Raw genomic sequence first — 144,179 nt, 5'->3', positions numbered from 1 at the left:
CCATCTCTCGTGGCAGACTATTGCAAACATTGATCACCCTCACTATCAAAAAGTTTTTTCTAATATTTGTATCTTCTTCCTTTCAGTTTCATTCCATTGCTTCTTGGGTTTCCATGTACAAATGAAAATAATGATAATTCCTCTATAATGTGACATTTTGTAGACAGCTATTAAGTCTTCTCTTATCCTACCTTTTTGCAAGCTAAACATTCCCAGATTCTTCAACTGTTCCTCGAAGGACATACTTTACAGTCTGCTTACCATCCTGGTAGCTCTTCTCTAAACTTGCTTCAGTTTTCAATGTCTTTTTTAAAAATGTGCTGTCCAGAATTTGACACCTTATTCCAGATGAGTCCTGACCAAGGATTAGTAGAGGGGGATAACTACCGTATATACTCGAGTATAAGCCGAGATTTTCAGCCCAAATTTTTGGGCTGAAAGTGCCCCTCTCGGCTTTTACTCGAGTCACGGTCGGCGGTGGGGTCGGCGGGTGAGGGGGAGAGGGCGCTGAGGCATAATTACCTGCTTCCAGCGATCCTGACGCTCCCCCTGCCGTCCCACGGTCTTCGGTGCTGCAGTTCTTCCTCTATCAGCGGTCACGTGGGACCGCTCATTAGTGAAATGAATAGGCGGCTCCACCTCCCATAGGGGTGGAGCCGCTTATTCATTTCTCTAATCAGCGGTAACGGTGACCGCTGATAGAGGAAGAAGCTGCGGCACCGAAGACCAGCTGTCTGGAGAAGGAGCCGGACGCCAGGACCAGGTAAGTATGTAATATTCACCTGTCCGCGTGCCAGCCGCCGGGCGCCGCTCCATCTTCCTGGCGTCGCTCCATCTTCCCGGCGTCTGCGCTCTGACTGTTCAGGTCAGAGGGCGCGATGACGCATATAGTGTGCGCGGCGCCCTCTGCCTGATCAGTCAGAGCAGAGAGACGCCGGGACCGGACGCCGGAACGAGACGCCGGGAGCTGCAAGCAAGAGAGGTGAGTATGTGTGTTTTTTTTTTTTACTGCAGCAGCAGCAGCAGCGACAATGGCAGAGCTTTCTATGGGGCAATATGAACGGCGCAGAGCACTATATGGGGCAGAGCTTTCTATGGGGCAATATGAACGGCGCAGAGCACTATATGGGGCAGAGCTTTCTATGGGGCAATATGAACGGCGCAGAGCACTATATGGGGCAGAGCTTTCTATAGGGCAATATGAACGGTGCAAGAGCACTATATGGGGCAGAGCTTTCTATGGGGCAATATGAACGGTGCAAGAGCACTATATGGGGCAGAGCTTTCTATGGGGCAATATGAACGGTGCAAGAGCACTATATGGGGCAGAGCTTTCTATGGGGCAATATGAACGGTGCAAGAGCACTATATGGGGCAGAGCTTTCTATGGGGCAATAATGAACGGCGCAGAGCACTATATGGGGCAGAGCTATAGGGCAATAATGAATGGCGCAGAGCACTATATGGCACAGCTATGGGGAAATAATGATCTATTTTTATTATTGAAATTCACCGGTAGCTGCTGCATTTCCACCCTAGGCTTATACTCGAGTCAATAAGTTTTCCCAGTTTTTTGTGGCAAAATTAGGGGGGTCGGCTTATACTCGGGTCGGCTTATACTCGAGTATATACGGTACTTTACGTGATATGACCAGGGGTCTCAAACTCGGCAGAGTAAATGGGCCGCAAATAAAAAAAATGTAAGCTGGCGGGCCGCATTCCTTTCAAACTTAATACAGTACAAAATTATTGTTAAACAATTGTCTATTTGAACGACTATAACAATTCTATATTACTGTACTATAATACTGCTAGGCTTAAACTTAACGGAAATTTGCAGGCTTACGCCACATTCTTATTTTAACAATCCAGTTTTCCAGCTCAAGTGTCGCAAAATTCAGTCTGGCTGCTCAGTTGGCAACGTTTGCCAGATACGAGAATGTCAAGATTGGGCTTGAAATCATGAGCGTTGGCCAATCACAATGTTGCACGAAGATATTCATCTGTAAGTCTTGACCGTAGTGCTGATTTGTTAAGCTTCATTGAAGAGAAAAACTGTTCACATACGTATGTACTTCCAAACATGGCCATGATCCTGGCAGTGGCTTTAAGAAGTTTTGGAAATTTTTCTCGTGCGACATACCTATAGAAATCTGGAACACCAATGTCCATATACTTCTGATTAAGATGGGTGTCACATTGCAAGTCCACAATCTCCATCTGCAGATCTTCTGAAAAATAAGCAATGTCTACCGCAAACAGAGTGGCTAAGAGTGCAAATTCTGTTTCAAGCTCCTGAAACTCATGAAAACGTCTATGAAACTCTTGTAGCAACTGAGAAATTATATTGGAATAGTAGTTCAAGCGTTCTGGCTCAGCTCGTACCAGCGACTGCATAGATGAGAAATGAGCCAAATTGCCAGACTGCAGCTGCTGGGCCCACAAAGACAGCTTACATCTGAATGCTTTTATGTTATCAAACATCACTGTTATCATCTGCTTTGGGCCCTGGAGCTTCAAGTTGAGTTTGTTGAGCTGTTCTGTGACATCTGTTAGAAACGCTTAAGGTACCATCACACTAAACGATATCGCTAGCGATCCGTGACGTTGCAGCGTCCTGGCTAGCGATATCATTCAGTTTGACACACAGCAGCGATCAGAATCCTGCTGTGATGTCATTGGTCGCTGCAGAAAGTCCAGCACTTTATTTCGTCGCTGGACTTCCTGCTGACATCGCTGAATCGGCGTGTGTGACGCCAATTCAGCGATGTCTTCGCTGATAACTAGGGTAAACATCGGGTTACTAAGCGCAGGGCCGAGCTTAGTAACCCGATGTTTACCCTGGTTACCAGCGTAAAAGTACAAAAAAAACAAACACTACATACTTACCTTCCACTGTCTGTCCCTCGGCGCTCTGCTTCTCTGCCCTGTGTAAGCACAGCGGCCGGAAAGCAGAGCGATGACGTCACCGCTGTGCTTTCCGGCCACTGTGCTTACACAGGGCAGAGAAGCAGAGCGCCAAGGGACAGACAGCGGAAGGTAAGTATGTAGTGTTTTTTTTTTTTTTTTACTTTTACGCTGGTAACCAGGGTAAACATCGGGTTACTAAGCGCGGCCCTGCGCTTAGTAACCCGATGTTTACCCTGGTTACCGGGGACCTCGGGATCGTTGGTCGCTGGAGAGCTGTCTGTGTGATAGCTCCCCAGCGACCAAACAGCGACGCTGCAGCGATCCAGATCGTTGTCGGTATCGCTGCAGCGTCGCTAAGTGTGACGGTACCTTAAGTCAGATAGAAAAGCTGGGTCAGAAAGTTGGAAAGCGTCATTATCTTTCACTGCCATAAAAAGCGCTATCTCCTGTCTCAAAGCAAAAAATCTTTATCTTTACAACACTCTTCCCCGACTCAACCATCTGACCTCGGTTTGATACAATAAGTCTCCATATTCACTGTCCATATCAGACAAGAAAGAAGTGAACTGCCTATGGTTAAGACCTCTTGCCCATATAAAGTTAATAGTTTTAACCACAAAGTCCATAACTCTTTTCATTTTTACACTTTTTCCGCACAGCGATTCCTGATGTAGAATGCAGTGTATTGCACTGAAAGGACCTAACAATTAAAGCTGGTTTCGTTTTGCTTTCAATAATCCCACAACACCAATGTTTTCAGAACACATTGCTGGTGCACGGCCCATGACCACAGACACCAGTTTATCCCATGGCAGTCCTGCTGTGTTAATGCAGCCTTCAAGTTCTTTAAAAATGTCACAACCGGTCGTTGTGCCTCTCATTGGCAATAAATCCAATAATTCCTTGGTTATGTTTAGGTTTTCATCAACCCCACGAATGAACACAGCACAGTATGAAGTATCTGTTACCCCGCTGCTCTCGTCAAGCGCTATGGAAAGTACTTCAAAACTTTGCACTGCTGTAATCAGTTGCTGATGAACGTCACTAGCAGATTCAGTGATTCTACTAGCAACAGTAATTGCCGACAAGCTTATACCTTCGAACAGTTTTTTTTACCAGACAAATAATTTCACTTGCTTTTATAAAACAGTCTTTAATGAACTGACCCTCAGTAAACAGTTGTGAATGTTTTACTATCATGTTACTGAGTACAAAACTGGGTTTCACTTGACTTGTTAACACTTGAGAAGAAGTTTTGCTGTTTTTTAAAGGGAACCTGTCACCTGAATTTGGCGGGACTGGTTTTGGGTCATATGGGCGGAGTTTTCGGGTGTTTGATTCACCCTTTCCTTACCCGCTGGCTGCATGCTGGCTGCAATATTGGTTTGAAGTTCATTATCTGTCCTCCATAGTACACGCCTGCATAAGGCAAGATTGCCTTGCACAGGCGTGTACTATGGAGGACAGAGAATGAACTTCAATCCAATATTGCAGCCAGCATGCAGCCAGCGGGTAAGGAAAGGGTGAATCAAACACCCGAAAACTCCGCCCATATGACCCAAAACCAGTCCCGCCAAATTCAGGTGACAGAGTCCCTTTAAGAGATGATTTCAGCTGCTGAAGCTTTTCCTCTCTGTTTGCCAGACAGTGCATCATACTGTTCTCCATGCTGCGTCATGAAATGTCGAAGCACATTGTAGTCCTTAAGCACTGCAACAAACTGAAAACAAATAAGACACTGGGCTCTCTCTCCAACCTCCGTGACAAAATATAAGTTATCCCACTTTTTCTGAAACATTCATTTTTCATCAGCAATCTTGCGCTTTTTTGATGACGTTGCCATTTATGATTTTAAACAGGTCCTCTGTGTATTGAAAAATATGTCTGTTAGCAACTCCGTCCTGCTCCTATAGAAATGCATCATAGTCTGCGGGTGTATGCGCTGACAGGGCCATGGACTATAATAGGGTCAGCAGAGCGAACATGTGCTCTGTCATGCATAATTTTCAGGTCTATTCGCATACTTGAAGTAGACACTCAGATATAGTAGCGCCGACTGTGTCCAGTAGGTGTATACGCCCAAAAATGATGGACGACAGAGCACACGGTGACTGTCAGCACCATTATATATTGAATATATTATATTCTATGGCCCCGTCGGCACATACAGTATGTCCAAATCCCATTTTATATTGGTTCGGACATAAGCCCCTAAGGGACCAACGAACATGGGCAAGGACACAATGTTAAAGCAATATATGAGGCTGCTGTGTTCTGCTGTGTTCTGCTGTATTCTGCGCCAGAGGCAGGGCCGACTCCAGGTTTTTGAGGGCCCTGGGCTAAAGAGTCTCAGGGGGCCCCCTAAAACAGCCCACGTAGTATATTGCACAGCCACGTACTATATAACAGCCCACTTAGTATATTGCACAGCCACGTAGTATATAACAGCCCACATAGTATATAAGAGCCCACGTAGTATATAACAGCCCACATAGTATATTGCACAGCCACGTAGTATATAACAGCCCACATAGTATATAAGAGCCCACGTAGTATATAACAGCCCACATAGTATATTGCACAGCCGCATAGTATATAACAGCCCACCTAGTATATTGCACATCCACGTAGTATATAACAGCCCATGTAGTATATTGCACAGCCACGTAGTATATTGCACAGCCACGTAGTATATAACAGCCCGCATAGTATATTGCACAGCCACATAGTATATAACAGCCCACGTAGTATATTGCACAGCCACGTAGTATATAGCAGCCCATGTAGTATATTGCACAGCCATGTAGAATATAACAGCCCATAGTATAAAACAGCCCACATAGTATATAACAGCCCACGTAGTATATAACAGCCCTCGTTGTATATAACACAGTCCACATAGTATATAACAGCCCACCTAGTATATAACAGCCCTCGTAGTATATAACACAGCTCACGTAGTATGTAACAGCCCTCATAGTATATAACAGCCCATACCTTGTCCTTCCAGTCAGGCTCTGCATCCCCCCACAATGCTCATTCACTTTCGCCGTCACAGGTGCTGCACACTTCCTGCTTGGCGACGCGCTGCTCATTCTCTGGTCACTGGACGGTCGGAAGTCACTCTGCGTATCCATGGCGACGCATCATGCATTGTGGGCGGCTCTCCAGCAGCGGCTCCCAGAAACTCCCAGAGCTCTGTGCCGCCTCCTTTCTGCTAGCGTGCACCGCGGGCCACAGATGCCTGCCTCAGGGGCCGCATGTGGCCCAGGGGCCCTGTGTTTGAGACCCCTGATCTAGACTCTGTGCTTTTCTTAATACATCCTAGAACTGTGTTTGCCTTTTTTGCTGCTGCATCAACTGTTGACTCATATTCAGTCTGTGATCTATTAGTATACCCAAGTCTTTTTCACATGTGCTGTTGCTTTGCTCTATTCCTCCCATTCTGTAGAAGTAATTTTCACTTTTATTGCCCAGATGTAGAATCTTGCATTTCTCCCTGTAAAATACCATTCTATTAGTCACTGCCCATTGTTCGAGCTTGTCTAGATCCTTCTGAATCCTTTCTGTCTTCTCTCGTGTTAAGGCCCCTTCACATTAAGCGACGCTGCAGCGATACCGACAACGATCCGGATCGCTGCAGCGTCGCTGTTTGGTCGCTGGAGAGCTGTCACACAGACAGCTCTCCAGCGACCAACGATCCCGAAGTCCCCGGGTAACCAGGGTAAACATCGGGTTACTAAGCGCAGGGCCGCGCTTAGTAACCCGATGTTTACCCTGGTTACCAGCGTAAAAGTAAAAAAAAACAAACACTACATACTTACCTACCGCTGTCTGTCCCTGGCGCTCAGCTTCTCTGCACTCCTCCTGTACTGGCTGTGAGCACAGCGGCCGGAAAGCAGAGCGGTGACGTCACCGCTCTGCTTTCCGGCTGACCGACGCTCACAGCCAGTACAGGAGGAGTGCAGAGCACAGCGACGGGGACAGACAGCGGTAGGTAAGTATGTAGTGTTTGTTTTTTTTTACTTTTATGCTGGTAACCAGGGTAAACATCGGGTTACTAAGCGCGGCCCTGCGCTTAGTTACCCAATGTTTACCCTGGTTACCAGTGAAGACATCGCTGGATCGGTGTCACACACGCCGATCCAGCGATGTCCACGGGAGATCCAGCGACGAAATAAAGTTCTGGACTTTCCTCAGCGACCAACGATCTCCCAGCAGGGGCCTGATCGTTGGTCGCTGTCACACAGAACGATTTCCTTAACAATATCGTTGCTACGTCACAAAAAGCAACGATATCGTTAACGATATCGTTATGTGTGAAGGTACCTTTAGATATCCGTCCTAGTTGTGCATTATCTGTAAATTTGATTTGTTTACTTTCAGCTCCCTTATCTAGATCATGTATAAAAATGTTGAACAACCTTGGGGCCAGGACAGAGCTTTCTGATACCCACTTGAAACACTTTTCCAATTGGGTGTGCTGCCATTTATTACCACTAGAGTTGAGCGACCTTGACCTTTTTAGAGTCGAGCCGGGTTTCGCGAAACCCGACTATCTCAAAAGTCGGGTCGAGTGAAATCGGCCGATTATGACGTAAAGTCGGGATCGACCGAAACACGAAACCCAATGCAAGTCAATGGGGCAGCATAGTCGGCAGTGAGTGGGGGCCAGGAAAACACCTAGAGTGCCCATTTTAATGTCAAAACCATCCATTCTTCTTAATGAAGCTTGTCAAGCGTAATTTACCTTATAATAATTGGAAGGCATTTGAAATTGGGGGTCATTTGGCTAAAGTTGTGGTGGGTAGGGCTGGTTCAAGTAATTAGTGGGCCCAGGAAATCTGGACCACGTCACGGCAGTGGAGCAGGGAGAGGTAAGTATTTCAACTTTGCAAGTGCTGTGAACCTGAGCAAGCAGGGGGGGCCCACTCGTTGGCATTGGCACTGGCACAGGGCCCCTCAAAGTACAGCGGTGTGTTTGCACGGCGGGGCGCCTCCCACCGGCAGCAACACTTTTGCATACCATGAGAGGCCCTGTGCCAGTGATGTCGCCAACTAGTATTCCTCCCCCCACCTGATGAAGGAACCTGCACTTTCATCTGCACCTTCCTGTTTGTCCCCGTGTAAGGTGGTATGGTATGCGGGAAGGGGGACCTGACTTTCAGCAGGGTCACAATCTTGCAGTGTAGCGTGCACGGGAAATGTTGCGTTATGGGTCAATGTACCAGCAGACTCATCTATCACTGGCTGGACAATGGGCAGGATGAGGAGGAAACACAGATATAGGCCCAAAGAATAAAGTGGGCTAAATGCAGTTCAAAATTGGTAACACAGGACTAATCAGGGGGCATTGCAGTGGAGGACAACTGGAATGAGAGGCTGACACAGAGAGTAGGCCCAAATCAGTAAGTAGTCGAAATGCAGTTCAAAATTGGCAACAGTAGTAAACAGGCGGCACAGCTTTGTTCAGTGGAGGAGAACAGCAAGGAGTGGCAGACACCGATAGTAGGCCCCAACCCAACTAGTAGGCCAAATGCAGTCTAACATTAACAACTACTTAACGAGCGCCTGAAAACGGAATTTCAGGACAGGAAACCAGGAGAACAGCAAGGAGCGGCAGACACCGATAGTAGGCCCCAAACCAACTAGTACGCCAAATGCAGTTGTTCCGTTTAACCACAATTTAATGAGAGCCTGAAGATAGAAGTTCAGGAAAGGCAACCTGGAGAACACCTTGGAGTGGAACACACCATCTCTCTACACCCCATACCCAATTTGTAGGCCTAATGCAGCGTAGTTTCCAACAACTACTAAACGAGAGCATGATGATCGAAGCATTGGCGAGGAAACCTGGGGAACACCTTGGAGTGGAACACACCATCTCTCTACAGTGGAACACACCATCTCTCTACACCCCATACCCAATTTGTAGGCCTAATGCAGCGTAGTTTCCAACAACTACTAAACGAGAGCCGGAAGATCGAAGCAATGGAGAGGAAACCTGGGGAACACCTTGGAGTGTAACACACCATCTCTCTACACCCCATACCCAATTTGTAGGCCTAATGCAGCGTAGTTTCCAACAACTACTAAACGAGAGCCGGAAGATCGAAGCTCAGGAAAGGCAACCTGGAGAACACCTTGGAGTGGAACACACCATCTCTCTACACCCCATACCCAATTTGTAGGCCCAATGCAGCGTAGTTTCCAACAACTACTAAACGAGAGCCGGAAGATCGAAGCTCAGGAAAGGCAACCTGGAGAACACCTTGGAGTGGAACACACCATCTCTCTACACCCCATACCCAATTTGTAGGCCTAATGCAGCGTAGTTTCCAACAACTACTAAACGAGAGCATGATGATCGAAGCATTGGCGAGGAAACCTGGGGAACACCTTGGAGTGGAACACACCATCTCTCTACAGTGGAACACACCATCTCTCTACACCCCATACCCAATTTGTAGGCCTAATGCAGCGTAGTTTCCAACAACTACTAAACGAGAGCCGGAAGATCGAAGCAATGGAGAGGAAACCTGGGGAACACCTTGGAGTGTAACACACCATCTCTCTACACCCCATACCCAATTTGTAGGCCTAATGCAGCGTAGTTTCCAACAACTACTAAACGAGAGCCGGAAGATCGAAGCTCAGGAAAGGCAACCTGGAGAACACCTTGGAGTGGAACACACCATCTCTCTACACCCCATACCCAATTTGTAGGCCCAATGCAGCGTAGTTTCCAACAACTACTAAACGAGAGCCGGAAGATCGAAGCTCAGGAAAGGCAACCTGGAGAACACCTTGGAGTGGAACACACCATCTCTCTACACCCCATACCCAATTTGTAGGCCCAATGCAGCGTAGTTTCCAACAACTACTAAACGAGAGCCGGAAGATCGAAGCTCAGGAAAGGCAACCTGGGGAACACCTTGGAGTGTAACAAACCCTCTCTCTACACCACGGAAGGGCTGATTCTTAGGAAGGAAGGCTGTCGGAAAGAAGCAGGGCACGTCCGAGGGTGATTATATTCTTATTAGGTATATACTCACCCTCGGACGCGCCCTGCTTCTTTATTTGTAATGAATGTTTATTTGCAATGTGGTTTTGACTTACTCTATTTTTTTGGTAAATAATGAATTTATTATTTTCATTGTTTTGCATCTTCTTGGCAATAATATGAAGAAGACGCGACAGGACAACACTCGGTGGATGCCATATCTGTGTTTAAAATTGAAAAAACCTTTCAGTTAACTACTTGCAGGAGAAAGTTATTGTAGCTGGTGGCCATTTTTAGTACTGTACCAGATTTTTGTTGTATGTGTTTGTTTTTAATGTTAAAATGTCTGCATTTGATATCTCTCCAGTATTTTCTTTTTTATAAGCAAAATACTTATTTTTATATTTTCTGATGTTGGTTCCAGGGGTACACGGGCAGCAGTGGTGTGGTCAGTGGAGGCCTAGTGGAAGGAGTGACCGCAGACAGGCATCGAAGGCCTAAAATAATAACACATGGCTGTAGGCAATTTTAAATTGGTTACAGGGGTATACGGGCAGCAGTGGTGTGATCAGTGGAGGCCTAGTGGAAGGAGTGACCGCAGACAGGCATCGAAGGCCTAAAATAATAACACATGGCTGTAGGCAATTTTAAATTGGTTCCAGGGGTACACGGGCAGCAGTGGTGTGGTCAGTGGAGGCCTAGTGGAAGGAGTGACCACAGACAGGCATCGAAGGCCTAAAATAATAACACATGGCTGTAGGCAATTTTAAATTGGTTACAGGGGTACACGGGCAGCAGTGGTGTGGTCAGTGGAGGCCTAGTGGAAGGAGTGACCGCAGACAGGCATCGAAGGCCTAAAATAATAACACATGGCTGTAGGCAATTTTAAATTGGCTCCAGGGGTACACGGGCAGCAGTGGTGTGGTCAGTGGAGGCCTAGTGGAAGGAGTGACCGCAGACAGGCATCGAAGGCCTAAAATAATAACACATGGCTGTAGGCAATTTTAAATTGGTTCCAGGGGTACACGGGCAGCAGTGGTGTGGTCAGTGGAGGCCTAGTGGAAGGAGTAACCGCAGACAGGCATCGAAGGCCTAAAATAATAACACATGGCTGTAGGCAATTTTAAATTGGTTACAGGGGTACACGGGCAGCAGTGGTGTGGTCAGTGGAGGCCTAGTGGAAGGAGTCACCGCAGACAGGCATCGAAGGCCTAAAATAATAACACATGGCTGTAGGCAATTTTAAATTGGTTACAGGGGTACACGGGCAGCAGTGGTGTGGTCAGTGGAGGCCTAGTGGAAGGAGTCACCGCAGACAGGCATCGAAGGCCTAAAATAATAACACATGGCTGTAGGCAATTTTAAATTGGTTACAGGGGTACACGGGCAGCAGTGGTGTGGTCAGTGGAGGCCTAGTGGAAGGAGTCACCGCAGACAGGCATCGAAGGCCTAAAATAATAACACATGGCTGTAGGCAATTTTAAATTGGTTCCAGGGGTACACGGGCAGCAGTGGTGTGGTCAGTGGAGGCCTAGTGGAAGGAGTCACCGCAGACAGGCATCGAAGGCCTAAAATAATAACACATGGCTGTAGGCAATTTTAAATTGGTTACAGGGGTACACGGGCAGCAGTGGTGTGGTCAGTGGAGGCCTAGTGGAAGGAGTGACCGCAGACAGGCATCGAAGGCCTAAAATAATAACACATGGCTGTAGGCAATTTTAAATTGGTTCCAGGGGTACACGGGCAGCAGTGGTGTGGTCAGTGGAGGCCTAGTGGAAGGAGTCACCGCAGACAGGCATCGAAGGCCTAAAATAATAACACATGGCTGTAGGCAATTTTAAATTGGTTACAGGGGTACACGGGCAGCAGTGGTGTGGTCAGTGGAGGCCTAGTGGAAGGAGTCACCGCAGACAGGCATCGAAGGCCTAAAATAATAACACATGGCTGTAGGCAATTTTAAATTGGTTCCAGGGGTACACGGGCAGCAGTGGTGTGGTCAGTGGAGGCCTAGTGGAAGGAGTCACCGCAGACAGGCATCGAAGGCCTAAAATAATAACACATGGCTGTAGGCAATTTTAAATTGGTTCCAGGGGTACACAGGCAGCAGTGGTGTGGTCAGTGGAGGCCTAGTGGAAGGAGTCACCGCAGACAGGCATCGAAGGCCTAAAATAATAACACATGGCTGTAGGCAATTTTAAATTGGTTACAGGGGTACACGGGCAGCAGTGGTGTGGTCAGTGGAGGCCTAGTGGAAGGAGTGACCACAGACAGGCATCGAAGGCCTAACATAACAAAAATGTCAATACAATGGTATTGTCAGTGGCAGGCATTGAAGAATGTCAGCGCATAGACTAAACATTGGTGGAGCTGTGAGATAATTTTGCAAGTGGTAGAGCACTGTTTGAGCTGGGGTGGGGGGAAACTGTCTTGTGGCCGGCGGTACAGGCCCAGGGCCCCTCATATTACAACGGTGTGTCTGACGTTGGGTGCGCACCACCACCGCCAGAGACACTTTATTGTACTAGGAGGGACCCAGTGGCAGTGCCGTCGACCAAAAGCGGGCTCACCCACCTCTTCAGACAAACTGCAATCTCACGGGTGCTGTCGCCAAGTGTCGATACCACGGCCCCGTGTGGGGAGTTTGGCCATTTAGTGAGGTGTAAACATGTCGTATGCTGGACAATCAGGTGCAGAAAATTACGAGATTGGAAAAGGCATTCAGAATAGTCCACAGGCAAGACCTTTTCATAGGAAAGCTAGGTGTCAGCCGGGCAAGGTGGGGCAAAAGATTTCGAAATCCAGTTGTGGTTCATTTTAATGAAGGTTAGATCATCTACATTTTGGGTAGCCAGACGAGTCCTTTTTTCTGTTAGTATTGAACCTGCAGCACTGAATACTCTTTCTGATAGGACACTAGCTGCCGGGCAAGCAAGCTCCTGCAATGCATATTCTGCCAATTCTGGCCAGGTGTCTAATTTTGATGCCCAGTAATCAAATGGGAATGACGGTTGAGGGAGAACATCGATAAGGGATGAAAAATAGTTTGTAACCATACTGGACAAATGTTGTCTCCTGTCACTTTGAATTGATGCTGCAGTACCTGTCCTGTCTGCGGTCATAGCAAAATCACTCCACAACCTGGTCAGAAAACCCCTCTGGCCAACGCCACTTCTGATTTCTGCCCCTCTAACTCCTCTGGTCTGCTGGCCCCTGCAGCTCGTGTGAGAACGATCACGGGCGCTGTGTGCAGGGAATGCCAGAAGCAAACGGTCAACAAGAGTTGATTGTTTGGTTGCTAATATTAGTTCCAAGTTCTCATGTGGCATTATATTTTGCAATTTGCCTTTATAGCGAGGATCAAGGAGGCAGGCCAACCAGTAATCGTCATCATTCATCATTTTAGTTATGCGTGTGTCCCTTTTGAGGATACGTAAGGCATAATCCGCCATGTGGGCCAAAGTTCCAGTTCTCAAATCTGCGGTTGTGCTTGGTTGAGGGGCAGTTTCAGGCAAATCCACGTCACTTGTGTCCCTCAAAAAACCAGAACCCGGCCTTGCCGCGCCACCAATTTCCAGTGGCCCCGGAAAAGCTTCCTCATTAAAAATATAATCATCCCCATCATCCTCCTCGTCCTCCTCCTCCTCTTCGCCCGCTACCTCGTCCTGTACACTGCCCTGGCCAGACAATGGCTGACTGTCATCAAGGCTTTCCTCTTCCTCAGCTGCAGACGCCTGATCCTTTATGTGCGTCAAACTTTGCATCAGCAGACGCATTAGGGGGATGCTCATGCTTATTATGGCGTTGTCTGCACTAACCAGCCGTGTGCATTCCTCAAAACACTGAAGGACTTGACACATGTCTTGAATCTTCGACGACTGCACACCTGACAACTCCATGTCTGCCATCCTACTGCCTGCCCGTGTATGTGTATCCTCCCACAAAAACATAACAGCCCGCCTCTGTTCACACAGTCTCTGAAGCATGTGCAGTGTTGAGTTCCACCTTGTTGCAACGTCTATGATTAGGCGATGCTGGGGAAGGTTCAAAGAACGCTGATAGGTCTGCATACGGCTGGAGTGTACGGGCGAACGGCGGATATGTGAGCAAAGTCCACGCACTTTGAGGAGCAGGTCGGATAACCCCGGATAACTTTTCAGGAAGCACTGCACCACCAGGTTTAAGGTGTGAGCCAGGCAAGGAATGTGGTTCAGTTGGGAAAGGGAGATGGCAGCCATGAAATTCCTTCCGTTATCACTCACTACCTTGCCTGCCTCAAGATCTACAGTGCCCAGCCACGACTGCGTTTCTTTCTGCAAGAACTCGGACAGAACTTCCGCGGTGTGTCTGTTGTCGCCCAAACACTTCATAGCCAATACAGCCTGCTGATGTTTGCCAGTAGCTGCCCCATAATGGGAGACCTGGTGTGCAACAGTGGCAGCTGCGGATGGAGTGGTTGTGCGACTGCGGTCTGTGGACGAGCTCTCGCTTCTGCAGGAGGACGAAGAGGAGGAGGAGGGGGTGCGAACGGCTACAGCCAATTGTTTCCTAGACCGTGGGCTAGGCAGAACTGTCCCAAACTTGCTGTCCCCTGTGGACCCTGCATCCACCACATTTACCCAGTGTGCCGTGATGGACACGTAACGTCCCTGGCCATGCCTACTGGTCCATGCATCTGTTGTCAGGTGCACCTTTGTGCTCACAGATTGCCTGAGTGCATGGACGATGCGCTCTTTAACATGCTGGTGGAGGGCTGGGATGGCTTTTCTGGAAAAAAAAGTGTCGACTGGGTAGCTCGTAGCGTGGTACAGCGTAGTCCATCAGGGCTTTGAAAGCTTCGCTTTCAACTAACCGGTAGGGCATCATCTCTAACGAGATTAGTCTAGCTATGTGTGCGTTCAAACCCTGTGTACGCGGATGCGAGGCTAAGTACTTCCTTTTTCTAACCATAGTCTCATGTAGGGTGAGCTGGACTGGAGAGCTGGAGATCGTGGAACTAGCGGGGGTGCCGGTGGACATGGCAGACTGAGAGACGGTGGGAGATGGTATTGTTGCCACCGGTGCCCTAGATGCAGTGTTTCCTACTACGAAACTGGTGATTCCCTGACCCTGACGGCTTTGGCCTGGCAAAGAAACCTGCACAGATACTGCAGGTGGTGCGGAAAATGGTGGCCCTACACTGCCGGAAGGGATGTTGCGTTGCTGACTAGCTTCATTGGCCGAGGGTGCTACAACCTTAAGGGACGTTTGGTAGTTAGTCCAGGCTTGCAAATGCATGGTGGTTAAATGTCTATGCATGCAACTTGTATTGAGACTTTTCAGATTCTGTCCTCTGCTTAAGGTAGTTGAACATTTTTGACAGATGACTTTGCGCTGATCAATTGGATGTTGTTTAAAAAAAATGCCAGACTGCACTCTTTCTAGCATCGGATACCTTTTCAGGCATTGCAGACTGAGCTTTAACCGGATGGCCACGCTGTCCTCCAACAGGTTTTAGCTTTGCCACGCGTTTTGGGCAAGATACGGGCCCGGCAGATGGAACCTGTTGCGATGTTGATGCCTGCTGCGGCCCCTCCTCCTCCGCTTCAGAACTGCTGCCGCCTGCACCCTGTTCCCCCAATGGCTGCCAATCGGGGTCAAGAACTGGGTCATCTATTACCTCTTCTTGTAGCTCGTGTGCAACTTCGTCTGTGTCACCGTGTCGGTCGGTGGTATAGCGTTCGTGATGGGGCAACATAGTCTCATCAGGGTCTGATTCTTGATCAGCACCCTGCGAGGGCAATGTTGTGGTCTGAGTCAAAGGACCAGCATAGTAGTCTGGCTGTGGCTGTGCATCAGTGCACTCCATGTCAGATTCAACTTGTAATGGGCATGGACTGTTAACTGCTTCACTTTCTAAGCCAGGGACGGTATGTGTAAAGAGCTCCATGGAGTAACCCGTTGTGTCGCCTGCTGCATTCTTCTCTGTTGTTGTTTTTGCTGAAGAGGACAAGGAAGCGACTTGTCCCTGACCGTGAACATCCACTAACGACGCGCTGCTTTGACATTTACCAGTTTCATGAGAGGAGGCAAAAGAGCTAGAGGCTGAGTCAGCAAGATAAGCCAAAACTTGCTCTTTCTGCTCCGGCTTTAAAAGCGGTTTTCCTACTCCCAGAAAAGGGAGCGTTCGAGGCCTTGTGTAGCCAGACGACGAACCTGGCTCCACAGCTCCAGACTTAGGTGCAATATTTTTTTTCCCACGACCAGCTGATGCTCCACCACTACCACTACCCTCATTACCAGCTGACAATGAACGCCCCCGGCCACGACCTCTTCCACCATACTTCCTCATTGTTTTAAAAACGTAAACAAACTAACGGTATTTGTTGCCACACACGCAGGACTGTCACTGAAGCACAAATGTAAATATTAATCTCCCACTGATTTGATTTTTTTTTTTTTTTTTCAGGGAGACTTTAGGAAAAAAAAAAATAGAATAAAATGATTTTTTCAGGAAGAATTTAGAAACCAAAGAAAATAAAATGATTTTTTCAGGGAGAATTTAGAAAACAAATAAAACAAAAAAAGGCTTTCTATGGCCCACTGAGTGAGAGATGACGCACACAGGAGTCAGGAGTGGCACACAAGCCCAGAGGCCAATATTTATCTCCCACTGATTGATGTAGTGATTTTTTCAGGTAGATTTTGGAACCTAAATCAAGCTAAAAAAATAATAGGCTTTCTATGGCCCACAATTGGAGAGAGAGAGAGAGATGGCACACCCAGGAGTCAAGACTGGCACACAAGCAGAAAGGGCAATATTAATCTCCCACTGATTTGTTTTTGTTTTTTGTTTTTCAGGGAGACTTTAGGAAAAAAAAAAAATAGAATAAAATGATTTTTTCAGGAAGAATTTAGAAACCAAATAAAATAAAATGATTTTTTCAGGGAGAATTTAGAAAACAAATAAAACAAAAAAAGGCTTTCTGTGGCCCACTGAGTGAGAGATGACGCACACAGGAGTCAGGAGTGGCACACAAGCCCAGAGGCCAATATTTATCTCCCACTGATTGATGTAGTGATTTTTTCAGGTAGATTTTGGAACCCAAATCAAGCTAAAAAAATAATAGGCTTTCTATGGCCCACAATTGGAGAGAGAGAGAGATGGCACACCCAGGAGTCAAGACTGGCACACAAGCAGAAAGGGCAATATTAATCTCCCACTGATTTTTTTTTTTTTTCAGGGAGACTTTAGGAAAAAAAAAAATAGAATAAAATGATTTTTTCAGGAAGAATTTAGAAACCAAAGAAAATAAAATGATTTTTTCAGGGAGAATCTAGAAAACAAATAAAACAAAAAAAGGCTTTCTATGGCCCACTGAGTGAGAGATGACGCACACAGGAGTCAGGAGTGGCACACAAGCCCAGAGGCCAATATTTATCTCCCACTGATTGATGTAGTGATTTTTTCAGGTAGATTTTGGAACCCAAATCAAGCTAAAAAAAATAATAGGCTTTCTATGGCCCACAATTGGAGAGAGAGAGAGAGATGGCACACCCAGGAGTCAAGACTGGCACACAAGCAGAAAGGGCAATATTAATCTCCCACTGATTTGTTTTTTTTTTTTTTTTTTTTCAGGGAGACTTTAGGAAGAAAAAAATTGAATAAAATGATTTTTTCAGGAAGAATTTAGAAACCAAATAAAATAAAATGATTTTTTCAGGGAGAATTTAGAAAACAAATAAAACAAAAAAAGGCTTTCTATGGCCCACTGAGTGAGAGATGACGCACACAGGAGTCAGGAGTGGCACACAAGCCCAGAGGCCAATATTTATCTCCCACTGATTGATGTAGTGATTTTTTCAGGTAGATTTTGGAACCCAAATCAAGCTAAAAAAATAATAGGCTTTCTATGGCCCACAATTGGAGAGAGAGAGAGAGATGGCACACCCAGGAGTCAAGACTGGCACACAAGCAGAAAGGGCAATATTAATCTCCCACTGATTTGTTTGTTTGTTTTTTTTTTCAGGGAGACTTTAGGAAAAAAAAAAATAGAATAAAATGATTTTTTCAGGAAGAATTTAGAAACCAAATAAAATAAAATGATTTTTTCAGGGAGAATTTAGAAAACAAATAAAACAAAAAAAGGCTTTCTGTGGCCCACTGAGTGAGAGATGACGCACACAGGAGTCAGGAGTGGCACACAAGCCCAGAGGCCAATATTTATCTCCCACTGATTGATGTAGTGATTTTTTCAGGTAGATTTTGGAACCCAAATCAAGCTAAAAAAATAATAGGCTTTCTATGGCCCACAATTGGAGAGAGAGAGAGAGATGGCACACCCAGGAGTCAAGACTGGCACACAAGCAGAAAGGGCAATATTAATCTCCCACTGATTTTTTTTTTTTTCAGGGAGACTTTAGGAAAAAAAAAATAGAATAAAATGATTTTTTCAGGAAGAATTTAGAAACCAAAGAAAATAAAATGATTTTTTCAGGGAGAATCTAGAAAACAAATAAAACAAAAAAAGGCTTTCTATGGCCCACTGAGTGAGAGATGATGCACACAGGAGTCAGGAGTGGCACACAAGCCCAGAGGCCAATATTTATCTCCCACTGATTGATGTAGTGATTTTTTCAGGTAGATTTTGGAACCCAAATCAAGCTAAAAAAAATAATAGGCTTTCTATGGCCCACAATTGGAGAGAGAGAGAGAGATGGCACACCCAGGAGTCAAGACTGGCACACAAGCAGAAAGGGCAATATTAATCTCCCACTGATTTGTTTTTTTTTTGTTTTTTTTCAGGGAGACTTTAGGAAGAAAAAAATTGAATAAAATGATTTTTTCAGGAAGAATTTAGAAACCAAATAAAATAAAATGATTTTTTCAGGGAGAATTTAGAAAACAAATAAAACAAAAAAAGGCTTTCTATGGCCCACTGAGTGAGAGATGACGCACACAGGAGTCAGGAGTGGCACACAAGCCCAGAGGCCAATATTTATCTCCCACTGATTGATGTAGTGATTTTTTCAGGTAGATTTTGGAACCCAAATCAAGCTAAAAAAATAATAGGCTTTCTATGGCCCACAATTGGAGAGAGAGAGAGAGATGGCACACCCAGGAGTCAAGACTGGCACACAAGCAGAAAGGGCAATATTAATCTCCCACTGATTTGTTTTTTTTTTTTTTTTTTCAGGGAGACTTTAGGAAAAAAAAAAAATAGAATAAAATGATTTTTTCAGGAAGAATTTAGAAACCAAATAAAATAAAATGATTTCTATCAGGGAGAATTTAGAAAACAAATAAAACAAAAAAAGGCTTTCTATGGCCCACTGAGTGAGAGATGACGCACACAGGAGTCAGGAGTGGCACACAAGCCCAGAGGCCAATATTTATCTCCCACTTTTTTTTTTTGTTCCAGGGAAAATTTATAAACCCAATAAAAAAAATAATAAATAGGCTTTCTATGGCCCACTATCTGAGAGACAGAGAGAGATGGCACGCTTAGGACTGGCACACAAGCCCAAAGGCCAATATTAATCTCCCTTTTTTTTTTAAGGGAGAATTTATAAAACCAAAAAAAAATAAATAAATAGGCTTTCTATGGCCCACTATTTGTGAGAGAGATGGCACGCTCAGGACTGGCACACAAGCCCAGAGGCCAATATTAATCTCCCACTTTTTTTTTTTTCCAGGGAAAATTTATAAACCCAATAAAAAAAAAAAAAAATAAATAGGCTTTCTATGGCCCACTATCTGAGAGAGAGAGATGGCACGCTTAGGACTGGCACACAAGCCCAAAGGCCAATATTAATCTCCCACTGATTGATTTATTGATTTTTTCAGGTAGAATTTAGAACCCAAATAAAGCAAAAAAAAAAAAAAAGGGCTTTCTATGGCCCACTGAGTGAGTGATGATGCACACAGGAGTCAGGAGTGGCACACAAGCCCTGAGGCCAATATTTTTTTCCCACTGATTGATGTAGTGATTTTTTCAGGTAGATTTTAGAACCAAAATCAAGCAAAAAAATAAATAGGCTTTCTATGGCCCACTGAGTGAGTGATGATGCACACAGGAGTCAAGAGTGGCACACAAGCCCTGAGGCCAATATTTTTCTCCCACTGATTGATGTAGTGATTTTTTCAGGTAGATTTTATAACCCAAATCAAGCAAAAAAATAAATAGGCTTTCTATGGCCCACTGAGTGAGAGATGACACAGACAGGGATGGCACTCTAGCCGAAATGTCAATCTTAATCTCCCACAAAAAAAAAAAAAAAACAGGGAGTGTCCTTCAATTACTATCTCCCTGCAGTAATCTCAGCCAGGTATGGCAGGCAGCAATAAGGAGTGGACTGATGCACAAATTAAATAAAAAGTGTGGACAAACAAAAAAGATAGCTGTGCAGAAAGGAAGGAACAAGAGGATTTGTGCTTTGAAAAAAGCAGTTGGTTTGCACAGCGGCGTACACACAGCAATGCAGCTATCAGGGAGCCTTCTAGGGCAGCCCAATGAGCTACAGCGCTGAGGGGGAAAAAAAAAAAAATGTAGCTTCCACTGTCCCTGCACACCGAAGGTGGTGTTGGGCAGTGGAAATCGCTACAGCACAAGCGGTTTTGTGGTTAATGGACCCTGCCTAACGCTATCCCTGCTTCTGACGAAGCGGCAGCAACCTCTCCCTAAGCTCAGATCAGCAGCAGTAACATGGCGGTCGGCGGGAACTCCCCTTTATAGCCCCTGTGACGCCGCAGACAGCAAGCCAATCACTGCAATGCCCTTCTCTAAGATGGTGGGGACCAGGACCTATGTCATCACGCTGCCCACACTCTGCGTTTACCTTCATTGGCTGAGAAATGGCGCTTTTCGCGTCATTGAAACGCGACTTTGGCGCGAAAGTCGCGTACCGCATGGCCGACCCCGCACAGGGGTCGGATCGGGTTTCATGAAACCCGACTTTGCTAAAAGTCGGCGACTTTTGAAAATGAACGACCCGTTTCGCTCAACCCTAATTACCACTCTTTGAGTACAATCACTGAGCCAGTTATGAATCCACCTAACATTAGCCTTGTCAATCCCATACTTGGTCATTTTTTAAATAAGGATACTATGATATTTTTTATCATATGCTGTGCTACAGTCGAGATATAGTATATATCCCATGTCCTGGATGCACCCAGTCAGTGATTCCAACATAGAAGGAAATTAGATTAGTCTGGCATGACTTGTTTGCTACAACCCCTGACAAAAATTATGGAATCACCGGTCTTGGAGGATGTTCAATCAGTTGGCACAAAACTAAAGTAATTTCAAATGGCAACTTTCTGGCTTTAATAAACACTAAAAGAAATCAAGAACAAAAAATGTTGTAGTCAGTAATGGTTACTTTTTTAGAACAAAAAGAGGGAAAAAATTATGGACTCACTCAATTATGTGGGAAAAAATTATGAAATCACCCTCTAAATTTCAATTCCCAAAGCTAACACCTGCATCAAATTAGATTTGCTCATTATTCTGCATCTAAAAAGGAGTAATCACACTTTGGAGAGCTGTTGCACCAAATGGACTGACATGAATCATGGCTTCAACATGAGAGATGTCAATTGAAACAAAGGAGAGGATTATAAAACTCTTAAAAAAGGGTAAATCATCACGCAATGTTGCAAAAGATGTTGGTTGTTCACAGTCAGCTGTGTCTAAAATCTGGACCAAATACAAACAACATGGGAAGGTTGTTAAAGGCAAACATACTGGTAGACCAAGGAAGACATCAAAGCGTCAAGACCGGAAACTTAACCCCTTAGTGACAGAGCCAATTTGGTACTTAATGACCGAGCCAATTTTTGCAATTCTGACCACTGCCACTTTATGAGGTTATAACTCTGGAACGCTTCAACGTATCCCGCTGATTCTGAGATTGTTTTTTTCGTGACATATTGTACTTCATGATAGTGGTAACATTTCTTCGATATTACTTGCGATTATTTATGAAAAAAACGGAAATATGGCGAAAATTGCTAAAATTTTGCAATTTTCAAATTTTGTATTTTTATGCCCTTAAATCAGAGAGATATGTCACAAAAAATAGTTAATAAATAACATTTCCCACATGTCTACTTTACATCAGCACAATTTTGGAAACAAAATTTCTTTTTGTTAGGGAGTTATAAGGGTTAAAAATTGACCAGCAATTTCTCATTTTTACAACACCTTTTTTTTTAGGGACCACATCACATTTGAAGTCATTTTGAGGGGTCTATATGATAGAAAATAACAAAGTGTGAAACCATTCTAAAAACTACACCCCTCAAGGTTCTGAAAACCACATTCAAGAAGTTTATTAACCCTTTACGTGCTTCACAGGAACTGAAACAATGTGGAAGGAAAAAATGAACATTTAACTTTTTTTTGCAAACATTTTAATTCAGAACCATTTTTTTTATTTTCACAAGTGTAAAAACAGAAATGTAACCATAAATTTTGTTATGCAATTTCTCCTGAATACGCCAATACCCCATATGTGGGGGTAAACCACTGTTTGGGCGCACCGCAGAACTTGGAAGTGAAGGAGCGCTGTTTGACTTTTTCAATGCAGAATTGGCTGGAATTGAGATCGGACGTCATGTCACGTTTAGAGAGCCCCTGATGTGCCTAAACAGTGGAAACCCCCCACAAGTGACACCATTTTGTAAACTAGACCCCTTAAGGAACTTATCTAGATGTATGGTGAGCACTTTGAACCCCCAAGAGCTTCACAGAAGTTTATAACGTAGAGCCGTGAAAATGAAAAATCGCATTTGTTTACACAAAAATGATTTTTCGCCCACAAATTCTTATTTTCACAAGGGTAACAGGAGTAATTAGATCACAAAAGTTGTTGTGCGATTTCTCCTGAATACGTCGATACCCCATATGTGAGGGTAAACCACTGTTTGGGCGCACCGCAGAGCTTGGAAGTGAAGGAGCGCCGTTTTACTTTTTCAATTGAGATTGGACGCCATGTCGCGTTTGGAGAGCCCCTGATGTGCCTAAACAGTGGAAACCCCCCACAAGTGACACCATTTTGGAAACTAGACCCATTAAGGAACATATCTAGATGTGTGGTGAGCACTTTGAACCCCCATGTGCTTCACAGAACTTTATAACGTTGAGCCGTGAAAATAAAAAATCGCATTTTTTCTACAAACATGATCTTTTTGCCCCCAAATTTTTATTTTCACAAGAGTAACAGGAGAAATTAGACCACAAAAGTTGTAGTGCAATTTCTCCTGAGTACGTCGATACCCAATATGTGGGGGTAAACCACTGTTTGGGCGCACCGCAGAGCTTGGAAGAGAAGGAGTGCCGTTTTACTTTTTCAATGTAGAATTGTCTGGAATTGAGATCGAACGCCATGTCGCGTTTGGAGAGCCCCTGATGTGCCTAAACAGTGGAAACCCCCCCACAAGTGACACCATTTTGGAAACTAGACCCCTTAAGGAACTTATCAAGATGTGTGGTGAGCACTGTGAACCCCCATGTGCTTCACAGAAGTTTATTACGTTGAGCCGTGAAAATAAAAAAAATCGCTTTTCTACAAACATGATCTTTTTGCCCCCAAATTTTTATTTTCACAAGGGTAACAGGAGAAATTAGACCACAAAAGTTCTAGTGCAATTTCTCCTGAGTACGTTGATACCCAATATGTAGGGGTAAACCACTGTTTGGGCGCACCGCAGAGCTTGGAAGAGAAGGAGTGCCGTTTTACTTTTTCAATGTAGAATTGTCTGGAATTGAGATTGGACGCCGTGTCGCGTTTGGAGAGCCCCTGATGTGCCTAAACAGTGGAAACCCCCCACAAGTGACCACATTTTGGAAACTAGACCCCCCATGGAACTTATCTAGATGTGTGGTGAGAACTCTGAATGCCCAAGTGCTTCACAGAAGTTTAGAATGCAGAGTCGTGAAAATAAAAAATATTTTTTTTTCCACAAAAAAGATGTTTTAGCCCCCAAGTTTTTATTTTCACAAGGGTAACAAGAGAAATCGGACCCCAAAAGTTGTTATCCAATTTGTCCTGAGTATGCTGGTACCCCATATGTGGGGGTAAACCACTGTTTGGGCGCACGGCAGAGCTCGGAAGGAAGGAGCACCGTTTTGGAATGCAGACTTTGATAGAATGGTCTGCGGGCGTTATGTTGCGATTGCAGAGCCCCTGATGTACCTAAACAGTAGTAACCCCCCACAAGTGACCCCATTTTGGAAACTAGACCCCCCAAGGAACTTATCTAGATGTGTGGTGAGAACTTTGAATGTCCAAGTGCTTCACAGAAGTTTAGAATGCAGAGTCGTGAAAATAAAAAAATATTTTTTTTTTCCACAAAAAAGATTTTGTAGCCCCCAAGTTTTTATTTTCACAAGGGTAACAGGAGAAATTGGAGAAATTGGACCCCAAAAGTTGTCCAATTTATCCCGAGTACGCTAATGCCCCATATGTGGGGGTAACCCACTGTTTGGGCGCACGGCAGAGCTCAGAAGGGAGGGAGCACCATTTGACTTTTTGAGCGCAAAATTGGCTGTCGTGTTTGGAGACCCCCTGAGGTAACTAAACAGTGGAAACCCCCCAATTCTAGCTCCAACCCTAACCCCAACACACCCCTAACCCTAATCCCAACCCGATCCATAATCCTAATCACTAACCCTAACGATAATCACAACCCTTACCCCAAAAACAGCCCTAATATCAACCCTAACCATAACCCTAATCAAAACCCTAAATCCAACACACCCCTAATCCTAATCTCAACCCTAACCTCAAACCTAACCCTAATCCCAATACACCCCTAATCACAACCCTAACCTTAACCCTAATCCCAAACCTAACCCTAATCCCAAGCGTAACCCTAATGCCAACCCTAACCCTAATACCAACTCTAATCCAAACCCTAACCCCAAATCTAACCCTAAATTTAGCCCCAACCCTAGCCCTAACTTTAGCCCCAACCCTAACGCTAGCCCTAAGGCTACTTTCACACTTGCGTCGTTTGGCATCCGTCGCAATCCGTCATTTTGGACAAAAAACGGATCCTCCAAATGTGCCCGCAGGATGCGTTTTTTTGCCCATAGACTTTTATTGCCGACGGATCGTGACGGATGGCCACACGTCGCGTCCGTCGTTCACTGGATCAGTTTTGTTTCGGCGAACCGTCGGCACAAAAAACGTTCAATGTAACTTTTTTTGTACGTCGCGTCCGCCATTTCTGACAGCACATGCATGGCCGTAACTCCGCCCCCACCTCCCCAGGACATAGATTGGGCAGCGGATGCGTTGAAAAACTACATTCGCTGCCCACGTTGTGCACAATTTTCACAACGTGCGTCGGTATGTCGGGCCGACGCATTGCGACGGCCCCGTACCGACGTAAGTGTGAAAGCACCCTAACCCTGAATTTAGCCCCAACCCTAACCCTAAATTTAGGCCCAACCCTAACCGTAGCCCTAACCCTAGCCCTAACCCTAATTTTAGCCCCAACTGCTCTTCTTCTGTCGGCCGGCAGATGGCGATAGATGGCGGGCGCACTGCGCATGTGCCCGCCATTTTATATTCCCCGGCAGCCAGGAGGAGCAGCAGGAGGATCCAGGGACACCGGTGAGTATGATAGGGTCCCCGAATCCCCCTATTTCTCTGTCCTCTGATGTGCGATCACATCAGAGGACAGAGAATTACACTTTGATTTTTTTTTTTTTTTGCAGTCGCCGGTAAACAGTTAATTACCGGCGATTGCAAAACAGGGGTCGGTAAAACCGACCCCGATCATGTTGTTTGGGGTCTCGGCTCCCCCCGGCAGCTGAGACCCCAAAGATTCTCCCGGTGCCGGCCGGCGGGCGCACTGCGCATGCGCCCACCATTTTGAAGATGGCTGCGCCCACCGGGAGCCACGAGGAGCACCGGGGGAGATAGGTGAGTATCGGGGGGCTATCTGGGACCCCTTTTCTCTGTCCTCTGATGTGCGATCACAGAGAAATTAAAAAGAGATCGCGTTTTTTTTTTTGCGATCGCCGGTAAACGGTTAATTACCGGCGATCGCAAATGCGGGGTCGGTAAAACCCCCCCGAATCATGTTCTCTGGGGTATCGGCTACCCCTGGCAGCCGAGACCCCGGAGATAATCCGACTCTGGGGGGCGCTATTCACTTTTTCCACAGCGCCGTTAATTAACGGCGCTGTGGTTTATGTATGTTAAAAGGCGTATCGGGGGTCGCTAAGGGGTTAAAGCAATATGTCTCCAAAGCAGGAGTCACTGATGAATCGCAAATCTGCATTGGGCAAGGTGATGACGCTGGAACTTTTGTTTGGTGGTGTTCCAATGAGATTTATAAAGATGACTGCCTGAAGAGAACATGCAAATTTCCACAGTCAATGACTATATGGGGCTGCATGTCAGGTAAGGGCACTGGGGAGATGGCTGGGGAGATGGCTGTCATTACATCTTCAATAAATGCACAAAGTTATGTTGATATTTTGGACACTTTTCTTATCCAATCAACTGAAAGGATGTTTGGGGATGATGAAATCATTTTTCAAGATGATAATGCATCCTGCCATAGAGCAAAAACTGTGCAAACATTCCTTGAAAAAAGACACATAAGGTCAATGTCATGGCCTGTAAATAGTCCGGATCTCAATCCAATTGAAAATCGTTGGTGGAAGTTGAAGAAAATTGTCCATGATAAGGCTCCAACCTGCAAAGCTGATCTGGCAACAGCAATCAGAGAAAGTTGGAGCCAGATTGATGAAGAGTACTGTGTGACACTCATTAAGTCGTGCCTCAGAGACTGCAAGATGTTATAAAAGCCAGAGATGGTGCAACAAAATACTAGTGATGTGTTGGAGTGGTTTTTTTTGTGTGTTTGTTTTTCATTCCTTAATTTTTTCCCACATAATTGAGTGAGTCCATCATTTTTTTCCCTCGTTTTGTTCTAAAAAAGTAACCATTACTGACTACAACATTTTTTGTTCTTGATTTCTTTTAGTGTTTATTAAAGCCAGAAAGTTGTCATTTGAAATGACTGTAGTTTTGTGCCATGTCTGTGATCTGCTTTTTTTTCTACAAAATGAAACAACTGAATGAACATCCACCAAGGCTGGTGATTCCATAATTTTTGCCAGAGGTTGTAAAAACTGGCTCTGGTTAATTACTGTATTTTTATCCAAGTACTTACATACATGCTGTTTAATAATTTGTTTAAATATATTTCCTGGTATTGAAGTAAGGCTCACTAGTCTGTAATTTCCCGGCTCTGTCTTCTTTCAAGATAAAACATTTGGCCTTCTCCAATCTTCTAGGACTTCTCCCATTTTCCAGGATGTTTCAAAGATTCTGGCTAGCGGTTCTGCAATTTCCTCCACTAACTCTTTCAGTACCCTAGGATGTAATTCATCTGAACCAGGAGACTTAAATTCATGTTAATTAGCTACCGTATATACTCGAGTATAAGCCGAGATTTTCAGCCCAAATTTTTGGGCTGAAAGTGCCCCTCTCGGCTTATACTCGAGTCACGGTAGCGGTGGGGTCGGCAGGTGAGGGGGTGAGGGCGCTGAGGTATACTTACCTAGTCCCAGCGATCCTCGCGCTGTCCCTGCCTTCCTCCCCGTCTTCTGTGCTGCAGCTTCTTCCCCTCTTCAGCGGTCACGTGGGACCGCTCATTACAGAAATGAATAGGCGGCTCCACCTCCCATAGGGGTGGAGCCGCCTATTTATTTCTCTAATCAGCGGTGCCGGTGACCGCTGACAGGAAGAGGCTGCAGCACAGAAGACGGGGAGGAAGGCAGGGATAGCGCGAGGATCGCTGGGACTAGGTGAGTATGTTATATTTACCTGTCCACGTTCCAGCCGCCGGGCGCCGCTCCATCTTCCCGGCGCCTCCATCTTCCCAGTGTCTGCGCTCTGACTGTTCAGGCAGAGGGCGTGATGACGCATATAGTGTGCGCGGCGCCCTCTGCCTGATCAGTCAGAGCAGAGACGCCGGGAAGATGGAGGCGCCGGGACCGGACGCTGGGAGCTGCAATCAAGAGAGGTGAGTATGTGTTTTTTTTTTTTTTTAATTGCAGCAGCAGCAGCAGCCATGGCACAGATATATGTGCAGCATCTATGGGGCAGTATGAACGGCACACAGCACTATATGGGGCATCTGTGCAGCATCTATGGGGCAGTATGAACGGCACACAGCACTATATGGGGCATCTGTGCAGCATCTATGGGGCAATACGAACGGCACACAGCACTATATGGGGCATCTGTGCAGCATCTATGGGGCAGTATGAACGGCACACAGCACTATATGGGGCATCTGTGCAGCATCTATGGGGCAGTATGAACGGCACACAGCACTATATGGGGCATCTGTGCAGCATCTATGGGGCAGTATGAACGGCACACAGCACTATATGGGGCATCTGTGCAGCATCTATGGGGCAGTATGAACGGCACACAGCACTATATGGGGCATCTGTGCAGCATCTATGGGGCAGTATGAACGGCACACAGCACTATATGGGGCATCTGTGCAGCATCTATGGGGCAGTATGAACGGCACACAGCACTATATGGGGCATCTGTGCAGCATCTATGGGGCAGTATGAACGGCACACAGCACTATATGGGGCATCTGTGCAGCATCTATGGGGCAGTATGAACGGCACACAGCACTATATGGGGCATCTGTGCAGCATCTATGGGGCAGTATGAACGGCACACAGCACTATATGGGGCATCTGTGCAGCATCTATGGGGCAGTATGAACGGCACACAGCACTATATGGGGCATCTGTGCAGCATCTATGGGGCAATATGAATGGCACACAGCACTATATGGGGCATCTGTGCAGCATCTATGGGGCAATATGAACGGTGCAGAGCACTATATGGCACAGCTATGGGGAAATAATGATCTATTTTTATTTTTGAAATTCACCAGTAAATGCTGCATTTCCACCCTAGGCTTATACTCGAGTCAATAAGTTTTCCCAGTTTTTTGTGGCAAAATTAGGGGGTCGGCTTATACTCGGGTCGGCTTATACTCGAGTATATACGGTAAGTGTTCCTTCACCATGTCTCAGTTTATGGAGAGTGTGTATTCTTTTATTCCTTCAATAGCACAGTGAAGATCAGTTGATGTTACAATTGATTTCTTAGAGAATACAAATGCAAAATAGACATTTAAAAGTTCGGCCTTCTTAACATAATTTTTGACCACTTCATCCTTTTCAACCTGTAAAACTCATAAAGCATCTTTGACTTTTCTTTTGATTTTAACATACACTAAAAAACATTTTTACTGCTTTTGGTCTCTCTTGCAAGCCCTACTTCATTCCTGGCTTTAACTCTTCTAACACTTGCCCTGGGATTGGATGAGACAAGCGGGCATTAAATGGTTACCTTGGCAACTGATCATGTATAGCACAATCTTTCCATGGTCAATGTCAAATAGGATGAGAGCAAGCGTCAGACAACCCTTTTATACTGTAGTTATACAAAGGTAAAATACATACTTTGTTAAAATATAGGTGTCTTATTTTATACTTATTGTTTATCAATAACAAATGGTCATTGGTAATTGTATACATTTTTTAATAATCATTTAGTGCTCTAAATTGCTTCCCCTTTCTTTTGTAGACAAGTGACTTTACTATAACTTATGTTTTTCTATTACATGTTGTCAATAAATCAATTAAAAAAATAAAATGGCTACTTCTCTGTGTGAGTTCTCTGATGGCTGACAAGATTTGTTTTCCGATTAAAACCTTTCCCACAATTTGAACATGAAAATTGTTTCTCCCCTGTGTGAGTTCTCTGATGTGTGACAAGATTTGATTTCCGATTAAAACATTTTCCGCAAATTGAACATGAAAATGGCTTCTCCCCTGTGTGAGTTCTCTGATGTATAGCAAGTTCTGATTTATCCCTATATCCTTTCCCACATTCTGAACATGAAAATGGTTTCTGCCCTGTGTGAGTTTTCTTATGTACAACAAGTCTTGCTTTACTAATGAAATTTTTCCCACATTCTGAACATGAAAATGGCTTCTCTCCTGAGTGAGTTAATTGATGTCTAATAAAATTTGCTTTCTGATTAAAACATTTTCCACATTCTGAACAGAAAAATGGATTCTCCCCTGTGTGAATTCTCTGATGCATAACAAGACTTGATTTACTCCTGCAATATTTTCCACATTCTGAACATGTCAGTGATTTCCTCCCTCTGTAAGCTATTTCATATTCAACAGCACTTCTCTGACTTTCATTTTGCATATTTGTCTTTGATGAAGCAGAAGTGAGAACCTTTTCAAAAATATCAAATGACAGATTATTTCTGAGTTCAGCTTGAGGTGTATTTGCAAAAATTACAGGCTCTTCATATGTATCTGGTGTGCTACTATGATTATTAGCTGCAAAATCTGAGAATAACACATCTCCCTCGGAGCTCCTGGTAAAGTAATCTGCAAAGATTAAAAATGATTTTATTATTTTTATATAACACTGCATTTTAATTAATATTTATTTTTTGCATTCTTTATATCATTTCCATAAAAACTATAATAAAATTCAATTACCGAAATACTTAAGGCAGTAGAGCACAAAGATAGGCTGATGGTGTTAGTCTATTGTAGCAATCTTCTCTGTAGGTTCATGTTTCACTGTGTCTGTCACCAATCATTTCCAGTTACATTTTCAAAAGAGATGCGTAAAGAGAACTCTAATAAGGCACAGGACTGGTCATGTGCACATTGTTATGTCTGTCAGAGGCTGCAGACTTGTCAAAAGCCACCACAACTGGCACATTCCAGAGGAACTATGACTTTCATCTCTTAACCCCTGTCCAGGGATCTTGTCTTACAATTGGGTCAACTGGAATGCTTCCTTGGAAGAGATGCTATCCAGAGAAGCGTACCAAAGGCAAGAGAATGTTTGGGTAGTCAGGTAAGATCCAGGAGGTCAATGTAATGACAAATTTGTAAAATAAAGGATAGTAAAAAAAACGTGAGCAGAGGTAAAACAACAGGAACGTTCTGTTCTGAATAAAATACAAGAAAATAGTGCTATGCAAGAATTGCCTATGTTCCAGTTATCATCTGTCTACATGCCGATATTTTTATGGCCTGATGGTTTTTCTTACAATTCTTGGAAATTGGCTAAGGACATTGTTTTTCCAAATTCTGTAGACTCAGCCCAAATTCTCTTGAGTACTTTAACTTTTGAACCAGGACACATTGACATGTGGAAAGTACCCCTGCATTTTCTCAGGTAATTTATCTCATATCCCAGGAAATAGAGAAGAAAGACACAGGGACCAGGATATTCTGCCTCCTGGAGGGCGGACAACAAGATCAAGGCAAGAACACAGAGAAAAGCCTCTAGAGAGGGAGTAACACAGAGCAAGGCCTGGCAAACTCAGAAGCTAAACACAAACTGAGCTAACACATTGCACAGACCCAGTCCACTGGGTGGAGCTGCACTAAAAACTGGAGGCCTCTTGCTAATTGGTCAGGAACAGATTAGACAGATGCACCTGATTACTATAAGAACCAGAGAGTTCAGGCGCCGCCACCCTATGCACACAACCAGGAAGCATGCAGAGAGCAGAGGAACAGAATATGAAGCTGGCAAGAAACAGAAACCACATCGTGGCCTGGAGCAGTGGGTAAGATAGTGAGAGATGAGAGGCCATGCCGTGATGCCAGCAGAGTTGTTACACTTAGTCATTGCAATATCTCATGTCACAGTTCAGATTGTGTGCTACAGCACACCCCATTAGATGACTACCTAAATTCAGATCGAAGAGCAAGACCAAACCCTGCCAATCATTAATGAAAAATCCTACCAGTCATTGACCCTCATCCACCAATCATCCCACATTAAGCATGAAGGTTATTATGTCGACATACTACCACCGGTGTGACCTGGAGAGCTTCCTTCACAAACCCCACTGTTGGCCTAGACATCTCTGCCAGTAAAGCGATCAACATCTTGGTTAATTGCCTAGGAAATGCATTGGCAGAACATGCAAAATGCATCAGAGATATTAATATCAACCACCCAAGCAGAGGCTTGTACATAATATGGGAGAGCCTCGACGACGAGTGCTATGGCTCCTCAGAGATGATAGAAGAATCTCTCTTAAAAAAGTTGCAAGACTTTCCTAAAATCTTTAACAAAAGCTAAAAGAATTAAGAGACCTCTTGGTAGAACTCCAAGTCGCCAAGACTGAAGGACAATTGCTAGACCTCACATCCCTAGACACAGCCAGGGGTATCAAATCCATTGTGCAGAGAAATGGGTCAACCGGGGAGAGCTCAGATTAAAAACAGCAACACAACGTGCTGTTCCTTCCATTCTGCTTCTTTGTAGACTTTATGCGCCAGCAGGCTAAGATCAGGAATGATTCCAGCTTCTACTTTTACACTGTAGATACTGCCAACCCAAGGACTGGTAAGACTGTTTCAGTCCATAAACCCAGAGACACACCTATTGTTGTGCACAAAACAAATGTTTCTTCTACAGATTCGTTACACAAGACCCGTAGTACAGCAGAAACCGAAGGATCACTAATGAAAAATCGCAACAGGGAGTGCCTCCTACATAAAAGGATTCACTACCTGCAAAAGTGCATGAGCTTTAGGGAAAAATCTCTTAAAGGGAACCTGTCACCCCGTTTTTTGAGATTGAGATATAAATACTGTTAAATAGGGCCTGCGCTGTGTGTTACTATAGTGTATGTAGTGTACCCCGATTCCCCACCTATGCTGAGAAATAACTTACCAAAGTCGCCGTTTTTGCCTGTCAATCAGGCTGGTCAGGTCGGGAGGGCGTGTTCACAGCGCTGGTTCTTCCTCAGCTTTACGTTGGTGGCGTAGTGGTGTCCGCATGTTGAGGTGACTAATCCACTGTGGGCACGTGAACAAGCTGCGCGCGATCTGCGCTGTCATCCCTTTCGTCGGTGGGGGCGGCCATCTTCCAGGGGCCGCGCGTGCACAGATCGAGTGCTCTGCTGCACGGGGCTTCAGGAAAATGGCCGCGGGATGCCGCGCGTGCGCATTAGAGATCGCGGCGGCCATTTTCCCAAAGCCGAGATGCAAACTCGGCTTTGGGAAAATGGCCGCCGCGATCTCTAATGCGCACGCGCGGCATCCCGCGGCCATTTTCCTGAAGCCCCGTGCAGCAGAGCACTCGATCTGCGCACGCGCGGCCCCAGGAAGATGGCCGCCCCCACCGACGAAAGGGATGACAGCGCAGATCGCGCGCTGCTTGTTCACGTGCCCACAGTGGATTAGTCACTTCAACAGGCACACACCACTACGCCACCAACGTAAAGCTGAGGAAGAACCAGCGCTGTGAACACGCCCTCCCGACCTGACCAGCCTGATTGACAGGCGAAAACGGCGACTTTGGTAAGTTATTTCTCAGCATAGGTGGGGAATCGGGGTACACTACATACACTATAGTAACACACAGCGCAGGCCCTATTTAACAGTATTTATATCTCAATCTCAAAAAACGGGGTGACAGGTTCCCTTTAAAGACCGTAGAATCTTCCACAAAGAAAACTACATATACTACAGGTGTTGTGCATCTATTTTATTATCCAAAGTACATGAAGCAAAAATTAAAATTGTGACAAAGAGCGCATGTCGCTCGAAACGTGTCAAAAGAAGCCTGCATTCCCTTTTTTGTTAACACAATTTTAATCTTTGCTTCATGTACCTTGGATAATAAAATGCATTTTTTATTTCATCTGTGAGCTGGATTTGTCTGCTTTTTCCATTGGTTGTTGCACCCTGCCCAGGTGCTATCCAAGCTCCAGAAGTGTGGAATCGCAGGTGGTGAGCTGGATTTTCTTCTGTGGTTGTGCATCTATATCTCACTTTGCTAGAGACTGCAACGCCAGCATTGATTGTTTAGAGTGTAATAGCCAAGAGCACAATACTGCTCTACACACAGTGCCATCATCACAAACTCACTCACCCATAGACCAACCTACAGAGCATGGCGAGGAGTGGAAAGACAGTGCACCTCCTGAAGTGTCACGCCAGAGTACTAAAATTTGCGGAGAAGTTCTTAGTAACAAATCCTGCTTGAAGATCTGTCTTGTCACAGTTTACCTCATAGGCCACAGAGAAAAGGTGGTTAAACTCTATGTTATCCGTCATGATCAAAGAAATATATCGCTTACCAGTAGAGATGAGCGGTGTTCGAGTCGAACTGTTTGCCAATTTCAAATTTGAGCTGTTTAGGGCGGTGTTCGAGTCGTTCGTCAAACTCGAACAATTTGCTTAAAATTCGGCTGTTCGAGTTTCTGTGCGATAAATGTTTGTTCACCAAAACCCTAACTTGATTTGCACATTAAAACTGTTTATCATTGTTAATAGACTGTTTCAGTGTTTAGCGGGCGGGGAATAGATCTGGGCTGAAATAATGACGATCTCCTTTTTTTTTTTCTTTCCCGCATTTACAGTAGGGTGGTGCAGTCTCTCAGCCTATCAGCAGTGCACACACACACAGCAATGTGCATGTGATGCACACAAGCAAGGGCATTATTTGTCATTGGCCGTGTATGTCACATGTCCTTGCCCTGTAAGAACCAGCCATTTTCCCTGTCGCCACCATTTCCTCACTGCTGCAGCTTAGTGTTAGACGGCACTGCTGCTGCTGTGGGCGCTATACAGACTAAGAGTCTTTTTTGGGAGCAAATTTTCAGAGAGATAGGTTTAGGGAGTCGGGACTTGTTGTAATATCAGCCCTTTTCAGGGTAGGTTACAGCAGTTCAGCACTTTTTTCCAGGCAGGTTTGTGCCAGTGCTGTGCAAGTGTTTGTCACAGCATTTGGTGTAATCTAGCTCAGCCAATCCTTTTGGGCTAGTAGCATTGTCTGATAGTCATCTGTGAAGCTAGCTACACCGCCTGTGTACCTAAATTTTTACTGCATATAACCCAGGAAATCATTTTGGGCTTAGTAGCATTGTCTGGTAGTCATCTGAGTAGCCCGCCTGTGAAGCTAGCTACACCGCCTATGTATCTAAATTTTTACTGCATCTAACCCAGTAAATCATTTTGGGCCTAGGAGCAGTGTCTGCACATCAACGGAGTAGCCCGCCTGTGAAGCTAACTACACCGCATGTGTATCTAAATTTTTACTGCATCTAACCCAGTGAATAGTTTTGGGCCTAGGAGCAGTGTCTGCACGTCAGCGGAGTAGCCCACCTGTGAAGCTAACTACACCGCCTGTGTATCTAAATTTTTGCTGTATCTAACCCAGTAATTTGTTTTGGGCCTAGGAGCAGTGTCTGCACACCTGTGTATCTAAATTTTTACTGCATCTAACCCAGTAAATCCTTTTGGGCCTAGTAGCAATTTCTGCTACTCAGCAGAGTACTCCACCCATGAAGCAAGCTACACCGCCTGTTTACCTAAGTACTATTTTTTAACTGCATCTAGCCCAGGAAATCCTTTTGGGCCTAGTAGAATTTTGTGCTACTCAGCACAGTACCCCACCCATGAAACAAGCTACACCGCCTGTTTGCCTAAGTACTATTTTTTAACGACATCTAGCCCAGGAAATCCTTTTGGGCATAGTAGAATTTTGTGCTACTCAGCAGAGTACCCCACCCATGAAGCAAGCTACACCGCCTGTTTAATTACTAATTTCTAACTGCATCTAGCCCAGGCAATACTTTGGGCCTAGTAGCAATTTCTGCTAATCAGCAGAGTACCCCACCCATGAAGAAAGCTACACCGCCTTCTTCCTTTCTCAATCTAACCCCTCGGCTCTGGGGTGTCCACTCTCCCTCCAGCTCTCTCCTTCTCACAGGTGGACTACCACGTGTATTCACACTGTGGCAAATCTTTTGGGTCCAGGCATAAGAAGTCGTCGAGGTAATGGATAAAATGTGCCACCTTAGAAACGTCCATGGCGACACATTCGAGGAAGCAACTAAACGCCTCAAATAGTGAGCAGAATATGGAGCACCCCATGGGCAAACAGCTGTCTATGTAGTATGCTCCTTCACAGAAGCAGCCCAATGGGAGGACACTATTCGGAGGCACAGGTAGTAACTGGAACGCCCCCTCAATGTCTGTTTTGGCCATTAGGGTGCCCCTTCCCAACTTCTTGACCCGCCTGATTGCCTCGTCAAAGGAGGTACAGTACATAGTACTGTACTTGGTTCCGCGTCGATGTTGTCGTTTACTAACCTGCCCCTTGTATATGATAAATAGTGGATTAGTCTGAATGTATTGGGTTCATTTTTTGGCACAACTCCCAATGGGGGTACCACTATGTCTTCTAAGGAAAGTGTTCTGAATGGACCCGCCACCATTCTACCTAAAGATATTTCTTTTTTAATTTTTTTTGTCACGACGTCGGGGTGTTGGTAGTGTGATTTTGGATTTTTGCTCCAGCCTTTCTTGATTTTAGAAGGGCATGACATGCCTATATCTGTGTCTCCTCCTCCTTTTACTCCTCCACCTCTTTTCTTTTTGCATGACTATATGTAGTTGTGACTTTTCCATGTGTTTGTTGTGTCTTCTGAGCAGTTTGTCAGCTTTTGGACACCTTTTAAGGTGTTTTCTATGTGTTTGTATGTGTTTGTGTTTGCCTGCCATTGGTTTCAATGGGGTTCGACGGTGTTCGTCGAACGTTCGACGAACATTCGTCGAACACGCCCCAGTTTGACGAACCGAACCGAACTCAAACACTAGGGGGGGCTCAACACTACTTACCAGCTCAGTTTTGAGGGACTTAGTTCATCCTACTCACTTAAAACATACGCAGGGGTGAGTGCAGAATATGGGATTAGAGCAACAGGTTATCAAATCAAGTCCCTAGGGCAGACATCCTTACCCCTTGGTACTTTTGCTGGGGAGTGACATCATCAGAGTTCACAAAATGAGGAAGCACATAAACGGTCCTAACATCTAGCCCTACACACAGAAACTAGACCTGGGATGGGACGTCTTAGGAGATGTTTGCCTAGGAAGCTCTCACAAACCAAATAACGTCAATTGTCTCCTCTACATCTTACCTCCCTCGCTCATTCCTCCTTTTGTCTTTCCTTCTCCTTCCCCTTTTTATTATTATTTTTCTGGAAACCTTTAAGTGTAAAATGAAGGACTCTGATGGGTGTGATTCCTTCACAACAGAATTTATTGTTATTTTGCTTAATCCTTATAAGTCTTCTTGTATCTCCTGAATCTAAAAGGCCATGTGTGACCAATACGTTTTGCTTACATCACTACACCAAGTTTTGATTGCTTTTATATGTTATATCTTTAAAATTTGATTAATAAAGCACATTGAACATAATTGTGTGATAATCAGCCATCATCTGCCCACTACAGGTGCGGGCAGCCGTGGCTGTTAACCTGGTAAACCCTGTCAATTTCTGAAAGCAGCATTTACAGCATGCCGGCAGGAGGTTGTATCATTCTATGCACCCATTGGTGACCCCGTGATGTAATCATGGGTGACGATGGGTTACCTTGATGTCCAGGGGTCTGCTGAAGATGCCTGTGCTCGTCTCACCGATACTCCTGTGAAAGTCAGCCCGATGCTGACATTCAGAGGATACCATTATTTTTGCTATATACAGCAATAATGTACTATTGCTGTATATAGCACAAGCGATCGAATGATCAGATGTTCAAGTCCTCCAAGGGAACTAACAAATGGAGTGGAAAGTGAAAAAGATGTTTTAAAAAAATATTCCAAAAATGATCAAAATATAAAATAAATGAGAAAAATGAGAAAAAAAATCACAAAATGTCAGAATTGCGGTATTTCGGCTTCTGCTGCAAAAGCTACAAGCCCTCATATAGCTCCACATCCTGAAAATTAAAAGATGTTACGGCCCTCGGAGAACCGTGTCAGATGCCCGCAATAAAGGCAGGGACACGGACTATGATGTACATGTACGTTAACGGTCGTGATGGGGTAAAATTAAACAATAACTATGCATGTTTGGTATCTCTGTAACTGTACTGACCTGGAGAAGCATATTGGAAGGTAATTTTTACAGTAAAATGAATGATGTAAATAAACTCAAAACCCAGTTGTGGAATTGCGCTATTTTTGCTTAATCACTACACTTGGAATTTTTTTCCTGCTTTCCACTACATCATATGATGAAATGGGTTGTGTCATTCATAAGTACAACTTGTCCCACAAAATATAAGCCCTCAGACGCATATTGACGGAAAAATAAAAAAATATATGTTTTTTTGAATATGGCGCGGAAAATACAAATTAAAAAAAAAGAAACTCCATCCTTAACAGGTTAATCCAAAAATAAGATAAAAAAATGGACGTCTCACTTTTTTTCTCAGGCAGTTATAGGCTGTGTTCACATTTGTGTTTTGTTATTTTTTCAAACAGAAAAAAAGAACTCATGTCCCAAATTGATCTGTTGACCAACTGATTAAAGGGAATCTGTCACCAGGTTTGGCCGATACGAGTTAAAGCCACCTCCTTTCAGGGCTTATATACAGTATTCTATGATGCTGTTTATAAGCCCCCAACCTGACCTGAAAGAGAAGAAAAATAACTTTTATTATACTCACCTGCAGGGCGGTCCGGTCCGAGGGGTGTCACTCTTCTTGGTCCGGCACCTCCCATCTTCTTGCGATGCCGCCCTCCTTCTTGGATCTTGTGGATGACGCATCCCTGCATCATCCACACAGGCTCCCCTGCATTGCGCTCCTGCGCAGGCGTACTTATCTGCCCTGTTGAGGACAGGGCAAAATCCTGCACTGCGCAGGCGCTGGGCCTCTCTAACCTTACCCAAAGCCTGCGCACTGCAGTACTTTGCTCTGCCCTCATTAGTGCAGATACAAGTACGCCTGCCCAGGAGCAGATTCCTCCCACACTACAAAGATATACTGATAGGAAATTTAGATTAAGAGCCCATTGGAGACAGTGATGATAATGTATATAAATCACTACGGAATCTGATAGCGCTATATAAGCAATGATTAATAATAATAATAATAATAATTATTATTATTATTATTATAGACCATTATATTCTGCTAGTAAAAATGCCATTGAGGTTTTTAGGTTGAGAATATTCTCTAGTATATAACAGAGCAGCCTTTGAATTTGTTTTTAAAATAACAGACACGGTGCCTCCTACATGCTGTAAACTCAAAATAGGTGGAGACATAGGCAGATTAGTGGAGGAAGAGCTCACCGTCTGGAGTTGTGCATCTACTGGCATTACAGTAGAATTATGGTCTGTCAGCTGCTGCTCCTCAAGGAAACAACACCATAGAATACATAACAATATGGAAAAAAATGAAAGACATTGGCGCTGCTGATAACGACCATCCAAATAGTAGAAGATGAAGTAGGTTCCTTTATTGGTATCACATTGAGGCTACGTGTTTTGATACTGAACTGGTATTTGGCCTGATGAAGATGCCAATTCGGTATTGTGATGTGTAGACTGAATGTCTTATGCTTTAATGGCTGCATCTTTTATTCTTTGGATGATCATTAGCTGCAGCGCCCATGTCCTCCATTTTCTTCTATATTGTTCTGAAGTTCCCAACACTAACAATCTTCCAAAGTATATTTAGAGGCATCCACTGAGTACAGCGTCCTGTGATGGCCAGGACTCAGAATACAGAAGGATCTCCTCTACAGCAGCTCAGAAGTGATTATGGCAAAAATAGTGTCAAAAGGTAATTTTTGTTTTTAAACACTAAATCTTTACATGTAAGATCCACAAGTCCGAATAAAAACCATAAAAACATTTGACACAAATTCTAAAAGCCATTGACTACTCACCTGGATAGAAATCTGCAGAAATCTCCTCTTTACACCACTCATCTTCCCTCACATATGTCTCTGTAGTATTAATATGGGGCAGATCTTTACGCTGAAACAGAAATTTTTAAAAGTCACAGACAGATGGAAAAGACGTGTGGAATGATTTAGAAGACCAGAAAAGATCTTTTAACATGATGATTGTGAGAAGATCCAGACAACATCTTGTATTAATAATCGGCTTTATATCCAATTCAAGAAACAGGAGACCAGTAATGCTGCAAGTATATACCACTGGGGTATGCAATGCCAGTTAGGCTAGGTTCACATTGCGTTAGTGCAATCCATTTAGTGGATACACTAACGGATTGCGCTAACGCAATGTCCAAAAAGGGATCGCGTTTGGCAATCCCGCTAGCGCAGATGCCCAATCTGCGCTAGCGAAGAACGGACCCTGCAGCGTTCGAGGTCCGTCTGAAAATAACGGCACAATGCTGACGCATGCCAAAAATGGCATACGTTAGCGATGCCTTAGCGATCCGTTAGCACATTGCAGTCAATGGGTGCGCTAACGGATCCGTTACATAGAGTTAATTGCGACAATTGCGCCATGTAACAGAGTCCGTTAGCGGACACCCACTAACGCAATGTGAACCAAAAGAGAATACCAGACGTGGAGGTGCTCAACTGTGCAGCAATACAATCTTCAAAAATTACGAAAGTAGAATAAAAATGAGTGGCACTCGCTAATGATACATTATTTTATATTTTTTTATCCAAGGTCATACGGTCAAATCTCGAAATACCACAAAAATATATTTGCAAATGTCAGGGCCACTGGGTGTACCCATTGCGGTACCAGATGCATGGGTATACCAGTGATCCGCAAATTGAAAGGAATTATGTTCTGAAAGAATGTATAAGCATTTACACATAAATCCCAATAGTTAACCTTCAGTGCTATTATTCTTCAGTTAATGTCTTATAGCCTGTATTCCAGCATCCTGTAGAATGTGTTTATGCAGGTATTGATATCGATCGTTGTCAGCTGGAATCCTTCTTGCCAACTAAGCCGGTTCAGTATTTGTAAACAAATTCATGTGTCCTTTATTTACAAGAGAGTTTTCTTAACCAATTGGCATAACATACAGTTCAAATATCTGTAAAGAAGTAACTGAACCCCGTCCCGCTATTACAGGACGTACATGTGGATTGCCTATATATTTCTGGATTTGGGGAATAAAATACCAGTATGGTTTTAGCATAGTATACCACTAGTTTGTTTTCAAGAAGAAACAAAAGGGGGCATGAAGAACTGCCAGCCCTCCAGAGGTCACGTCTATCAGCAGGAGTATCAGGACTTCAAGTACCAGCATACAATAAGGAGTGGCCACAGCAGTAAAATGAAGTGTTAGGAAATGCCCCGCCCAGTACAGTGTAACTCAAGAAAACAGGCAGAGGAGGGGGAGAAATAGGATGGTTAGCTGAATAGAACCCTACCCAGCAAAAGTCTGAGCCGTGACGTAGGATGACGAGCATCAAACGAGATGGCACCATTTATCGGTTGGAAGTGGAAGAAAATAGAAGTCAGAGATAGAAGCGAAGAGTCAGACTGCTCAGCCCAAGGGTCAGATGGAGGTGCCAAGGACCCAGAGCTGGATAGCTCTCCTGTGGGTGAATCAGCATCTTGCTGCGGTCATCCGGTGAGGAACAAGGTGGCTCTAATAGTAGGATGGGGCCTGAAGTAAGGATGTGGCCTACGCCTCCAGGCTTCCCAAGAACTGAGGAAGGAAGAATGAGGCCAGGGATGGTCGATTGTGGAGAGGTGGTTGGCCTGGCCCAAACCTGGCCAGAAATATGTTGGTAGGCCCCTTGGCTGAAAGTTATGGAGAATTAGCCTCCCGAGGGGAAGTACATAGTTATGATCTGCAGCAAGAACATGGGTTAATTTATGAATTTGGGAACGGCCACCATATCGACGTGCAGAAAAAAATGTTAGAGACTAGTCACTTGCCACAGAGGTTGCACGACCTCACACCAGGTACGCGAGTGATTTTATTCAAAATGGATGGTCCCTGTGGATGGTTTGTGGCATGTGGGCTGCACGAGGATACAGCAACTTCTGTACATATATAAGAACTATGGAGGGCTTGTGAAAGAAAAATGGAGGCCAGTTAGGTTGGGGTGTGACAGAATCACTGGCTTTGTGGAGGAAGGGAGGTACATGTCACTGTGCATGCAGCGGTCAGTGATGTGAAACTGAAATGTTTTTGTGTTTCCAGCACACTATGTGCTGAGAAGCTGGTACAGAGTTTAATGGGTCGGTTCTATGCGAGCACTCGCAGTGCGGGTGGGAGGGTGCTCACCGTACCCCTTTTCCCTGCAGGAACTGCAGGTGTATGAGGACCTACAGTGATGTCATGATCACATGACTAGTACATGTGATATATACCTGGATCTGTGGTTCAGTTGGGGAGTGTGTTGGGAGAGTGGTGGAACTCCCACATGGCTCCCATAGGAGCTAAGGACACTGTGTGTAATACCTGTAGTGCAGCCTGCAGGACAAGGACTTTGAGAGACTTTACCTTTGTTTTACCTTTTTGCCAGAAAGGCTTTACTGATTTCATGAACCTTGCAAAGGTTTATGCTGTCTAAAATAAACCAGCAGATGAATTTCTGCTAGGACTGTTCCTGTGTCTACCTTTGTGAAGCAGCGGAGCGAATCAACCCCTCACAGGGGGTACAAAAAACATTGCATTGGTGGAGCATAGAGGGATCTGATCATCGTTCAGGTTATGGCTGGAGCCTTGGCTCATGTTCACATGTCTGGGACTCGGGGGCCTTCGAGGCAGTATCATATCCGGAGCAGGTGCGAGGAAGGTTAGGAGAGGAATCGTCTCTGCATTCCCAAGAGAGAGAGGGAGAGAAAAGATGGTCGGTGAAGGAAGATGGAGTCGGAGGCTGAAACAAGCCAAGGCAATGTTGAAAGAAGTTAAGTACCGTCCATACTGGCAATATAGTTCCCTGGAGCAGAAACAAGACGCGGAACTGCAGGTTAAGAATAGGACTCTTGCTAACTAGACAGTAATACTGTGCTGGGTTGTGATGAAGTAAACAGGAACGGTGAAGATATAGGACAAGTGACTAAAGAGGAAGGAATTAGAACTGTGTTTGGAAAATGCTCTGTATTGCAAAGGAAACGTTCATAAAGTTGTATTCCCGCTATCTACTGTATATGATCTCCTCCAAATTATTGTTTAGTAAAAAGTTCCTCATTGAACTGTCAACCATCTGTTCCTGGCCAACGAAAGTCATCGATAACATGCGGCCTGCAAGGGCTAGCCCTAGTCCACACACCTAATCCACACACTTAGCCAGGATCCCCACTTTCATGTAGCCTGCCGAGGTGTCAGATACGAGTACCTCGCCCGCAGCTATCACCCCACTCCACGTTACAAGACCCTTATAATGGAAGCAATTCATAACTGCAAGACCCTTGTGACATGGATCATTGCACTTATTCAGTAGACTCAACAGCTGACATGAAGGGATGAATTGGTCAGACACAATACCTAGGTAAGCCGTAGTATCTAAACATCCATTCACAGGTATCAGAGTACCCAGGAGGATGTGCTCACACAATATTTTCCATACCTTTAATCCATCTCTACCAGCCAGAAATGTTGACACCTGACAAGAAGGGAACATGGATTTATGATGCTGCTTAAATAAAATTCTAACCCTCCCATCAGTACTGTGCAACAGAAAACTTATCCAAGCAGAAGATGTTTCCACTGCTAAGAAATAACTGTTACTTTCTTTTGCCCAATTAAGCTTTCTCTTACTGTTTTGCTGGAAAGCAATGGCACTGGAACTGGTCATCTGCTCCTAAAGCCCAATTGTGTTAAGGAATGATCAGTACACACATTAGTATTCTTCTGCAATTTGTATGACTGTGCACCTGTTTTCAGAATAATTCTTGATGTCTTTGTTGATGAGTTGCTTATTTCTATAAGATCTAATAACACTGGAACTTTTTCTTTTATCTCACTATTCTCATTATACTTTTGACATCCTTGCACATAAATACCTCCTAAATCTAGCAGTGATGACTTTATGCAAGGTTGTTCATATTGCTTAATTGTCAAATTTTGAAAAATGATTTCATACTGCAAGCCGGTGTCATGTGTCTAATAAGTCACAGATGGAAAAGGGCTGCAGCTTAATTTCCATGCTTTGAACCTCTAGTTGGGAAATAGCAGATGTCTCTAATAAATTGGCCATTCATTGCATAATACTGATGGATAAACAAGACCTTCACAGTCTTCTACACATTATGGGGAAGATTTCATGACACCTTCTCTCCATCTACCTGATGATCCTGAGGAACATTGGGATCTTCTTGTTTACAGTCCTGTGGAAGAAGAGGACGGGGACATCTCTCTGGTGTTGTCCTCTTACTGGATCGAACTGGAGGAAACACATACAGGGACTGAATTCATTCTTCACATACAGATAATTTTAGGCCGTGTGTATTTAGTCCTGTCTATTACCTGGTGATGTGAAGGACTTGGGAACCTCCATCATGACGTCCTTGTACAGATCTTTGTGCCCTTCTAAATACTCCCACTCCTCCATTGAGAAATAGACAGCGACATCCTGACACCTTATAGGAACCTAATACATACAATGATACAGTCATCCCTTATACAATATCTCTTCATAGTGTTACTGTATAATGTCCCAGCATTCCCAGCAGTGTCACCTCTCCAGTCAGCAGCTCAATCATCTTGTAGGTGAGTTCTAGGATCTTCTGGTCATTGATGTCCTCATGTATCAGGGAGTGAGGTGGAGGCCCCGTGATTGAGCTTGGGGGTCTTCCCCCTCCCTCAGACACAGGCGCCTGACTGTGCTCACTGGAGGTCTTTACTAATATATAATCCTGGTTATGGAAAGACACACAAATAAATCTCACTACAGACATTTCCAGAGTTCTCACCTCTCCAGTTCTGTCCATCTGTTATTCCCATAGATAAGAATGATGTTTTGTGAAGTCATCAGAATCTCTCACCTCCCCAGTAACCCGGAAGAGGATCTCTAGGGTGAGGTATAATATTCTTTCCGCCATCTTGTCCCTGTCCCTATCCATCATTGTAGGGTCACTCAGGAAAATTCTCTTATATAGATCTCCACGGAGAGGATCCGATATTGTAAGAACCTGAGTGGGGAGAAGATGACAATGTAACATCATAAAGATCCAATGTAAGAAATCTCCGGAGCTGTTAATGGCTTTACATGATCACTACACACACTCATAGGCCTGTCCTGCTGTATAACACAAAATCAAATTATAATCACTGACATGGTCAGTCCCTCACTTAGCCTCTTATGTCACATGGTAACTACAGTAAATGCTGACACTCAAATAGCTCAATACTGGCTTCTTTACACAGGCTGATCCCGACCATCAAAGGGGTATTCTCAAGCTTGAATATGATCACCTATCTGTGGGATATGGGATACATTCCTATTTATTTGGAGTCAAAACAGTGTCACCCTTGATTTAGGATCCTATAGGGAATAAACAAATGGAGTTTCTGTGGCTAGAGACCTGTGTGAGAACACTTGCCACAGTGACGGAGTAGGAACAAGCAGCAGATATGGGTGATGGGACGGCCGGTGGTTGGTGAGGCCCCCTAGTCTCCATTTTTGCGTAGTGAGATTCCCACACTACCACATGTTGATTGAGAATGTGTCGGTTCATGCATGTAGTAGTTAAATTATTGCAATTTTTGCATCTACTGAGTTGTTTTTTTTGCAAAGTTTGCAGATAATGTAAGTTGGGTCATCTTTGGAGGTCTCAAAAAAGGCTCAGGCTAGGCAACCCTTGCCGACCCTGCGAACTTCAGACTCGTGACTGCTGCTTGCCACGGCCAGAACTGTGGCTGAGGATGCAGTGCTTCTCATGGCTGCATCACTCCATATCTATTCTGCAAGCTGCAAAGTAACCTCCTCTTCTTCATCCTCACCTCCTCTGCTGAGCTACTCAGCTGCATGCCTCTTGGCTCACACCAAGTGGGATCTACAACCTCATCGTCATTTTCTCTGTTCTCCCATTCCTCACGCTGAGAGTCACCCTCCCCCTCATCCTGCCCTGACAGCACATTACAGTCCGCATGCGCCTCAGGTATCTGAGTCACATCAGGATCTCCTCCACCCCTGAAAAAATGTATGGTGATGAGGATCTGGATTCTGCTGTGACCTTACTTTGTCCAGGCCTGGATCCAACAGGAAAAAATTTTAGGCATTGGTGCAGATGCTTTTCTCCTCTTGATTCTGTGAATCTTTGGAGCAGACCTCTGATGCCCATGGAATAGAACAGCACTGCAGAATGGTCCATCTGTGGTTCCCCACAGTCAGTTGGCTAGTTGGAGAGTTTGGACGTAGAAGGAAACAATGGTAATTGGCTAGCCACCTCTGAGGATTGTGCCGTGTGTGATGTTAAGGTTGAAGAAGAGGAAAAGGAGGAGAGGCCACTTAATTCAGCACTTGCCATCCAATGGACCACATGCTCTTTCTGGCCCTCATCTACAAGGCATACCGCTGTGTGACTGCCAAAAAAAGGGGGGTTGAGTTGCCCGTCCAGTAACAGATGTTGTCAGCTGTAGTTGGGTAGGATGAGATAGTATTTGTTCAGTTGAGCTTTTAGTAACATTACCACCATTACATGTTGAACACAAGTCTTTTTCCTTTTCACCACGACCTTGCTTTTTTCCCACTCTTGTTGGATGTACCTTTCCTCTCTTTTAACCCGCTGTTTCACAACCCTATGTCCTGATCTGTCAGTCACTTGTCACTAAATTAACAGTCAGTATTTATTTGATGAGATAGTGTGCCTGCACGCCAATATTAGTCCACACGATTCTGATTAGGAAATGTGGCCTGGTGCCTGCACACCAATATTAGCCAAAATGATTTTGATTAGGAAATGTGGCCAACTGCCTGCACACCAATATTAGCCCAAACGATTTTGATTAGGAAATGTGGCCTGGTGCCTGCACACCAATATTACCCCAAATGATTTCGATAAGGAAATGTGGCTTGGTGCCTACACCCCAATATTAGCCAATATGAATTTTGATTAGGAAATGTGGCCTTGTGCCTGCACCCCAATATTAGCCAAGATGAATTTTGATTAGGAAATGTGGCCTTGTGCCTGCACCCCAATATTAGCCAAGATGAATTTTGATTAGGAAATGTGGCTTGGGGCCTGCACCCCAATATTAGCCAAGATGAATTTTGATTAGGAAATGTGGCCTTGTGCCTGCACCCCAATATTAGCCAAGATGAATTTTGATTAGGAAATGTGGCCTCATGCCTGCACAACAAAATAATTCCAAACAATTTTGATTAGGAAATGTAGGCTCATGCCCAGGCTCGGACTGGCCCACCGGAGAACCGGAGGATTCTCCGGTGGGCCCAGGCACTGACACCTGCTGGCATACTTGCCAGCAGCTGCCTAGGGCCCCCAATGCTTCAAGGGCCCCCACTGCTCCCGGGGCCCCAAGCCTCTGGCTATGGGGCCCCTGAGTCAAGGGGGCCCACTCTGTGCCAGCCTAGCAGCAGCTGGAGACAGAATCCTTTACCCGCTGCTAAAGCCAAATGAATATTCACGCTTCCCCACGCCCCTATGGGCGTTGGGGAAGCGTGAATACCATTTCTCTTTAATAGCGGGCAGCGTTAGCCGCAGGATGAGGCTAACGCTGCCCGCCTGTAAAGCCCCGCCACCGCACCACTGCACCACATACACACAGCACCGCAAAAGCACCGTCCGCACCACATACACAGGCACAGCTGCACACAGAGTCAGACACACAGCAGTTCACCTCCTGGCAGCAGCAGCACATTCCGGCGTCCTGCTTCCCTGTGTGAGAGCCCAGCTGGATGATGTCATCATCCAGCGTGTTGTCTCACACAGAAAGCTGCCAGCAAAGAACAGGCTGCAGAGAGGTGAGCTGTGCTGTGTGAATGTGCCTGCGTGTCTGTGTGTGAGTGTGCCTGCGTGTCTGTGTGTGAGTGTGCCTACGTGTCTGTGTGTGAGTGTGCCTGCGTGTTTGTGTGTGAGTGTGCCTGCGTGTCTGTGTGTGAGTGTGCCTGCGTGTCTGTGTGTGCCTGCGTGTCTGTGTGTGAGTGTGCCTGCGTGTCTGTGTGTGCCTGCGTGTCTGTGTGTGAGTGTGCCTGCGTGTCTGTGTGTGTGTGCCTGCGTGTGAGTGTGCCTGCGTGTCTGTGTGTGAGTGTGCCTGCGTGTCTGTGTGTGAGTGTGCCTGCATGTTTGTGTGTGAGTGTGTCTGTGTGTGAGTGTGTTTGTGTGTGAGTGTGTCTGTGTGTGAGTGTGTCTGTGTGTGTGCCTGCGTGTGTGTGCCTGCGTGTTTGTGTGTGAGTGTGCCTGCGTGTCTGTGTGTGAGTGTGCCTGCGTGTGTGTGCCTGCATGTCTGTGTGTGAGTGTGCCTGCGTGTCTGTGTGTGAGTGTGCCTGCGTGTCTGTGTGTGAGTGTGCCTGCGTGTCTGTGTGTGAGTGTGCCTGCGTGTCTGTGTGTGAGTGTGCCTGCGTGTCTGTGTGTGAGTGTGCCTGCGTGTCTGTGTGTGAGTGTGCCTGCGTGTCTGTGTGTGAGTGTGCCTGCGTGTCTGTGTGTGTGTGTCTGCGTGTCTGTGTGTGAGTGTGCCTGCGTGTTTGTGTGTCTCTGTGTGAGTGTTTGTGTGTGAGTGTGCCTGCGTGTTTGTGTGTGTGTCTGTGTGTGAGTGTGTCTGTGTGTGAGTGTGTCTGTGTGTGAGTGTGTCTGTGTTTGAGTGTGCCTGCGTGTTTGTGTTTGTGTGTGAGTGTGTCTGCGTGTGAGTGTGCCTGCGTGTTTGTGTGTGAGTGTGTCTGTGTGTGAGTGTGTCTGTGTGTGAGTGTGCCTGCGTGTTTGTGTGTGAGTGTGTCTGTGTGTGAGTGTGTTTGTGTGTGAGTGTGTCTGTGTGTCTGTGTTTGTGTGTGAGTGTGCCTGTGTGTTTGTGTGTGAGTGTGCCTGCGTGTCTGTGTGTGAGTGTGCCTGCGTGTGTGTGCCTGTGTGTCTGTGTGTGAGTGTGCCTGCATGTCTGTGTGTGAGTGTGCCTGCGTGTCTCTGTGCGAGTGTGCCTGCGTGTCTGTGTGTGAGTGTGCCTGCGTGTCTGTGTGTGAGTGTGCCTGCGTGTCTGTGTGTGTGTGCCTGCGTGTCTGTGTGTGAGTGTGCCTGTGTGTCTGTGTGCCTGCGTGTCTGTGTGTGCCTGCGTGTCTGTGTGTGTGTGTGCCTGCATGTCTGTGTGTGAGTGTGCCTGCGTGTTTGTGTGTCTCTGTGTGAGTGTGTGTGTGAGTGTGCCTGCGTGTTTGTGTGTGTGTGTGTGTCTGTGTGTGAGTGTGTCTGTGTGTGAGTGTGCCTGCGTGTCTGTGTGTGAGTGTGTCTGTGTGTGAGTGTGTCTGTGTGTGAGTGTGCCTGCGTGTTTGTGTGTGAGTGTGTCTGTGTGTGAGTGTGTTTGTGTGTGAGTGTGTCTGTGTGTGTGTGTGCCTGCATGTCTGTGTGTGAGTGTGCCTGCGTGTTTGTGTGTCTCTGTGTGAGTGTGTGTGTGAGTGTGCCTGCGTGTTTGTGTGTGTGTGTGTCTGTGTGTGAGTGTGTCTGTGTGTGAGTGTGCCTGCGTGTCTGTGTGTGAGTGTGTCTGTGTGTGAGTGTGTCTGTGTGTGAGTGTGCCTGCGTGTTTGTGTGTGAGTGTGTCTGTGTGTGAGTGTGTTTGTGTGTGAGTGTGTCTGTGTGTGAGTGTGTCTGTGTGTGTGTGTGTCTGTGTGTGAGTGTGTCTGTGTGTGAGTGTGCCTGCGTGTTTGTGTTTGTGTGTGAGTGTGCCTGCGTGTTTGTGTGTGAGTGTGCCTGCGTGTCTGTGTGTGAGTGTGCCTGCGTGTGTGCTTGCGTGTCTATGTGTGAGTGTGCCTGCGTGTCTGTGTGTGAGTGTGCCTGCGTGTCTGTGTGTGAGTGTGCCTGCGTGTCTGTGTGTGAGTGTGCCTGCGTGTCTGTGTGTTAGTGTGCCTGCGTGTCTGTGTGTGTGTGCCTGCGTGTCTGTGTGTGAGTGTGCCTGCGTGTCTGTGTGTGTGCCTGCGTGTCTGTGTGTGAGTGTGCCTGCGTGTCTGTGTGTGTGCCTGCGTGTCTGTGTTTGAGTGTGCCTGCGTGTTTGTTTGTGTGTGTGTGTCTGTGTGTGCCTGCGTGTTTGTGTGTGAGTGTGTCTGTGTGTGAATGTGCCTGCGTGTTTGTGTGTGAGTGTGTGTGAGTGTGTCTGTGTGTGAGTGTGTTTGTGTGTGAGTGTGCCTGCGTGTTTGTGTGTGAGTGTGTGTGAGTGTGTCTGTGTGAGAGTGTGTTTGTGTGTGTGTGCCTGCGTGTTTGTGTGTGTGTGTCTGTGAGTGTGCCTGCATGTTTGCGTGTGAGTGTGTCTGTGTGTGAGTTTGTCTGTGTGAGTGTGCCTGCATGTTTGTGTGTGAGTGTGTCTGTGTGTGTTTGTCTGTGTGTGAGTGTGTGTGTGTGCCTGTGTGTTAGTGTGCCTGCGTGTTTGTGTGTCTCTGTGTGAGTGTTTGTGTGTGAGTGTGCCTGCGTGTTTGTGTGTGTGTCTGTGTGTGAGTGTGTCTGTGTGTGTGTCTGTGTGTGAGTGTGCCTGCGTGTTTGTGTGTGAGTGTGTCTGTGTGTGAGTGTGCCTGCGTGTTTGTGTGTGAGTGTGTCTGTGTGTGTGTCTGTGTGTGAGTGTGCCTGCGTGTTTGTGTGTGAGTGTGTCTGTGTGTGAGTGTGTCTGTGTGTGAGTGTGTCTGTGTGTGAGTGTGCCTGCGTGTTTGTGTGAGTGTGTCTGTGTGTGAGTGTGTCTGTGTGTAAGTGTGCCTGTGTGTGAGTGTGTCTGTGTGTGAGTGTGTCTGTGTGTGAGTGTGTCTGTGTGTGAGTGTGCCTGCATGTTTGCGTGTGAGTGTGTGTGAGTTTGTCTGTGTGTGAGTGTGCCTGCATGTTTGTGTGTGAGTGTGTCTGTGTGTGAGTTTGTCTGTGTGTGAGTGTGTGTGTGTGCCTGCGTGTCTGTGTGTGAGTATGCCTGTGTGGCCAGGACATGGTTAAAGGTACAGATGACCAGATTGCTGCTATGATCAGAACTTCAGAAGCAAATTAAGGGTTTTTTCCAAGGCTACAATATTAATGACCCACCTGTCAGCTTTTACCAGGTCCCTGCGGAGTGGGAACAACACAGGTCCGTACACGTAGTGGCCATTCTCGAGTATTGTAGCTCAGCTCTTATTAAAGTGATTGGGAGCAGAGCTACAATAGCTGGGAAAGGTATACACAGTATACAAAGCATGTACAGGAGTACTTCCGGTGGTAGTGGGGGCTGCTAACAGCTGATCAGTGGGGGTCCCCAGCCAGTTGGATATTGATCACCTATCCGTAAAGGGGCTGAGCACTACTTGGACAACGCTTCCATAAATACTATATTGTCTACTGTAGAATCTATATATATAATTGCCTAAGGGTTTTTCCGTCTGTCTGTCTTTCTGTCTGTCTGTCTGTCTTTCTGTCTGTCTGTCCTGGAAATCCCGGCTCTCTGATTGGTCGAGGCCTGGCGGCCTCGACCAATCAGAGACCGGCACAGCATCGACGTAGAAATCCCACGTCTCTGATTGGTCGAGGCCGCCAGGCCTCGACCAATCAGCAACGGGCACAGCGACGATGATGTCATAAAGGACGTAGACATCTCACGTTTCTGATTCAGCGACGGGCACAGTATCGACGTAGATGTCATAATGGTTGCCATGGCGACGATGATGTCATAAAGGTTGCCTCGACCAATCAGCGACGGGCACAGTCTGCCAGGAATTCAGGAATCATCATTGTCCATATACTACGTGGACATGCATATTCTAGAATACCCGATGCGTTAGAATCGGGCCACAATCTAGTAAATATATATTCACCTCCCGCACTGGCAGCGTTCCAGTGATGTTGGGGCTGGATCTCATTGTTATGAGCACTGATGGGCGGCTTTGGTCTTGGGCAATCCCTTTCAACTGAGTGATACATAATTGTGATTATACTGCGTTTTACATGTTTGGAAAGGTTGTACTGTCAGAAGCTGTGTGCCTCAATGACTCCCCTTGTAATATCACTCACCCGAAATATTACAGCATCTCCCCTGACCACAATGGGCTGTGATATCACAACAGCTCCATAACGGATGCCAACCTCATAAAACGACATATGTGATGAGTTATCTGCCGTGATGACCAGGTAGTGCCAGTCATAGATCCCTATGACATTTCTTGTATCTGTAACCATATAGGTATTTGGATATAGCTGCAGAATGGGCCCCTAGGGTCAATTCCTCCTGTGGGCCCCAGACACCCCAGTCCGACGCTGCTCGTGCCTGCATCTCAATATTAGTCCAAACCCTTTTGATTAGGAAATGTGGTCTTGTGCCTGAACCACAATATTAGCCCAGACAATTTTGATTAGGAAATGTGTCCTGCTGCCTGCAAAACAATATTAGCCCCAAAAGATTTTGATTAGCAAATATAGCCTGGTGCCTGCACACCAATATTAGCCAAAACAATTTAGATTATGAAATGTGGCCTGCTGTCTGCACCCCAATATTAGTCCAAATGATTTTGATTAGGAAATGTGGCCTTGCGCCTGAACCACAATTTTAGCCCAGACAATTTTGATTAGGAAATGTATCCTGCTGCCTTCACAACAAAATTAGCCCAAATGATTTTGATTAGGAAATGTGACCTCCTGATTGCAGCACAGTATTAGCCCGAACGATTTAGATTATGAAATATGGTTGTGGCACAAGTGGGGTCGGTGACCCTGGTACGCTAGCCGAAACTGCATGGACCAGGGGTCGTCACGCCGAACGCCCACTCTCCCTTTAACATGGTCATAACGCTACTCAGACAACATAGGGTGAGGGTAACAGTGTGGCAATGCTTTATTGAACTACAAAGCAGGCAGATAACTTGTAGAAGAGTCCCAGCACAATACTCCAAGATGGTGCACATTACAAAGTCTCACCCTTCCACTGACTTGCTGTGATAATGGCAGCTGTTACTTCAGAGCTCCCAGGGTCGGCTACCCCACCTGTGTCACGCATGCAGAGAGGAGGTAATGACAAGCGTAGGGAGATGACAGTCCATTCAGGTACAAGGTCAGTTAAGCAGAGGGTCACAATCTGGCTTCTCCGAACATCTACATGGAGCCAGGCGACCGGCGGGTCCCAATCCTGGCTTTCTCCAAACTTATCCTTGGTTCAGCGATGGTCAATGGAGCAGATCTGTATTCTTTCCACTGGGACCAAGGTATCCTTGGTTGTTCCCTGTAGAATGATAGATCTTTGTCCCTAATGATAGGGCCATGATATATTGGCTGCAATCCTGTAGGGTCCCCTGGACGTTTGGATGTCTGCGCAGAATCTTGGGCTGTCTCTCTCTCTCTGTCAGACTATACAGAAATTCTGGATAGGATATTCAAGATGCTGACAATTCCGTGCTCCTCCAAAATCAGGCAATGGAATCACAGAGTTCAGAAGAGTTGCATACTTTATTCAGGGCCAATCTATTGGCTATGTACCTGAGAAAGTGGACAGGATGTCCACAAAACGCGTAGTTTTATAGCCCTGAATAAAGCATGCAACTATTCTGAACTCTGTGATTCTCTTGCCTGATTTTGGAGGAGCGCTGAATTGTCGGCATCTTGAATATCCTATCCAGAATTTTTTGAAGATGCGTCGCGGGTCCGGTGCCATCTGCAGCCCTCCTATCATACTTACTATATGTGTTGGGCATACTCACAGTGTGTAAAGGTGAGAATTTTACCTTATAGTAAACTAATTGTTATTTTAGTAACTGCGCTATTGCACCCCCCTCTTTACCGTTTCAGACTATACAGAGGCACATCACCTCTTTTTATATTTAACAAGTGTCCGTCAGTCCAGCATCACAGATAAGGGGAAGAATGGTGATGACCAAGTCGCCTTGTTGGATTATGTACCATATTTTTAGATTATAAAATGCTCCAGATTATAAGACGCATCCCAACTTTTGAGGAAAAAAAATAGGATTTTTTTAATAAAATGGTGGTGCTTCTTATAATCCATGCATCTTATTACTTACCGGGGGTGGTGGCTGCGGTGAAGTGGGGTTCCATGGTCGCTGCTGGAGGAAGCAGGAGTGGGGTGATGCTTCAGGCCGCAGGTGTGATGAGGGGGTGTTCCGATGTGCGGTGCGCCGCTGTGGGTGTCCGGTGCTGCGGGGTTGTCTGGGGAAGCTGCGGTGATCTCTGGTGCTGTTTTAGGTGTCCGCTGCTGTGGGGTTGTCCAGTGCTGTTGTGGGGATCTCTGGTGCTGCTGCAGAGTTCTCCGGTGCTGCGGGGCCCTGCTGACATCTTGTGAATCTCAGCGCTAAGATCTCATCTCCCGAGATCTTGGTGCTGAGATCTCCATCTGCGCATGCGCCGCCCCGATGGCCATTTTCCCAGGGTCCAACGCACTGGAAACCATGGAACTTCGGGGCTCTGGCCTTTCACAAAATGTCGGCAGGACACCCGCAACAGCACCCGAGACAACCAAAGCATCGCCGTATACCCCTTCATCCCAGCCTGCGGCAATGGTAGCAGTAAGGTATATCCACATTATACGACGCACCCCCATTTCCCCCAAAAAATTTTTGGGAAAAAGTACTTCTTATAATCAGAAAAATACGGTATTCTATTTGCACAGATTTTCCTCCTCTTTAAAAATCAACAAACTATATGGGCTACCCAATGCATAACTATCATATCACTAGTCATCAAGGATAAGAGCACACTATGTTACAGTGTGTACAGAAAGTATTCAGACCCCTTTAAATTTTTCACTCTTTGTTAAATTGCAGCCATTTGGTAAATTCAAAAAAGTTAATTTTTTCTCATTAATGTACACTCTGTACCACATCTTGACTGAAAAGAAACATAAATGTAGAAATTTTTGCAACTTTATTAAAAAAGAAAAACTGAAATATAACATGGTGGTCATAAGTATTCAGACCCTTTGTTCAGACACTCATATTTAAGTCACATACTGTCCATTTCCTTGTGATCCTCCTTGAGATGGTTCTACTCCTTCATTGGAGTCCAGCTGTGTTTAAATAAATTGATAGGACTTGATTGGGAAAGGCATAGATCTGTCTATATAAGACCTCACAGCTCACAGTGCATGTCAGACCAAAAGAGAATCATGAGGTTAAATGAACTGGCCAAGGAGCTCAGAGACAGAATTGTGGCAAGGCACAGATCTGGCCAAGATTACAACAGAATTTCTGCAGTACTCAAGATTCCTAAGAGCACAGTGGCCTCCATAATCCTTAAATGGAACAAATTTGGGACCACCAGAAGTCTTCCTAGACCTGGCCGTCCAGCCAAACTGAGCAATGGTAGGAGAAGAACCTTGGTGAGAGAGGTAAAGAAGAACCCCAAGACTACTGTGGCTGAGCTCCAGAGATGCAGTAGGGAGATGGGAGAAACTTCCACAAAGTCACCTATCACTGCAGCCCTCCAACAGTAAGGTCTTTTTGGCAGAGTGGCCTGATGTAAGCCTCCCCTCAGTGCAAGACATATGAAAGCCTACATAGAGTTTGCTAAAACACACATAAAGGATTCCCAGACAATGAGAAATAAGAGTCTCTGGTTTGATGAGACAAAGATAGACCTTTTTGGTGATAATTCTAAGTGGTATGTGAAGAGAAAATCAGGCACTGCTCATCACCTACCCAATACAATCCCAACAGTGAAACATGGTGGTGTCAGCATCATGCTATGGGGGTGTATTTCAGCTGCAGAGACAGGATGCCTGGTTGTTATTGAAGGAAACATGAATGCGGCCAAGTACAGAGATATCCTGGATGAAAATCTCTTCCCGAGGGCTCTGGACTTCAGACATGGCCGAAGGTTCACCTTCCAACAAGACAATGACCCTAAGCAAACCGCTAAAATAACAAAGGAGTGGCTTCAGAACAACTCTGTGACCATTCTTGATGGGCCCAGCCAGAGCCCTGACCTAAACCCAATTGAGCATCTCTGGAGAGACCTGAAATGGTTGTCCACCAATATTCACCATGCAACCTGATGGAACTGGAGAGGATCTGCAAGGAAGAATGGCAGAGGATCCCCAAATCCAGGTGTGAAAAGCTTGTTGCATCATTCCAAAGAAGACTCATGGCTGTATTAGCTCAAAAGGGTGCTTCTACTCAATACTGAGCAAAGGGTCTGAATACTTATGACCATGTGATATTTCGTTTTTTCTTTTTTAATATATTTGCAAAAATTACTACATTTCTGTTTTTTTTTCAGTCAAGATGGGGTGCAGAATGTACATTAATGAGGAAAAAATGAACTTTTTTGAATTTACCAAATGGCAGAAATGAAAGAAAGAGTGAAAAATTTAAAGGGGTTTGACTTCTTTCCGTACCCACTGTATATTACATATCAGCTTACAATTGTAACTCTTGGTAGCTATGCTTTATAACTCCATAATGCAAGGTTCTGGAGGTGGCTGCATGGTATGGGCGTGTGAGGAAAGGAATGCCGATTCCGATTATGTGCTCGGTTAGGCTCAGAGATATTGCATTCTGTTATTATAGGTCATTTTCCAGATTCAATAGCTCAGAGCCTTGCTGTGACCTGTGGTGCCACAGTGTGTCTGAGTTGAACAAAGGAAGCCAGTTCTGCACAAGAGTTTGCACCCTGGTGATAGTTGCCGGGGCACAGGGTCTATACCTTTCACCCCCCCTGCAGTAAGCTTCAAACGGTTTGTTTCTTGGGTTAATTAAAGAAAAACATTGGGTTGCTCTCTCCAAGGAAGTGCCTTCATGGGATAATGAGGTCTCTTTGACTGAGGTGCATTTCATTTCTCTTTATTGCCTGGGGAGATGTGAGGGTGGGGGGCTGAGGTTGGAGCAAGTATTCTGGGTCAAACTGTTTCTGACAGAATTCCATCAGATAGGAAATGATATCAAGTAGATATCATTTTCCATTTCTCACACTCACTAATATTGTTCACTTTTGTAATCACCCCACAGCGTTCATTTTGTCAATGTCACTAGAAGGCTATCTAATGCTGCTGCCTGGTGCTTGTTCTCTCCACTTAAAGAGTTTTTTTTTTATTTAATTTGTATGTATCTACTTATTACTATGTTGATATAAGACATACATATTTCTGTGGAGACTTACTATTGTGCCCCTTCTATGTTCCAGACCTCTTGATTAGCTGCTCTGGTGTGAATGCAGCATCACTGTGTCTGATTTTCTATTCATTCCTAATGCTTTTCTCTTAGCACACAGTGTGCGCTTGCCTGGGAGTCATGGCATCTTGATCCACTTGCGTGCGATGTTTCAGTGCAGCGCACTACATGGTGCCCGCTGTGATGAGATGTGCAGTGCTTCAGAAACCTCGCTGCAGAGACCGGAGCAGTGGGGGAACAAGGAGAGGTGAGTATTTTATTTTTTTTCAAATTCGTGAATACATTGTAATGGCCAAAATACTGTAAACAGGACTTTGAGGAGTGCATTATACTGTATGAATAACTATGGGAAGTGCATTATACTATATGGAGGACTATACGGTGCATTGTACTATAAGGAGCACTATGTTGAATGAAGTATACTGTATGGAGGACTATGGGGTGCATTACACTATATGGAGGACTATGGAAGAACATTATACTCTATGGAGGACTATGGGGGTGCATTATACTCTATGGAGAACTTTGGGGGGTGAATTATACTCTATGGAGGACTATGGGGGGTGCATTCTCCAATATGGAGGACTATGGGAAGTGCTTTATACTGTATGGAGGACTAGGGGGGTGCATTATAATATATATAGGACCTTATGGGTGCATTATTCTATATGGAGGACTGGGAATGCATTATATTATATGGAGGACTATGTGGGGTGCATTATACTACATGGAGAACTATGGGGAGTGCATTATAATATTTGGAGAACTATAGAGAGTGCACTATATTATATGTAGAACGATGGAAAGTCCATTATACTATATGGAAGGCAATGTGGGGACCATCATACTATATGGAGGTCTATGTTTTAAAAAAAAAAAAATCACAAAATAAAGAACAAAAAAAAGAAGAAAAAATATAAATCCAATAAACACATTTACGTAAAAACAAAAAAATAAAGTACACATATTTAGAATTTAGTATTGCAGCCTCTGGAACAATGTGTCCCATAAAACTGTCCCATTAGTTAACCCCATCAGTGAACACAGAAAATTTTTTTTTTTAAAAACTATCCTTTTTCATCATATCGGTGAACAAAAAGTGAACTAAAATGAGATCAAAAAGTTGAATGTAAATAATATAGCTAAAAACAACTGCCATACAACTGTGTCAGCGGAGAAATAAAAAATGTATACATCTCAGAATATAGCGATGCAAAAACAAATCTTTTTCCTATAAAATTGTTTTTATTGTGTAAAAGCAGAAACAAAGCATTAAAAAAATTTTAAAATGTTGTATCGCTGTAGTCATACCGACTTGAAGAATAAAGCTGACTTATCAGTTTATCCACTCGGTAAATGGCATAAAAAAAAAACCTCCAGAATTGTTGGTTTTTGTTCATTCTGCCTTCTAAAAATTGGAATAGAAAGAGATTTAAAAAATGATGTGCCCAAAAATGGTACCAATAAAAATGTCAACTCGTCCCGCAAAAAACAAGCCCTCACATGACACTGTCAGCAAAAATTTTAGCTCTCAAACTATGGTGATGTAAAAATTTTGTTTTGCAAAAAAAAAAGCCTTATTTAGTGTGTGGCAGCAGCCAAAAGTAAAGCTCGGCTCACAATTATCCTGCGCTCGATGCTGAGTACTTGCATCAGGGCTTCCGTGTAAATCTTTCAAATACGTGATTCAGACGGAACCACAGGTAGGAGATTCCCTATAATGAGGCAGATGGAGGCACTTTGGAAACCATTTGACCTGTGATCCAGCAGTGTTTTTTTAGGAGTGCATAAAAGAGTGCTCAGTCACAGTTTTGTGCACTTCTGAAAAGAATGACATCGCTGAACAGAGGCCAGATGGAGTCCAGAGTAACTCTGCTGCCTCACTATAGTTAAACATAAATGTACAAGGATAAGGGAGACACCAGAAATCTAATATACAGTGGGGCAAAAAAGTATTTAGTCAGTCAGCAATAGTGCAAGTTCCACCACTTAAAAAGATGAGAGGCGTCTGTAATTTACATCATAGGTAGACCTCAACTATGGGAGACAAACTGAGAAAAAATCCAGAAAATCACATTGTCTGTTTTTTTATCATTTTTTTGCATATTATGGTGGAAAATAAGTATTTGGTCAGAAAAAAACAATCAAGATTTCTGGCTCTCACAGACCTGTAACTTCTTCTTTAAGAGTCTCCTCTTTCCTCCACTCATTACCTGTAGTAATGGCACCTGTTTAAACTTGTTATCAGTATAAAAAGACACCTGTGCACACCCTCAAACAGTCTGACTCCAAACTCCACTATGGTGAAGACCAAAGAGCTGTCAAAGGACACCAGAAACAAAATTGTAGCCCTGCACCAGGCTGGGAAGACTGAATCTGCAATAGCCAACCAGCTTGGAGTGAAGAAATCAACAGTGGGAGCAATAATTAGAAAATGGAAGACATACAAGACCACTGATAATCTCCCTCGATCTGGGGCTCCACGCAAAATCCCACCCCGTGGGGTCAGAATGATCACAAGAACGGTGAGCAAAAATCCCAGAACCACGCGGGGGGACCTAGTGAATGAACTGCAGAGAGCTGGGACCAATGTAACAAGGCCTACCATAAGTAACACACTACGCCACCATGGACTCAGATCCTGCATTGCCAGACGTGTCCCACTGCTTAAGCCAGTACATGTCCAGGCCCGTCTGAAGTTTGCTAGAGAGCATTTGGATGATCCAGAGGAGTTTTGGGAGAATGTCCTATGGTCTGATGAAACCAAACTGGAACTGTTTGGTAGAAACACAACTTGTCGTGTTTGGAGGAAAAAGAATACTGAGTTGCATCCATCAAACACCATACCTACTGTAAAGCATGGTGGTGGAAACATCATGCTTTGGGGCTGTTTCTCTGCAAAGGGGCCAGGACGACTGATCCGGGTACATGAAAGAATGAATGGGGCCATGTATCGTGAGATTTTGAGTGCAAACCTCCTTCCATCAGCAAGGGCATTGAAGATGAAACGTGGCTGGGTCTTTCAACATGACAATGATCCAAAGCACACCGCCAGGGCAACGAAGGAGTGGCTTCGTAAGAAGCATTTCAAGGTCCTGGAGTGGCCTAGCCAGTCTCCAGATCTCAACCCTATAGAAAACCTTTGGAGGGAGTTGAAAGTCCGTGTTGCCAAGTGAAATGCCAAAAACATCACTGCTCTAGTGGAGATCTGCATGGAGGAATGGGCCAACATACCAACAACAGTGTGTGGCAACCTTGTGAAGACTTACAGAAAACGTTTGACCTCTGTCATTGCCAACAAAGGATATATTACAAAGTATTGAGATAAAATTTTGTTTCTGACCAAATACTTATTTTCCACCATAATATGCAAATAAAATGATAAAAAAAACAGACAATGTGATTTTCTGGATTTTTTTTTCTCAGTTTGTCTCCCATATTTGAGGTCTACCTATGATGTAAATTACAGACGCCTCTCATCTTTTTAAGTGGTGGAACTTGCACTATTGCTGACTGACTAAATACTTTTTTGCCCCACTGTATAAAGCTGAATGTGTGTGTGTGTATATGTATGTGTGTATATCCGGGATTGGCATCTACACCGTAGCAGCTACAGCCACAAAATTTTGCATAGTCACACGCCTGGACCCCGAGATCGTCATAGGCTATGTTGTGAGGCAAAATTTTAACCCCGCTCATTCCAATTCATGAAACAATTTTGCCCCTATCTACATAATGGGGAAAAAGTGAAAGGAAAAGTGTTGGAGGCAAATTGACAGTTGCCAGATTGTGAACAAGGGGGACTTAAAGAAGGAGAGCGATTGCGCCAAAGAGTATATACCGTACAGTTGCTAAGGTGGGGCCCCTACATGGGATATTCACCACACACGGGCATATGAACACACACACAAAATGCGCCACACACTACCACGTGCTTGAACACATATACCACCCTCAGCACACATTTCACCACACATACAACAACCTCGCCACATAAAAGTTGAAACACAAAAGTTGCCACTCAAAACTCGCCATGCGCAAAATTCACCACATGCAAAACTAGGCTCACGCAAAACTTGCCACATGTGCTAAACTCACCTCATGGAAAACTCGCCGCATGCAAAACTTGCACACGCGGAAAAATTGCCACATGCACAAAAGTTGCAATACATGCAAAAGGTGCCTCACACAAAACTTGCACATACTCAAAATGCACCACACATAAAACTCACCACGCGCAAAACTCGCCATGCGCAAAACTTGCTGCACACAACTTGCACCTGTCACATGCAACTCTACACATAAAAAGTTGCTACACGCATGTTGCCACACAAAATTCATCTTACAAAAGTCGCTACATGCATGTCGCCACACGCAACTCAACACACACAACCTGACACATGAAACTCGCCCTAAAACACACACAAGTCTGGTGTTATCCTTCAAAAAAAATCTGATTAATATGCAAACTACAAGAGCAACAAATGTACCATATAGGAAATACGGCAGCTGTCAGTCATATGACCTGTCTATTATGTGTATGTGTGAGCTAATATATACTGCCAGGGGGGAGGGCTTCCTGTTGGCTGGGGATTTATCAGGCTGCCAATAGCAACCAATCACAGCTCAGCTTCTATTTTGCTACAGTTAATTAATCTGAGCTCTGATTGGTTAATATAGGCCACAAAGGACATTCTCAGTATAACAAAGCTTGTATGAGGTAATAGCATGTCAGTTAGGGTGTGTTGGTAGAAAGGCTGATGTCAGTCACATTACCTCTGTGTGAGAGGATATAGAAATGGCCAGTTACAGACTATTTTTACCACAATAATGCCTCATAAGAAAAGGAATTCCATGGCACTAATGTCAGCTGATGCGAAAAAAAAAGCATTACGGGCTAATGAAAAATGTGAAGACCGATAAACCAGGCTGACACACATGAGAACAGCAGCTGCTTCCTCAAGAGCCAATGAACCTTTTGAGCAGAGGGAAGCGAGACTTGCAGACAAGAGAACAAGAGCTGCTTCCTCAAGGGCCAATGAACTTTTTGGAGGAGAGGGAAGCGAGGCTTGAAGACATGAAAACAAGAGCTGCTTCCTCAAGAGCCAATTAACTTTCTGATGAGAGGGAAGTGAGGCTTGCAGACATGAAATCAAGAGCTGCTTCCTCAAGAGCCAATAAACTTTCTGAGGAGAGGGAAGCGAGGCTTGCAGATAAGAGAAGAAGAGCTGCTTCCTCAAGGGCCAATGAGTCATCTCAGCAGAGAAAAGGTCGACTTGCCACTAAGAGAATTGCTATTTCTTCCCCCAGGGCACAGGAAATGGTTGGAGATTTGAAACATGGTGCCTTTTGTTACCAGTCAGACATAAACTATCAGGATAACCCTAAAGTTCAGATAGGAAAAGTGGATGTGGTCTGCATGTGCTGCAGTGTCCTGAAATGGAAAGATGAACCACCAGGTTTATGCTGTGCAAATGGCAAGATAAAACTTCTACCTCTCCTGTCACCACCAGATCCAATAAAGTCTCTGATGACAGGTACCAGCACAATATCAAAGCATTTCTTGGACAACATCAGGAAGTACAACTCTTGCTTCCAAATGACATCATTTGGTGCAACAAACGAAATGCTACACAACAGGATATTTATGCCGACATTTAAAGTTTAAGGACAGGTTTACCACTCAGTTGGGTCACTGCTTCCATTACAAGGAGAAGAACCTCAATTTCTTCAACTCTTCTTCATGGGAAATGCAGAAGCAGAGGCTCAGCGGAGATGCTCTTTAATTCCTAACACTTACCTTGATATTGTCATTATTTTGCAGCAGTTCCTTCACTCCAACAATCCATATGAATCATCTACGAGAGCACAGCTGACCGCACCACCGCTGCAGCTGACTACCTCCGCTTTAGGCTAATTAGCCTCAGCTGATCCCCCGATCTCGGGTGCTGTAGCCGGAAAACCAGATAGCGTGGATATGAAGAGAAAGAAAGTGGCAGCACTCACCGATCTTCTTATGCAGGTGTCTTTATTTGTTAAAAATCTTCACGGCACGGGGGTGTGTGACATAGGAATGCGGGAGCAGAACGACGGCCGTTTCGCGCCGGTCTGGCGCTTCGACGGGTTCAATGAGGGATCGGACGTGACGCCTGAAGTAGTGTGAGCTAACATAGCTCCTCCTTACAGGCTCACTCCTCCCCCCCACGGTACAAACTTAGGTTAAAAAGATAAAATCAGTGATACGCGCAGACAAGTGTACATAAACGTTACAATAATGAGCTAACATCTTAACTGTACCTAAAGCATATAGCGAGCAACAGAATTGGGTGACATTCAATATCAAATACGTAAACGTTATATTGTTTTGGTAAGCGACTATTAGTAATTATACTCACTTATTCTCTTTATTTTCCTCTTTTTAATATTTTGACTCTTTCTTTTCCTCGTATACAACTCTATTAATAATATCTTGTCCAACCAAACTAGCGAGATAACGGACCCAAGATAGACTGTATCATTCCTACATATGATGTACCGATTTGGTAAGGGATCGCACGGGGAAATAGAAATGTGTGTTTTTTACCATGGATAGGGATATCGGTCACAAAAATATGGACATGTCTATTTTGTCGTTAAGACCAGCGGGGCCCATGGCTCCCGTTTGCATGATCCAAGTCGCCTCACACCTTAATAGTGTATTATGGTGGTCACCTCCTCTTATGGGCGGTTTAATCTGTTCTATCCCTGCGAATGTCAATACACCTGCATTGCCTCCATGTTCCTCCCTTATATGTGTTATAAGCCTAGGTGCACCTTTTTCTGTTGTTACGGATCTGCAATGTTCTCTGAACCGCACTGAAAGGCATCTAATGGTCTTCCCTATATAGAAACGCCCACATGGGCAGTATATCACATAAACTACGTGTTTAGTTTTGCATGTTATAAATTGCATCACTTTGTGTTTGACCAGTCCAATATGTAAAATCCTGTCTGTGACGTGCTGTTTACAGTACTTGCAATGTCCGCATCGATAATTCCCTAAAAGGACCCCTCGTTCTAGCCAACTATTGGTTTTAATGGGAGTGATCCGATTCTGCACTATTAAGTCTCTTATTCTGGTGCTTCTTCTATTTGAGACCAAAGGACCTCTGGCTACCATTTCAGCTAAATCGCTATCCCTATTCATCAAATGCCAATTATTTCTGATGGCTGCTCGAATATGCTGGTCCATGGGGCCGTATTTAAAGCAAAACGTGAATTTTTTATCCACGGGAATATTGGTGTTGGTAATTCCTGCGGATCTATTGTTCAGTTTCCTTTGTGCTTCCTGCAACACTTGATCAGGATAACCTCTATCTTTCAAACGGTCTTCTAATTCTTGTGTTTGTCTATCAAATACCTCTTGTGTATTATTAGCCCTTCTAGTCCTTACAAATTGGCCATACGGCAGTGACCGTTTGGTGTGACTAGGGTAATAGCTGTTAAAGTGCATTAGTGCATTAGTGGAAACTGGTTTGCGGTATACGGACGTTTGGATGGCCCCGTCAATCACATCAATTGCTACGTCTAGAAAATCTAGATGTAGTCCTCCAAAAGTAGATGTGAATGACATGCCCATCGTGTTGCTGTTCAGATAGGATGTGAAGTTGTCAAACTCCTCCTCCGATCCGTCCCAAATAAGAAACATGTCATCGACATAACGTAAATATAATTTGATGTGCTTCAGAAAGAGGTTATTGAGTGACTACATGTATACTTCTTCGAAGTGCCCTAGAAAAAGATTAGCGAACGTGCAAGCTGCCGGAGTCCCCATAGCAGTGCCAACCACCTGCAGGTACCAGAGGTCCATAAAAGTAAAGGCATTATGCGTTAAGATAAATTGGAGACTATCACAAATAAAATTAATAACCGGTCTTTCCTCTTGTGTGGTTTCCAAAATTAAACGTATAGAATCTACTCCTTGTTTTTGTGGAATACCTGTGTATAGATTCGTAACATCTACGGATGCTAATTGGAAATTGGGTTGCCAAGTGAATTGGTGAATATGTCTCAAAAACGCACCCGTATCCTTAGTATAGGATGGAATATGTACCAATAACGGATGTAATAACCAATCAACATATTTGGAGAGTGGTTCCATTATAGATCCCACCCCCGACACAATGGGTCAGCCGGGTGGGTCTATAAGGGCTTTATGGATTTTGGGGACATGGTACCAATGTGGCTTAATCAATTGAGTGATGAGAGTACCTATAGAAGATTGCGAAGCGACCCGACCGAAAAGTTTAAAAAAGAACTAAGGACATTATTGAGAACAGCGGTAGAAACCAATGTCCTTGATAAGAATAGAGTGGAAAAGTTGCTGCCGGAGTTCCCCATTAAGCCACATTGGTACCATGTCCCCAAAATCCATAAAGCCCTTATAGACCCACCCGGCCGACCCATTGTGTCGGGGGTGGGATCTATAACGGAACCACTCTCCAAATATGTTGATTGGTTATTACGTCCGTTATTGGTACATATTCCATCCTATACTAAGGATACGGGTGCGTTTTTGAGACATATTCACCAATTCACTTGACAACCCAATTTCCAATTAGCATCAGTAGATGTTACGAATCTATACACACGTATTCCACAAAAACAAGGAGTAGATTCTATACGTTTAATTTTGGAAACCACACAAGAGGAAAGTCCGGTTATTAATTTTATTTGTGATAGTCTCCAATTTATCTTAACGCATAATGCCTTTACTTTTATGGACCTCTGGTACCTGCAGGTGGTTGGCACTGCTATGGGGACTCCGGCAGCTTGCACGTTCGCTAATCTTTTTCTAGGGCACTTCGAAGAAGTATACATGTAGTCACTCAATAACCTCTTTCTGAAGCACATCAAATTATATTTACGTTATGTCGATGACATGTTTCTTATTTGGGACGGATCGGAGGAGTTTGACAACTTCACATCCTATCTGAACAGCAACACGATGGGCATGTCATTCACATCTACTTTTGGAGGACTACATCTAGATTTCCTAGACGTAGCAATTGATGTGATTGACGGGGCCATCCAAACGTCCGTATACCGCAAACCAGTTTCCACTAATGCACTTGTGCACTTTAACAGCTATCACCCTAGTCACACCAAACGGTCACTGCCGTATGGCCAATTTGTAAGGACTAGAAGGGCTAATAATACACAAGAGGTATTTGATAGACAAACACAAGAATTAGAAGACCGTTTGAAAGATAGAGGTTATCCTGATCAGGTGTTGCAGGAAGCACGAAGGAAACTGAACAATAGATCCGCAGGAATTACCAACACCAATATTCCCGTGGATAAAAAATTCACGTTTTGCTTTAAATACGGCCCCATGGACCAGCATATTCGAGCAGCCATCAGAAATAATTGGCATTTGCTGAATAGGGATAGCGATTTAGCTGAAATGGTAGCCAGAGGTCCTTTGGTCTCAAATAGAAGAAGCACCAGAATAAGAGACTTAATAGTGCAGAATCGGATCACTCCCATTAAAACCAATAGTTGGCTAGAACGAGGGGTCCCTTTAGGGAATTATCGATGCGGACATTGCAAGTACTGTAAACAGCACGTCTGTTGTGAATTCTGTGGCAGAGCTCCCTCCTGTGGTCACAAGTGGTACTTCGGCTGATTCTCTCTATGAGCTTCCGTTGGTGGAGGAAAGTGGTACTGCGGCTTCTGAGTTTCCTTCCTCAGGTGATGTGGTGAAGTCGTTAGGTGCTGCTCTATTTAACTCCACCTAGTGCTTTGATCCTGGCTTCCAGTCAATGTTCTAGTATTGGACTTGCTTCCTCCTGGATCGTTCCTGTGGCCTGCTGCTCTGCATAGCTAAGTTCCGCTTTTGTTATTTTTGTTTGCTGTTTTTTCTGTCCAGCTTGCTTATTTGTTTTTTTCTTGCTTGCTGGAAGCTCTGGGACGCAGAGGGTGTACCTCCGTACCGTTAGTCGGTACGGAGGGTCTTTTTGCCCCCTTTGCGTGGTTGTTTGTAGGGTTTTGTGTTGACCGCAAAGTTACCTTTCCTATCCTCGCTCTGTTCAGAAAGTCGGGCCTCACTTTGCTAAATCTATTTCATCTCTGCGTTTGTCTTTTCATCTTACTCACAGTCATTATATGTGGGGGGCTGCCTTTTCCTTTGGGGTATTTCTCTGAGGCAAGGTAGGCTTATTTTCTATCTTCAGGCTAGCTAGTTTCTCAGGCTGTTGCATAGGGAGCGTTATGCGCAATCTACGGCTGCCTTTAGTGTGGTTGGAGAGGATTAGGAATTGCGGTCAGCAGAGTTCCCACGTCTCAGAGCTCGTTCTATGTTTTTGGATTATTGTCAGGTCACTGTATGTGCTCTGACTTCTATGTCCATTGTGGTACTGAATTACCTAATCATAACACACGTCACAGACAGGATTTTACATATTGGACCGGTCAAACACAAAGTGATGCAATTTATAACATGCAAATCTAAACACGTAGTTTATGCGATATACTGCCCATGTGGGCGTTTCTATATAGGGAAGACCATTAGATGCCTTTCAGTGCGGTTCAGAGAACATTGCAGATCCGTAACAACAGAAAAAGGTGCACCTAGGCTTATAACACATATAAGGGAGGAACATGGAGGCAATGCAGGTGTATTGACATTCGCAGGGATAGAACAGGTTAAACCGCCCATAAGAGGAGGTGACCACCATATTTTTGTGACCGATATCCCTATCCATGGTAAAAAACACACATTTCTATTTCCCCGTGCGATCCCTTACCAAATCGGTACATGATACAGTCTATCTTGGGTCCGTTATCACGCTAGTTTGGTTGGACAAGATATTATTAATAGAGTTGTATACGAGGAAAAGAAAGAGTCAAAATATTAAAAAGAGGAAAATAAAGAGAATAAGTGAGTATAATTACTAATAGTCGCTTACCAAAACAATATAACGTTTACGTATTTGATATTGAATGTCGCCCAATTCTGTTGCTCGCTATATGCTTTAGGTACAGTTAAGATGTTAGCTCATTATTGTAACGTTTATGTACACTTGTCTGCGCGTATCACTGATTTTATCTTTTTAACCTAAGTTTGTACCGTGGGGGGGAGGAGTGAGCCTGTAAGGAGGAGCTATGTTAGCTCACACTACTTCAGGCGTCACGTCCGATCCCTCATTGAACCCGTCGAAGCGCCAGACTGGCGCGAAACGGCCGTCGTTCTGCTCCCGCATTCCTATGTCACACACCCCCGTGCCGTGAAGATGTTTAACAAATAAAGACACCTGCATAAGAAGATCGGTGAGTGCTGCCACTTTCTTTCTCTTCATATCCAACAATCCATATGGTCAACTTTTCAAGACTGCACTAGAATGCATGCCAAATGACGATTACAAGGTTGTCATTCGAGCTGACAAAACATCACAAGGTGAACATCAGCGACATTTCAATGCTCCCATATTTGATGAGGTAGCCATCTTGATTGTAGGTAATGATTTTCAAAGCCGTGACATTATGCTTCAGAAAAGGAACAATAGTTTGCAACGAGTAGCAGAAGCTCACAGGTCCTATGATGCACTGCAATATCCAATCATCTTTTGCCAGGGACAGGATGGCTATCACTTTGGAATACCTCAGACAGATCCTACAACAGGCAACCCTTCAGGAAAAAAAAGTGTCTGCCATGGACTTCTATGCATATAGGATCATGACAAGATTTGCAGAGGAAAATCACATCTTGAAATGCAAACACCTCTACCTCTAATTTTTTGTTGACATGCATGCAAAGATTGAGAGTGAACATCTTTTATATATCCGACTAAATCAAAAGAAGCTCAGGGCAGAGGAATATATTCACCTTAGAGATGCTGTTGCAAATTATGCTGATCCAAAAGAGTTGGGGAAAATGGTTATTCTTCCATCAACTGTCACTGGAAGCCCACAACACATGTATGAAAACACACAGGATGCAATGACTTATGTGAGAAAGTATGGCCGTCCAGATCTTTTCATCACCTTTACTTGTAATCCTGCCTGGGAGGAAATTAGAGGGCACCTGTTGCCAGGCCAAAAGACAGTGAATTGCCAGGACCTTATTGCTTGGGTTTTCAAACAGAAACTTTCAAAAATGACTAATCTCATCACAAAATCACATATTTATGGTGAGACGCAGTGCTGGATGTATTCAGTTGAATGGCAAAAAAGAGGCCTTCCTTACGCCCACACCTTGATCTGGCTGAAGCAAAAAATACAGCCAACCGAAATTGACAATATCATTAGTGCCGAATTGCCAGACCTTCAGATTGACCCATTACTGTTTGACACCATCACAAAAAAACATGATCCATGGTCCGTGTGGGAGTCTCAGCAAAAATTCTCCCTGTATGATTGATGGCAGGTGTTCAAAGCATTACCCACGATCCCTGGTACAAGAAACCCAAACAGGACAAGATGGATATCCTGTTTACCGAAGAAGAAAGCCAGGGGATGGTGGTTTCACAAAGCTCAAAATGCGTGTTAGATCGTCACTCCAAGAGATAGAAATTGACAACAGGTGGGTAGTGTCTTACAACTCTTTGCTCTCAAAAATCTTCCAGGCCCACATAAAAGTCGAATCTTGCCACTCTGTGAAATCAATCAAGTATATCTACAAATATGTCCACAAAGGAAGTGATCAAGCAGTTTTTGAACTCCAGAAAAATAGACCTATTATTGACGAAGTGGAGGCATTCCAGATGGGCAGGTACATAAGCAGCAATGAAGCTGTTTGGAGAATACTAGGATTCTCCATTCATGAGCGCTACCCACCAGTTGTGCATCTGAGTGTGCACTTGGAAAATGGACAGAGAATTTACTTTAACCCAGCAAACTTGCAGCAGCAGGTCCTAACACCACCTAAGTCCACCTTCTTGGCATTTTTTGAGCTGTGTCAACAAGACCCTTTTGCAAAAACAATTCTCTACTGTGATTTACCAAAGTACTACACTTGGAATGCCTCCAGAAAAACACTGGAATGGAGAAAACGGGGGCTTGATATTGAAGGCTAACCAGGGGTGGAAGCAACTGATACTCTTCGTTGCATCTACAGTGTTCATCCATCAAATGCAGAGTTCTTCTACCTGCGCATGTTACTTCATGTTGTCAAAGGCCCTACATCATTTTCTGACCTGAAGACCGTCAGAGGCCATGTGTGTGAAACATTCAGGGAAGCTTGCCAAAGAAAAGAACTTCTGGAAAATGATGGACACTGGGACATGAACTTCAGTGAAGCAGCAGCCACACAAACCCCAAAGTGACTAAGACACCTCTTTGCTATTATTGTAACAACCTGTAGCATTTCAAATCCTCTTGAGATTTGGACAAAGTACAAAACTGATCTCAGTGAGGACATCCTCATGCAGATTAGAAGGGAAAATCCTCAGCAACTCATCAACTTCACTGAGGAAATGTTCAATGAAACTTTAATGCTCTTTGAAGATCAGTACATAGCAATGTCAGGAAAAGCCTTACAGTTGCTTGGTTTGAATGCTTCAATAAGAAATCCTGAAGGCATCCAAATGTGTAGGGAGATTTTCATAGAAGCAAACTACAATATTGATGAACTGAGAGCATTTGTGTCTCAGAACGAGCCAATATTGGTACCAGATCAAAGGGACGCCTATAGCTACATTTTAAGTTTCAGTGAAACCAACAAAGGTGGGATTGTCTTCTTTGATGCTCCAGGTGGAACAGGAAAGACATTTGTATTCAACTTGCTCCTGGCAAAATTTCGACAACAAAAAAAGATTGCACTTGCAGTGGCATCTTCTGAAATTGCAGCTACACTTTTAAAAGGTGGCAGGACAGCACACTCGACATTCAAACTACCTCTTAACCTGTCTCATAGTGACAGCCCCGTGTGTAATATTGCCAAGAGATCAGGACTGGCCAAATTGCTTCAAAAATGCAGTGCCATCATTTTGGATGAATGCACCATGTCACACAAAAGGGCTATGGAAGCAGTGGACAGACTGCTGCAAGACCTGCGTAGCAATAAATATATCATGGGAGGAGTAGTTGTTTTGGCAGGTGACTTCCACCAAACACTACCTGTTATTCCAAGATCAACCGCTGCAGATGAACTCAATGCCTGTCTCAAAGCATCGTACCTTTGGAGAAAAGTAAAGAAAATATCACTGAACACAAACATGAGGGTCTACGTGACAGGCGATGTTTCTGCTGGACTATTTTCGAGCCAGCTGTTGACTATTGGAGAGGGCAAGGCACCAGTAAACTCAACCACTGGACAGATCACCTTCCCAAGCAACTTTTGTTGCATTGTGACTTCCATTGAGGAGTTGAAAGCAAAGGTTTTTCCAAACATTCAACTCCACTTCAAAAATTCTGGCTGGCTGTGTGAAAGGGCTATTCTAGCTCCCAAAAATGACAACGTCAACAAGATCAATCTTCAAATTCTAAATCTCCTTCCAGGTGTGTGCACAACCTACAAGTCAGTGGATACAGTAATAGACCCTGCTCAAGCATTATTTTATCCAACTGAGTTACTCAATTCCTTTGAGCCACAAGGACTTCCTCCTCACAACCTCTGTCTAAAAGTTGGAGCACCTATTCTGCTATTGAGAAACTTGGATCCACCAAAGCTGTGTAATGGAACAAGACTCTTGATTAAGAACCTGTTTCCACGTGTAATTGAGGCAACCATTTTGACAGGATGTGCCACAGGAGAAGATGTTTTCATTCCAACAATTCCTCTCATTCCATCTGATTTGCCTTTTGATTTTAAATGCCTTTAGTTTCCTGTTTGACTGGCATTTGCTATGTCCATCAACAAGGCTCAGGGACAGTCCTTGAAAGTAGTTGGAATCGATATACAATCTCCATGCTTTTCTCATGGTCAACTTTATGTGGCCTGTTCAAGAGTTGGAACAGCCAAAAATCTGTTCGCCTTTGCACTTGAAGGAAAAACTAAGAATGTTGTTTATCAAAAGGCTCTCGAATAAGTAGTAGAAGATTACTTCACATTACTTGGCCAATTTAGCGAAATCTGTGTGGAATATCTCTGGTGTTGAAATATATGCTGTGAAATGCTTCTATTAGCTTAGTTTTTGCCTTTTAATAAATACATTTCTATCTATTTGTTTTGTGGTTTTTTTGTGCAGAATAAATTTTTGTTAACACATTCTATTTTGCTAACAGCAGATATTAACCCTGGGTGAAGCCGGGTAGTACAGCTAGTATTATAATAAATCTGTACATAAAAGTTATAAATACTTAGTGGTGTCAGTATGGACAGAAATGGAAAAACAGGAGAAACTGATAAAGAATAGAAAACTGAGACATGGTTAGAGAAGTAAATTTCAAAACATCTGGACAAAAAATAAATGTTGTGAATAAAATTCCCTTTATTAACTAGTACAAAGGCATGTGGTGGCACAGAAGGCGTTCTCAAAAATAAAATATAAATATACATTTAAAATGAATAATCCGAAATAAGTAGAAACGCAGGTATTATAGAGGAATATACTGTACCCATAAATATAGCAATAAAGTGCAAACGCCAGAATCAACAAAATGAACATATGTGACAATGAATATAGTAACATAGTTATTAAGGTTGAAGGAATACTTTAAGTTCATCTTGTTCAAAACATTCTGAAGTATAAATGGTAATGCAAAAGGAGATATATTGGTTCACATATGATGTCAAGGGGAGCATGAGAAATCCACAAAGGATAGAAAAGTATTATACAGACACATATCATGAGTATATAAAGGTAAATGCTAGCCAAGGTGTTTTATGGTATGTAAAACCAAGGTAGTGTAAAGGATCCAAATTCAGGGTAGTAAACTTATACTAGTGCTGGAAACTTACTTCTCTAACCGTATCTCGGTTTTCTGTTCTTTGTCGGTGCATCATTATAGTGAATGGATCCCTCAGGGGTTTCATCTGAATCACATCACTTGTAGATTTAGATGGAAACCACAAAGTGCTCAGCATATAGCATAAGATAAATGTGATCCCAAATGTTATATAAAATTTTCCCAACAAAAGTGTCAACTCAATCTACAAAAAAAGCGGGTCCCCACTCAGGTTCGTCATCTGTTAAAGTAAATATAGTTGGCTTCCATGTTACTGGTAACACACAGGCTCTGGAAAAGCGATATGATTCCTTGCTCCCCAAAAGAAATCCAGCGAATCATGCACTCCCAATCCAAATGCTCCCCTCCCTTCTGAGCCCCAAAGTGTGCATAAACCATAGTTAGCATCCACATTTGTCATTTCTGTAGTGATGAGAGCCCCTCTAAATTATGGGTGCATGTCTCCAGAAGCACAAGCTGGGCACAATGTACGGTCACTAAAAAGTACTGGTGGCTACAACATACTGGGCACCACAATGTATGGGCACTACACTGGAAGATTTGCAATTTTCACTCAGCTACATACTCTGCTGCTTGTCTCTGGAAAACAGCTATGGAGTCAAAATCATCACTACACCTGTAGATAAATTCCCAGAGGGGTGTAGTTTCTAAAGTGGGGACACTTGAAGGGGGATTCTGCTCCTCTAGCACTTAGGAGGTCTGTATATGGAGCCTGGAAACTATTCTATGATCATTTTTTCACCAAGAGTCAAATAGCGCTCCTTCCCGCCCAAACCTCGACGTGTGGCTAAGCGATACGGTAAAACTACATAGGGTGTATTGCCACATTCAGGAGAAATTGTGTGACAAATGTTTGTGCCATTTTTACTCATTTCATTGTGTGATAATGTAAACTCTGGGGCTTAAACAAAATTTTTGTAGAAAAAATGTAATTATTTTTTCTTCACTGCCCAATGGTGTAGGGTTCTTTGACACATCTCTGGTGTCATTGTGATTACTGCACCCCTAGATTAATTAATTGAGATGAGTAGTTTGCAAAATGAGGTGACTTATGGGGTGATCTGCTGTTCTGGCTTCACAGGGGCTCTGCCAAATGTGACATGGCACTCACATTATTCCAGCAAAATGTGCACTACAATATGGTGCTCCTTCCTTTTGGAGCGTTGCATTGTGCTTTAAAAGTAGTTTTCAACCACATATGAAGTATTGGTACAGCCAGAAGAAATTGCATTGCATATTTTGTGGTCCATATTCTCTTATTATCCCTTTTGAAAATTGAAAACTTGAGGCCAAAGTAACATTTTAGTAGGAAAATGGTAATTTTCCAGTGACAGCCCAATGTTATACCATTCTGTGAATTTCTTGCGCGTTAAAAATGCTCACTACGCTGCCAGATGAATTCCTCAACTGTGTTGTTTCCAAATTGGGGTCACTTGCGGGGGATCTCTGCTGTTTGGCATGTTAGGGTAATTCGCAATCTGTTCCAGCCAAAATTGGAGTCCAGGATTCAATTGGCGCTTGTTCCCTTTCTGAGGTCTGCCATGTGCCAAAACAGTAGTTTTCCACAACATATGGGATATCTGTGTTCTCAGGACAAATTGAACCACAAGTTGCATGGTTAATTTTCTCCCGTTACCCTTGTGAAAATGAAAAATTTGTGGCTAAAGCAACATTTTGTGGGAAAAGTGTATTTTTTTTAATTTTCACAGGTCAACCATATAAAATTCTGTGAAGCACCTGTGGGATCAAGGTGCTCATCACACCTCTTATTAAGTGCCCTGAAGGGTTTAGTTTTCAAAATGAGGTCACTTGTTTTTTTTTCACTGTTTAAGCACATCAGGGGCTGTTCAAATCCGACATAGCGTTTGCTAATTATTCCAACCAATTTTGTGTTTTAAAAATCAATTAGTGCTCCTTCCCTTCCGTGTACCCCAGCAGTAGTTTTCCATCACATACAAGGTATCGCCGTACTCAGGAGAAACTGCAAACAAATTTTATGGTCCATTGTCTCCAGTTACCTTTGTGAAAATAAAAAAAATTAGAGCACTAGTGAAATTTTTATAAAAAAAGTTAAATGTTCATTTTTTCCTTCCACATTTCAAAAATTCCTACGAAGCACCCGAAGGGTTAATAAACTTCTTGAATGTGGTTTTGAGTACCTTGAGGGGTGCAGTTTTTAGAATGGTGTCACTTTAGAAAATTTTCTGTCATATAGACCCCTCAAAGTCTCTTCAAATGTGAGGTGGTCCCTAAAAAAATGGTTTTGTACATTTTGTTGGAAAAATGAGAAATTTCTGGTCCACTTTTAACCCTTATAACTTCCTAATAAAACAAATTATGCTACAAAAATTGTTCTGATGTGAAGAAGACATGTGGGAAACATTATTTATTAACTACGTTGTGTGACATAACTCTTTGGTTTAAGGGCATAAAAATTAAAAGTTTAAAAATTGCTACATTTTTGCCAAATTTCTGATATTTTCACAAATAAACATAAGTTATATTGAACAAATTTTACAACTATCATGAAGTACAACATGTCATAAGAAAACATCTCAGAATTAGTGGGATCCGTTAAGGTGTTCCAGAGTTATTACCTCATAAAATGGCCTAGTCAGGAAAGTGAAATACATTTAGGACTTGTGTGAGAATCTGATGAAGTTTTAGGTCAAATTAATTCATACATATTTCTAAACAGTTCCCGACCTTTCAGGCTCCGCTGTATATTCTAGGGGTCAGAGAGACCCCGACCTTCAGACCATTAGGGTTTAGTCCTGTTCCCCCATCACACCCTCCCTGCTCCCTCATTACCTGTCACCAGTGCAGACGCCTTCTCTTACATGGAGCTGTGTCCTAAACTTCCTGCAAAATGGAGACTGGCTCCTCCCTTCCATGTGACTGATCACATGACTGTGACATCATCACAGGTCCTGGAAGCACAAAACAATCATACAGTGGGGAAAATGAGCATTTGATACACTGCCGATTTTACGAGTTTTCCCACCTACAAAGAATGGAGAGGGCTGTAAAGTTTATCGTAGGTATACTTCAACTGTGAGAGACAGAATCTAAAAAAATTCAGAAAATCAAATTGTAAGATTCTTACATAACTAATTTGCATTTTATTGCGGGAAATACGTACTTGATAAAATAGAAAAACAGAACTTAATATTTGGTACAGAAACCTTTGTTTGCAATTACACAGGTCAGACGTTTCCTGTAGTTCTTGACCAAGTTTGCACACACTGCAGCAGGGATTTTGGCCCACTCCTCCATATAGATCTTCTCCAAATCTGTCAGGTTTCGGGGCTGTCACTGGACAACATTAAGTTTCAGTTTCCTCCAAAGATTTTCTATTCGGTTCTGATCAGGAGACTGGCTAGGCCTATAGCTCCCAACCGTCCCTCATACTGTGGGACTGTCCTGATTTTGAGGCTGTGCCCCGGAGTCCTGCATGGGACTCTACTTCTCCCGCACAGCCAGCAGGAGAAGCAGCCAACACGCCCCCTTGTATTAGGTCATGCCCCCTCCGTGTCTTCTTCTTCCAGGGCGGTGGTTCAGAGAGGGAGAGAGGACATTATGTACTGCACACATACATGCAGCTGGCCCTGCTTTGCATACAGTACAAGGCACTATAACTAGCAGTAGTGGCAGCAGTTAGAGCAATCCAGTGCAGCCTGTTAGTCATAGGTACAGTATATATACTGTATATGTATCCTTTATATACTACAGCAGTTATGGAGTGAAGCCAGTAGATGTAGATAGTGGTGTTGTCTGAGTGCATGCAGAGTTTGCAGAGCTGGGCTACATTGCAATGTGCAGGATCTGTGAGGAGGCAGTGTGGACAGCGACACATGGTGAAATCTTTGCCTGCATTATAAGCAGAGCTGCTGGGACACACCGACAGCCCCGAATGTACACTGGCATCATCATGTGTGGCCATTATACAGTATTGAGCATCATGTATGGCCATTATACAGTATGGAGCACTGTGTGGCCATTATACTGTACGCATCATCATGTGTGGCCATTATACAGTATTGAGCATCATGTATGGCCACTATACAGTATGGAGCACTTTGTGGTCATTATACTGTACGCAGCATCATGTGGGGCCATTATACAGTATGGAGCACTGTGTCGCCATTATACAGTATTGAGCATCATGTGTGGCCATTATACAATATTGAGCATCATCTAGGTATACAGTATGGAGCACTGTGTGGCCATTATACAGTATTGAGCATCATGTGTGGCCATTATACACTATGGAGAACTGTGTGACCATTATACAGTATTGAACATCGTGTGTGGCCATTATACAGTATGGAGCACTGTGTGGCCATTATACAGTATTGAGCATCATTTGTGGCCATTATACAGTATTGAGCATCATATGTGGCCATTTTTTTTCTGTTTATAATTATTGTTTATGAAACAGTGTGATCAGCAGTGCTAAATTGGTGTGGTTGGGGCGTGGATATGGGTGTGACTAGTTGTAAAATGTTTGTGGTCAGGGGCGTGGTCTAAGATTTGCGGCTGCACTCGCCACTACCTTTCTCCTTCTTTGCCTTCTTCAAAAGTTGTGAGGTATGCTAGGCCACTCCAGAACCTTGAAATGCTTCTTACAAAGCCACTCCTTAGTTGTCCAGGCTGTGTGTTTTGGGCCATTGTCATGCTGGAAATCCCAGCCACAACCCATCGTCAATGCTCTTACTGAAGGAAGGAAGTTGGCCAAAATCTCACTGTACATAAACCCATCAATCTTCCCTTCAATACGGTGCAGTCGTACTGTCCCCTTTGCAGAAAAGCACCCACTAAGTATGATGTTTCCCTACCATTCTTCAGGGTTGGGATGGTGTTCTTGAGGTTGTACTCATCCTTCTTCCTCCAAACACAATGAGTGGAGTTGATACCAAAAAGTTCTATTTAGGTCTCATCTGACCACATGACATTCTCGCATGCCTCCTCTGGATCATCAAGATGGTCACTGGTGAACTTCACATGTGATGGCATGAGCAGTCGTACCTTGAGTGCCCTGCAGGAGTTTAATCTATGATGGCATAGTATGTTACCAACAGTAATGTTTGAGACTGTGGTCACAGTTCTCTTCAGGTCATTGACCAGGTCCTCCCATGTAGTTCTGGGCTTATTCCTGACCTTTCTCAGAATCATCCTTACCCCACAAGGCGAGATTTTGCATGGAGCCCCAGACCGAGGAAGATCAGTCATCTTGTGTTTCTAACATTTTCTAATAATTGTGCCAAAAGTTGTTACACTGTCACCAAGCTGCCTGTCTATTGTCCTGTAGCCCATCCCAACCTTGTGCAGGTATGTAATTTTGTCCCTGGTGTCCTTAGACAACTCTTTGGTCTTGGCCATGGTGGAGAGATTGGAATGTGATTGATTGCATAGACAGGTGTTTTTACAGGTATCAAGTTCAAACAGGTGTAATTAATACAGGTAATGAGTGCAGAGTAGGAGACTTATTAACCCCTTAAGCCCCGAGGGTGGTTTGCACGTTAATGACCGGGCCAATTTTTACAATTCTGACCACTGTCCCTTTATGAGGTTATAACTCTGGAACGCTTCAACGGATCTTGGCGATTCTGACATTGTTTTCTCGTGATGTATTGTACTTCATGTTAGTGGTAAAATTTATTCGATATAACTTGCGTTTATTTGAGAAAAAAACGGAAATTTGGCAAAAATTTTGAAAATTTTGCAATTTTCCAACTTTGAATTTTTATAGCCTTAAATCACAGAGATATGTCATGCAAAATACTTAATAAGTAACATTTCCCACATGTCTACTTTACATCAGCACAATTTTGGAACCAAAATTTTTTTTGTTAGGGAGTTATAAGGGTTAAAAGTGGACCAGCAATTTCTCATTTTTGCAACACCATTTTGTTTTAGGGAACACATCTCATTTGAAGTCATTTTGAGGGGTCTATATGATAGAAAATGCCCAAGTGTGACACCATTCTAAAAACTGCACCCCTCAAGGTGCTCAAAACCACATTCAAGAAGTTTATTAACCCTTCAGGTGTTTTACAGGAATTTTTGGAATGTTTAAATAAAAATGAACATTTAACTTTTTTTCACACAAAATTAATTTCAGCTCCAATTTGTTTTATTTTACCAAGGGTAACAGGAGAAAATGGACCCCAAAAGTTGTTGTACAATTTGTCCTGAGTACGTTGGTACCCCATATGTGGGGATAAACCACTGTTTGGGCGTATGGCAGAGCTCGGAAGGAAAGGAGCGCCATTTGACTTTTCAATGCAAAATTGACTGGAATTGAGATGGGACGCCATGTTGCTTTTGGAGAGCCCCTGATGTGCTTAAACATTGAAACCCCCCACAAGTGACACCATTTTAGAAAGTAGACCCCTTAAGGAACTTATCTAGATGTGTGGTGAACACTTTGACCCACCAAGTGCTTCATAGAAGTTTATAATGCAGAGCCGTAAAAATAAAAAATCATATTTTTTCACAAAAATGAACTTTTTGCCCCCAATTTTTTATTTTCCCAAGGGTAAGAGAAGAAATTAGACCACAAAAGTTGTTGTGCAATTTGTCCTGACTACGCTGATACCCCATATGTGGGTGTAAACCATTGTTTGGGCGCATGGCAGAGCTCGGAAGGGAAGGAGCACCATTTGACTTTTCAATGCAAAATTGACTGGAATTGAGATGGGACGCCATGTTGCGTTTGGAGAGCCCCTGATGTGCCTAAACATTGAAACCACCCACAAGTGACACCATTTTGGAAAGTAGACCCCCTAAGGAACGTATCTAGATGTATTTTGAGAGCTTTGAGCCCCCAAGTGTTTCACTACAGTTTATAATGCAGAGCCGTGAAAATAAAAATTCTTTTTTTTTTCACAAAAATGATTTTTTAGTCCCCAGTTTTGTATTTTCACAAGGGTAACAGGATAAATTGGACCCCAAAAGTTGTTGTCCAATTTGTCCTGGGTATGCTGATACCCCATATGTGGGGGGAAGCACTGTTTGAGCACATGGCAGAGCTCGGAAGGGAAGGAGCGCCATTTGGAATACAGACTTAGATGGATTGGTCTGCAGGCATCACGTTGCATTTGCAGAGCTCCTAATGTACCCAACCAGTAGAAACCCCCCACAAGTGACCCCATATTGGAAACTGACCGACCAAGGAATTTATCTAGATGTGTTGTGAGAACTTTGAACCCCTAAGTCTTTCACTACAGTTTATAACGCAGAGCCGTGAAAATAAAAATTCTTTTTTTTTTCACAAAAATGATATTTTAGCCCCCAGTTTTGTATTTTCACAAGGGTAACAGGATAAATTGGACCCCAAAAGTTGTCCAATTTGTCCTGAGTACGCTGATACCCCATATGTGGGGGGGAACCACTGTTTGGGCACAAGGCAGAGCTCGGAAGGGAAGGAGCGCCATTTGGAATACAGACTTAGATGGATTGGTCTGCAGGCGTCACGTTGCATTTGCAGAGCCCCTGATGTACCCAAACAGTACAAACCCCCAAAAGTGACCCCATATTGGAAACTAGACCTCCCAAGGAACCTATCTAGATGTGTTGTGAGAACTTTGAACCCCCAAGTGTTTCACTGCAGTTTACAACGCAGAGCCGCGAAAATAAAAAAAATCTTATTTTTCCCACAAAAATGATTTTTAGCCCCCCTCATTTTTATTTTCCCAAGGATAACAGGAGAACTTGGACCCGAAAAGTTGTTGTCCAATTTGTCCTGAGTACGCTGATACCCCATATGTTGGGGTAAACCCCTGTTTGGGCGCATCGGAGAACTTGGAAAGGAAGGAGCACTGTTTTACTTTTTCAACGCAGAATTGGCTGGAATTGAGATCGGACGCCATGTCGCGTTTGGAGAGCCCCTGATGTGCCTGAACAGTGGAAACTCCCCAATTCTACCTGAAACCCTAATCCAACAACACCCCTAACCCTAATCCCAACGGTAAACCTAACCACACCCCTAACCCTCACACACCCCTAATTCAAATCCCAACCCTAAATATAATCCAAACCCTTACTTTAGCCCCAACCCTAACCCTAACTTTAGCCCCAACCCTAACCCTAACTTTAGCCCCAACCCTAACCCTAACTTTAGCTCCAACCCTAACCCTAGCCCTAACTCTAGCCCCAACCCTAACCACAACCCTAGCCCCAACCCTAACTCTAACCCTAGCCCTAACCCCAGCCCCAACCCTAGCCCTGATGGGAAAATGGAAATAAATACATTTTTTTAATTTTATTATTTTTCCCTAACTAAGGGGGTGATGAAGGGGGGTTTGATTTACTTTTATAGTGTTTTTTATATCAGATTTTTATGATTGGCAGCTGTCACACACTAAAAGACGCATTTTTTATAGCAAAAAAGTTTTTGCGTCTCCACATTTTGAGACCTATAATTTTTCCATATTTTGGTCCACAGAGTCGTGTGAGGTCTTGTTTTTTGTGGGACGAGTTGACGTTTTTATTGGTAACATTTTTGGACATGTGACAGTTTTGATCACTTTTTATTCCGATTTTTGTGAGGCAGAATGACCAAAAACCAGCTATTCATGAATTTCTTTTGGGGAAGGCGTTTATACCGTTCCGCGTTTGGTAAAATTGATAAAGCAGTTTTATTCGTCGGGTCAGTATGATTACAGCGATATCTCATTTATATCATTTTTTTTATGTTTTGGCGCTTTTATACCATAAAAACTATTTTATAGAAAAAATAATTATTTTGGCATCACTTTATTCTCAGGACTATAACTTTTTTATTTTTTTGCTTATTATGCTTTGTGGCGGCTCGTTTTTTGCGGGACAAGATGACGTTTTCAGCGGTACCATGGTTATTTATATCTGTCTTTTTGATCGCGTGTTATTCCACTTTTTGTTCGGCGGTATGATAATAAAGCGTTGTTTTTTGGCTCGGTTATTTTTTTTTTTTCTTACGGTGTTCACTGAAGGGGTTAACTAGTGGGCCAGTTTTATAGGTCGGGTCGTTACGGACGCGGCGATACTAAATGTGTACTTTTATTGTTTTTTTTGTTTTTTTTTAGATAAAGAAATGTATTTATGGGAATAATATATATTTTTTTAATTTATTTATTTAGTAATTTTTTGTAATTTTTTTTTTACACATGTGGAAATTTTTTTTCTTACTTTTTTACTTTGTCCCGGGGGGGGGGGACATCACAGATCGCTGATCTTACAGTTTGCACAGCACTTTGTAAGATCGGCGATCTCACTGACATCGCTGCAGGCTTACCAGCACCTGCAGGCGACCCGGATGCAGTCCCGCGGCCATTTTGGATCCGGGGACTGCAGGGAGAAGATGCTCGGTACAAGGTGAGCACATCACCTTGAACCAATCGTCTCGGGGAAGCTTGCAGGGAGCCCCCTCCCTGCGCGATGCTTCCCTGTACCGCCATCACACCGCGATCATGTTTGATCACGGTGTGCCGGGGGTTAATGTGCCGGGAGCGGTCCGTGACCGCTCCTGGCACATAGTGCCGGATGTCAGCTGCGATAGTCAGCTGACACCCGGCCGCGATCGGCGCGGCCGATCGCTATGACGTACTATCCCGTCGGTGGGAATTAAGGCCCACCCCACCTCGATGGGATAGTACGTCATATGGGATTAAGGGGTTAAAGAAAAACTAACAGGTCTGTGAAAGCCAGAATTCTTGCTGGGTGGTAGGTGATCAAATATACACTGCTCAAAAAAATAAAGGGAACACCACTTAAACAACAGAATATAACTCCAAGTAAATCAAACTTCTGTGAAATCAAACTGTCCACTTTGGAAGCAACACTGTTTGACAATCAATTTCACATGCTGTTATGCAAATGGAATAGACAACAGATAGAAATTATTGGCAATTATCAAGACACACTCAATAAAGGAGTGGTTCTGCAGGTGGGGACCACAGACCACATCTCAGTACTAATGCTTTCTTGCTGATATTTTGGTCACTTTTGAATGTGTGCTTTCACACCCGTGGTAGCCTGAGACGGACTCTACAACTCACACAAGTGGCTCAGGTAGTGCAGCTCATCCAGGATGGCACATCAATGTGAACTGTGGCAAGAAGGTTTGCTGTCTGTCAGTGTAGTCTCCAGAGGCTGGAGGCACTACCAGGAGACAAGCCAGTACACCAGGAGACGTGGCAGGGGCCATAGGAGGGCAACAACCCAGCAGCAGGACCGCTTCTTCAGCCTCTGCGCAAGGAGGAACAGGAGGAGCACAGCCAGAGCCCTGCAAAATGACCTCCAGCAGGCCACAAATGTACATGTCTGCACAAACGGTTATAAACTGACTCCATGAGGATGGTCTGAGTGCCCGATGTCCACAGATGGGGGTTGTGCTCACAGCCAACAGAACACCAGGATTGGCAAATTCATCACTGGCACCCTGTGCTCCTCACAGATGAAAGCAGGTTCACACTGAGCACATGTGACAGAGTCTGGAGATGCCGTGGAGAGCAATCTGCTGCTTGCAACATCCTACAGCATGACTGGTTTTGCAGTGGGTCAGTAATGGTGTGGGGTGGAATTTCTTTGGAGGGCCACACAGCCCTTCATATGCTCGCCAGAGGTAGCCTGACTGCCATTAGGTACCGAGATTAAATCCTCAGACCCCTTGTGAGACCATATGCTGGTGTGATTGGCCCTGGGTTCCTCCTAATGCAGGACAATGCCAGACCTCACGTGGCTGGGGTGTGTCAGCAGTTCCTGCAAGATGAAGGCATTGAAGCTATGGACTGGCTCGCCTGTTCCCTAGACCTGAATTATTTACACAGCATACAATGTGATTTTCTGTTTTTTTTTTTTTTTTTTTAATTTTTAGATTCTGTCTCTCACAGATGAGGTGTACTTACTGTATGATAAAAATTACAGACTTCTCCATTCTTTGTAGGTGGGAAAACTTGCAAAATTGTCAGTGTATCAAATACTTATTTTCCCCACTCATGCCAAGTATATGATAGTGTTTGTTATTTTTAAATATATTTGCAAAACAGTGTGTATTTTTTTTTTTAAATAAAGGGCTTTATTCTCGGCGTTTTTTTACTGACAATAAGACTATGAAAATAAGACTATAGGGTTAGTAATGGATAGGTGTACTGTAGATGCCTATGCATTACTAACTTCTAGACTTGATGTCACAAAAAAATACAATAGTGATATCAACCCCACAAATATGAGCCTTGACACCGCCATGGGGTGGCTTCACTACCCCTGACGAAGGAAGTCTAACCGAACCGCGTGTCGGGGCGCACGTGCCCACACAGAAGCAAATCCCCCTGCTGTATCCTGCATATTGAGGTAAGGTCCATTTACCTATTGCAACCCTCTTGAGCACTTTTTACCCTTTGGCATTATTTGTCTATCACTGCACTTCACATTTAGGGTACTACGGTACCTGTTTTATAACAATTTTTATTAGTGATCTAAAACTGTTTTATCTTTGCACCAATTTTTGCACATATTACAATCAGTTTTGGTTTCTCTTAACACTTTATTGTTTCTGTTGCATGGTAAATATAAACCTAACTGCCATAGAATTTTATACCTTCTTATATATTTTTTCATCTATACAGCAGGACTTTGTTATAGACCTTTATCTAAAGAGATAGAGGGGGGTGGGGGCAACTATTGATCATTATATAGTCTGGTGTGCACATTTTTAATACTTTTTAACATTTTTGTATATTGCCTATTATCTGATAATAAAATTGAATCAATACTATACTGATCTTTGTCTGGCCTTTCCGTCCTCTCTCTGGTTCGGGTTCTTCTTGTTACTGAGTGGTTCCCACTTGTTTTTAGCACATTCTTGGTGTATTTATTCTACTACTCTGTTATATTATAAAATAATATACATAATAACATATATAGTAAATCATTGTTCTCACTATCATTATTATCATTATTGTTACGCAAGTATTGTGGTTTCGTACTCACGGGGCAAGTGGGAAGAGTCGGGCAAAGTGCCAGAATTGACACATCTAATAAATGTGCCTTTTCTGGGGTGGCTGCAGGCTGCTATTTTTAGGCTGTGGGGCCAATATCCATGACCCCTTACCAACCTGAGAATGCCAGCTTTACATTGTCTGAATGCCAAAAATTAGGATGACCCCACATTGTTTTTTTTAAATTATTTACTTAAATAATTAAAAAAAAACGGCATAAGGACCCATCTATTCTTTATAACCAGCCCTGATAAAGCTGACAGCTGAAGGTCTTTGATAGTAATCCGGTTTAACAGACAAAAATCTAACAAGCAACACAGGTCCCCATTTTTCTTCTTAATAAAAAACCCCTCCACTATGAGCAAAGAGAAGGGTCTAATATGACCCTTAGGAAAACTTTCAGATATGTAATCCTTCTTGTAAGGCCGGTTTCACACGTCAGTGGCTCCAGTACATGAGGTGACAGTTTCCTCATGTACCGGAGACAATGACTCATGTAGACACATTGAAATCAATGTGTCTCTGCACATGTCAGCGTGTTTTCACGGACCGTGTGTCCGTGTGCAAAACACGGAGACATGTCAGTGTTCGTGGGAGCGCACGGATTACACGGACCCATTAAAGTCAATGGGTCCGTGTAAAATACATACCGCACACGGACATTGTCCGTGTGCCGTGCAGGAGACAGCGCTACAGTACGCGCTGTCCCTCCCACATGGGGCTGAAGCAGCGATTCATATCTTCTCTGCAGCAGCGTTTGCTGTAGAGAAGATATGAAAAATCCTTTTTTTTTTTGTTTCTCGTGTTTAAAATAAAGATCCCTGTCCCCACCCCCCTCCCTCCCCCTGTGCGCCCGCCCGCTGTTATTAAAATACGCACCCGGCTCCCTCGCAGTGTCCTGTCCTGGCCGCAGCTTCTTCTGTATGCGGTCACGTGGGAGTATTTTAATATCAGCGGGCGGGCGCACAGGAGGTGGGAGGGGGGTGGGGACAGGGATCTTTATTTTAAACACGAGAAACAACAAAAAAAAGGATTTTTCATATCTTCTCTACAGCAAACGCTGCTGCAGAGAAGATATGAATAGCAGCTTCAGCACCAGATGCAGGGGACAGCGCTTATCTCTAGCGCTGTCTCCTGCACAGTGCGTGTGGTACCCGGGCGGCACACGTGTGCCACACTGATGTGCCACAGAAATACACGAGCACACGAACACGGATAATTCCGGTACCGATTTTTCCGGTACCGGAATTATCTGGACGTTTGGGACTGCCCTAATACAATGAAAAGGATTTGCAGACCCATAGTATATCAGAAAATAGTATCATGTGAGGGTAACCACTATAAGAGTTAATCCAGACCAATACCGCCACTTTATTATTATATACAGCAAATATGATAATGAGTAAATCAAGACCCCCATAGCTATGACAATTAATTTAAATTAGGTATTGAACCAAAGGTATCAATAGAGACACTAAATCATGAAAAAACCCTAATAAAAAGATAACTTTTATTTTCTTAAAGTGAAATCTATGCATGCCTAATAGGAGAAATGTAGTACTTGGCACATCACCTTCTATCGAGGTGCACTATATGGCATCAGGCCTCCTGATGAGCCGCAGAGGTGAGACGCGTTTAATTGACTAGCCAAGTACTACTTTTCTCCTATTAGGGATGCATAGATTTCTACAGTGCCTTGCGAAAGTATTCCGCTCCCTGGAACTTTTCAACCTTTTCCCATATATCATGCTTCAAACATAAAGATAGCAATTGTAAATTTTTGGTGAAGAATCAACAACAAGTGGAACACAATTGTGAAGTTGAACAAAATTTATTGTTTTTTTTTAAATTTTTGTGGAAATTCAAAAACTGAAAAGTGGGGCGTTCAATATTATTCGGCCCCTTTACTTTCAGTGCAGCAAACTAACTCTTGAAGTTCATTGTGGATCTCTGGATGATCCAATGTTGTCCTAAATGCCTAATGATGATAAATATAATCCACCTGTGTGTAATCAAGTCTCCGTATAAATGCACCTGCTCTGTGATAGTCTCAGGGTTCTGTTTGAAGCACAGAGAGCATCATGAAGATCAAGGAACACAACAGGCAGGTCCGTGATACTGTTGTGAAGTTTAAAACCGGATTTGGATACAAAATGATTTCCAAAACTTTGAACATCCCAAGGAGCACTGTGCAAGTGATCATATTGAAATGGAAGGAGTATCATACCACTGCAAATCTGCCAAGACCCAGCCGTCCCTCTAAACTTTCATCTCAAACAAGGAGAAGACTGAACAGAGATGCAGCCAAGAGGCCCATGATCACTCTCGATGAACTGCAGAGATCTACAGCTGAGGTGGGACAGAATGTCTGTAGGACAACAATCAGTCATACACTGCACAAATCTGGCAAGAAGAAAGCCACTTCTCAAAGATATCCATAAAAAGTGTTGTTTAAAGTTTACAACAAGCCACATGGGAGACACAACAAACACGTGGAGGAAGGTGCTCTGGTCAGATGAAACCAAAATCGAAGCTCATCACCCTGAACACACCATTGCCACTATCAAACATGGTGGTGGCAGCATCATGGTTTGGGCCTGCTTTTCTTCAGCAGGGACAGGGAAGATGGCTAAAATTGATGGGAAGATGGATAGAGCCAAATACAGGACCATTCTTGAAGTAAACCTGTTGGAGTCTGCAAAAGACCTGAGACTGGGACGGAGATTTGTTTTCCAACAAGACAACGATCCCAAACATAAAGCAAAATCTACAATGGAATGGTTCACAAATAAATGTATCCAGGTGTTAGAATGGCCAAGTCAAAGTCCAGATGTCAATCCAATCGAGAATCTGTGGAAAGAGCTGAAAACTGCCGTTCACAATCTCCATCAAACCTCACTGAGCTCGAGCTGTTTACCAAGGAAGAATGGGCAAGAATTTCAGTCTTTCGATGTACAAAACTGATAGAGACATACCCCAAGCGACTTGCAGCTGTAATCGCAGCAAAAGGTGGAGCAACAAAGTATTAAGTGAATGGGGCCGAATAATATTGCACGCCCCACGTTTCAGTTTTTGAATTTCCACAAAAATTTAAAATAACCAATACATTTTGTTCAACTTCACAATTGTGTTCCACTTGTTGTTGATTCTTCACCAAAAATTTAGAAGGGACAGTGGTAGTGAGAGCAGGAGCTACTGCAAGAGTCACAGCAGGACAGTACTGCAGGTTGCTCAAAAATGTGGCAGCTTGCTACTTGGGCTAATGCCCTTATGCCTTTGCAAAACGGACAAGGGAACTCCTAAAGGTAGTCAGGCTGGACAGGGAGAACGCTGCGATACCGAGTGGGATGGGACGTTCCAGGTACACATTGAAAAGCAGAGGTAAAGTGAAGGAAATGTGCTGTAAGGAATCTTATGTTGATGCTGCAAAAGATATGGATGTGCTGAGAGAAGAAACCAGTAAAGTTATCTGTTTAAAAAATTCCTAAATATAGAAAAAAATAAACATTTTTCCAATAAATACATTTATTTATGTAAATAAACAATAAAAGTACACATTTGGTATCGCTGCATCCGTAATGACCCACTTTATTAAACTATCTTACTAGTTAACCACTTCAGTGTATACCGTAAAAAAACAATGCTTTATCATCATACCGCAAACAAACAAAAGTGCAATAAAATGCGATCAAAAAGACAAATGTAAATAAAAATGGCAACTCTGAAAATGTCATCTTGTCACACAAAAAACAAGCTGCCATACAGCTCCATCAGCAGAAAAAAGTTATAGCTTTCAAAATAAAGCAAAGCAAAAATATTTTTTTCTATGAAATAGTTTTTATTGTGTAAAAGCACCAAAACATAAAAAAAATATATATAAATGAGGTATCGCTGTAATTGTACTGATCCGAAGAATAAAGCTTCCTTATCAATTTTACCACATGCGGAACGGTATAAAAAACAAAACACAAAAAGCAATTTATGAATAGACGGTTTTTGTTAATTCTGTCTCTCAAAAATCAGAATAAAAAGAAATAAAAAAATGTAATGTGCCCAAAAATGGTAAAAATAAAAAAGTCAGCTTGTCCTGCAAAAAACAAGCCCTCACATGTCTCGGTCGGCCAAAATATTGAAAAATTATAGCTCTCAAAATATGGTGATGCAAACACTACTTTTCGCAAGAAAAAGCGTCTTTTAGTCTGACGTCAGCCAACCATAAAAACTCAATCCACACAAAAAAGAAAAAAATCCCCACTCAGGTCTGTCATCTGTTAACAGAAATATAGGGGGCTTCCACATTACTGGTAGCACAAAGGTTCTGGAAAAGGTAAATGGCTATTCGCTTCCCAAAATAATTCAGCAAATTCTCTGTTCCCAGATCCAAATGCCCCTTCCCTTCTGAGCCAGTGTGCCTAAACCACATTTAGTGCCCATATGTTTGGCATTTCTGCAGTGTTGAGAGCCCGCCTAATTTACAGATGTGTGTCTCCAGAACTATGGGCTGAGCATAATGTACTGGTTACTGCAATGTACTGGTCACTACAATGGCAGTTTGCTATTTTCACTCAGCAACATCCACTGCCAAAGGGTTAGAATTTCAGTTTTTCTAGCACTTAGGGGCTCTTTATATGGAATCCACAAACTAGTCTAGGAAAATCTGTGCTCCAGGAGGCAAATAGCTCTCCGTTTCTCCCGAGTCTCTCCGTATGGCTAAGCAGTACTGTACATGCACATATGGGGTATTTCTACATTCAGCAGAAATTGTGGGACACATTTTGGTGCCATTTTTACCCATTTCCCAGTATGAAAATGTAAAACTTGGGGCTAACACACAATATTGGTGGTAAAAATGTAAATTATTTTTCTTCACTGCCCAATGGTATAAAAGTTTGTGACACACCTGTGGTGTCAATATAATCACTGTACCCCTAGGTGAATTCATTGAGAGGTTTAATTGGTAAAATTTGGTCACTTATGGGGGATTCTGTTGTTCTGTTGCTCAGGGGCTCTGCCAATGTAACATGGCACCCTCAAATAAGTGCAGCAAAATCTGCACTGTAATATGGCGCTACTTCTGTTCTGAGCTTTGCACTGTGCCTCAAAAATAGTTTGCAACCACATATGAGGTAACTGGTGAACTCAGGAGAAATTGCACAACAAACTTTGGGGTCCATTTTCTCCTTTTGCTCTTGTAGATAAAGAAGATTTTTGTGTGAAAAATGTAATTTTTTTCATTTTCACGGCTTAACGTTATAAACTTCTGTGAGGCACTTGTGGGTTCAAGGTGCTCAATACACATCTAGATAAGTTCCCAAAGGGGTTTAGTTTCTAAAATGGTGTTATTTGTGGGAGGTTTCCACTGTTTAGGCTCTCCAAATGCGATATGACATCCCTAAATTATTCCATCAAATTTTGTATTCAAAAAGTCAAATGCGCTCCATCCCCCAAGCCCTGCCATGCGTAAACAGTAGTATTTCCCCACATATGTAGTATCAGCGTACTCAGAAGAAACTGTGCAACAAATTGCATGGAGCAATTTCTCCTGTTACCTGTATGAAAATGCAAAATATCAAGCTAAAAATGATCTATTTGGGAAAAATATGTGATTTTTTTATTTCCACATCTCTACTAGAGTTGAGCGAATTTGCTCGGGACACTGCTTCGGAAAGCTGTTTGTTGGGCTTTCCATGCATGGGTCTTGCCTGTCACACAGCCGCGACACATGCAGCTGCAGAGCCGAACAGCTGATTAGCCAGCGCGATCCAGGAAGCCGGGTTCCCTCTGCAGCTGATTCAGAAAGTGCTATAGCTTGCCAAATAAGCAGAGACCCGATCAAATTCACTCAACTCTAGCCTCTACGTTATAAACTTTTGTGAAGCACTGTGGGTTCAAGGTGCTCAATATACATCTATATAAGTTTCGAAAGGGGTCTAGTTTCCACTATGGTGTCATTTGTGGGGGATTTCCACTGTTTAGCCACATCAAGGGCTCTCCAAACGTGACATGGCGTCCACTAATCATTTCAGCAAATTTTGCTTTCAAAAAGTCAAGTGACACTCCTTCTACTTCCAAGCCCTGCCGTGCGCCCAATCAGTTGATTTATTCCACATATTGGGTATCGGCAAACAGAGGAAAAATTGCACAACAAATTCTTTGGAGCAATTTCTCCTGTTACCCTTACGGAAATGCAAAATTTGGATCTAATAAAGACCTATCTGGGAAAAATGTGATTTTTTTTCATGGCTTAACATTATAAACTTCTGTGAAGCACCTGTGGGTTCAATGTGCTCAATACACATCTAGATAAGTTCCCTAAGGGATCTAGTTTCCAAAATGGTGTCACTTGTTTGGGGGTTTCCACTGTTTAGGCACATCAGGGGCTTCCAAGCATGACATGGCGTCCGCTAATTATGCCAGTAAATTTTACATTCAAAAAGTGAAATGGCACTCCTTCCTTTCTGAGCCCTGCCGTGTGCCTAAACAGTAGATTTCCCCAATATATGGGGTATCAGCATGCTCAGGTGAAATTGCGCAAGAAATTGTATGGTCCATTTTCTCTGTTACTCTTGCGAAATTAAAAAAAAATTGTTCTAAAGGAAAATTTTTGTGAAAGAAAAGTAAATGTTTATTTTTTCTTTCAGCATTCCAAAAATTCCTGGGAAGCACCTGAAGGGTTGATAAACTTCTTGAATGTGGTTTTGAGTACCTTGAGGGGTGCATATTTTAAAATGGTGTCACTTTTCAGTATTTTCTGCTATATAGCCCCTTCAAAGTCACTTCAAATGTAATGAGGTCCCTAGAAAAAATGGTTTTGCAAATTTTGCTGTAAAAATAAGAAATCATTGGTCAAATTTTAACCCTTTTAACTTTTTAACAAAAAAAAATTATCTTTAAAAAATTGTGCTGATGTAAAGTAGACATGTGGTAAATGTTATTTATTAACTACTTTGTGCGATATGACTCTGATTTAAGGGCATAAAAATTAAAAGTTGGCAAAATTGCTACATTTTCGCCAAAGTTCCATATTTTTGGCAAACGCAAGTCATATCAAAGACATTTTACCACTACTAAAGTACAATATGTCACGAGAAAATCTCAGAAGCACTGGGATCCGTTGAAGTCTTCCAGAATTGTGACCCCCCCAAATGGACAGTGGTCAGAATTGTAAAAATTGGCCTGGTCAGTAAAGTGAAAACAGAGTTCGGGGTGAAGGGGTTAAGTGACACCTGCTACTCCCTCAATTTGCATAACTTTAGATGTTGTCCCTCTTGGTGTTGTAATTTCAATGTTGAGAAGGGAATATAACATTCCTAGAAAACAAGGCGGAAGATACCACCTAATATAAAAGAATGAGGAATGATTAAACCAAACTGCAGGACATCATCATGAAGATCAAATTCCTACAAAATCTCCAAACTTAGGCAGGGGTCCCGAGTCCCGGCGGCAGTGCCGGGTATTGAGATGCAAGACTCGTGCGAGTTTCTCACAAGTGTGACCCTGGCCTTATATGAAATATCAAAGCAATCAAAAGCACAAATATAAACGTTTATTTGTCGGTACTGTTGATTAGCACAATATTAAAACAATGTAAATACTTTTAGGTCTAAAAAAGGAAAATTAATTTTATGAGTGATATATTTATTGGCTAACTAGAAAAATTATATTTGAAAGCTTTCAGGGCACAAAGGCTCATTGATTTTTCTGGTTAATACAGTACCACTGCATAATTTATAATAAATAAAAATAAAGTATTATTGCATTATATTCATAATTGGATGAGAGAAGCGGGCATTGAACGGTTTACTTGGCAACTGTTCTGATCTTGTATAGCATCATCTCTCCATGGACAATGTCAAAAAGGATGGAAGAAGTAAACAAACACTTTTATACAGTAGTTCTACAAATATAAAATACATAATTTGCTGAAATACAGGAATATCATTTTATACTTACCAGCTTTTAATAACAAATGTTCACTGGTAATTGTATACATTTTTAATAATCATTTAGTGCACTAAATTGCTTTCCTTTTTTGTAGATGAGTGACTTTACATAACTTGTATGCTTTTCTGATACATGCTGTCAATAAAACAATTAAAAAAGGCTACTTCCCTGTGTGAATTCTCTTATGTTTGACAAGAATTGATTTCCGATAAAAACATTTCCCACATTCTGAACATGAAAATGGCCTCTCCCCTGTGTGAGTTCTTTGATGTATATAAAGTTCTGATTTATCCCTATAACATTTCCCACATTCTGAACATGAATATGGTTTCTCCCCTGTGTGAATTTTCTGATGTGTAACAAGTTTTGATTTACGACTAAAACATTTCCCACAATTTGAACATGGAAATGGTTTCTCCCCTGTGTGAGTTCTTTGATGGATAGAAAGTTCTGATTTAGTCCTAAAATTTTTCCCGCATTCTGAACATGAAAATGGTTTCTCCCCTGTGTGAATTCTCTGATGTGTGACTAAATGTGATTTAAGTCCAAAACATTTCCCACAAGTTAAACATGGATATGGCCTCTCCCCTGTGTGAATTCTTTGATGTTTAACCAGATATGATTTTTCTGTAAAACATTTCCCACATTCTAAGCATGAAAATGACTTCTCCCTTGAATGAATTTTTTGATGTTTAACAAGATCTGATTTGTATTTAAAATATTTTTCACATTCGGAGCATGAAAATGGCTTCTCTTCTGTGTGAACTCTCTGATGTGTTTCAAGTTTACCTTTCTCACTGTAACATTTCCCACATACTGAGCATGAAAATGGTTGTTCCCCTGTATGAAGTCTCTGATGTTTAATCAGATATGATTTTTCTGTAAAACATTTCCCACATTCTGAACATGAAAATGGCTTATCTCCTGTGTGAATTTTCAAATGGGTAACAAGATTGGTTTTATAATTAAAACATTTCCCACATTCTGAGCATGGAAATGGCTTCTCCCCTGTGTGACTTCTCTGATGGATTACAAGTTTACCTTTCTCACCATAACGTTTCCCACATTCTGAACATGAAAATGGCTTCTCTCCTGTGTGAATTCTCTGATGTATTACAAGTTTACCTTTCTCATTATAACATTTCCCACATTCTGAGCATGAAAAGGGCTTTTCACCTGTATGAATTCTCTGATGTTTAACCAGATATGCTTTTTCTGTAAAACATTTCCCACATTCTGAACATGAAAATGGCTTATCTCCTGTGTGAATTTTCAGATGACTAACAAGATTTGTTTTAAAGCTAAAACATTTACCACATTCTGAGCATGAAAATGGCTTTTCCCCTGTGTGACTTCTCTGATGTATTACCAGTTTACCTTTCTCACTATAACTTTTCCCACATTCTAAACATGAAAATGGCTTCTCACCTGTGTGAACTCTCTTATGTATTTCAAGGCTGGCTTTCATACTATAACTTTTCCCACATTCTGAACATGAAAATGGCTTATCTCCTGTGTGAATTCTCAGATGTGTAACAAGATTTGCTTTACGGTTAAAACATTTCCCACATTCTGAACATGAAAATGGCTTTTCTCCTGTGTGATTTCTCTGATGTATTACCAGTTTACCTTTCTGACTATAACGTTTCCCACATTCTGAACATGAAAATGGCTTATCTCCTGTGTGAATTCTCAGATGGCTAACAAGAAATGCTTTGCGGTTAAAACATCTCCCACATTCTGAGCATGAAAATGGCTTTTCCCCTGTGTGAATTCTCTGATGGACAACAAGATATGATTTTTCGGTAAAACACTTACCACATTCTGAACATGAATATGGCTTCTCCCCTGTGTGAATTCTCTGATGTGTAACAAGGCTGGATTTGCTACTGTAATATTTACCACATTCTGAACATAAAAATGATTTCTCCCCCATGTTAGCTACTTCGTTTTTAACAGCACTTCTCTGACTTTCATTTTGCATATTTGGAGCAGAAGAGAGAACCTGATGAAAATGATCAGGTGTTAGATTTTTTCTTAGATGAGCTTGAGTTGTATCTCCGAAAATTACAGGTTCTTCACATGTATCAGATGTGCTACTATGATTATCAGCTGCAAAATCTGAGAATATCACATGTCCTTCGGTGCTTCTGGTAGAGTCACCTGCCAAATATAAAACTGATTTAATTATTTTTATATATCACAGCATTTAAATTATATTAATATTTATTTTGTTATATACTTTATAACATTCCAATAGAAACTGTAATGGAATTCAATTATCGACAGACTAAGATCGCAGACTACAAAATAGTGTCTGAGTTTATGGTATTAGGCCACCAAGTTGTACTCCTTCAAATTTTTATTTCTCTATTTTATCGTCTCCATTGGTCCACGTTTCACTGTTTGTCACCAATAATTTCTAGTTACATTTTCAGAAGAGACTCCTAAAAGTGACCAGTAATAAGTTTTCCATGTTATGCACGCTCTGCCAGGTACAAGTACTCTAGCACAGAGCAAAGCACATGGGAAAAGCACAGACTGGTCATGAACACATTCATATGTCCGATTGAGGCCCCAGGCTCAAAAAAGCTACATCGGACAGACTTGGCGCTAGCCATTTCATCTAGCACATTTCAGGATAACTCTGGCCTTCACCCTTTATTTAACTCCTGTACACGGAACTGGTCTTACAATTGGGTCAACTGAATTGCTTTCTTGGAAGAGCTGCTATCTGGAGAAGCAAACCAGATGCAAGAGATTAGTAAGGGAGCCAGATCAGAATGAGGATGTCGGTATGGAGACAAAATCGAAAAGAATTGCAAAAAAGTGAACTGAGGTAAAAAAAAAAATCAGGAATGTCCACTGGGAGAATAGAAAGGCACACAAATTTCACAGAAACAAACCAGATTATAACTGGCAGTGGACAGCAAGATTTCAGTTGCTTAAATAACTTTGAGACCATCTAGACCACACGGCAGAGAGGAAACACTGACAGAAGTTAATTCTACATTTAGGGCTGCCAACCTATCATTACATTTTTTTCTGGACAACTCAACCAAAATTCACAGTTGGTAAAAAAAGGTTATGAACATTTGCCACACCCCCCAGAAGCCATGCTGCCGAATGTAAAAAATTAGGATATAATTAGAAATATATATTATATATATATTACATATATATAAATATATTTATATATAGCAGGCCAAAAGGTAGGACATGGAGTGTATATCTTCTCTTAAAAAGTTAAGCTGGACTAGATAATAAAACCGGGTAGTACTGATTGGTAGACAAACAAATAAAGCCAGCACACCAAACAGCTATCACAGGTGCACGGAACTCCGCATTGATGGACGTAGTCACATGTGAAAAAAGAAAAAAAAAAAAAACTTGTTGCAGCTCCATATTCGTAAAATTCAAACTTGATACTTTATTGATCCATTAAAAGCAGTAGATGTATAGCTCTCCAAATGCACAACTGGAAAAAAGAGCGACACATTTCTTCAGTAATCGAAACACGTCACTCTTTTTTCCCATTGTGCATTTGGAGAGCTATACATCTACTGCTTTTAATGGATCAATAAAGTATCAAATTTAAATTTTACGAATATGAAGCTGGAACAAGTTTTTTTTCTTTTCTCACAGTACTGATTGGTGCAGCAGCTTCGGAGCTGAGCCGTTTTATTTATTGTAGTCCCAGCCAGATTTTATTGTAGTGATGAGGAGATCGTGGGGTGGGACTCATCACTCCCACTCCAGTTCCTGTACAAGGCTTGAGGCTTATTCAGCTCATCTGATAGAGGTCACCTCATTATAGACACTGAAAAGGTTGGAAAACAGCTTGAGAGAGAGCCTTTAAACTGATATGTTGTATTTCTGAGAAGGATATGCAAAATGGTTAAATGTGCTAAATGCTGAGTTGGTGGAGAACTAAGCCCACATACATCCCTGGTAGCATGAATCAGAGGTATGATGTATTAGGTAGTTCCTACCAGGGCAAGTTTGTTGTTTTTTGGTTGCTTTGTTGCTTGCTACACTTTGGCTGAAGATAAAGCCACACGTTATCCTTATAAAGACTGTGTACACCTAGGTCACTGCCATGCCGCCCTACAATGCCCCTAGACCATTACAATATAGTGGAGAATGCAGGCATGGAGGTTAAGGGCAATGGCAATGTTGGAGCAGATGGAATTGCTGAGAGGTGCCTGTGGCGTGCTGAGACGATGCCTGCTAGTGGCTCCATGTCATGAAGTGCCAGGAAGGTGGTACAATACTCCCTATAAAAAAAAATGACTTCAGATGATGATATGGAGACTTCCCTCATTATCTTTGTACGGGTGGCCCAAAAGGAGCAGCTCCCCATGGAAGAGTAGGTGAATTTACTTGCGCTCTACTTGATAGGAGAGTCTCAAAAAGCCTACCATGACCTTACTGAGAAAGATGTGGGAGACTATGCTAAACTGAAAGCTGAGATTCTTGCTCACCTAGGGATCAGTGCTGCAGTGCTAAATGAGTCTGACCTGGAAATACCAGTCAGACAGATCTTCCAGTACCCAAATGTTTGATTTCTTTCATCTGGTAAAGAATTGGCTGGAACCCAATGTATGCATGATCATGGAGTGGGTGGTTGTCGACCTTTATTCCCGGGAGCTTCCCAGTAAACTGCACCTTGGGGTCAGCCATGGTGATCCTCAGAGTACAGATCATCTAGTGGAGTTAGATGATTTGTCATTAAGATAAGATTTGTCATTAAGGGTACCGTCACACAGTGCAATTTTCATCGCTACAACGGTACGATCCGTGACGCTCCAGCATCGTAACAATATCGCTCCAGCGTCGTAGACTGCTGTCACACTTTGCAATCTACGACGCTGGAGCGATAATTTCATGACATATGTGCGATGTAGAAGCCGTTGGTTACTATGCGCACATCGTATATGATATATGTTACACCATGCGATCATGCCGCCACAGCGGGACACTAGACGACGAAAGAAAGTTTCAAACGATCTGCTACGACGTACGATTCTCAGCGGGGTCCCTGATCGCAGGAGCGTGTCAGACACTGCGATATCGTAACTATATCGCTCGAACGTCACGAATCGTGCCGTCGTAGCGATCAAAATTGCACTGTGTGACGGTACCCTTAGGAAGAAAATCTCCAGGATGCTGCTCCCAACCCATTACCCGAAGGAAGTTGTCGAGCCACTATCAGTCACAAACATCCCACCATCCAAGGAGTTGTGGAAGGGAGTCCCAAGAAAAACTCCGGCCTTGGTAGGAACTCTATGTTTAGAAAACTCGGGCTGGTAAAGTGCTTGAGGTGTCAGGAGTTCGGTCATGTTATAGCTCTGTGCCCATTAAGCCCAGAGACTTTGGAATGTGGTGCAAGCCGGCACCAGTCCCTGTTTGCAGCTCCTACCTGTGTGGCCACACCTGGACTAGAAACTGAGCCATAAGTGTGTAAAATAAAGCACAATGGTTGTCCTGTCATCTTCCCACTAGACTCAGGTAGTCTTGTGACAATAGTACATGACAGCCTCATACCAGGGGTCATATACCAGACAGGTTCATAAGTGTGTTGTGTATCCATGACACCAGAATGTATCCTGTGGCCCTCACGAAAATAGACACATTATATGGGATATTTGACTACAAAGTGGGGGCACTAAAACCCTTATGCATAACGTAATCTTGGGCCACGATTTTCCCTGGTCTTGGAAGTAATGGGGGAAAGGTACGGACACTGAGGGAAGTCTCTGTACTGGCCCAAGGAAAGAGGGAGAGGACTCTCCATTGCAGTTCTTCACTGGAGAAGACAAAATTCTCCGTGATTCCCCAGTAATACTTGAGGTGGAGGAAACAGGAGATAAGTTTGGTGTCACTCAATTGAATGATGAGACCCTTAGATATGCAAGGGAGACTGTTGTCGTCCTCGTTAATGGAGTTTCCCAATAACCAGAAGCTGACCAACGTTTTCTCAACTTTGCTATGAATAATGAGTTTTTGCATACAATGAACAAGAAAGATTTGGAAATCATTGAGCAATTGTTGGTCCCTAAGACCTATTGGCGCTTGATATGGCTCATAGTCATATTCTAGGGGGACACTTGGTCACTGAGAAAACCCAGGACAGGATTCTTTAGAGGTTCTTCTGAATGGGGACGTACAAGGAGAATGAGCATTATTTTAAGTCCTGCCTCGTATGCCAAATAACTGCGCCTGTGACATGTGGCACCCCAGGAGTTCGGGTACCACAATAGTGCTGCCTTCCTCACGGGGAGGATAATGCTATGTCTGGAGACAAGTCAGGTTTCCTTTGGTAGGTTTACACACACAACACCTTCCACTTCCAGGCCAGGAGGGGGAGCTCCAAGCCCTGTTTTAGGGCAGCTTCCCTCAATAAAGATCCTGGTTTGGAGGCAGAGAGAGCTCAGTTTGTAGCAGAAGTCTGTGTGCGAGGACAGACAGGAGTGGAGCACAGAGGAAATAGAGAGCTCCAGGAGGCCATGAGCAGGCCTCTGAAGAGTATCAGCGCAAGAATCCGGGTACCGGGAGCCCGAGGCTTTTGTGGATTATAAAACACAGAGCAGAACCGGAGGGTATTGTTCTACAAGGACTTTGCCCATAATTACCTGTGGCACAGCAGCACCTAGGAGCCTGGAGTCACCGAAAACAGACCCCAGTTCACACGGCCTGAGCTGCCTGCCATACAGGTACCTGTCCTAGGACAGCAGAATGATTAAAGACCTTGTTGAGACACTTAGTGGCAACAGGGACTTAGAGACAGAAAGCGCAGAGTGGTAGGCTCCCACCTGACTTACCCAGGGGAACTTGCTTGTCTCTAGACTGCCCGGACGTCTCTGCCTGCCTTGTGATCTGGTGCTCTGGACTGTGGACGCTGAAGCCTTCAGTAAAGGTAAAGAGACTGCAACCTTGTGTCCTCGTTCTTCTCCGCGCCATTCACCACCTACCATCTACACACCGGGAAGCTTCACCTGTGGGAAGGTATACCATCTACCTGCCATAACATCACCCCAGCGGACCTCTTAAAGCAGCATCGGTCACCCTGACCGAACACCACAGGTGGCGTCAAGAACCTAAACTTTATCCCTTTAAAGACCTTCCCCTTTTACATGGGCGCCCAGGGCCACGAACAGGGTCGCAGCCACCGTGACATCCCCTGTGAACAGCAGGACCCGGTACCGAGTAACCCCTAGCCCTCGGGGTGACTCATGACACATTTTTGCACCCTGCCAGTTCCTCTCCCAATCATTGAAATACATATTAAGGGGATTGGGATGGATCTGGTGGGCCAATTCTAAAATCAGCTCGGGGGCACCAGTTCATAATAGATTAGGTCATGCACTATTCGGATGCGGTTCCCCTAAGAAATACCAAATCCAAAATAATCGCTCGTATCGCAAGTCATTTTTTGTTTTCTCAAATGGGGATTCCAAAGGAAATCCTTATAGACCAAGTCACACTCTTCGTGTCAAAGGTAATAAAGGAGCGGTGTCAAATGGTGAAGAAGGATCAGATGCCTGTATGGATAACTGGAAGAATATGTGGTGACACATAAAGCCAGATGAAAGCGTATTTTACAGAACTGCTATGCTGCAGCTGATGTCAGAAACAAAACACTCATATGTCATAAGTAAAATGTTCTCTCTTATGTTGCACATTTGGAATGACACAGACCGTGTTCTCCGTGAGGCATTCCATCATGCACGCCGACAAGATAAGGCACATTTTCTTACCTCAAATACACCTACCAAGACAGGTGACACCATTGGGGTACTGGGCAGTGTGGTTCAAGTCATTATGGCACATGGGCTGTATGGTCATTGGTTCCAAATGTATTTATATATGGCTGCTCAATGTGATTATGATCCCTGAGGCATGTCAACAAATACTTGAGCATTTGGGCAGCACGGTGGCGCAGTGGTTAGCACAGCAGCCTTGCAGCGCTGGAGTCCTGGGTTCAAACCTCACCAAGAACAACATCTGCAAAGAGTTTGTATGTTCTCTCCGTGTTTGCGTGGGTTTCCTCCGCTTACTCCAGTTTCCTCCCACATTCCAAAGACATACTGATAGGGAATTTAGATTGTGAGCCCCAACATGGACAGCAATGATAATGTGTGCAAAAAACTGTGAAGCGCTGCAGAATATGTTAGCGCTATAGAAAAATAAAGATTATTATTACTTTGTTATTGTGGCATAACTATGACTCGTCTTTAAACGTATGTTTGTGACTCAGTGATAGTACTTTGAAAACATTGTATAGATTTATGGATGTCTTCTATTATAAAACAATATACTTATGCCTGGAATTGTAGATACATGATGAGCAATGCTATGAAAATGCTTATCAATCCTGATTCATGAACCACAATGCCTTTAACAGTTAGGGTCTGGATTACAATTATTTTCTGTCTGGCTGTGTGATTTACAGTTAATAAAAATAATTGTTACAATAAAAAATGTATACACTTTTTTACTATTTTAAAGATGGTGGTAATAGTCTGAACATACCTTAACATCCATGTGTCTGATCAAACTGTCAGAAACAGACTCCATGAGGGTTGTATGAAGGCCCTGACGTCCACAAGCGGGTGTTGTGCTTACAACCCAACACCGTGCAGGGCGATTGCCATTTGCCCGAGAGCACCAAGATTGTCAGATTTGCCATTGGCGTGCTGTGTGCTTAACGGATGAGATCAAGTTCACACTGAACTTGTTTATACCAAGGAAGGTGACGGGCACAAGGGGGCATTCTTTGCGTCTGGAGGAGAGAAGGTTTTTCCACCAACATAGAAGAGGATTCTTTACTGTTAGGGCAGTGAGAATCTGGAATTGCTTGCCTGAGGAGGTGGTGATGGCGAACTCAGTCGAGGGGTTCAAGAGAGGCCTGGATGTCTTCCTGGAGCAGAACAATATTGTATCATACAATCAGGTTCTGTAGGAGGACGTAGATCTGGGGATTTATTATGATGGAATATAGGCTGAACTGGATGGACAAATGTCTTTTTTCGGCCTTACTAACTATGTTACTATGTTACTATGTTACTGAGCACATTGACAGACGTGACAGAGTTTGGAGACATCATGGAGAACATTCTGCTGCCCTCAACATCCCCCAGCATGACCGGTTTGGCAGCAGGTCAGTAATGGTGTGGGGCGGCATTTCTTTGAAGGGCCACACAGCCCTTCATGTGCTAGTCAGAGGCACCCTGACTGCCATTAGGTACACGGATGATATTATCTGACCCATTCTGAGACCATATACAGGAGCGGATGGCCCTGGGTTCCTTCTGATGCATGACAATGCTAGGCCTCATGTGGTTGAAGTGTGTCAGCAGTTCCTGCATGATAAAGGCATTGGTGCTATGGACTGACCTGGCGGTTCCGCAAACTTGAACCCAATCAAGCATATCTGGGACATAATGCCTCATTCCATCCACCAACACGACTTTGCATCACAGACTGTCCAGGCGATGACTGATGCTTTAATCCAGGTCTGGGAGGAGATCCCTCAGGAAAACATTAGCCACCTCATCAGAAGCATGCTCAAACCGCACTCAGACAGTATTTTCAGATTGCATCAAAGATGTGAAAGTATTTATTAAGTAACACCACAGTGGTCAATAGTGACACTACCGCCTTCCTCCCTCCTGCTGGACCCACAGTGCCTCTAGGGACGCTCCCTGTCCGTGCCGTTCCGGACCTCAGCATTTCCTAGTTCACTCGGATACTCTGTGGAGCTTCTGTCTCCATCCATCAGACAAGTGTCCTCCTTTCTCTTCCATCACTCTCCACTCATTAAGTGAGGTTTGAGAAAGACCCATAGGGTCGAAACGTTACCTCAGAATCCTATTGACCACTGTGGTATTACTTCATAACTATTTCACATCTTTGATGCAATCTGAAAATACTGTCTGAGTGCGGTTGTTTGTCCAAATCTATGAATTTACTGGACCCATTCCAGGTTCAGCCTGCACCAGTTTCACTTCAACAGAGTGCACGCCTTTTCCATTTAAATAAAAATAGGGGGGACCACATGCCATTTTTATCATTCATTAATAGCTAAATACAATGACAGTAAACTACACACACGGCACTAATTATACTCACGGATATCTCTTTACTGTACCTATTATCTGTCTCTATCTTTCTCTTGAAAGGAGGCTAATGGCTGTGTAGTCAATGGGAAGTATGTGTCGCAGAGTTGGCTGATCCCTGTGATGCAACCCGGAGTATTTTGCCTTAGTGTATGTGAGCACTAAGATGTCGTTTAGTGCACGTGGGCCGGGTTGCAGTTAGCCATGAGAGATGGGCGGGTCAGGCTACCCACATACCTCACCTGTGGGTGTGGTTACAGCCTACATAATGGAGGTTGTTATTTGACACATGGTCTGTGTCTTGGGCGGTAGAAGGCCTCCTGTGTGTGGCTCCAGACCGAGCCTGTGTGCTGGACATTGCCCAGCCTGTGTGCCCACAGGCGTGAGGGAGCAGAGAGCCCAGCTAAGAGCAGTTTTGTGTTGTTTTGCCTGCTCAGAAGGCCGCTTACCATTTGTTATTACTGGGTTTATAAAGCAAATAAACCTGCAGAGACTTGCGGAGCCGTGCAGAGCCTTGTAGAGCCATGCAGAGCCTGGTAGAGCAGCGCGGAGCCTCGCTGTGCAGAGCCTTGGGGAGTCGGACAGAGCCTTGCAGAGCGGTGCGGACCCTCACTGTGAGGAACTGTTGGGCATGGATAGACTGCCGTGCACAGGCGATGTGAGGCCTGAGAGGGCATGGGGAGTCCACGGAATTCACCCCAAGGAGAAATGGTTGCCTGAAAGGGGGTGGAGTTCCAAAAGGGGGTGGTAACCCAAACAGGGATGGTTTCCCAGAAAGCGGTGGAGTCCCAAAAGGGGTGGTGACCAAAAAGGGGGTGGAGCCCCAAAAGGGGGCACTGACCCAAATAGGGGTGGTGGCCAAAATAGAGGTAGCGTTGAATGCGCCGAAGGACTGTTGCCGGGAACAGTGTTTGAACAGCGCGTGTCTGGTATCCTGTGTCAACTATACATCTGACAAGATGTCACAGAGGTGTTCTGTAGAAGTCAATGAAGAGAACGTGACCGGACTTCTGGACTTAGGGAGTTTGGTGACCCTGGTGAGCGCTACACTCCCTTTCTATCTGATCCACAGAAGGAAGATGGACGTCCACTGCATCCATGGAGTCCCTAGGGATTATCCGGTGTCCAGGGTAATCATTGAGACACCCACGGTTATTACCAGCCATAACGTCCCTGTAGTCCTGGACTTGCCATTCCCTATTGTAATCGGTCAGGACTTTGAATTGTTTTGGGACTTTTGGAAAGAAAGGGGAGAGTCTAACTGCTCAGGGTGGAGCCGGAATGACCCTAAGGAAGGCCCACCGCAGCACGCGGCTGTAGGGGTTCCTGGTGGTGGGATGCATAAAGAGGAGGAGGTAGCACCCCCTATGGTTAATGTCTCAGAATTAGGGATGACCAATAGTGTGACTGTTAATATAGGGGTCGTTCCAGAAAAGGGGTCGGACACCTGTTTAAGTGGGGACTTGTTGTTCCAGGATGACAGGATGAGTAGTGGTGACTCCCATTCAGACAGGGAAAAAGTGCAGTAAGGTTGACCATGGTACAGATGGCAAGTCTTCCTGTCGTCGTCGGGGATAAGGTGGCCGCAGAAAGACAGGGTCAGGGCAAACAAGGTTAATATCCTTGATAAGGAAGTCACTTTACCACTGACAAACCCCAGCACAGAGGTAGTCGATGATGTGGGGAAAATAAAACTGACCCAGGGTGGTGGTAGGGATTCAACAGCTAACATCGCAATTGAAGAACTGCGAGGAAAAATGGAGAGCCTGCAGGAGAAGCTGTCGGAATCGACCGCTGCCACCCAAAAACGAGAGGATCAAATCGACAAACTGACAAAGGAAATCTGCACATGGAAAGAGCGAGCCGACAGTTTCCACCAGGTGGAAGTGCACGTCCAAAGCTTGGAGAAAGCGTATGATGAGGTCTGTCAATAGCTGGCGAACGAGAGGTTGAAGGTGTCGAGTATGGAAGCCGCCAACTCAGCACAGCTGGTTCAGGTGCGTCACCTGGAATCCGAGCTCTCGGCAGCCAAAGCTCAGCTCAGAGAGAAGAAAGCACATGAGCAGAAGCTGCTTCATGACATCCACTCCATCAAGGAGAAGCTGCGCTTTGCTCGGCAGGAGGACGCAGAACACGTGTCTCAGCTGGAAATGACCTGCTGCAACAAAGCACAGGAGCTCCAGGGCCTCACCAAAGAGTTGGTTTGTGAGAAGCAAAAAGTGGCAGATTTGCAGGCCGAGCCAAAGAGTCTGAAAGAACATAAATCTGAGGAAATTGCAGCTTTGTTGTAAAAAATAAGTTCAATGAGAAAAGAAAAGACACAAAGTGAACAAGTCCTAAGGGAACTGTCCTCTGACTTGGAGGAGAAGAATGCATGCATCAGAGAGGCCCATGAGAAGCATCAGCAGGAGCTTCTCCAGAGAGAGGATGAGAGTCGCTGCCTGGCAAAAGCGTGGGATAAAGATCGCCGAGAGCTCAAGATCGAGAAGGAGGCTAAGCAGGAGGCTAAGGCCCATTTCCAGAAATACATGGATGGCCAAAAAACAGAGCTCTCCGCTCTACAGAATGAACTGTCACGCTCTCTCGACCTGATCACAATGAAGGAGAGTGAGCTGGAGAGACTGACCAAAGAAGTGGCCTCCAGGAAGAAAGAAATCCAGCAGGGGAAGTGCCACGCAGTCGGCCTCACAGGGAAGGTCAACGTCTTGAAAAACCGCTCTGACTCTCAGTACGAGAAGATCAAACACTATGCCCAAGAAGGTGAGACTTCGCTCTTCCAGTGAATGGTAGAGGTACCCGAGGACTTACAAGAAGCGTGTGCCAGTGAGGCTGTGCATGAGGCATTTAGAAAGGTGGTGGAGGCATGTAGTGTGAACTGGGCACCAGAGAGTCAGCAGTTGGTTATACTGTCAACTAGGGAAGTCACACTGAAGCAGTTGGCTATCCTGAGTGACATGCACCTACACTGTCTCTGCACAAAACAGATGATCCTGTTGAGGAATAAGGAAGCCACTCGACGTCTGGAGCATGCAAGGAAAGCTCAAAGTCCGCTGGTATTTGTGGAAGACATCATTCAAGTGCCCAGAAATCTAGGAAATCGAGGAAAGTCATTGGGAGACTTGGACAAGTGATGCAAGAAATTGTGAATAAGTCCGGTGTGGCGAGTGTGAGGATCCTGGCTGACGCAGAAGCACAGGTAGCTGGTGAAGATGGGATGGTTCCATTCTTCATTGTAGGGTCAATGGAGAGCCTTAAAAATATTCAAATTCTCCTTGAAATATCGGCTGGCGTACTTACGAGAGGTAGAGCAGCTGAGAAGGGACAAACTGCAGATTAAGGTACAGCACCAAGAAATTAAAAGGTGCCGACCACTTCCATCCCAGGGTATAGAGAGACGAAGCAGTTCTCTAAAGACTAGTAGCACGCAATCTGAAGTTAGAAGTAGTGACTCCTCTGTTAACTCAGTGCTGAGTAGCATAGGCAAAAGACCCTGTAGCGGACGTAGTGACAAAGGGTCAGATTCAGACCAGACAGTAGGCTCGACTGTAGGGGAGTCTCGCGAGTGCATAAATCAGTGGATGTGGTCAGGGAGAGAATGGTCTGGAAAAGGGGCAACTCTACCAGAGGAAGTGACGGAGTCAGATTATACATTCTTCCAAAAAGTTTCACTGACAGGGCCCAATTTTGACAGACGGGTGTACTATCAAAGGCGACCGAGAAGGGTCTCTGGTCGGGTAATGGAAGGTGCCAAGCCCCATGGCTTTAGGCAGAGGGGAAGGTATGTAAGGAGGCTAATGACCGTGTAGTCAATGGGAGGTATGTGTTGCAGAGATGGCTGCTAACTGCGATGCAACTCAGAGTATTTTGCTTTAGTGAACGTGAGCACTAAGATGTCATTTAGTGCACCTGGGTCCGGGTTGCTATGAATAGCTATGAGAGATGGGCGGGTCAGGCTAACCACATACCTCACCTGTGGGTATGGTTACAGCCTACATAATAGAGCTTGTTGTTTCGCACATGGTCTGTGTCTTGGGAGGTAGAAGGCCTCCTGTGTGTGTGGTTCCAGACCGAGCCTGCGTGCTCGACATTGCCCAGCCTGTGTGCCCACAGGCCTGAGGGAGCAGAGAGCCTGGCTAAGGGCAGTTTTGTGTTGTTTTGCCTGCTCAGAAGGCTGCTTACCGTTTGTTGTTACTACTGGGCTTATGAAGCAAAAAAAACAGCATGGACTTTTTTTTTTTAAAGAAGCACGCCTCCTGTTCTCCTCCTGCTGCACCTAATTGAGTACAGATCCCTACACTCTATCTCTGCACATCTAACATCTAAACATGTCATTTCTTTTCTGCATTCGATTCCAGTACGTGTCACATGGATGGTGCACACTGACGGCACAAGTAGACCACAGAGAGGCCACACACGGATAGCACCGATACTGGCTTTTACAGTATCTAAAACATCAGGATGTGTGAAGAGGGCCTAAGGCAGTCAGCTTAGGGAAGATGAACAGGCTGGAGGTGTCCGATTTGAGAGAGAGACACAGGCCAGAATCACTCTCTGAAAAGAGTTTGCACAGGCTGTGTGCAGAGAACCACAAGTAACACTTGTTGCTATGAACATTTACTGTTTTGTTTGACTGAGCGGGGGTTAGCTCTGCCATTTATGAGTAACCATGGTCTGTTCTGTTTAGTTAGTGTCTGGACAAGGCTAGGGATTAATGTTTCTTGGCTTGTTTTGGTGATATACAACATGTACAAAGTACACATACATACAGACAGAATTATAAAGATACTGACAAATAGTTCCTCTGAATTCCAGTAGGAGTATATACATAGCTCCCCTGAAACTGTATAGAAAATAATATATATTACGTGGGTGGCTATCATATCACGCCTATTATAATATATTTCTATACAGCTTCAGTGGAACCATGTAACAGTGCTATGTATATAGAACTGCTGGAGTCCAGAGGATTGCTATATACATAATATACATAATATTATATTATATATATATATACATAATATACACAGGTTGCTTATAGCGGTATAGAACTATATACTATAAGATGTGGTGGTCTTTATTTGTTGCTGTATTGATTGTATTTTTTTTAGCACTCTGTCACTTTAAGATTCCGCAAATGCACTAAGCACTTTATTTACACTTCTAATCATTCTCATCCTCTTGCTCTCTTTGCCTAAGATGCACTTGTTATCCATTATTCTCTGGTCCACTCTTGTAGACCTTCGTCATTTACACTTATTGATTTTTATCTATAATATTTTATGGGCATTATCCTGTGGTCCTCCTCTTGATGTCTGCTGTCCTGGTCCTCTGAAACATGGCTGCCGCAGTGAGCCTTGACTCTTGCACTGTCGTCTTTTGCTGGTGGCTATCGCATTATGCACTGTGCGCATGTCCATTGACGTCACTGGGTGAACTTTCACCCACATGCGCACAGTGACTTGATGGTCGCAGGAGAAGGAAGCATTTCCGGTGCATGGTGTCCTGGACACGTGCGCCACATAGACTGGAGTTAGGGGGTCGACTTCCTATTTAAACCCCAGGGATATGGCACACAGACACTCCCCTTTTTGAAAAAGCATCCACGAAACGCGTGTCGGGGATCAGCAGGGGAACGCACTGACACTACCAGATACAATGGGTAAGCTGGACCCACCGTGGTGGATATATGAGTCTGATGTTCTTCATTTTTTGACTATTCACCAGTCTCTTTGCACCTTTTACTACCTATGTTCTTATACTTTTTATACATGGGTTGTGACCTTACTTACCTCTGGTTACTATTTTGTCTCTGTCTCTCTCCCTTTCTGTATCAGCATGTCTCCACACCTATTCCCCTCCTTTTGCCAGTATGTATGGCTTATACTTCATGTACTGTATGTAATTTTGTTTAATAAAACATTTTGGATATTAATACTCTTGGTGGTTTTCATGCACTCCACTTCTTCTGGTTTTCATATGGTGTGATGATAGATAAGGGGAGATATGGTATATATTATTTTGGTGCTGTGTATATAGCAATGCCCTGGACTCCAGCAGTCCTATATACATTGCATGGTACACCACAGTGTTAAACGCTGGAGGAGTATTAAAAACATATACACAGAAGAATATGTTATAATAAATGTAATGATATCATAGAACCACACATTATAATATATACTATTTTCTGTACAGTTCCAAAGGAGCTATGTAACTGTGTGGTGCACCCTGCTTTGCATTCCCTCTTCCCCCCCCACCCTCAACTGACTAATACTGTTTGCTGCATTAAGCCTTACTAACTAGCAGCAGGAGGAATCATGGAGGGGAGACAGAGCCTCCTGGAGAGTCAATCAGCAACAATAAAAGATCACACCAGAAGACTACTAGTGTTTGATGTCTCATGGTGGAAGTCATGGGACCAAACGATTGGAACAACAATGGCAGGTCGCAATGAACCGGGAAAAGGCTGTGTGTCACGATCCATTTTTGGATTCATGGCAACTCTGGTTCCACTCTGTTTTAAATGTAGCTTTTTCCTTTCAGGACCAGCGAGGGTTAATGTCAGTTTTTCTCCTGCTGGAAATCTACTGTAACTGCAGAGTTGCTGGGTCAGCTGATAGGACTGGTGACCACTCCCACCATAACTTAAATGGTCACCTGATGCATCAGCTGACTGTTAGTGATAGAGTTTCGCTATGGAGACAGCCGTGCAGTTGCAGCTCTCTGGTGTCGGCTACTTCTGGTGTTTGGAGTCCTTTTTCTGTGTCATCTGCAGTGTGGAGCTTGGCAGCGGTGTCTGGAAGCTAAGTGTTGTGTTTATTCCTTGTCCCTTTCATGTTTGTCACTGTCCACTGTGTGGTACTATCTGCAGTGGTGAGGCTAGCACCCCTTGCTCGCCAGGGCAGTGTTAGGTGACAGCGAGGGACAAGGTTCCCCATGGCGGTGGGGGGGGAAGGACCCACTTAGGGCATTAGAGGAGTGCAGGGACAGGCTCAGGTGGTGACCATCCCCTATTTCCTTATCAGTAGTGCCTTCCTCTCCCCATTTCCATCCCATTGTGTGTGTGTGTTGTGCCATCCGCTGACCGACCAGCTCCGTTGGGTCGTGTCACATCGTGACATTATCACTAGCCAATATTTTTTCTGGTGAACCGATGGCCCAAGCATAGGCTTTTGCTCAGCTGATCCAGACCCTCACTGATGAGGTTAAGGAGCTGCGGTGTCAGGCGGTGCAGCAGCTTCAGCAGTTGTCGGGTTCTGTGTCTCGGCTCATGTGCAGGCTCAACCGAAACCCAAGATATTTCTCCCTGACAGGTTCTCTGGAGGGAGAGATACATTTTTCCTTTTCAGGAGGCCTGGAAGCTATATTTCAGGCTCCGCCTTCGTTCTTCAGATAGTGTGGAACAGCGTGTGGGGATTATAGTCTCTCTTCTCAAGGGTGATCCCCAATCCTGGACCTTCTCCCTGCCAACCGATTCACCAGCTTTGCAATCAGTGGACAAGTTTCTTGTGGCTTTGGCACTGGTGTATGGGGATCCTGATGGCGTCTCCCTGAGTCTAGACTCTGTAAAATCAAACAGGGTGGCAGGCCGGCTGAGGAGTACTGCTCAGACTTTAGGAGGTGGGCCACTGACACGCAGTGGAACGACACTGCTCTTAGGAGTTATTTTTGTCAGGGTCTGTCACCTAGGCTACAGGATACTGAGGTGCAGTATGCTACTCCTGGGTCGTTGGAGGCCGCCATGGCCCTTGCTATCTGGGTGGATAGAAGCCTCAGGGAGAGACATACACCGAATCTGCCCAGTTGTTCTTTCTAGGGAGGAGGACACACTGGTACAGAAGGACAAACCTATGCAGGTGGGAGGAGTCTCTTCTCAAACAAGGTTGCCTGCGGTTCGCCGTGGTATGGGGACATGTTTCATATGTGGACTTACGGGTCATTACATCAATGTTTGCACAGCTCGGGCCAAAGTATGTTCACAATCTCAAAATATGTTCACAATCTCAAAAGCTGTGTCCCCTTGGTCGCGTGGAGGGAGGCGACCAGGGTGTGTATATCTCCTTCATCTTTACGTTGGCGGGGTTACTGAGACAGTTCCGGTGCTTGTGGATAGTGGAACGGGAGTCAATTGGTGGAATCTCGCTTTATCCAGACCCATGGTCTAATGGGTAGGATGCTAGCAAGACCCCTTAGCATTCAGGCAATTGACTCTGTCCCATGCAGCCAGGGGAGGGTGACCCACGTCATAGATAATATAAACCAGCGTATAGGGACTCGTCATGAAGAGTCCTTGTCATGCTACGTCTTGGAGGGTATGCCAACTCCCATCGTCTTAGGCCTCCCTTGGTTGAAGAAACACTATCTGGTCATAAATTGGCAGTCCAGGGAAGTAGTCAGCTGGAACCAGTCCCGTGAGGACTGCTGCCCATGAGCTACTGTCTCTGTCATCTTTCTGAAACCTACCCCTTCTTCTACGGTGGGGGCAGCTGAGGTGATGCCAGGCAGTATGGGCAAGACTCAACCCTCACCACAAGTAAACCCCGAGTCTCGAGTCCTCTTAGGAGGAGGGGTAAAGGGAAGGTGGTGGTTCCCTCTGTATGTAGTGAGGGTAAGAGTTTGTTGACACATGGAGACGCCTCTGCTGTCGGTTCCTCAAAGAGTTCACCATCCTGTGGCAAATGCATGCGTGGAAATAAACGTTCAGGTCCGGACCTGCGTGTGAATGAATACATGTGGGTGTCCACCAAAAAACAGGTGGAAGTATGCTTCTGGAACCTGTTGTTCTAGAGTGATCGGGCCGTATCGGGTGTCGGCCATACTCAGTCTGGGGACTTTCCAGCTGGAGTTTCCCCCAGTAATGCACGCACACAACGTATTCCACAGGTCGGCGCTCTGGAGATTTGTGGCGCCTCTGGAGCCTAGGTTATTGCCATTTCTTTTGGGCTGCGTTTGCATAAACCTGAGGATAAGGTGACTGCAGAGGTGAACTCTAGTGGATCGAGGCGTCCTCACCGTACGTTGTTTCCGGTGAGGTTTGGTGTTGAGGGTCCAGGGGTCAGTCACTGAAAGGGGGGTACTGTCACGATTTCTTTTTGGATTTGTGGCAGCTCTGGTTCCACTCTGTTTTAAATGTAGCTTTTTTCATTTCAGGACCAGCGAGGGTTAATGTCAGTTTTTCTCCCGAGGCAACCTGCTGTAACTACAGAGTTGCTGGGTCAGCTGATGCGGGTGGTGACCACCCTTAGCATCCTTTAAATGGTCACTTGATGCATCAGTTGACTGTTGGTGATAGAATTTCTCTATGGAGACCAACCGTGCAGTTGCAGCTCTCTTGTGTCAGCTTCTTCTGGTGTTTGGAGTCCTGTTTCTGTGTCACCTGCAGTGTGGAGCTTGGCAGCGGTGTCTGGAAGCTAAGTGTTGTGTTTTTTCTTTGTCTTTTTCGTGTTTGTTACTGTCCCCTTCGTGGTACTATCTGCAGTGGTGAGACTAACGCCCCTTGCTGGCCAGTGTACTAGCCAGGGCAGTGCTAGGTGACAGCAAGGGACGAGGTTCCTGACGGAGATGGCGGAAGGACCCACTTAGGGCATTAGGGGAGTGCAGAGACAGGCTCAGGTTTGAGCTCAGCTGGTGACCATCCCCGATTTACCTATCAGTAGTGCCTTCCTCTCTCCATTTCCATCCCATTGTGTGTGTGTTGCACCGTCTGCTGACCGACGCCCCCCATTGGGTCATGTCACAACGTAACACTGCGGAGGAGCTGTGGGCATTAAGCCAGGAGGGAGCTCAGCAGGAGAGCAGTAGCTGCACACCAATGCCAGAATGGTGTCTCTGGTTCAGAGGCAGGCAGAGGAAAATAAAGGGGGTTCACATGGTTAGCGTGAGCTTAACACTGATTGTCTGATGTCTATTGATCCTCCCTTATGCTCTGTCCTGCCCTCTCTCAAGTTCACTGTAGTGAAGTGAGGAGCATTTGAACATGCACAGTGGTAAGCTTTGGAACAAAATTTAAAAAAAAATCATGGATTGTGCTTTTACTTTGGGACACAATGGACAGTAAAAAAAAGCACCTGCATTTGCATTTTCACAGACTGCCCATAAATTTATGGATGGTTGGAAATGCATTCTGCCTGTTGAGGGCAGAGCAAAGTACTGCAGTGCTCAGGCGCTGGGCTTCTCTGACCTTTCCCAGCACCTGCGCACTGCAGTACTTTCCTCTGCCCTCAAGTAGGGCAGATAAGTACATCTGCGCAGAAACGCGATGCCAAGGAGCCATGAAGCAAGCAGGAGGGCGGTGATCATAAGGAGAAGGGAGGCGCCGGACCCGGACCTGCGACAACCATCGGACCGGACCACCCCCCGGGTGAGTATAATAAAACTTATGTTCTTTTCTTTCAGGTCGGATCGGGGCTTATCCACAGCATTATTGAATGCTGTAGATAAGCCCTGAAAGGCGGTGACCATATCGTATATTGGCCAAACCTGGTGGCAGGTTCGCGTTAAATAATTATCCCCCTCTACTCCTCCTTGGTCAGGCCTCATCTGGAATTATGTGCCCAGTTCTGGACACCATATTTTAAAAAAGACATTGAAAAACTGGAGCTAATTCAGAGAAGAGCTACCAGGATGGTAAGCGGTTAAAAGATCTTGAAATGTTTAGCTTACAAAAAAAGAAGGCTAAGAGGACACTTAATAGCTGTCTACAGCTATAGATGTCACAGTGTAGAGAGATCAACATTATTCTCATTTACACATGGAAAAAAGAAAATCAATAGAATGAAACTGAATGGGAGAAGATACAGATTAGATGTTAGAAAAAACTTTTAGACAGTGAGTGTGATCAACAAGTGGATCAGGCTGCCACGAGAGGTAGCGAGTTCTCCTTCAATAGAAGTCTTCAAACTGAGGCTGGACAGACATTTATCTGAGATGGTTTAACAAATCCTCCAATGAGCAGAGGGTTGGACAGGATGACCCTTGAAGTCCCTTGCAATGCTAATATTTTAGGATTCTAAGTACTTCTCAACCATGACGTATATATATGGCAAATATCGGAAAGGCATTAAGAATCTAAAAATTGAAAGTTTGAAAATTGCTAAATTCTTGCCAAAATTCCAATGAATTAATTTAAAAAAAAATTGGATCTGAATTTAACAATATCATAAAGTACAAAGTGTTGCGAAAAAACTGTCTCAATTATTGTGATTCGATGAAGTGTTCCACAGTTGGTACAACATAAATTAACACTGGCCAGAATTGTAAAATTTGGTGTGATCAGGAAGGTGAAAACAGGCTCAGGAGTGAAGGGTTTAATGACTGCATCTTTTATTCTTCAGATGGTCATTATCTGAAGCGCTCCTGTCGGCTATCTTCTTCTACATCATTCTGTATCAGAGGTTCACAACACTAACAAACTTCAAAAGTATATTTAGAGTCATCCACTGAGCACAGTGTCCTGTGATGGACAGGACAGTGAACACAGAAGCATCTACTCTACAGCAGCTCAGAAGAAATTATGGCAGAAAGTGTTATTTATTTTTAAACACTAAATTTTAAAAGTGTAAAATCCAATCCATAAAGCTGTGTATAACATACACTAAAAACATTAAACATATAAAGTAATTCTACAAGCCATTGACTGAGTAGGACCTGTGACATCTCTGCATTTAGTCACTACTCACCTGTGAAGTTATCTGAAGAAATCTCCTCTTTCCACTGTTCATCAGCCTTCACATATGTCCCTGTAGTATTAATATGCATCAGATCTTTGCCCTGAAACAAAGATTGTAAAAGGTCACTGACAGATGGGGTCATGTAAAATGATTTAGAAGAACAGAAAAAATCATAAATTAACATGAAAACCCAAAATGACAGCAATAGTTATCACACAGCTGCAGGTCTCCTGTATAAATCCAACCTGTACGCTCAAGAAAACTGTGAGAGAATCTAGAGACCATCTAGTGTGATTAGCTTTAGATCCATTCCAAAAGATCATCAGACTGACATTACTGCTCAACTGTAAAGCAATAGAATCCTCAAACATTATGAGGGTATGAAAAAATAGAGTGTAACTCCTCACTGGCACATTATTTTGTTGTTTTTTTATTCCAAGGTCATATAGTCAATTTTCAAAATACCCAAAAATACATTTACAAAAGTTGGGGCCACTGGGGTACCCATTGCGGTACCAGTTGCCTGGGTATATCAGTGTTATGTCAATTGAAAGGAATGTTAAAACAAAAAGCATAAGGATTAACAAATAAATTCCAGTAGTTTGCCCTTGGTATTATCTGCTTCCTGTGGCATGCGTGTGTCCAGACTCTTGACGTCGATCGTCTACAAATGAAATTCTTCTTGACAAACTGGTGTAATATTGGTAAAATACTGGTAACATGCCCATTGTTGGTCCTTGATGCATTAAATTAGGTATGCAGAAAAATTTGGAAGAAAGAGAGAGAGGTTCAATGTATAAATAGACCCCTGGGTGTTGTTAGGGTTCAGTTGTAGATTGACAGTTGAAGAGATAAGAGTGACTGAGAAGCAAGGAGAGAGCTGGAACATAGAGTGTGTGTGATAAGGAAGGATGATGATATTGTGCTCCTAAATGGACACTGATACTGACACGTGGCTGGAAAATTAGAGAACAGCTGGTAAGACCTGGGACCTGGTCAGAGATCTAGGGAAGGAGCATTTCTACTATTGAGCCAGAGGTATAGAAAGGTATCCAAGAGTATGTGGGGGCCCCAAGATGTCAAGGACAGAGCCTACATATAACACAGACTTGGTGTTTAGATAAAGAAATCTAGATGGCCAAGCCAAGGGGAACAGACCATACCAGTGGGAGTGAGCTGCAGGGAGAAGGAAAAGAAAGTGTTATCAGGTAAGATGGAGACGAATAATGAATGTAACTGGTGGATACTGTATAAGATATATGTGTCGCCATAGTAAACCATTAAGTATGAAGCTCCATTTTCTACTGTAAATCGTTGGGCAAAAACTGTGTTTCAATGGCAAATCAGAAGGACAGATTTCCACACAAAAATCATTAGGCATAATATAGTGCTGCAGCCACGAGGCTAAATTAGCTACTCCAAATCGTTTGTGCTAAAACTGTGTTTTCAGTGGCAGGCCAGGTTTCATTGTTAGGCATAACAGTGTTGTTCAAGCACACGATCTAAGAAAATAAATAGTGATTGTTCATTTAGCGACAGGTGACTGACAGCTGTGGGACTAAGGTTGTGAAACAGCAGGGTACAAGAGGGGAAGGCTACTTAAAATATTAGTGGGAAAAAGAGAGGTAATGGTGGAAGGGGGAATAGGTCTGGTGTTCGACATGTACATGGGTTAGGTGTTAAAGTGAATGAAAGCTCAACTGAACAAACACCGTCACACCTCATCCAAAGATCACTGATAACATCTCTTACTAGCCAGCCTACTCGACTCCCTTTCTTTGGCAGCCACAGCGGTACACCTTGTAGATGAGGCTCAGAAAGAGCATGTGCTCCAGTGGATGGCAAGCGCTGCATCAAGTAGCCTCTCCACCTCTTCCTCCACCTTAACATTACACACAGTACTATCCTCAGAGGTGGTACCCCAATCACCCTTGTAGTTCTGCTCCGAAGAATCGCAGAATCCAGAGGAAGAAAGCATGTGCACTGATGACCAAATATTTTTCATGTTGGAACCGGGGCCAGACGAAGTAGGGTCCGAGCAGAATCCAGACACTCGTCACCAGATGTTAACCACCAAGGAAGGAGGTGATCCTGATGAGACTCGGATACCAGATGTGCACATGGACTGTGCTGTGGTGTCAGGGCAGGAAGAGGAGGAGGGTGACTGTCAGGGTGAGGAATGTGAGAGGATAATGATGAGGTTGTAGATCCCACTTGGTGTGAACCCAGAGGTACGCAGCTGAGTAGCACAGCAGAGAAGGTGTAGGAGGAGGAAGATGAGGTGGTTACGTTGCGGCTTCCCACACAGACACAAAGTTATGCAACCACAACAAGCCCTGCATCCTCAGCCCCAACTATGGCTAACATCGGTTGCAAGTGTGCAGTTCCCAGGGGTGGCAAGGGTTGCCTAGCCTGGGTGTTTTTTGAGACCGCAAAGGATAACCAAAAAATGCTATCTGTCAAATTTGCCAAAACAAACTCAGTAGAGGCAATAATTTGACAACTACATGCATTAACTGGCACATATGCGATCAACAAGCCTTAGTGTGGGAATCTCACTGCGCTAAAGGCCCCTTCACATTAAGCGACGCTGCAGCGATACCGACAACGATCCGGATCGCTGCAGCGTCGCTGTTTGGTCGCTGGAGAGCTGTCACACAGACCGCTCTCCAGCGACCAACGATGCCGGTAACCAGGGTAAACATCGGGTAACTAAGCGCAGGGCCGCGCTTAGTAACCCGATGTTTACCCTGGTTACCATCCTAAAAGTAAAAAAAAAACAAACACTACATACTTACCTAACGCTGTCTGTCCTCCAGCGCTGCGCTCTGCTTCTCTGCTCTCCTCCTGTACTGGCTGGGAGCCGGAAAGCAGAGCGGTGACGTCACCGCTCTGCTTTCCGGCTCACAGCCAGTACAGGAGGAGTGCAGAGCGCAGCGCTGGAGGACAGACAGCGTTAGGTAAGTATCTAGTGTTTGTTTTTTTTTTACTTTTAGCATGGTAACCAGGGTAAACATCGGGTTACTAAGCGCGGCCCTGCGCTTAGTTACCCGATGTTTACCCTGGTTACCAGTGAAGACATCGCTGGATCAGTGTCACACACGCCGATCCAGCGATGTCAGCAGGAGTCCAGCGACGAAATAAAGTTCTGGACTTTATTCAGCGACCAACGATCTTCCAGCAGGGGCCTGATCGTTGGTCGCTGTCACACATAACGATTTCATTAACGATATCGTTGCTACGTCACAAATAGCAACGATATCGTTAACAATATCGTTATGTGTGAAGGTACCTTAAAATGCAGACTAGAGGCCTCGCCAACCACCTGTCATACCATCAACCTTTACGATTCCAAATCTTCTCACTCAGGTCTCCGCCTGCAAAAACTATAATTGTTTACCCACCACAGTAAGGGTAAGTGAGAGCCGGTCAGCTGTTATGGAAGTAGACAAGACTGCTGCTTTTGTGTCACCTAGCACAACACATCTTTCTCAATCCACCATAACATCTCCGCCTGCACTTCACTCACAGTCCAGCAGTTTGTCCTGTTCTCCGTACTCTGACCTCTCTCAGCACAGCAACAAGATCTCAGTCCCGCAGTGGTGGTCAAATAAAAGACACGTGGCAAAGCTAAGAGCTTGAACTCCACCATCTCCAATCTGTCGGCCACAGAAATGCTGCCTTTCTGCCTGGTGGATACAGACGGTTTCTAAAAATTGAGGGCTGTTGCAGTCCCCCAGTACCAGTTGCCCAGTCGCCATTACTTCTGCAAGAAAGCTATGCCTGCGCTACCCCAGCATGTTGGCGACAACATCACCCATTCCCTGAAAAAAATCTATGTCTGCCAGGGTGCATTTCACCACTGACACCTGGATGAGCAAACAAGGGCAGGGGCGTTATATCTCGCTGACTGGGCACTGGGTGACTCTGGTGGCTGTGGGGGTAGGCGGTCAATGGGCTGCTCCACAAGTCTTTGAATCCCCAAGGCTTGGGAGACAAACCTTTATATCTAACATTTCCTCCACTGCTTCTGCCTCCTTCACCTCTAGGGCCTCCACCTGTGCCCTCAACCTCTCCCTTAATCAGACACGCGTTCCAAAAGTGCAGACCGAATCTCCCCCACCTCCATACTGCGCAGCTATGGCTCACCGCAATCAGGCAGTGTTTAAATTAAAATGCCTTGGAGAGCGCAGTCACACAGCTTAAGAGTTGTGGACAGGTATCTAGGCCGAGATAGAGCAATGACTGTCTCCCCTAAACCTGAAGTCAAGGAAGGCCATGTGCGATAATGGTGCAAATCTGGTGGTGGCTCTACGCCATGGCAACCTCACACACGTGCCTTGCATGGCTCGCTCACATCCTTAACCTGGTGGTGCAGCAATTTCTATGCCACTAACCTGGCCTGGATGCGTTGGTGCAGAAAGCACAGTCACTGCGTGCTCACTTCTGATGATCGCACCTAGCAGGTTAACATTGGGAACATTAAGGTGTCATCGCCAAAACATTAGCAGCAGCATTGTAAGTGGCATAAGCACTGCCAAGTGGGGTGAAATGACCCAGCGCTGGTGGATCCCATCCGGTGTGCCCTGTCCTGGTGCCTCGCATTGGTAAGTGCTGCATTGCAAATCTGTCATTTTCACGCCACTTGGCATTGCTGACTCACTGGCACATTTACATATGTACCTATAGCAGCACGCCCTTACTAATGGTATGCATATTGGCCCCATAGACAGTGCACACCAGGGGACACCCACTCATGTATCGTTTTAATCATCCTTGAGCACTGTATTTCGATATTATATTGTGGTTACTGTTTGCACTTTGTAAATCATATGTAATTTAATAAAGTTTTGCTATCTGTTTTGACTACCTATATGCTCCTGGTGTACTCCTTGCTCACTTGCGTTATTGTAGTCTGTGCCATCTTTGTGGTGTCTTCGATGCCTGTTGTTGCTACTCTGCTGATGTTACAAACAATTTTTTGAAATGTGGAGATTCCAAGTTGGGTCTCCATCTGGTGGGTTGCCCGTATAAGTAGGGCTCCAAGACAGGTAGGCCCATGTTACTTTCTTTACATTTTTCTACCAATATTACTGTATGAAACTGATGTTTGTGCTATCTGAGTGAGGCTGGAATAGAAAAAATAATGGAGGTGAAGGATTACACCACTACCTTAACCACCAGGTTCTCATTAAAACTTCAATTCCAAGCTGTAAATGCTGGGCCAGTCCCTGATACCTCATGCATGGCCCATGGTTGACTGCTGCTGTGCCATTTGCAAATTTCTACTGTGGGTCAATTGATGCCACTTTTCATGGTGTCTGCCCCCAATTTTAGCTGATTGGGAAGCTTTTTGTCACCCCCTATGGTGTTTTCTATGCATTTGCTTTTGCCTCCCATTGAATCTAATGTGGTTCGGATACATTCGTCAAACCATTAGACAAACTGTTCGGTAAACGGTGGTCTGATCGGCAAAACTGATCCTTGAAAGGTTCGCTCATCTCTTATAACAACTGTGGATAGGATGTCTCACATTTGTGCGGCTCTCCAAGACTTTGAGAACTCCACAAAGATGGTGAGCGGTGAGGATGCCATAGTCAGCACAACTATCCTGCTTCTGTGCCAACTTAAACAGTCACTGCTCACAATTAAACATGAAGCTTTGCATGCGGAGCAGGTGCAAATGTAGGAAAGCATAACACAGAGAGATTGCAGCCAGCCCAGTCTCATCTCATCTGCTCAATGCAGATTGGGTATCAATGAGGTGAACACTAGGGAGCAGGAACAGGAGCTGGTGGCTAGTGCAACAAAGGCTAGTATCCACACAACCATCATCCCATCTCCCCTACGTGGATGGGCTGAGGATGTGAATGATGAGAAAAAGAGTGAGGAGGAGATGGAGAGTAGTCATCATGGTGGAGACAGGCAAGCGTTATATTTGCTGTATGGAGCTAGGCACATATGGCCGACTTTATGTAGCGATGCCTTTCCCATGACCCTCGCGTTACATACATCTTGGCAAAAAAAAAGTACAGGTTGTTCACTTTGCTAGACCCATGCTGCAAGGAGAACTTATCTCTTCTTCCTGAAGTGGAAAGGTCTTCTAAAATAGTGCTATATCAGAAGACCATTGTGGAAAATATGTAAAAAAAAATTCAGTTCAGACAACACTAGCGGTAGGGGGCAAGCTTCTTTGCCCAACCAAGAAGGAGAGGCCAGGGAATAACACAGCAGAGGCAGGGGTACACTGTCAAAGGTGTGGCGAATTTCATGACACCAGCCCAGGGGCCTGATGACCTGGTATTTTTGATAAAGCGGGAAAAGTTTTTATAGATGGTAAAGCAATACTTGGCCAACCAAACCAGTGTACTCCTTAATTCCTCTGTGACTTTTGGGTCTTAAAGCTGGACACCTGGATGAGATGTCCCTCTATATTCTATACCTTGTGCTGCCCTGCCGCCAGCGTCTTGTTGGTGTTCTTTTTTAGTGCCACCGGGGGTCATAACAGATATTAACAGACAGGATTACTCTCATACAAAAAGAACAAAGCCTGGATTGACCCCCACTTTTCCACACCACCAGATGACAGCAGCACATAAAGTGTTTGTAATATTCAATATTTTAATCAGGCCCGCCAGTTGCAGCTTCTTTTAGGGGCTATGAGGCTAGGGCTAAGACGCGCCTCATAATTTCAGTCTGGCTTTTCACTTTCTGCAAAGCCTTTATGCATCAATTACACTTTCAAAATATTTTCATCCATAGTCATCCATAGAGTATTACATGCTTTCTGTCACATTTTGGTGGTATATAACAGTATAAAAAAGCATTTGAAAATATTGCTTGTTTGTTCACATTTCTTACTCATACACTATTCTGTGTTCTGGGGTACATTTTTGTCATATAAAAAATATAAAACATTTGCTGGGTTACATTTCTCAGCCATATAGTATTACGTGTTCTTGGGTACATTTTGTTGGTATGTAGCCTTCAAAAACCATATTCAAAATTTATCGTTATTATCTTGCTTACCCATAGACTATTCCATGGACTGGAGACCATTTCCTTAGTATAAAAAAGCCTCAAAAAAACGTCTGAACGTTGAGTATTTTTGACTTGCAGATTTGCTGTGCATCTCAAATCCCACCAAAGATGCGGTTTTGCAACTGCATTTGTCCTGCCAAGAGGTTTTTCTCAACATGTGCACATACCCTCATTGGTACTATATTGCTCACCCACAGACTATTCCGTGGTCTGGAGTAGATTTCTTTGGTATATAACCCTCAAAATGCATAGCCTTTATGAGTGTAGGAGTACCAGTACATGACAATTTGAACAGAATGTGTATGAGGCCCTCCTTTATGTCTAATGCAGGGTGTATTTGAGTCACTTATTTTTGGTAGTTCTTGCTTCCTTCATAAATTACCGTATATACTCGAGTAGAAGTAGACCCGAGTATAAGCCAAGGCACCTAATTTTGCCATGAAAAACTGGGAAAACTTATTGACTCGAGTATAAGCCGGGTATGCATTGTCCCCTCATCCCTATCCTGGTATGCTGGTCTTCCCATCCCTGTCCTTGTATGCATGGCTCCCCATCATTGTATGCATGGCTTCCCGTCCCCGTCATTGTATGAATGGCTCCCCATCGCCGTATGCATGGCTCCCCGTCCTTGTCTGCATAGCTCCTCCCGTCCCTGTATGCATGACTCGTTATCCCTGTGCAGTAGGGTGTGTGCTGGAAGCCAGCGGCTGTGGCTGTAACTGTGCACGCTATGAGAGAAATGAATATTCACTGCCAGCGCAGTGAATATTAATTTCTCTTTAGTAGCAGGCACAGTTTCAGCCGCAGGCTCCTGCCTCTGTGACCCACTGCTCCCCCTTCCCAGCCATCTTTCTTGGACAATGACTCATGTATAAGCCGGGGGGGGGGGGGAAATACAGCACAAATAAAATGTGCTGAAAAACTCGGCTTATCATGAGTATATACGGCACACTGAAACTTCCTATTTTTTAATTAAAAAATTTTGATTTATTCAAATTATATATTTTTAAATTATTTTTAAACTTAGCCTTATACACAAGTTATTATACAGGAAAAATGATTCTTAAAATTTTTTTTCCCTTTAGAATGCATTTTCTCATTTGTTTGGAATGTTTTATTGTCACTCTTTAACCCCTTTCCGACATCGGGCGTAATAGTACACCAATGTCGGATACCCTTCCCTCCGACGGTGAGCCTACGTCTTTCCGGCACATATCAGCTGTTTTGAACAGCTGACATGTGTCCAGAACAGCAGCGGGTGGATTCGCGATCCACCCGCGGCTATTATCCCATTAAATGCCACTGTCAAACGCTGACAGCGGCATTTAACATGCGGTTCCGGCAATCGCACCAGAAATCCGCCCACCGGTGACCCCTGTCACGTGATCACGGGTCACCTGTGGGTTGGTATGACACCAGTGGTCTCCTGGAGACCTCTATGGTTGTCAGTGCAGGTTTGCTGTGAGCGCTGCCCAGTAGTTGACGCTCATAGCAAGTGAGCAATTCAACTACATACAGGCGAACTGATTATCGCCACTATGAGGCTGAGCCGATCGAGTTATGGCAGCTTCTAGTCTCCCATGGAGACTATTGAAGCATGCCTAAAGTAAAAAAAAAATGTTTTTAAAAATATTAAATATATATATATATATATATATATATATATATATATATATATATATATATATATATATATATATATATATATATATATATATATATATATGTTCAAATCACTCCCTTTCGCCCCATTCAAAATAAAAAGAAATGTAAAAAAAATACACATATTGGGTATTGCTACATTCAGAATTGGCTGATCTATCAATAAAAAAAGGATTAACCTGAAGGCTAAACAGTGTAGAGAGAAAAAGAGTCAAAATGCCAGAATTACATTTTTTTTGTTCGCCACAACATTGCATTAAGATGCAATAACAGGCGATCAAAAGACTGTACCTGCATCAAAATAGTATCAATAAAAACGTCAGCTCGGCACGCAAAAAATAAGCCCTCACCCGATCTAAGATCATGAAAAATGGAGATGCTAAGGGTATCGGAATATGCGCAAAATTTTTTTTAACAAAGTTTGGAATTTTTTTTTCACCACTTAGATAAAAAAAGAACGTAGACATGTTTGGTGTCTATGAACGCATAATGACCTGGAGAATCATAATGGCAGGTCAGTTTTAGCATTTAGTGAAACTAGTAAAAAAGCCAAACAAAAAACAGTGTGGGATTGCACATTTTTTGCAATATCACCGCACTTGGAATTTTTTCTAGTACACAACATGGTAAAACCAATTATGTTGTCCAAAAGTACAACTCTTCCCGCAAAAAAACAAACCCTCACATGGCCATATTGAGGGAAAAATACAAAAGTTATGGCTCTGGGAAGAAGGGGAGCGAAAAACGAAAACGCAAAACTGAAAATACATCCAGTCATGAAGGGGTTAAAGTGGAGAAAAAGTGTGACACCATTGTTCTCAGCAGGGATCTGAGAGTTAAGGCCCCGTCACACATAGCGACGCTAAAGCGATCCCGACAACGATACGACCTGTCAGGGATCGTTGCTGCGTCGCTATGTGGTCGCTGGTGAGATGTCAAACAGTGAGATCTCCCCAACGACGCAGCAGCGATGCGGCGACCTGTAGCGACCTGTACAACGATGCTATTTCATGACGATTTAATGGGACGTCCTGTCAACGAGGTCGTTGGTAAGGTGTCAAACACAGCGATGTGTGCTACCCAGCGGGACCTCAACGATCAAAAAAAGGTCCAGGCCATTCCGACACGACCAGCGATCTCACAGCAGGGGCCTGGTTGCTGCTACGTGTCACACATAGCGAGATCGCTACTGAGGTCGCTGTTGCGTCACAAAACTTGTGACTCAGCAGCGATCTCGCTAGCGATCTCGCTATGTGTGACGGGGGCTTTAAAGATGCTTCCAGGGGTCTTCCCCATGCTGTTTTCTTTCCATTCAGTACTTTTGCCACCAATTTGAACATTTTCACTGCCCCACAGACCTCTTTGTAGGGTCTGCTGGAAAAAAAGCTCAGCTTTTCCATTGACTCCTATTATACATGCTATTCGAAATGAGTATGCAAGTATTAGGAATTGCTCAGTTCGAGGAACGAGCACCCAGGCATTTAGCTCGCTTATCTCTAATCTTACACGTAGAAACTACATAATGTAGCAATGATAAACTTGTGCGAAGTTGTTCAGATGGCTTAATATTCACATTCTGAAAACTGATCATTTCATTTCATACTGCACATCGGGGTCATGTGTCTAATAATTTCAATTGGGACGGAAAAGTTTTTCTAATAAATTGGCCGTTCAGTGTATAATTCTGGTGGATAAAACAAGAGTTTCACATCCTTCTATACATCATAGGGAAGATCTCATGACACCTTCTATCCATCTACCTGATGATCCTGAGGAACATCGGGATCTTCTTGCTTACAGTCCTGTGGAAGAAGAGGATGGGGACATCTCTCTGGTGTTAACCCCTTAGTGAACAGACCTGGAGGAAACACATACAGGGACTGAATGAATTCTTCACATAGAGATACTTATAGGCCGCATGTATTTAGTCCTATTACCTGGTGATGTGAGGGGCTGGGGATCCTCCATCATGACGTCCTCGTACAGATCTTTGTGTCCTTCTAAATACTCCCACTCCTCCATGGAGAAATAGACGGTGACATCCTGACACCTTATAGGAACCTGACACATACAATGATACCGTCATCCCCCGATCCCTCCATAGCGTTACTGTATAATGTCCCAGCAATCCCAGCAGTGTCACCTCTCCAGTCAGCAGCTCAATCATCTTGTAGGTGAGTTCTAGGATCTTCTGTTCATTGATGTCCTCATGTATCAGAGGTAGAGGCTCTGTGATTGGACTCAGGGGTCTTCCCCATCCCTCAAACAAAGGGGCCTGACAGCGCTCACTAGAGGTCTTCTTCACTACTGTGTAATCCTGCTTATGAAGAGACACATTAATAAATCTCACTATAGACCTTTTCACCTCTCCAGTTCTGTCCACATGTTTTTCCCATATATAAGAATAATGTAATGTGTTGTCATCAGAATCACTCACCTCTCCAGTAAGCCAGAAGAGGATCTCTAGGGTGAGGTGGAATAACCTCTCCCCCTTCTTATCCCTGTCCGTATCCATCCTCGAAGGGTCAATCAGGAACATTTTCTTATATAGAAAATTTCTGAGAGCATCCAATATTGAAGGGACCTGAATGGGGAGAAGTTGGGCAGATATAAAATCATAAAGATACCATGTAAGAAATCTTTGCAGTATGTTATCTGCTTCACGTGATCACTACAACCAGTCATGTACAAAGTCCTGCCCCCAGAAGAACAGAAAATCCGATTATAGTCACTGTTCTCATCAGGTCTTTACTTAGCCTCTGCTGTGATGTGGGAAGGAGCTGACTATATGAGGGCCACGTCACTGTACAGCCCTATCTCATACTTGCCCCTCATTCAGGCTACATATTGAACACAGGACACAACACTAGCTGACAGTACCTGACACTACTTACTGAAAGGGCGACAAGTCCCAATTCAAATTACAGTCTGTTGTTTTCAATCCATGAGATGACAATCAGTTGTGAGTTAGGGACCTGTTTTATTTAAAGAACAAGGATCTATCTGTCTTATCTTCACAATACATGTTTGTGGAAGTATGATATAGATACACATATCCAAGGTCTACCTCACAATTCTCTTAGCTTGCACACAATTGCTAATAATAAGGCTTTCAATTTTATATGCAGTTTTTACTCTCTTTCCCATGCATTTTGGGATGTGTGCAATCTTTTGACCCCTGTGCTTTTTTACAATGTGACATGAGCTATTATTGAGGATGTTGCTTGCCTGGTCTTCACCAATGGTACCCATTTTTCACTATGTTTATATCTATGTGAGTGAGTAATTAATAAACCTTTCAATATTATCATTTCATGATTGTATTTCTCATCTCACATGGTACTTTGGGGCAAGGTGCTCCAATTTCTTTGTAGAATTCTATGTTTGGGGAAGAGTATACTGACACAAATATTGTAGATTTCTCAGAAAAAGAGTTGTTCAGGCTCATCAGGTTGTAGAAGGTTACTAAACCATCTATAACCAGTTTGCATCTCACCAATCCAAAGTCAGAAAGACTATGTATGAAAAAGGACATTCAAGAACATTTTTGACCTACCCTCGAGTAGTCAATCAACAAAGATCACCCAAAAAGCAAGGCTTATTAACAATTAATTGGTGAAGTCATAAAGAAACCCAAGGTAAACTCTAAGCAAATAAAGGCCTCTCTCACTTTAGCGAATGGTAATGTTCTTGAGACAACCATGAGGAGGTAACTGAATAACAATGGTGGGCATGGTAGGATAGCAAGGAGAAACCTACTGATCTACATAAGAATATTGCTCCTTATCTGCAGTTTTCTAAAGATCATCTGGACTAGCCAGAAGGCTATTCGAACAATGTTCCATAGACAGATGTGACCAAAATAGAACTTTTCGGTTTAAATCAGAAATGTTAATGTTTAGACAAAGTAGTATCATTATTTGGGCCTGTTTTATTGCATGTGGGCCGGGATCTATGTCTGGGATTATGGTAGATTTGTGCCACCTATGCACTCGCATGGGGCACAGGCTGCCAGACTAATGTGAAGGATGACCGATAGGTGCAACTTCCTCTTTGCACCGCTCACTGCTACCACATTGCAGTAATACCTGTTCAACTACGTTCCTTTCTCTGTGCTTCCACCTTTGTCTTATCAGTTAGTAGTTTTACTGTGAGGATGTTGTTGTTGGGGTACCAGTAAAAAAATATAAGCGCCAGTGAGGTGCAGACTTTGTATGGCTCTTCCTCACACACTTTCCTCCTCTCAATGTTCCTGTGTCCACTTGAACTGACCTTACTATCTTCCCTCATTGAGAGATAACAGAAAAATCTTCAGAGATAATTTGCTGCATGTTGCTTATGACCTGGAGCCAAGAGGCTGAAGAATAGGACAACAACAATGCTTTCAAAGAGTTCAGGAATGCAAATGATGGAGAATATAGATTTAGGGGTCACAGCATGACCCCTCCAGCCAGGACTTCCATACATGAGAGCTCAAGAAGCAATATAGGTATTGCTATATCAGTTACCATAAATTCAATTTTCTTTTAATGAGGGGGTTGGACATGATGACCCTTGTGGTCCCTTCCAACTCTAACCATTCTCTGATTCTATGTAATTTCCTGCTTTGCAACACACACTATGCTATGGTTGAGGGACCTTGGCCTCTATCCAGTGTGAGCCTGCTGGTTAATGAATACAATGACAGAATTACAGTAAGTGAAGATGGGGGTGGGTCGGGACTCAGTATCGCTTGTGGTGTTCATAGAGAGAAGTTTCCACTACAAAACAACAGTAAACGCCGACACTCAAATAGCAAAGTAATGGATTCTTTACACAGTCTGATCTCGACCCTTAAAAGGGGTGATTTTATGTTTGCAAGTTATCAACCATGTGAAGGATAGGGGATAACTTCCTGATCGCTGGGGGTACAAACAGTATCACTATTAAATAACTGTTGCCACTCAGAAATTCCTGTACCCGCTCTGCTCTGTGTTATGGTTCACTATTGAATAACTGTTGCCACTCAGCAAGTTCTGTACTCTCTCTGCTCTGTGTTATGGTGGCCTTCATTTCACTCACACCCTTCCTACCAGCAATAGATATGGTGGAGGAGTGGGTCTTCTTTCCAACAACTGAACCTTCAACCCAATCCCACTTTTACCATCCCTCATTCTCTCTAACTTTGAAGTTCATGCTGTCCAGATATACTCTCCCTCAAAGCTCCAAGTGGCCATCATATACCGAGCCTCAGGCCCAGCCACTGCCTTTATTGACCACTTCTCCAGTTTCTCTCTGCTGACATTCCCACCATCATCATGGGCGACTTCAACATCCCCACTGACACTCACCAGCCTGCAGCCTCCAAGCTCCAGTCCCTTGTTTCATCATTTGATGATAGTCTTCGGCAGGCACCCACACAGATGGACATGCATTAAGGTACCTTCACACATAACGATATTGTTAACGATATCGTTGCTATTTGTGACGTAGCAACGATATCGTTAATGAAATCGTTATGTGTGACAGCGACCAACGATCAGGCCCCTGCTGGGAGATCGTTGGTCGCTGAGGAAAGTCCAGAACTTTATTTCGTCGCTGGACTCCCTGGAGACATCGCTGGATCGGCGTGTGTGACACCGATCCAGCGATGTCTTCACTGGTAACCAGGGTAAACATCGGGTAACTAAGCGCAGGGCCGCGCTTAGTAACCCGATGTTTACCCTGGTTACCATGCTAAAAGTAAAAAAAAACAAACACTAGATACTTACCTACCGCTGTCTGTCCTCCAGCGCTGCGCTCTGCACTCCTCCTGTACTGGCTGTGAGCCGGAAAGCAGAGCGGTGACGTCACCGCTCTGCTTTCCGGCTCCCAGACAGTACAAGAGGAGAGCAGAGAAGCAGAGCGCAGCGCTGGAGGACAGACGGCTGTAGGTAAGTATCTAGTGTTTGTTTTTTTTTACTTTAAGCATGGTAACCAGGGTAAACATCGGGTTACTAAGCGCGGCCCTGCGCTTAGTTACCCGATGTTTACCCTGGTTACCGGCATAGTTGGTCGCTGGAGAGCGGTCTGTGTGACAGCTCTCCAGCGACCAAACAGCGACGCTGCAGCGATCCGGATCGTTGTCGGTATCGCTGCAGCATCGCTAAATGTGAAGGGGCCTTAAGACCTCATCTTCACCCACCTCTGCTCCTTACCTAATCTCACAGCTTCAGCTCTCCCACTAACTGACAACCATCCACTCAGTTTCGCATCTCTGTCCTCCACACCTGCCCGCCATGTTCAGAAACTAGCACACCCCCATAGAAACATCACGCACCAACACATTCACATGCTCTTCAACTCTGTTCTACCTCTGTCCTCCAAATCTTCACTCCATGACACACAGTCCTACCATTTTCTACAATGTCATGGCAGAGAGTGGCGAATCAATAGACAATCTTGGCACAATAACCTCACTAAAAAGCTTCAGCAAAGTGTCTAGGGTTGCAGAGCGGCATTGGAAGAAAAACTCAATAAGGCTTCACCGCATTTAAAACAGCAACTTTCACATTCAAGTCAACCCTCACCTCTGCTAAATAGGTCTATTTCACAACCCTTGTATATTCTTTATAATTCAACCCCAAACAGTAATTCAAAACTGTTAACTCCTTTCTTCGCCCTCCGATCACCCTCATCTCTGCAGAAGACTTTGCCGCACATTTAAAAAATAAGGTAGACCAAACAAGGCAAGTTTACTGCCCATCCACCACAGACCCTACGTATAACAGACCACTTCCCCTCCCTCAAAACCTTCCTCCTAACGATCACTGTAGGAGAGCTCACTCATCTCCTCTCCAAATCACACTTCAGCACTTGTGCAGTTGACCCCATCCCATCCCATCTTCTCCCCAACCTCACCAGGCTTATCCCAGCTCTAACCTATCTTCTCAACCTATTGCTAACCTCTGGGACCTTCCTTCTAATTTTAAAGGGAACCTGTCACCCCCAAAATCGAAGGTGAGCTAAGCCCACCAGCATCAGGGGCTTATCTACAGCATTCTGTAATGCTGTAGATAAGCCCCTGATGTATCCTAAAAGATGAGAAAAGAGGTTAGATTATACTCACCCAGGGGTGGTCCCGGTCCGGTCCGATGGGTGTCACGGTCCAGTCCGGCACCTCCTATCTTCATCAGATGACGTCCTCTTCTTGTCTTCACGCTGCGGCTCCGGCGTACTTTGTCTGCCCTGTTGAGGGCAGAGCAAAGTACTGCAGTGCACAGATGACGGGCCTCTCTGACCTTTCCTGGTGCCTGCACATTGCAGTACTTTGCTCTGCCCTCAACAGGGCAGACAAAGTACACCTGTGGCAGAGCCGCAGCATGAAGACAAGAAGAGGATGTCATTGTAAGAAGATGGGAGGCCCCAGGCCGCGACGCCCATCGTACCGGGACTGCCCCTGGGTGAGTATAAATCTAACCTCTTTTTCTCATCTTTTAGGATACATCGGGGGCTTATCTACAGCATTCCAGAATTCTGTAGATAAGCCCCTGATGCTGGTGGGCTTAGCTCACCTTCAATTTTGGGGGTGACAGTTTCCCTTTAAAACATGACACCAACACACCTATGCGTAAGAAGCCATCCCTTGACCCAACCTCTACATCCAGCTATTGCTCCACATCGCTGCTTCCGTTTGCCTCCAAACTCATCAAGCAGCATGTCCTTACTGAACTTTCCTTTGATCTTTCATCCAATTCACGCTTTGATAACCTACAACCAGCTTCTGTCCCCACCACTCCACCGAAACTGCCCTGACCAAAATTACCAATGACTTATTGTCAAAACTAACAGCTAAATCTCTAAATCTCTACTCTCCTCGTTCTAGACCTGTCCTCTGTCTTCGACACAGTCGACCACTCCCTCCTACTACAAATCCTCTCTTCTGTTGATGTCAAAGACCTTGCCCTCTCCTGGATCCTCTCCTACCATATATTTAGTGTCTCTAACACTACTTCCTCATCCCGTTCTCTCTCTGTTGGTGTCCCTCAAGGCTCTGCTCTGGGACCCTTACTCTTCTCAATCTATACCTTTTGCCTGGAACAATTCATTAATGTTAGAATCTGTTTTGTTTTTCACCATCCAACATCTTGTTGTGATTTTCTGGCTGCTAGTCTTTTTTCCCTGCTGCTGGGTTGTCATACGTCAGGTGATTGTATCACCCTTTATTACCAAGCACCTGCCTCCCATTCCTTGCTGGACAACAGTGTTAATCCACTAGAGTTCTGGCTAGGTGCTTTGATAGCTTTCTGTGTTTGATATTGTGCAGTTCTGGGATCTCTGGTTCTGCTATCCTTAGTTTCTGTTTTCAGTTGGTTTCTGCATCCATCTCTGTGTTTTCTATTAGGAGGTGACCAGTTTTTTATACCCAGTCCTTAGATCTTTTAAGGACCTCCTTCCCCCTATCTATAGGTCTTCGCTGAGATTAACCTAGGATCGTCGGTGGATCTATTCGCAAGGAATGGGTCGCCCACTCCATTGTAGGGTATCAGGCTAGTCTCAGTGCAGGGTCAGTTTTCCCCCTTCTATCCTAGTTCTGTGTTGCAGTTCCATAACAATTAAGTCCCATGGCTTCCATTACCATCTACATGCTGATGATACTCAGATCTACCTCTCTGGCCAAGATGTCAGCTCTCTGCTGTCCAAAATCCCTGAGTGTGTATCATCCATATCTTCCTACTATTCATCATGCTTCAGATAAAACTTAACCCCTTTACCCCCAAGGGTGGTTTGCACGTTAATGACCGGGCCAATTTTTACAATTCTGACCACTATCCCTTTATGAGGTTATAACTCTGGAACGCTTCAACGGATCCCAGTGAATCTGACATTGTTTTCTAGTGACATATTGTACTTCATGACAATGGTACAAATTCTTTGATAGTACCTGCGTTTATTTGTGAAAAAAACGGAAATTTGGCGAAAATTATGAAAATTTCGCAATTTTCCAACTTTGAATTTTTATGCAATTAAATCACAGAGATATGTCACACAAAATACTTAATAAGTAACATTTCCCACATGTCTACTTTACATCAGCACAATTTTGGAACCAAAATTTTTTTTTGTTAGGGAGTTATAAGGGTGAAAAGTTGACCAGCAATTTCTCATTTCTACAACACCATTTGTTTTAGGGACCACATCTCATTTGAAGTCATTTTGAGGGGTCTATATGATAGAAAATACCCAAGTGTGACACCATTCTAAAAACTACACCCCTCAAGGTGCTCAAAACCACATTCAAGAAGTTTATTAACCCTTCTGGTGCTTCACAGGAATTTTTTGAATGTTTAAATAAAAATGAACATTTAACTTTTTTTCACAAAAAATTTAATTCAGCTCCAATTTGTTTTATTTTACCAAGGGTAACAGAAGAAAATGGACCCCAAACATTGTTGTACAATTTGTCCTGAGTATGCCAATACCCCACATGTGGGGGTAAACCCCTGTTTGGGTGCATGGCACAGCTCGGAAGCGAAGGAGCGCCATTTGACTTTTCAATGCAAAATTGACTGGAATTGAGATGGGACGCCATGTTTCGTTTGGAGAGCCCCTGATGTGCCTAAACATTGAAACCCCCCCAAGGGACACCATTTTGGAAAGTAAAGCCCCTAAGGAACTTATCTAGAGGTGTGATGAGCACTTTGACCCACCAAGTGCTTCACAGAAGTTTATAATGTAGAACCGTAAAAATAAAAAATCATATTTTTTCACAAAAATTATGTTTTCGCCCCCAATTTTTTATTTTTCCAAGGGTAAGAGAAGAAATTGGACCCCAAAAGTTGTTGTACAATTTGTCCTGAGTACGCTGATACCCCATATGTGGGGGTAAACCACTGTTTGGGCGGATGGGAGAGCTCGGAAGGGAAGGAGCGCCGTTTGACTTTTCAATGCAAAAAATTGACAGGAATTGAGATGGGACGCCATGTTGTGTTTGGAGAGCCACTGATGTGCCTAAACATTGAAACCCCCCACAAGTGACACCATTTTGGAAAGTAGACCCCCTAAGGAACTTATCTAGAGGTGTTGTGAGCACTTTGACCCACCCAGTGCTTCACAGAAGTTTATAATGCAGAACCATCAAAATAAAAAATCATATTTTTTCACAAAAATTATCTTTTCGCCCCCAATTTTTTATTTTCCTAAGGGTAAGAGAAGAAATTGGACCCCAAAAGTTGTTGTACAATTTGTCCTGAGTACGCTGATACCCCATATGTGGGGGTAAACCACTGTTTGGGCGGATGGGAGAGCTCGGAAAGGAAGGAGCGCCGTTTGACTTTTCAATGCAAAATTGACAGGAATTGAGATGAGGCGCCATGTTGCGTTTGCAGAGCCCCTAATGTACCTAAATAGTAGAAACCCCTCACAAGTGACACCATTTTGGAAAGTAGACCCCCTAAGGAACTTATCTAGATGTGTGGTGAGCGCTTTGACCCACCAAGGGCTTCACAGAAGTTTATAATGGAGAGCTGTAAAAATTAAACAAAAATTTTTTCCCACAAAAATTATTTTTTAGCCCCCAGTTTTGTATTTTCCCGAGGGTAACAGGAGAAATTGGACCCCAAAATTTGTTGTCCAATTTGTCCTGAGTGCGCTGATACCCCATATGTGGGGGGAAACCACTGTTTGGGCGCATGGGAGGGCTCGGAAGGGAAGGAGTGCCATTTGAATGCAGACTTAGATGGAATGGTCTGCAGGTGTCACATTGCGTTTGCAGAGCCCCTAATGTACCTAAACAGTAGAAACCCCCCACAAGTTACACCATTTTGGAAAGTAGACCCCCTAAGGAACTTATCTAGATGTGTGGTGAGCGCTTTGACCCACCAAGGGCTTCACAGAAGTTTATAATGGAAAGCCGTAAAAATAAAACAAAAATTTTTTCCCACAAAAATTATTTTTTAGCCCCCAGTTTTGGATTTTCCCAAGGGTAACAGGAGAAATTGGACCCCAACAGTTGTTGTCCTATTTGTCCTGAGTACGCTGATACCCCATATGTTGGGGTAAACCCCTGTTTGGGCACACGGGAGAGCTCGGAAGGGAAGAAGCACTGTTTTACTTTTTCAACGCAGAATTGGCTGGAATTGAGATCGGACGCCATGTCGCGTTTGGAGAGCCCCTGATGTGCCTAAACAGTGGAAACCCCCCAATTATAACTGAAACTCTAATCCAAACACACCCCTAACCCTAATTCCAACGGTAACCCTAACCACACCTCTAACCCTGACACACCCCTAACCCTAACCCTATTCCCAACCATAAATGTAATCTAAACCCTAAGTGTAACTTTAGCCCCAACCCAAACTGTAGCCCTAGCCCTAACCCTAGCCCTAATGGGAAAATGGAAATAAATACATTTTTTTAATTTTTCCCTAACTAAGGGGGTGATGAAGGGGGGTTTGATTTACTTTTATAGTGGGTTTTTTAGCGGATTTTTATGATTGGCAGCCGTCACACACTGAAAGACGCTTTTTATTGCAAAAAATATTTTTTGCGTTACCACATTTTGAGAGCTATAATTTTTCCATATTTTGGTCCACAGAATCATGTGAGGTCTTGTTTTTTGCGGGACGAGTTGACGTTTTTATTGGTAACATTTCGGGCATGTGACATTTTTTGATTGCTTTTTATTCCGATTTTTGTGAGGCAGAATGACCAAAAACCAGCTATTCATGAATTTCTTTTGGGGGAGGCGTTTATACCGTTCCGCGTTTGGTAAAATTGATAAAGCAGTTTTATTCTTCGGGTCAGTACGATTACAGCGATACCTCATTTATATCATTTTTTTATGTTTTGGTGCTTTTATACGATAAAAACTTTTATAGAAAAAATAATTATTTTTGCATCGCTTTATTCTCAGGACTATAACTTTTTTATTTTTTTGCTGATGATGCTGTATGGCAGCTCGTTTTTTGCGGGACAAGATGACGCTTTCAGCGGTACCATGCATATTTATATCTGTCCTTTTGATCGCGTGTTATTCCACTTTTTGTTCGGCGGTTTGATAATAAAGCGTTGTTTTTTGCCTCTTTTTTTTTCTTACGGTGTTTACTGAAGGGGTTAACTGGCGGGCCAGTTTTATAGGTCGGGCCGTTACGGACGCGGCGATTTTAAATATATGTACTTTTATTGTTTTTTTTATTTAGATAAAGAAATGTATTTATGGGAATAATATTTTATTTTTTTTTTCATTATTTAGGAATATTTTTTTTTATTTTATTTTTTTTTACACATTTGGAAAAAATTTTTTTAACTTTTTTACTTTGTCCCAGGTGGGGACATCACAGATCAGTGATCTGACAGTGTGCACAGCACTCTGTCAGATCACTGATCTGACATGCAGCGCTGCAGCCTTCACAGTGCCTGCTCTGAGCAGGCTCTGTGAAGCCACCTCCCTCCCTGCAGGACCCGGATCCGCGGCCATCTTGGATCCGGGTCTGGAGCAGGCAGGGAAGGAGGTAAGACCCTCGCAGCAACGCGATCACATCGCGTTGCTGCGGGGGGCTCAGGGAAGCCCGCAGGGAGCCCCCTCCCTGCACGATGCTTCCCTGCACCGCCGGCACATCGCAATCATCTTTGATCGCGGTGTGCCAGGGGTTAATGTGCCGGGGGCGGTCCGTGACCGCTCCTGGCACATAGTAACATAGTAACATAGTAACATAGTAACATAGTAACATAGTTAGTAAGGCCGAAAAAAGACATTTGTCCATCCAGTTCAGCCTATATTCCATCATAATAAATACCCAGATCTACGTCCTTCTACAGAACCTAATAATTGTATGATACAATATTGTTCTGCTCCAGGAAGACATCCAGGCCTCTCTTGAACCCCTCGACTGAGTTCGCCATCACCGCCATCATAGTGCCGGATGTCAGCTGCGATTGGCAGCAGACACCCGGCCGCGATCGACCGCGCTCCCTCCGTGAGCGCCGCCGATCGCGCTGGACCTACTATCCCGTCCGTGGTCATAGGGGCCCACCCCACCTCGACGGGATAGTACGTCCGATGTCAGAAAGGGGTTAATGTGGACAAAAGTGAACTCATTATCTTTCCTCATCTCACCTAATTCAAATGCTTGATCTGTCACAAGAAATGGTATCACGCTTTCCCCTGTACTGCAAGTCCGCTGCCTCGGAGTAACCCTCGACTCCGCCCTGTCATTCAAACCGCACATTCAAGCTCTTGCTACCTCCTACCGCCTCCAGCTCAAAAACATTTCAAGAATACATCTTTTCCTAAACCTTGAATCTACTAAAATGTTGGTGCATGTCTTCATCATCTATTGCCTCGACTACTGCAATATCCTCCTCTGAAGTCTCCCTGCTAAAATTGTCACACATCTTCAATTCAGTCCATCCTTAACTCTGCCGCATAACAAATCCATCTCTCGCCTAGCTATTCCTCCGCTTCTCCCCTCTGCACATCCCCTCACTGGCTCCCAATTCCCAAACACATCCAGGTCAATCTATTGTCATTGACCTACAAAGCCATCGATAATTTGTCTCACTCCTTATATTTCCGAACTCATCTCCCAATTTTTTTGTCAAATCTGCTTGCTGCTGGAATCATCTTCTTCTCTAATCTCCCATTACCGTCCAACACAATCTCCAGTCCTCTCAAGACCTTCTTCTTACCTCCACACTTATACGTTCCTCACCCAATCGCTTCCAAGACTTCTCCCAAACACCCCAAACTTTGAAATTGCGTTCCCCCAACACATTTGATTTTCTGCTAGTTTTGGAACTTCCAGATGAAAATTGAAAACTACAAATTCAATATTGTAAGCAACCTCCTGTCATTCTAACAATGTTGTGAATAATATCTCTGTGGTATAAACAAAATTGTACTTTGGAAAAAGGATATAAAACAGAATTGCAAGCAGTAAAAAAAAACAGATTATAAACACGGCATTACCCACAATGGACTTTAGAAAGAGCAGAAAGTAAAGTCAGTGGAAAAAATAGAGATAGGTTGCTGGATAAAAAGAGTACATGAGGGAGTAAAAATACATGAAAATAACCTGGTGACATTTATATCAACATATAGCCCACAATTTGGTGCGATTAGTAAACTTATTAAAGAACATACCCCCATACTACTCCAAGATAAAAAAAAAATGGATTGTAGCCAGAAAAACACCTACGACTGGAGACAATCTCTCACATAGCTTGTATTTAAGTGAAACTCTAAGCATAAATGACACCTGCCTATCAACAAAAGGGCCAAATTCGTGTGGACACACTATTTGTACATGCTGCAAATACTTTCAGAATACTACGTCTTTGGGAGAAAGGTGGGGAGAGGGAAAAGTTGGAGCTTGACACGCTGAGACATATATAATTAATAAGTCGCTGCAATTGAACATAGCTGGTGGGTGCCGTACCTGCTGGTGATTTCAGCCGAAGTGAGGAAGAAGGAATGGAGTTTCAAGCACGTCCATCCAGTTTAAGTAAAATTTCAATTTTATTTGAACATTTTAAAAAACAATTTTAAGAAAGAGACTCTTCTCTCTCAAAGTGAAATGTGTCTAATGTCCAAACTCACCCAGTGCACAGCAAACAGTATCATCCAGATCACAGTCGGGAAACAGGACAGTCCATAAGTGTGTCCGGTTGCCGAGGGCGACTGCACCACCGTAACACGCTGCGGGGTGCCAGGAGTTCCCTCTGCTAGGCTGTGTTCCCTCACACAGGCTGAGCTTTTGCAGAGCTGTCTGCTCTGCCTGCTGCAAACTCCACACTGACACACCCAACCCTCTGCTGCAGGGGTTTTTACAAAAGTACCTGTGGCCGTTGGCCACATCGAAAACCCAGGGGACGGGGAGAACACGGACCAACCCCACTACCATCCTGTAGTACATTGAAAAAATAAAAGCGAAACGCATATCAATGGTGTCTTTGGTGTTACTGTAAGGTCATAGGATTCATTCCTGTGTATTTTTCGCAGCCTTGTTGTATATATACCTATTATGCCTGTATTCCTTCCACTGCTTTGCTATGTTCAGATATTCAGCCTTCACTCCTCTCTGACACTAATGTACACCGCACTGACATATACAAAATAGTTCAAAGCCAATCCTGTATTTATATTATGGGAATGCAGTCACCTTCTTATCCTGTCTGTGTATAATGGAAATTACCCCTTATTTCAGAAAGTTATAGCACTCAAAATAGTTAATACATAACATTTCCCATATGTCTAGCTTACATATGCATCATTAAACCTTTTTTGTTATGACGTTAGAAGGGCTAAAAGTTGACCAGCAATATCACTTTTTTCTAACAATTTACAAAACAATTTTTTATGGGGGGGGGACTACATGACATCACATTCTAAAAACTGCACCCCTCAAGACCACATTAAAGACGTTTATTACCCCTTCAGGTGCTTCACAGCAATTAAAGGAATGTGGAAGAAAAAAAATGAACATTTTACTTTTTCCCACAAAAATGTTGTTTTAGCCTGAGACATTTTATTTTCTCAAGGATAACAGGAGAAATCGGACCCCAAAATTTGTTCAGCCAGTACTCCATATATAGGTAAAAACTACTGTTTGGGTGCATGACAGGGCTCGGAAAGGAAAAGTGTTTGACTTTTGGAATGCAAACATGGCTGGAATTGAGAGCGAACGCCAAGTCATATTTGGAGAGCCTCTGCTGTGTCTTTACAGTTGTAACTGCCCACAAATGACCCCATTTTGGAAACTAGCTGCCTCTAGGAATTTATCTTTACATGTGGTGAGCACCTTGGACCCACAGGTGCTCCACAGAATTTTACGACGTTGAACTGTGAAAACGAAAAATGTAAATTTTTCCAACAGTTTTATTTTAATCCCAATTTTCTTTTCATTTTCACAAGGGTAAAGGTACCATCACACTGAACGATATCACTAGCGATCCGTGACATTGCAGCGTCCTGGCTAGCGATATCGTTCAGTTTGACACACAGCAGCGATCAGAATCCTGCTGTGATGTCGTTTGTCGCTGCAGAAAGTCCAGCACTTTATTTCGTCGCTGGACTTCCTGCTGATATTGCTGAATCGGTGTGTGTGACGCCGATTCAGCGATGTCTTCACCGGTAACCAGGGTAAACATCGGGTTACTAAGCGCAGGGCCGCGCTTAGTAACCCGATGTTTACCCTGGTTACCAGCATTAAAGTAAAAAAAAACCAAACACTTCATACTTACCTTCCGCTGTCTGTCCCTCGGCGCTCTGCTTCTCTGCCCTGTGTAAGCACAGTGGCCAGAAAGCAGAGCGGTGACGTAAGTATGAAGTTTTTTTTTGTTTTTGTTTTTACTTTAACGCTGGTAACCAGGGTAAACATCGGGTTACTAAGCGCGGCCCTGCGCTTAGTAACCCGATGTTTACCCTGGTTACCGGCATCGTTGGTCGCTGGAGAGCTGTCTGTGTGACCAAACAGCGACGCTGCAGCGATCCGGATCGTTGTCTGGATCGCTGCAGCGTCGCTTAGTATGACGGTACCTTAACAGGGCAAAACAGACCCCAAAATTTGTTGTGAAATTTCTCCTGAGTACACAGATACCCCATATGTGGTCAAAAACTACTTTTGAGGCACAGTACAAAGCTCAGACAGGAAGAAGCGCCATATTGAGGTTCAGTTTTTTCTGGAATGGCTTGATGGTGTCATGTCATACAGGCAGAGACCCTGAGGTGTTAGCATAGCAGAAGCACCCATAATTGATGTAATTTTACAAGTTATACCCATCAATTAATTCATCTAGGGGTGCAGTGAGCATTTTGACTCACAAATGTCTTAGCCCCAACTTTTTATTTTTTATAAAGGCTAATAGCAAAAAATGGACCTCTCAGTTTGTTGTGCAATTTCTCCTCAGTGCGCCAATACCCTACATGTAATCGTGAAGTACTTTTCAGGCACAGTGCAAAGATCAGAAGGGAAGAAGTGCCATAATTTGGTGCAGAATTTAGTGATGTGGTTTGCAGGTGCAATGAATCGAAGGGTGCAGTAATCATAATGACACCACGGCTGTGTCACAGAATTTTAGACGATTGAGTGGTGAAGAAAATTTTTGGTTTTACAAAATTTTACAATTTCACACTGGCAAATGGGTAAATATGGCACCAAAATTTGTCACACAAATTCTGTAGAACATGTAAATACCCCATATGTGGCTGAACAGCCCTGCTAAGCCACAGGGGGAGACTCCAGAGGAACGGACAGCTATTTGACTCCAAGAGTGCAGATTTTCCGGGAATAGTTTGCGGACTCCACATACAGAGCCCCTAAGTGCTAGAAGAGTTGAATACTGCCTCAAGTGACCCCATTTTGGAAATTATACCCCTTTGGGAATTACAGTTTTACAGAAACAAGCAGCAGTGCATGTTGCTTAACGAAAATTGAACATCTGGTATTGTAGTGCCCATATGCCAAGCTCGTGCTTCTGGATACATGCAACCATAAACTAGACATGGGCTCTCATCGCTACAGAAATGCCAAAAATGTGGATGCCAAATGTGGTTTAGGCACACTGGGCGAGGCACAATTTAGCTTTTCCAGAGCCTTTGTGCTACCAGTAATTTGGAAGCCCACTATAGTTCCATTAAAAGATGATGAACATGAGTCGGGACTAGCTATTTTTTGTGGACTAAGTTGAAGCTGTTATTGGGAACACTGTACATAACATTAAGGATCACATTTATCAGGCGCTCTATGATGAGCACTTACTTTGGGGTTTCCATCTAAATCTCCTAGTGACCCGATTGAAATGAAACCACCGATGAATCCACTCATTATAATAAGGCAACAGAGTTACTCTGTACTCCATCTGGCCTCTGTTCAGTGTTGTCCTTTTCAGAGGAGCACAAAACTGTGGCCGACTACACTTTTATGGACGCCTCATAAAAAGACGGACACCGCCGGATCACAGGTCAGACGGCATCCAGAGTGTCTCCATTAGGGCTCATACTCACCTGCGAGAAACTTGGATGAGTCTCGCACGTCAATACCCGGCGCTGCACCCGGCACTGAGGAGCGGAGTGTGCGGCTGCATGTATTCCTATGCGGCCGCACGCTCCGATCTCAGTGCCGGGTGCAGCGCCAGGTATTAACATGCGAGACTCATCCGAGTTTCTCGCAGGTGAGTATGAGCCCTTAGCCTCATTATAGAGAATCTTCCACTGGGGGTCCATCTGAATCACTTATTTCATAGATTTACATGGAAATCCCCATGTAAGCGCTCAGTACAGATCGCAGGATAAATGTGTGCCGAGCCTTACTGCGATCTTTGATTTTTATGACGTTCCTTGTGCGGTATAAGTGAGTAGATAACATTATTCTTCGTGTTGGTGATACCAGATTTATAGTTTTTTTATGTTTTGGTGCATTTACACACTAAAAACCAAACTAAAAAAAATTCATTGTTTATTCTGCGAGCTACAGCTTTTTTTATTTCTCCGCTGATGGAATTGTACAACGGCTTATTTTTTTTGCGGGACAGGATGACGTTTTCAGCGGAAGCATGTTTATTTATATTCGTGTTTTTGATCATGTTTCATTCCCTTTTTTGTTCAGCGGTATGATGAAAAAGCACCGTTTAATGCTTTTTTTTTTTTTTTTTTTGGGTGTTCACGGAAGGGGTTAACTAGTGTGACAGTTTTATAGATCGGGTCATTCTGGACGCAGCAACACCAAATGTGTGTACTTTATTTTTTGTGACGAAAAATTCTGCCAATAAATACGTAATTTTATGTACCATTTTGTAATTTTTATTTTTTGTTTAGATTTTTCCAACTTTTTTTTTTACATTTTCATACTTAATTCCTCTATGGGACTTTAACTTTTATGTTTACTTTGATTGCTGATATAATACATTGCAATACTTCATACCTGGGAGGGTTGCACACACGGAAGCCACTTAGGCTAGGTTCACATTGTGTTAGTGCAATCCGTTTAGCGGATATATTAACGGATTGCGCTAACGCAATGTCCAAAAAGGGATTGCGTTCGGCAATCCCGCTAGCGCAGATGCCCAATCTGCGCTAGCGAGGAACGGACCCTGAACGCTGCAAGCAGCGTTCGAGGTCCGTCCGACACTAATGGCACATCGCAGACTCATGCCAAAAATGGCATACGTTTGCGATGCGATCCGTTAGCACATTGCAGTCGATGGGTGTGCTAGCGGATCCGTTACATAGCATTAATTGCGACAATTGTGCCATGTAATGGAGTCCACTAGCGGACACCCATTAACGCAATGTGAACCTAGCTGGTTTCACACTTGCTTAGGGCATAGCTGCAGAGTGCTGCGTACTTCCACGTACGTCCTCAGTTAAGCCCCGCCCACTGCAGCACCTCTTCCATTCAGCTCCGCCAACGTCTGCATTTGTCCTGCTGTACCTATCTTTACCATTGGGTATGCAGGCCATACGAATGGATGTGGATACCTCCGCATGCGTCGTTATGACGCTGCGCCGACCGCAACAAAATGCAACATGATGCGTTTGACACAGCGTCATAACCACGCATGCAGAGGCATCCGCATACATTCACATGGCCTGCGTACCCAATGGTAAAGGTAGGTACAGCAGGACGCATACCGAGGAAGTACACAGCCCTCCGCAGCTATGCCCTATGCAAGTGTGAAACCAGCCTAAGTCCATACTCTGAGCATGGTCTAAGGGGCTTGCCGTAGCCTGATGATCCAGATGTCGTGACCACGGCAATGATCAGGTCCCCGTGAAGACGTCACTGGAGTGCCGATAGGATAGTAGAAGGATCCCTCACCTTATGCCTGCCTTCTACATCGATCGCATCATTTAGAGGGTTAAAATGCTCCTGGCAGTGAACGCCCGATGGTAACATAGTAGTAAGATAGTTATTAAGGTAAAACGAAGACTTTTAAGTCCATCTAGTTCAACCCATAGCCTGACCTAACATGTTGATCCAGGGGAAGGCAAAAAACCCATGTGGCAAAGAGTAAGCTCCACCTTGGGGAAAAAATTCCTTCCCGACTCCACATACGGCAATCAGACTAGTTCCCTGGATCAACGCCCTATCAAGGAATCCAATATATATACCCTGTAATATCACACACACATTCAAAGGTCACGTTCCCCCATCACACCCTCCCTGCTCCCTCATTACCTGTCACCAGTGCAGACGTCTTCTCTCACATGGAGCAAAATGGAGACTGGCCCCTCCCCTCCATGGGACTGATCACATGACTGTGACATCATCACAGGTCCTGTGCCCACAGAGCAATCATATGGTTAAGCCTAGAGTGGAGTTGATTTTTTGAGGATCTCGTGACTGGAGCCTCCAATGTAGACAGCTCAGCAGTGGCACTGACAGGACAGAATGGAGTTAGCTCCAGGTTTCTCTCCATTCTAGTCCCCTCATCCAGCGTCTTCATTTTTTTTAATGTAATTGCTCAGTTGTTTAATGGCGCAGACTTCACAGACAGGAATATTTTTTAACACTGTTCTATATTTTGTGTATTGGGGCAAAATTCTTTAATTTTAATAGAAAGAGAGAGCAAGCGACAGTCATCATAAAAGAGCGCAGCCAACAGTCATCATAAAAGAGCGCAACCGACAGTCATCATAAAAGAGCAAAACCGACAGTCACCATAAAAGAGAGCAACCGACAGTCACCATAAAAGAGCGCAAACGACACTCATCATAAAAGAGCAAAACTGACAGTCACCATAAAAGAGAGCAACCGACATTCATAATAAAAGAGCGCAACCGACAGTCATCATAAAAGATCGCAACCGACAGTCATCATAACAGAGCGCAGTCGACAGTCATCATAAAAAAACGCAACCGACAGTCATCATAAAAGAGCAAAACCGACAGTCACCATAAAAGAGAGCAACCGACATTCATAATAAAAGAGCGCAA

The 144,179-nt window shown here is 43.9% G+C and overlaps 1 protein-coding gene across 2 annotated transcripts; it reads right to left on the bottom strand.

Annotated features, from left to right (window-relative positions):
* Window positions 1-28,986: 28,986 nt before the first annotated feature.
* On the bottom strand, window positions 28,987-143,491 carry LOC138666992 (zinc finger protein 585A-like). Of its 2 annotated transcripts, XM_069755202.1 has the most exons (8): window positions 143,422-143,483; window positions 125,724-125,870; window positions 125,430-125,606; window positions 125,224-125,347; window positions 125,047-125,144; window positions 114,593-114,683; window positions 92,958-94,956; window positions 28,987-30,122 (listed from the first exon to the last, which is right to left on the bottom strand). In XM_069755202.1, exons 2-8 carry the CDS (start codon window positions 125,823-125,825, stop codon window positions 29,615-29,617), a joined length of 3,099 nt encoding a protein of 1,032 aa, XP_069611303.1. In that variant the 5' UTR covers window positions 125,826-125,870; window positions 143,422-143,483; the 3' UTR covers window positions 28,987-29,614. The 2 variants fall into 2 exon arrangements, with proteins under 2 accessions (XP_069611303.1, XP_069611302.1); XM_069755201.1 differs by lacking the exon at window positions 28,987-30,122 and having other exon boundaries at window positions 88,396-94,956; window positions 125,430-125,603; window positions 143,422-143,491.
* Window positions 143,492-144,179: the final 688 nt, after the last annotated feature.

This window comes from Ranitomeya imitator, chromosome 2 (assembly GCF_032444005.1).
Source record: "Ranitomeya imitator isolate aRanImi1 chromosome 2, aRanImi1.pri, whole genome shotgun sequence".
NCBI lineage: Eukaryota > Metazoa > Chordata > Amphibia > Anura > Dendrobatidae > Ranitomeya > Ranitomeya imitator.
The sequence above is the reverse complement of the archived record's forward strand: the minus strand, read 5'-3'. Positions and strand labels throughout refer to the sequence as shown.

Bases quoted from the DNA above. Each gene is read 5' to 3' on its own strand.
- LOC138666992 (XM_069755202.1), bottom strand. From the start codon at position 125,825: ATGTTCCTGATTGACCCTTCGAGGATGGATACGGACAGGGATAAGAAG. The intron at 125,607-125,723 runs GTGAGTGATTCT...TCTCTTCATAAG, and splicing joins TCTTCTGGCTTACTGGAGAG to CAGGATTACACAGTAGTGAA. The intron at 114,684-125,046 runs GTAGATGGATAG...TCTTTGTTTCAG, and splicing joins ATGTTCCTCAGGATCATCAG to GGCAAAGATCTGATGCATAT.